The sequence below is a fragment of the Genypterus blacodes genome, unplaced genomic scaffold, assembly GCF_046128005.1.
Source record: "Genypterus blacodes isolate CSIRO-AG114 ecotype Tasmania unplaced genomic scaffold, CSIRO-AGI_Gbla_v1 ptg000438l_1, whole genome shotgun sequence".
NCBI lineage: Eukaryota > Metazoa > Chordata > Actinopteri > Ophidiiformes > Ophidiidae > Genypterus > Genypterus blacodes.
The window spans coordinates 1,175,361-1,316,798 of NW_027467208.1; the positions used below are offsets into that span (position 1 = coordinate 1,175,361).

The 141,438-nt window shown below is 45.6% G+C and overlaps 8 protein-coding genes across 17 annotated transcripts in view; 6 read left to right on the forward strand and 2 right to left on the reverse strand.

Moving 5' to 3' along the window:
* The first annotated feature begins 2,065 nt into the window (after positions 1–2,065).
* eif3eb (eukaryotic translation initiation factor 3, subunit E, b) lies at positions 2,066–7,847 on the forward strand. The gene is made up of 13 exons (XM_076139277.1): positions 2,066–2,161; positions 2,606–2,723; positions 2,957–3,074; positions 3,186–3,228; positions 3,798–3,902; positions 3,989–4,114; positions 4,263–4,387; positions 4,708–4,834; positions 4,927–5,028; positions 5,911–6,020; positions 6,201–6,303; positions 6,521–6,655; positions 7,230–7,847. Exons 1-13 carry the CDS (start codon positions 2,072–2,074, stop codon positions 7,266–7,268), a joined length of 1,341 nt encoding a protein of 446 aa, XP_075995392.1. The 5' UTR covers positions 2,066–2,071; the 3' UTR covers positions 7,269–7,847.
* Positions 7,848–8,431: 584 nt separating this feature from the next.
* pleca (plectin a) lies at positions 8,432–82,939 on the forward strand. Of its 10 annotated transcripts, XM_076139264.1 has the most exons (37): positions 8,432–8,836; positions 9,502–9,539; positions 11,551–11,721; positions 15,640–15,853; positions 53,728–53,789; positions 55,670–55,759; positions 57,430–57,507; positions 57,605–57,697; positions 59,765–59,931; positions 61,586–61,701; positions 62,159–62,265; positions 62,358–62,477; positions 62,580–62,675; positions 62,796–62,923; positions 63,499–63,592; positions 63,904–64,058; positions 64,143–64,479; positions 64,588–64,665; positions 65,159–65,320; positions 65,415–65,519; positions 65,603–65,698; positions 65,803–65,928; positions 66,076–66,228; positions 66,413–66,567; positions 66,695–66,821; positions 66,940–67,123; positions 67,295–67,315; positions 67,918–68,075; positions 68,197–68,375; positions 68,453–68,591; positions 68,685–69,041; positions 69,180–69,263; positions 69,358–69,462; positions 69,584–69,682; positions 71,372–74,719; positions 74,999–81,948; positions 82,071–82,939. In XM_076139264.1, the coding sequence occupies exons 1-36, from the start codon at positions 8,677–8,679 to the stop codon at positions 81,164–81,166; spliced, it is 14,070 nt and encodes a 4,689-aa protein (XP_075995379.1). In that variant the 5' UTR covers positions 8,432–8,676; the 3' UTR covers positions 81,167–81,948; positions 82,071–82,939. The 10 variants fall into 10 exon arrangements, with proteins under 10 accessions (XP_075995379.1, XP_075995380.1, XP_075995387.1 ...); XM_076139265.1 differs by lacking the exon at positions 67,295–67,315; XM_076139272.1 differs by lacking the exons at positions 8,432–8,836; positions 9,502–9,539; positions 11,551–11,721; positions 15,640–15,853 and adding an exon at positions 19,125–19,368.
* Positions 82,940–89,900: 6,961 nt separating this feature from the next.
* On the forward strand, positions 89,901–112,680 carry eppk1 (epiplakin 1). The gene is made up of 3 exons (XM_076139263.1): positions 89,901–90,019; positions 92,609–92,727; positions 94,084–112,680. The coding sequence occupies exon 3, from the start codon at positions 94,098–94,100 to the stop codon at positions 112,323–112,325; it is 18,228 nt and encodes a 6,075-aa protein (XP_075995378.1). The 5' UTR covers positions 89,901–90,019; positions 92,609–92,727; positions 94,084–94,097; the 3' UTR covers positions 112,326–112,680.
* Positions 112,681–112,962: 282 nt separating this feature from the next.
* Positions 112,963–116,840, reverse strand: fbxl6 (F-box and leucine-rich repeat protein 6). The gene is made up of 10 exons (XM_076139276.1): positions 116,710–116,840; positions 115,762–116,361; positions 115,521–115,679; positions 115,343–115,406; positions 115,080–115,211; positions 114,800–114,907; positions 114,597–114,710; positions 114,194–114,425; positions 113,774–114,017; positions 112,963–113,594 (listed from the first exon to the last, which is right to left on the reverse strand). The coding sequence occupies exons 2-10, from the start codon at positions 116,289–116,291 to the stop codon at positions 113,465–113,467; spliced, it is 1,713 nt and encodes a 570-aa protein (XP_075995391.1). The 5' UTR covers positions 116,292–116,361; positions 116,710–116,840; the 3' UTR covers positions 112,963–113,464.
* Positions 116,841–116,851: 11 nt separating this feature from the next.
* LOC142989650 (uncharacterized) lies at positions 116,852–121,040 on the forward strand. The gene is made up of 3 exons (XM_076139275.1): positions 116,852–117,539; positions 118,160–118,205; positions 118,409–121,040. Exons 1-3 carry the CDS (start codon positions 117,210–117,212, stop codon positions 120,799–120,801), a joined length of 2,769 nt encoding a protein of 922 aa, XP_075995390.1. The 5' UTR covers positions 116,852–117,209; the 3' UTR covers positions 120,802–121,040.
* Positions 121,041–121,853: 813 nt separating this feature from the next.
* On the forward strand, positions 121,854–125,954 carry LOC142989653 (solute carrier family 52, riboflavin transporter, member 2-like). Its single transcript, XM_076139278.1, has 4 exons — positions 121,854–122,577; positions 123,463–124,303; positions 124,425–124,548; positions 124,632–125,954. The coding sequence occupies exons 1-4, from the start codon at positions 122,448–122,450 to the stop codon at positions 124,839–124,841; spliced, it is 1,305 nt and encodes a 434-aa protein (XP_075995393.1). The 5' UTR covers positions 121,854–122,447; the 3' UTR covers positions 124,842–125,954.
* A 3,453-nt stretch (positions 125,955–129,407) lies between these two features.
* slc52a3-2a (solute carrier family 52 member 3-2a) lies at positions 129,408–131,041 on the forward strand. Its single transcript, XM_076139555.1, has 3 exons — positions 129,408–130,399; positions 130,600–130,723; positions 130,832–131,041. Exons 1-3 carry the CDS (start codon positions 129,408–129,410, stop codon positions 131,039–131,041), a joined length of 1,326 nt encoding a protein of 441 aa, XP_075995670.1.
* Positions 131,042–134,400: 3,359 nt separating this feature from the next.
* Positions 134,401–141,438, reverse strand: part of nfatc1 (nuclear factor of activated T cells 1) — a 32,982-nt gene continuing 25,944 nt past the window's right edge. Inside the window, exon 10 of the mRNA XM_076139639.1 lies at positions 134,401–136,140. Coding sequence (XP_075995754.1) covers positions 136,085–136,140 — 56 coding nt within the window. The 3' untranslated portion in view covers positions 134,401–136,084. The remainder of the gene's footprint in view (positions 136,141–141,438) is intronic.

Consider the following 141,438-nt stretch of genomic DNA (forward strand, 5'->3'; position numbering starts at 1 on the left):
TTCACAAGTCAGCCTCACCCGACAGGCTATTATAGTGAATCCTCTTCGACACTGAATAGGAAGTTGACATTCGGGGAGGGTAGTAATAGCCCCCAGGACGGTCTGTTGTCCCACTCTTTCATTTTCACAGTTTTATAGTCAGAGTCTAGAAATTCATTAGCTTTGACACTCGTGAGCCCCAACAGCTGCGCTCTGGAGCCCAGCAGGGCTCTATATCACAAAGTAAAAGCACTGCAATCGGACAAGAAGATATTGAATTTGAATGATCACCCGAGAAAGAAATGACATGCAGTATTCAAATGTTATAAAATCCAACTCTTTGTCTGTAATTCATTCGACACATTTGGTCTCTCACTCTGGTGTTTTCATTACAACGCTGGCTTCCTCTCTGAAGCCGCTTCACTTCCAGCTGGCTCTCGGTTCATAAAGCATGTAGTGGAAGGCAGCCAGCCACTGGGATTGAGCCCTATAGATGCAGAGAGTGAGAGAGCCAGAGAGGGAGAGAGAGAGTTCAGTGTAGGATTTTTGTGCTATAGTAAGTTATGAGTAACTGCTTCCATGGTGATTTCTTGCGGGAATTCATTTGCCAGCTCCTGTATTCAGAAATGGAAGAAAATGTCTGAGCTGAACTGCAACCCCTCAGAAACCAAGTAATGACCTGCAAAGTGATGAGACAGCAGTTTCCAAAAGTTACTCTATACCAAACCTATTTAAGGGTTTCCTGACACGTCTGACACAAACAGAAAAAACAGTTACTCATTCATGTGTTCCTCCTGTGGAACATTGATGTTGTTTGTGCCACTGAGGTTGTTCACATGTTGTTGTTTGATGAACTCTGCATTATACTCACCTGTACCATCACAAGAACACATCTCCTGCTATGTACCTGTGTTTAGCTTTGTGCCGGTGCTGAGGCATTGAAATACACTGAATGTATACATATAATAAATAAAGATATGTTTATTAATATTTAGTGTAGAACTGTATTGCATTGCAGTCACACCTTCCATTCTTTGTCTCCAACCTGTGGTTACGTACTTCAATCAACCTTGGCCTCGCCGTGTGCCTCAGACAGCCTCAGAGACAGAACTGGGCTCTGAAATCAAAGATGTTGAAATCATTGAAGTGTTTGGTTGTTTCTCCTTCTTCCTCCAAGATGATTCACACTCTGATCAGTGCAGGTTTGATGTTAATATCGTTGGCAAGCCGACAAGTGTTTTCTTCTTCTTCTCACTGACTGATGTTGTCAAAAGTGTGTGTGTGTCTCTGAGCACAGAGCCCGCTGAGGTGCCAGCTGCTACCTGCCTGACAGACCTTCTCTCCCCTGACCTCAGAGAGGTCAAGAAAGCAACAGACACTCAGTCAGACTGGCCACATGTCTCAAGTGTCCTTGTGTCCATATGTTTGACCTGGGATCACTTTACGAGACTAAATAAATTATTTAGTCAAATTCAAAAGTCATTTCCAAGAATAAAGATTATAAAATTACTAAAAGCATTCAGTCACAAATATGTTTACCAATTTAGACATTTGAAGCACACAACCCTCCAGACTGCTGTTCTTGTAAGAGCTCCAGGGGAAAATAATGCAATAATGTGAACAAATCCAGAGCTTAAACCAATTACACATTTATAGAGACAGAGCACAAAGACATTTTAAAGACTATTGTTGTTTAAACTTATTGTTACCATGCACATGACAACATTTTTATCTACCTTTGTTGAACACACTTATTGTAAGTCGCTTTGGATAAAAGCGTCTGCTAAATGGTCGTAATGTAATGTAATGTAACATTTGTCAATCTTATAAATGGCAAAACAATACTCCTAAGAGACAGAAATGACTTGAAATTGGCGTTGCATAGTGTATAAAAGTGATATCATTGTTTTAAATATGCTAATTTGGATGACATCACTGTTATAGCCCTTATCGGATGGCATCACTGTGTTAGTTTGATTACATCATTATTGTTGTCGCGTCACAGTCTGATGCTGTTGTCTTGTCACGCGCCGCTATTTTGTCTCTGTCTACCCCGGATGTGTCGATAAAGTTGTATTTTAAGCCGGCCAAGATGGCGGAGTACGACTTAACAACCAAAATAGCACATTTTCTGGACCGGCATTTGGTCTTCCCTCTCCTGGAGTTTCTGTCTGTAAAAGAGGTACGATGCTTTTGACTTTGTATCACTATAAAATACGAAATAGTGGCTTGTTTGTAGACTTTGCTATTTGAGAATATGGCGTAATAATGATTCTGCTAGCTCGCTAATTAGCCGCAGCTGTGATCGCTAGCTAGCAGTCACGTTAGTTTGCCGGGCAGGTAAAAGATTCAAGCTGCTTATTCTTTAAAGGAACACATTTATCTAGCGGTTTATCACGAGTTGAGCTGTAAAGTCACGGTTGTAGCAGCAATTACACATGTCCTGTCGAAATAATGTTGATACGCTCCTATTTCAATGCGTTTTCTTCCGTCGCTCGCGCCGTTAGCTCGACGCTATCGTGCAATGAATGAATGGGGCGATCTTTGTGCTTTCGTGTCTTTCATTTTCGTGTCTTTGTAAGTTGTTTTGGTGGATGTCTACTTAAGTTTTACTGCATTTAAACAGATCTACAATGAGAAGGAGCTTCTTCAGGGGAAGCTGGACCTCCTCAGCGACACCAACATGGTGGACTTCGCCATGGACGTGTACAAAAACCTGTACTCGGACAAAGAGATCCCACACTGTAAGACACACACACACACACACACACACACACACACAGAGATCTAGTATAATGTGAATCTTTCTCAGTCAAATTGATCAGAACAGGAGAGTGAAGTCACATACAGCTGTTGGTAGAAACACAAAAGACCTTATAAAGTTAAAGTTCATCAATAGATGTCTTACTTGAACATGATTCGTTTGCCTTAGTGATGTAATCCCAGAGCATTGCTAAGCGTTGTCGTCCCTTTCCAGCCTTAAGGGAGAAGAGGAGCACGGTGGTGGCTCAGCTCAAGCAGCTCCAGTCAGAGACGGAGCCCATCGTCAAGATGTTTGAGGACCCAGAGACCACCAGGCAGATGCAGTCCACCAGGTCAGAGACACTTCCTCCAAACTGCATCATTGTACTTAGTGAGTTTCTTGCTCTTTTGTAGAATCTGAAAGGTTCTCACTGCTTTGCCTCCTTTGCTTCCTTCCTCCTCAGAGACGGCCGGATGCTCTTTGATTATCTCTCAGAGAAGCACAATGTAAGTCCCTCTGTGTCACGCTGCACTCACACCTTCTGCACCATTGCACCTTTATTTGTACCAAAAAAAACATTTCCTTCACTCAGTTTTCTTCTCAAAAGGAGGACTGCATTATGTGTGTTTTGTTACCATAACAACCACCTGCCACAATGAACAAGCAGGCCTATTGTCCAAATGTAAGACACCTCAGATTTCGCCCACTTGGTGTTTCACCTTCTTTGCTCAGTTGTGAGAGAGACTGCTGGCGTTCTTCTCATTCACCTCTTTGAATAAGCTAAATCCAGAGGAATGACACTTTGAGGAGTCATTTTATAAAAGGAAGATCAAAAAAATCAAGCTTTGCTATCTGAAAAGAAAAATTGCCTGATAGTAACTTTCCGAGCTTTGTTTCTTCTTCTATGAGCGCCTTTGCTCCTGTTAAGAAAAAAGGTGTGTGTGGAAATAATATTTTTTCTATCTCTTTTAACAGCCACTTCATCTTCCAGTCAAAGCCAAAGTTTTCTTTTCCTGCTCAACGATGATTTCTTGCCTGTTTGGCGTTCTAAGTTTCTTTTGTCTTTTTGTCGTAGTTTCGCCAAGAGTACCTGGACACTCTGTACAGGTACGCCAAGTTCCAGTACGAGTGTGGAAACTACTCCGGGGCTGCAGAGTACCTCTACTTCTTCCGCGTGCTGGTAAGAGAGCTCACCAATGAGCAGTAAGGTTCCTTTGGCCTGTTTGATTAGTTTGACTGTGTTACTGACTGATGCTCTCTGTTCAGGTTCCATCCACAGACAGGAACGCTCTGAGCTCTCTGTGGGGGAAACTGGCCTCTGAGATCCTGATGCAGAACTGGGAAGCAGCCATGGAGGATCTCACCCGACTGAGGGAGACCATAGATAACAACGTAAGAACACACAGTCACGTTTGGCTTCATGTCTCACACAGGACAGTTTATATGTTTATAGGAATAAAAAGAATATGATAACATAGATCCTCAGCCGATGCAACGTTAAGTGACAGAAACCCTCTTGTGTCCCTCTGTCCCCGTTCAGTCGGTGAGCTCTCCTCTCCAGTCCCTCCAGCAGAGGACCTGGCTCATCCACTGGTCCCTCTTTGTGTTCTTCAACCATCCCAAAGGGCGGGACAACATCATCGAGCTCTTCCTCTACCAGCCCCAGTGAGTCACACAGACATAAACCTCTAAACCAGGCTCTGCTCCTCCTCAGCCTGTGTTTTGCTCAGTGTCTTGACCTTTACAGAAGAGTTTGCTGCAGTATCATTGTTTTATGAATCCATTTCAAAATGAGTCGCCGACACAAAACCCAGAGGAGTTCAATCTAGTTCATTCAGTATTTTAATTAGCATTTTTAAGCTTTTACTTTAGTGTTAGCAGTAGTTATTGTCTGTGCAGCTTCTCTCTGTGGAGGACAAATGTGATCCAAAAGCCATTGTGTTGTGGAGTAATGTGTGTGTGTGTTGCCTTTGTGTGTTTTCAAGGTATCTGAATGCGATCCAGACAATGTGCCCACACATCCTGCGGTACCTCACCACCGCTGTCATCACCAACAAGGACGTACGCAAGCGACGGCAAGTGCTCAAGGATTTGGTCAAAGTCATTCAACAGGTAAGGTCGCGTAAGGTCGCTCCCCACCGATGATGTCATCCCAAAGTAATCGGTCAAAGTTTGAATAACGGTTGCTCTCTTTCCCCACCCAGGAGTCGTACACGTACAAAGATCCCATCACGGAGTTTGTGGAATGTCTGTATGTCAACTTTGACTTTGACAGCGCCCAGAAGAAGCTGAGGGAGTGTGAGTCGGTAAGAACAAGCCTCCGAGTGTCTTAGCCGTCAGTGTGACGGTGTGTGTGTGTGTGTGTGTGTGTGAGACAAATACGAGTCGTCTCCTGTGCCTGAGCAGACGTGTGAAGCTCCTCATAGCAGCAGTGCTCTCATCTCCTGAGTCTGAGGTAGAAAACGTCTCAGCTATTCAGCCTCACCAAATCCACATCTGGCCTCATTTTCCGGCTTTTACTTTCATTCACTTTGATTTTCAAAGCGCAACAGCTGTCAGGCTCGGGTTGCGGTTGTCTTTCCTTAGAAACCATTGACTTTGTATTTTGGGACCACTTTGCTTCCACTCAAAACACTCTGAATTAGCTTTTATCCTTCTTGTATGTAGTAAACTAACCCGTCAGCTATGGAGTGTGAGCACGCTGATCACAACTGTCGCATTCTGCTGCCTATCGGGTATCAGGGGAGTTTGTTTTCCACGGTTTTCATTCAGTTTCTTGAGAGATTAGGATGATCCAAGTGAAACTAACTCCATCTCCTCATCTGGTTTCCAGAATGGTATTTACTTTCTGTATCAACAGAATACAGTCGAGCCTGTTGACTGTTATTTGTGAGCTTTGATGGCACCTATTTTAATGTACGAGTTGATAAGCAGGTGGCAGCCGTCCACGTGTGATTGTACTATTGTGGTAATATCTAGGAATACAGGGCCGCTATTCTTATCCAGCTCGTCTGATTCATGTCTGGAAATGACACCAGTGTGCTGAGAGGATGACAACGATGCGGCTCGCATTAGGAACGATTACAGCTGTGTGGAAATGTGAAAGGCTCTGTTTATCTTCGATTATTCTATCTGTTAGAGTGTTGATGACTGCTGAAAATGATTAGTTCTGTTTTTTTCTCCCCTAGGTTCTCGTGAACGACTTCTTCCTGGTGGCTTGCCTCGAGGACTTCATCGAAAATGCCCGTCTCTTCATCTTTGAGACCTTTTGCCGTATTCATCAGTGCATCAGCATCAGGTAGGAGACGGACAGAAGCAGTGTGTGAACGTGTAGAAAAGCGATGCATCTTTTAATGCTGTTCAATATTAGTTGTTACTTAGTTTTTCCAAATACTCAAAGGCTTCTTGGGGGATTTCAGACTCTGGCTAAGCTTGTTTACTTAACTGAAACGCTCCACCTCGTTTGCTCTCCACACAGCATGCTGGCAGACAAGCTCAACATGACTCCCGAAGAGGCGGAGAGGTGGATTGTCAACCTCATCCGTAACGCCAGACTTGACGCAAAGATCGACTCCAAACTGGTGAGGCTCCACATTCTCTGATCCTCCTGTAGTGAGATGAGGCTCGGCTCACTAAGCCCAGCGTACACAGCCCTGAATAGACTAATGATTCAGGCTATTTTAATCCATTTATTTTGCACTTGTCAAATAAGCATCGGCATCCAGTGCTTGAGCTGCCGGAGTGCTATTGTTGTCCTGTTTGAAAGTCATTCTTTTCTTGTGTGAATCTGTCGCTCAGGGTCACGTCGTGATGGGCAACAACGCCGTGTCGCCGTACCAGCAGGTGATCGAGAAGACGAAGAGCCTGTCCTTCCGTAGCCAGATGTTGGCCATGAACATTGAGAAGAAGGTGGCCCACAGCAACAGGAACGAGGTACAGTGAGAAGCCAATGTCACACTGTGAAGCACCTGAAGTGGTTAAAGTCAAGTTCAAGCCTGATTTCAGTCCATTCAACAAACACTAAGAGCCAGAGACGAAGATAAGATCTTTGAGTATATGACAAAAGAGAATCTGAGCTGAGGAGAAACGTGATGGTACCTTGTAGTAGATACAGAATAGTATTCTTTGTCCTGCTGCCCCCTAATGGATACACGTGAGAACACTTATCAGACGAGCAGCGATAAGCCAGTGTGGAATTGGAGCCAAGTGAAGTGTGTTCACGTGATCAAGAGATGTGGCTCAGCAGGGACACTGAGGGAATTAGATTGAATTGTCTGCTTAGAACATGAGAGTAAAATAAATAAAAGGTAAAGCATTGATTGTACAAATATCTAGACCTATTCAGTGAAACCAGCAGAAACACTCACCTGTTTTTTTTTAGTTGTTGGAACAGAAAGTACATAATCTGAGATATTAGTTGGCATGCGTCTGCAGTTACACAATCTCACATTTTGCCTTTTCTGAAGTGTTTTTAGATCTAATAGCTCCTCTGCTTTTCCACCCACAGACACCAAACTGGGGAGCTCAGGACACCAGCTTCTACTGAGTTGCAGCCCAGCGTGAAGGAGGTTATTGAAGCTATGAAGGATCCCTGAATTTAATTATTCCTTTTGTCATTTAACAGCCAGTCTGAAGCTAAGATAAGGCAGCTCGGCCTGTTGCACTGCTGAGTTGTGGTCGCTCATGAATATGGGTCTTTATTTTGCACATTATTTCTTTATAATAAATTTGTTTTTGGTTTGTATTACTTGAAGGCCAATCTAATAGACCTGAATGTTATACAAACCAAAATCTAGCCGTAAGTGTCATTAATGTTAAATTAAAACATGTTTTATCCCTCGTAGTGTAAATGTTACGTTGTGTCCCCCGTGCTTCACACTTCCACCACTAGATGACAGTGTTGATCCATGTTGTTTTTACTCTGTACGATGATGGAACTTTTCACAATCTGATCCTGTTGGCAACTTTACCTCACTGCAGGATTCACTACTTTTGCATACTTTTTGATGTTTTATTATTTTGTGAAGTCATTGAAAGTTTACATGTTGTTAAGAAACTGATGGAGCGTGTGGAGCTGCTGCCTATCCTCCTGTCTCACCACAAACAGGATCTGCACTGATTAAACATGGATAAATAACACCTACCTTGTCTGTCATTGTAACCAACGGTTCAGGTTTATTGTTTCCTTGGTCGCCGCTTTAGCCACACCTGTTCCTGTGTTGAATCATCGAGTCAATATTTGCTTTGTGTCTGTGTTGTTAGTTTCCATTGTTGCAGAAACGTGGCGCCAAAAGGTTATTTTAAAACCAGTTAAGTGAGCCGGTTTAGTTTTGGCACGTTCAAGTGTCTGTATTCCAAAGGGACTGACCTGCGGAGGAACGACTCCAACATGTCGTGACCAAAGGAACGACAGGCAGCTTCTACCCAAGTGCACCTTTCGCTTAAAGTGCCCTGTCCCTGGAGGCCTCGTAATGCCCAGATGACACCTGGTTCAGGTTCAGGTTCAGGTATGGAAGGTCACTGTCCTAGGTGTTGTAAAGGTCTGTTTGAGTGTGTGTGGGTGGGAAAAGGAGAGGATTCCATGTGATGTGCAGCTGGGGAGTGGCTAACGGTTATTCCAGGCACCAGAGCTCCTTGCCACTCCTCCAAATCGTTCCTCTTGCACACACACTCACTCGTGCTCACTACTGGGTAGGTTATACACACACACGAGCTGACGTGGGCTGAGGTCTGAGTGGGACTCCTTGAACAGCTGTTACCCATCTGTGGTTGCTTCTGCTGTGACTGCCGCTGCTTCCTGCTGTTTCAGGCTCTGTGGCTGCCCCGGGGAGAGAGAGGAGAGAAACCGGCCCCGCAGCTCATTCATGAGCTCCATTGCAGTCAGACTCAGACGCAGACTGACAAGACAGTTGAGCTCAACTCGTGATAAAGGGGTGTGTTGATCTAACTTCAGCATGGATGCTCTGACGGCCTGGGCTGTCACTAACCCAGCTGTGGCCCGGCTCCTCTGGGTCCTGGTTCTGGTGCTGGCAACCCTCCTGGTTTGGCTCCTCTTCTTCTGCTGCTACACATGGAACCAGAGCTCCTCACCCTCTCTGGACAGATACCTGGCAGGTAGGTGGGCCTTCAATCCCCCCATCCCCCCTCCCCCGTTTCTTTGGAGGCCTGTGATAGGCGTACATCTGGGCCGCTGCTACTAACAGAGGAGGTTTAGCTTTAAGACGTTTCAGCCTCAGTAGGAGGAACGTTCTGTGAAAGTGCTTTTTTCCATGTGCGGTATTTTTAAATTGTTAGTGTTTCCTTTCCAAATGTACAAGAGCCACATTTTCCAGAAACTGCTGGCTCACACTCCAGCTTGTGGCTTGAGCCTGACTGATTGCTCTTTTACTTCTCCCAGTGGATACAATGAGCCCTTCATACTCTCAAGCACAATCAAAAGTGGATATATTTAGTTTGTTTGTGTAATCTTTCACATGCATTCTCTCCATTAAACAATGTGAAAGTACGAGTTGTAACACAGTACAGAATTTGAGCTTTATGATGGGTTTTACATTTGATCCGTCACGGTTCAACATCTCTGCTACAGTGATCTGCAGACTCATGATTCCCTCCTGCAGCGTGTGGATGCAATGATGACCAGCAAGTCAAATGTCAAAGTCACCTCTGCTTCATCTCAGATTTAATGCTTTTATATGCTTTTATACACTTACCATGCTATTGATCTGGGATGTGCTGTGAAACTATTTCTGACCTAATAAAATGTTTTTGTTTCCGTGCAGTGATGATGAAGCATTCCAAAACCAAAGCACCAAGCCAGGTAAGCAACCACCGACCGTGTGTTACCTATGACTCTGAACATGTTCTTCAACAAATGTCATCACTTTTGTGCCTCTAAAGCTCATCACTTCTGTTTGCAGTACCTGTTTTAGACTTTAGGGGTCCCCATTTACTTGTGCTGTTACCCAGCTGTGCTCCTGCAGGCCTGCTGCTGATGATGATGATGATGATGATTCACAGCTCATAAACCAGCCGGCCTGACAGGATTAATGTTGGAAACCTCTGAACGGACCCATGAGTGTTACAATGAAGTCCTTTGGTTTTATTAGAAAGCTTCAATCACAAACAAGGCAAATGACAACTAGGCCCACGTGTTTTTCTCTTGTTCACACACTCCTTGCCAAGCCCTGAAGGTGCTGTGGCACGCGCTGTAGCAATTTGCTCAGGATTGTTGATTCAGTAACCAAACATCATCATTGAGCAACAACTCTGAAAGTTAAAGGTGAACTCCACCAATGTTGCACATCAAACTATAACAGTCTGTATGAACTCATGTTGCAGCTTTAATGAACTTGCAACCTGAAATCTGTGTTTCAGCAGGTCAGTAAGCTAAGAGGCAGTTTCTAGCGTTCATATACAGTAAATGATTTGATTTTGTAATTCCTTCCTGTCCACATATTCTGCTCAAAATAAAGGGAAGTTATATATGCAATGTTTCCAGCATGGCAAGAGCAGGCTATTTCTGGAACTAGGGGAAAAAAGAACCAGTATTTGCTGAAGTTGCAAGGCATTCTGGGACCTTCTCCAGCTCCTCTCCCCTCTCCTGCTATCATATAGGCGCGCTTGCAGGAGTAGCAGTTTATATGATTCCATCTCATCAGCTATGTAACCCAAGCTCTCAACAGCTGCAGCTTTATCTAGCACCAATCCCATTACTAAGAATACTACGAGAGTGCTCATGTACTACTGTGTGATCAGTGACTGCTCTGGCTGCACACAGTGTGCTTTGGCTCAGCCAGGGTGAGTGGAGAGGCGCACTGTGTAGGCATTGTGTGTGTGATAAGTTTGAGAGGCTCTCTGAAACGGCTCCATGAGCCAGAGTCTTTGTCTGCGAGGCACAAACAGGCCAGCAAAGGTTCATCTCCTTCCACTGGACAAAGAAACATGTGAGGTCAGATCTTCCAGCTGGACAACAGAGCTCCACTCAGTGATCAGCAGTCATTAGTCTGCCTGCGTCATGAAGGGGTTTACATTATTATGATCAATTATCTGATTCAGCAATTGCAGAGGGGGATGTTACAAAAGTGACATGTGCTTCCATGTGGGTCTATGAACATTCCCATCATGACCTGAGGCAGGCTGGGAGGCTCAGAGGTCACTGAGGAGCGACTGTACATTCCTCTCTGCCACACTGTTCATGTGAGACGTGAATGATTTCATTATGATTGCATTTGAGTTATTCCACCGCCTAAAGAAGGAAAGGCTTCTTCCCCAACAAATCAAATCCACACATTCTGTGACACGTGATGACTAAACAAGCACTGATTACAGTATGTTGTTTGTCAGATGTTTCCGTCTGTTGATTTATCTAAATGATGCATAGAAAAACAGGATCCATGCTAAGGATCTTTGAAGTCGTAGCTATATTATACTTTAGCTGAAGCCCATTTGCTTACCTGACAGCTCAGATCATGATCAATGCCCTCAGAATAACGGGCCTCTGTCTGACTGAGCCAGAGGAGGCCAGATATCCACAATTGATGCTTTCCAGTAGTGCGATCTGCACTTGTCTGAGCAAACTCTGAAATTGAAAACGTCTTTAACTTAGGTACTGGACTGTGGACCCCCCCGCCCCCCCAAACACTATACCTCTGTCAGGGTGTGAAGACTTCTGAAGCAGCAAGTTGACACAAAAGCTCCGAGCTAAAAGCCTCACCAAAGGAATACTTTGTTCCATGTTGGCAGCTACTTAAAACGTGCAGGAAGAAGCTCTGTTGTGATTGTGTGCACACTGGAAATGTTGAATAATCAACTGCAGCGTGTCGTTTCAGCGGAAGAAAAAGCCCAAAGAGAAAGCAGTCGCTTCAATCCAGCTGGAGGAAGCCTTGGTGAAGGAGCCGGCCCCCTCTGTACAGGAACCTCCAGGTCCCACCGTGAGGAAAAGGAAGAGACGGCCACTTAAAGTCAGGATGGAAACTGTGACCACAGTGATGACACAAAAGGTGAGAAATCTTTCTCCAGGGAAGCTCTTACTTCCTGATATCACACTTTTTTCCACTTAAACAAGTAATCTTGACACAGAAGCAGGATCAGAATGTTCTTTCTTGCAGAGAGAATGTGAAGTTGACAGAGAGCTGAAATAGTGCAGGTTGGCTGATCTAAAGTGAGAGTATTTAACTGACTAATACATGCTCATGGAGTCAATTCTTTACTTTACTATGCCAGCATCCAGGTTGAGCAGGGTCTGACCTTTAACACCTGCAGGCTTTAACAGCTCCTAATCCTTCCTGTTCATCTCTTGCACAGAGCTCCACTGCTCTCTGGGTCCACAGAGCGGGCGGTTGATCAGATGGAGTTTTCAGCACAAATGGGCACAGACGCTGGCATTCAGCTCTGCTGGCATGCAGAGTGTATGAATAGGCCCCAGAGCACCTCAGCACCCCCCCTCCCTCCTGCCACCCTTCACTTTGCCCACTGATTGATTTACAAGTGGGGAATTAGTGTAGCGGCTCCATATGAGCACACCGTCTAACATTCATGGTGTTTTGATTATGTAATGGATCAGTGTGACAGCTTAAGATCCCATTTAGAAGAATTTCAAGAAAACAAAGTCACTCTTGATAACGTGCCAGAAAAAAAAATCAGAAAAAAATTCAAATCCATCACTTAAAAGTCACAAAACAGAAAGTGCTGCATTCAGTGCTTTCCCTTATGGAACTATAGCATTTTCTGAGTGTTTCTCCTGTATATGTTTGTCTATACCATCCACCATAAGTGTGTATCTGGCCCATGTCCTCACACTCCTATGTGCTCTATCACAGCAGACCATCTGTTTCCACATGCCAGCCAGATGCTGAGCTCAGCATCCGCATGCAGGCCTCCTGTCTCGTGTAACAGCATCCTAAAGATACGAGGGATAATGTTCCCAAGGTGGTCCAGCGACCTCAGGGAACCTTCACAGGGCAAAGTCCTGGATGTGTTTACATACAGGGCACTGGAAGATGTTTAGCAAAGGTATTATCACTTAAATTGACTCTGATATCAGAAATGTAAGTATTCATTGCCAAGGTTCCTGTAAGGGAAATGAATACTGCAAATCAAGTTAATCCCCAAATTATACAGATGGAATAGTTGGGTATTAAACACAACAAGCTGCTATCATTTTCTGTTTATTTCAGGCGCAGAAGTGAGTTTAAAATATGCAAATGTTCCCTCTGCAGTGGGAACAGAAGAAACAATGTGAACAGTCATGTACTTTAATTTACAAAACTGGAGGAATCATTTCCTTGCTTAAAATAAACCGTTTCATCTGAAATGGCACAGTAGTAAATGTAAAGACCCAGAAGTACAGAAGATGATGTCTCCCACAGCCTCCGCATTAAATATGCATGAACACAATTATTCATGTAATTGAGTCAAGCATCTCTTCCTCTTCCTCCTCCTCTTCCTCCTGCTTACAATCTGACCTCAACTCACTTTTTTACATGCGCACCGAGACTGCAATCAGATCTCTGCGCCCATCTTCATCCTATAAGAGCCCTTCGTGAAATCAGACAGTGAGGAGGAGGAAGGTATGACTGCAGGCTGGAGTGGAGGTTGATAACAACTTCTTCATCGCTCGCTTCAGTCCGAGTCTGACGGGTTACACACCCCTCACGCCGGGATACTGCAGGACGCAGGCGCGACTGCTACTGCGGCTGATGATGATGATGAAGGTGATGGTGGCTGTCTAAGTTTGGAGTGGATTTAAGTGGGACGAGTGCGCCGACGTTTCCGCTGCGAGTACCCGGATTTGACGGCTGTTTCCCGGGGATCAGAGCATCTGTCACTCCGGGATGTTTGGCGTGAGTAAATCCGGGATGCGGAATATTTTGTTACTCCCGTTTTTGGCGCATGGTTGATGCGGTCAATCTCATGATTTAACCCCGCGGATTAGAATTGATTGAGGATTATGATGCGCTATCATCTGGCAGTAAAGGCGCCATCCTTGATAAACGACCCGGGCAAAGACGCAGGTGCGGCGCGATGAGAGTTAAAGACCGGGGCTGATTTCAGGTGCGGCAGTGAACGCATCAGCTGTGTTTACGGCGCAGTGCAGCTCGTGTCTTGGCTGAGATACCGAGGTGAAGTTTTCTGAGGTAGTTCCAGCCTCGGCGAGCTCGATGTGCGAACTGAAGGTCATCGGATCCAATCCCGTTCACGTTGTGACACAGAGAGGAGGGGAAGACACCCAAACCTGTCAGCTGACTGAAGCTCAGTGATTCAGTCAATCCACACCAGCACAACCACTACTTTCCCCATTTTTGTTGCGGTCCTGGGACTTTCAGGAGCATGCTCTGTAATGCTGCCACGGGTTGCTTGGTAACATCACCCTGATGCTTTTAGCTCGATCGACAAAGGCCATACAAGATATGAGCCTGTCTGTCTGACCAGTGTCCAGCATGTCTGAATGTGTTGCACACAGATGTATATTATGTACTGAGGCTGATTGACGAGGAAAGTTTTGTGATTGTGATTTAAAATGGTCAATAATGCCTCCAGAACAGAATAGATGCCTGATTCAAACTGATTCAGTATTATTGTTTAATGTCTTAGGCTCTTGGATGCTGTAATGATGGATCTGTGTGTGTGTGTGCATGCGTGCGTGCGTGTGTGCGTGGGTCTCTGTCTGTCTCTCTTAGAGGCAGAGTCAGTGTGTATTTGCCGGGGTATAAACTCTTATTTCATATTTGTTGAAGCGTATGGGAAACTGAACCCTTGAAACCTGAGCAGAAGCAGTATCATCTGACTGATACAAGTGGACAGCTACAGTGACAGAGATCAGAGTGACCAAACCCCAGTGGATCCATCAGTGTGTAGTAGTTTATGTTTATTTTCATTCTTTATTCATATCTAGAGTAAGGAGTCTTTGTCAGGCTCGTACTGTACTGTAAACACTCTCCATGCTCATCTGGATTAGATACTCAAATGTCCTTCAGCCCTCAGATAAAGATAAAGCCTCTGTCTGTCTAATCTGACTGTAAACTCCAGATGATGCCACTAACTCCCCACCGGGACTTTGGCTCAGTCTGCTCCCGTCCAATGAGAGAGGCTGTAGCCGTGCAGCCAGCGCCCCTGTGAAGAGCAGCCCGTGCGTACTCCATGGTGACTCAGCTGAAAAGGAAGCTGGGAGTGTGTGTGTGTGTGTGTGTGTGTGTGTGTGTGTGTGTGTGTGTGTGTGTGTGTGTGACGTCAGCGGCACCTGCACCCGCACCCCCCCTTCAGAGAGAAGCTCTGAAAGAGACAGAACTCTGTTGTTTCGGGTGAAAAATAGCAGCAGGAGAAAAGAGAGGCAGCGCTCATCTCTTCTCCTGACGTATGTCTAAATATAGAAGCTCCAAAATGACACTTCAGTAAATCATGGTGAAGTCAAATCTGAACTAATCTTGCAAAAAAATTACTAATAGGTTGATCCAAATCCACACAGCAACAAAGCCAGGATCAGAACTTGCTGTTACTTCAATATATACGTTGTATTTGCTGTGTAATAATCAGTTGGCAAACACATCAAATGCTGGTATTTCATGATCTAATTGTTCATTATTTGAAGATGTTTGCCTACTAAATTCATTTCCTCTCAGAGCCCAGGTTCTCAGCCATGTGTGCTACGGAGGTTGAAAGATCTTCATTCCATAAATGCATGTGGTTGCCTCCACCCTCCACAGGCAGAGGCAGACCAGTGCAGTGAGCAGAGATCAGAGCTGTAAGAGCACAGGGACGTGAGCTCCTACAGGCTGAGTTTGAGTTAGAGTCTAATATTTGGTGACATGCTGTGCTTATGTCATTGCTCAGTAACTGATAAGGAGCTGATTGCAGAGACTCTTTTCTCTTCTGCTAAGTGTCATCTCACCCTTGTCCTTCTTGCTTTCCTCTCTGTCCAGACTATGGAAGGGCTGAAGGAGAGGACCAAGAGGAGGCCTCTGGTGAGAGCTGCGTCTGAGGAGAGCACCACTGATCTGGGTTCCATAAGCTGCTCTCCATCACCGGGAGACACTCTGCCCTGGAATCTGCCCAAACACCATCGCCTCAAGCGCTCCAAGTCGGCCTCCGGAGACGTGCTGGACCCAGCAGAGCGCGCTGTCATCCGCATCGCAGGTAGGATGCTCACATGGAGGCATTCAAGATGGATGCTCTCCCAACTGATTCAAACACAAATCTACATTAAATGTCCACAAATGGCGGCTAGAAAGGACATTCTGCTCTGCCATCTTAAATCTGATCTAGCCTTAAATCAAACTAGATCATCGGATTAAATGTGTCTACTCAGCAGCTCATTATTCTCCTTTTTATCCAATGGGGGCATAAACCTGCCATTGTCTTTATCCACCAGAGAGTGTCTCCATTGTTTGTATGTCCTCCACTGAGGCATGTTGGAGACACTTCATCTGTCTCTGCTCTCCCTGTGGTGATGAGTTCACATTGTCTCTTCAGACCACAAATGGCATCACAGAACCCCCCCCCCCCCCTCTCTTGTGTGGTCACTGATATTGATTTGATGGGGTGTGGTACTGCAGCAGTGTGTTGTATGTTGTGTTGTTATCTCTGCACGCACAAGCACACATGGATCCGTTCCATTCCATTGTAAGATAAATTGTGACATTTGCTCACCAAAGTCATCTTCTCGTGCTGAAGTCACCGCAGAGCTTCTACCCTTGAGCAGGCATGACAGGGTGAGAATTTATGGAACATGAGAACCAGTGTTTGAGTGTGATCCCATTGGCTGGCTGCCATAATGGCCCCGGCCTGATTCATTAGCCCTGTGATGGACATGCAAGGGCCGAGCTGCAGCTTTGCCTCAGACAGGACAGTTTGTTATCGGGCTGCAGACAGTTTGAGAGCTGCATGGCGTTAAAGTGACACGACTAACATGTCTAACCAAGTCAATCTGATGTCAGTAGCACTTTAGATTCAGAAATGTAGAATATATTTCCTTCTTTCTGGCTTTCGGAACAAATCCTTTGACTTCCTGTGACTCACCGGGTTTCGTGCCCGTCAGTGTGGGAGAGCAGTGCAGTGCGGTGTTGTGATATCAGTGAATCTTGGTATTCTGTCCACAAACATTTCTGAGGGCTTCAAATGTCTCTCTTGTTTGCTCTGGAAAGGATCTGATGATTGTGTTTTTACAGTTATTAGATTGGTGTTGGTTTGGATGTCCTTTCCTTCTTTCCCCTTGCATAATGTAGAGACCTACTGAAGCTGCACGCCACACAGGCAAACTCAGACTCACACTGGGGCTTCACTTTCATGGTCTTCACTTTCTGCTGTGTGCCGTTCTCTCACACTCTCAGTAAAGAACACAAAGGATTGACTACTGAACCAGGGCAAGTTTTACAATGCAGCTGTTGTCTGTGTTAAACAGTAGATAAATGGTTAAAAGATGTACTGACTAAGGCAACAGACTGCTCTGAATGACTCACTGAGGTCATCTCTCTCACCTGATCTGGACCAATCAGGGTTTAATCTGATGAAAACATGAAACAGGCCTCAGATGATGATGATGATGTCATATGAGTTGTGGAGGAATGTTTGGGGGAGTTGTAGATCTATTTGGGTTTGTTGTCATAAAGCATTTTCACATCCTGTCATGTTGGTGATGATCCCAGAGTGGGACAGAGCAGTGTGTGTGTGTGTGTGTGCAGTGTGCATGCTGGACACTAGAGGACAGCATCCAGAGATGAAGCACAGGTGCAGTGTGTCCTTCATTCAGTTCACCTGGGTACAGTGTGTTAGCTTTCATTGATTCATATTCATTACTGTGATTGTTTGCACAGTACTGCACAACAACAATCATATTTAATGACAGTTGTAGTAAAGACAGAGGTGATTGCAGGACATATATTGCTTTGTATCATTTTGCCCTGATCAGTGTTTACATTTCCTGTCCCATTGGTATTCAAGCTGTCAGCTAATAAGTCAGTAACCAAGCAATAACAAACAGAAACGAGTGAATACACAGGAACAATCCCTGAATAGTGAGGAGGAGGAGGAGGACGTACTCTTCCTTAGATGTGTTGTTGTTTCCCTATTTGGGCAGGGAACATAAATTGGGGCAGAGTTTGGGGCACACAGGCTGTGGTCAGTGATGTGTGGTAGGCTGCTTGGCACCGCCGTCCAGCTCAGGGGCCGGAGCCAGGCGGGCAAACAAAGAGAGCGCTGCTGTCTGAGAGTCACCATCCGGTGGCCAGAGAGGAGAAAACAGTGGGCAGCTTTTACGCCCATGTGCTGTGTGTCTGTGTGTGTCTGTGTGTGTGTGTGTCTGTGTGTGTGTGTGTGTGTGTGTGTGTGTCTTTTGGCCATAAAATGCATGTTTATACTTATGCTTTAGTTGATTTCCTCCAACATGTGAAAGCTTTCATGAAGTGGCCACAGGTTTAATCCGAATTATTTAGTAGTCCTAGGCGACAGGGAGCAAAACTAACAGGTCTAGAATAAAGTTAGAACTTCTTTTGGAAAATATGTGAGTCCACTTTTGGAACGTGTGTGTGTGTGTGTGTGTGTGTGTGTGTGTGTGTGTGTGTGTGTGTGTGTGTTGTAAAAGCTGGCTCAATTCATCTGCGCTTTTCTCTCTTTTTTTCCGATTGCTGAGTAAATAGAGTTTGAGAAAGTGATAACACACACACACGTGTGCACAAGCTGCGAGTGTATTTGTCATATTTTCCTGCTTTGAATGGTGAGAAGCTAAAATGGCACAACTGATATTACTTTCTCTATGTCACCATTATTTTATCATGGATTTGTTTAACATCCAGTATATAAGTAGATCTGGTCTGAACCGGTCTGTACTCTGTGTGTTTTGATCCTCAGTCCTGTTGTTTTGATCCTTTTACCACACATTTAAAGGGAAAAGCATTGTTATTATGTCATCCTAACCTCTCAGCTCGGAGCGGCTGGGCGTGTTCCCCCTGGCATCAGACTTTAAGTTTTCATGCAGTCATTGAGTTTTGGGAATATGAGGTGACTTTGAGGAGAAGCATGTTGAGCTGTGAGGAGGATGGGGGTCCACTCTCTGTGTCTCCAGAGTCTGGACCTGGAACGACCCCACACAAGCTCCGTCATGTGTTTCCTCATGGAGGTAGCCATGTGTGTGTCTGGGGTGGAGTGTGTGTGTGTGTGTGTGTGTGTGTTTGATCCGTTGCTCTAACTCTGTCTCTATCGTTACAGTGCGTGTCAGCTCCTGTGCCTTTAAGAGGAGGGCCTGATGAGTGTGTGAGTGTGTGTGTATGTGTGTAGGGGTATTTCTCAAGCAGAGGAGGGGGAGTGGTGGTGGTCCGGAGTGAAATCTCTCTGCTTTAGTGGGAATAAGGTTTAGTGAGAGTGGGTGAGGAGGAAGGTGGGGACATATTGGGGCACACACACACACACACACATACACACACACACTGACACACACACACTGACACACACAGAGACAAGTCAGGAGTGCTTTCAAATCTAAAGAGCCACCAGAGTGCCTGAGAGAAGTTTGAGGAGAGCTCCCAGAGTGAAGAGGAGGGTGACCTGACCCTGACACAGTATCAGCATGTCCTCGCTGGTGCTGGACCCGGGGCAGCGGCTGCCGGAGGAGCAGGACTACGTGCAGGCCTACGAGAACGTCAGGGAGAAATATAAAGGTAACAACACTCCTCCTTTTAGTGTGTGCTTTTAGTTCAAACCTGTGTGTCTGAGGACGCGGTGAAATGGCAGGTGGGTGTGTGTGTGAGTGTGTGGCAGCATACTCCTCTGTGTGGTGAACCTGCCAGACCTAACAGCTGTAAATGGAGTGGTATTGACGTGCACAGATGTATGAAAGTAGGAATGTTGGACAGAGATGATAATCAGGTCTGCTGGTCTGTGGATCCAGAAGTATCTAAGTACGTTTACACAGTGGATTCCTGCCGTGTCTCCTGCTTTGCTTTGGACCTGGTAGGTTGCTCTGCTGGCACAGGGAGGTGTGACATTTGGCCCTGGTGGGCTGAATGGCTTCGGTTCAAGCAGTGCAACATGAGTGGTGCGAGTGATAAGTGATGCAAACCAACACTGGCACATCACAGGACTTTAGCCCCCCTCTGACTGGGGAGAGGCTGGCATGTGAGCTGAGGAGGATCTGTTTATGCTTGGACACAGGAATCCTAGACGACTCCATGACTCTGCTGTGACTCATTTGCATCCATACAGAATCATACATCTGAATTTGAGCGATGCAAAATCTGGACGAGAAGCAGCCAGTCAGAACGGATGCACCTTGACCTTCACCTGTGTGTGTGTGTCTGCGTTTTTGACTACCAGGGGTCAAGACATCTCTCTCCCTTAGTGCTGTCAGGTTGTCACATGTGCTGCCTCCTTAAACCAGGAGATTCACATGACATCATGTTTGTCTAAGTCTCTTATTCTCCTTTTATCTCTGTTTGGTCGTCACAAACTCCAAAGTTTCCTGCTAAATTTGCGACTTTACTTATCAGCAGCGAGCATGCAGCACAATTCCCTTATCAACAGTTGCATACATGCAGACTCACAATGGAGGATGGGGAGAAGCACTCACAGGCAGGTATCCAGTCTGAGCTGCAGGGATGTGTGTTACAGTAACTCCCTCAGGGTTTGTCTCCTGTGAGATCACAAAGCGGTGTGATTTAATGTTAATGTGAAACCAAATGAGGTTCTTACAGGTTCAGGTGTGTTGTAGCTGCATCTTCCTCAGTGTGGAGGAGCTGAGATTGGCTCTTGGAGCAATATTCAGCATGTGAGAACTGCATCAGGACGTCTGTGGCTGTAGTGAGATGTGTCATGGAAAATCACTCAACTGGACAATAACACTGGAGTATTTCTGCAACAATTCTTGTTAAAATAGCTTTGAGAAAAACAATAACAACTGTGGCATTGATGTCTGACCCATGAAGTATGTATGAGGACTAAATGGGCCTGGTCTCAGTTCTGGTATGTTGGGAACAGAGTCGGTCCAGTCACACCATCCTGCTAACTTTCTTCCCATGCGGCTGCCCACTGGGAGAGTGGCTGTGGGCAGAGCTCCTGCTGCGTCCCTCCGGCTCCACTCTGATGTTTCATGCCCGCTGTCATAACCTCCAGCCTCCCTGCCAACATCTCACTTCCTGCATCTCTTTCTCATGGTCCGATTCTGATTGGATGCTGTTGAAACAAATGGAAATCTATATCAGCGGGAATAGAACAGATAATTTGGAATCTCATCCTGAACATACTGTGAATGAAACCTCCCATAATTGTGGCTTAATATCACCTCAAACATGTTGTTATTCTTGTGCCGGCTGTCATCGGGGGATCCACTTAAGTAAGACGTTGCAACAGGTGAAACTCTGATTTCCCTACAGGAACGACAAACGGCTCTATAACGGCTGTGGTTGTGCACCGATCTGCAGCCGGGCTTTAAATACTCCCGGTAAATATATCTCTGGAGTTTCAGCCCCCAGGTTATTCTGGTTGAATGGCAAACTAAAAAAAAATGGCCTCTTTATATTTACATCAGTGACATATTACTTAAGAGAGTCAAGGCTGCAGTATGGCAGAAGGATCAGCTCTAAAACAACATCAGATGAAAGCAAAGGGGAGATTTAGAGGAGGATAAAGGCGACAACATCTAGTATTTTTAGTAGGATTTGGACACATTTAGTCTCAGCAGCAGAAGTTATCGTCTTTCCTCAAACTCTGCCACCGCAAACCGAGCACAAACCGCACTCAGACACAACTTCCTGTCCTGCCATTGTGCATTTGAAAGTAGTGGTTTGCAAACGACAGAACTGATTGCAAGATTCCTCATCAGGAGAAATCCACAACTAGTGTTTCTGGTTTCCAAACTATGTGTCGGCTTGAAAGTGCACACGATACCTGACACAGGCGTTCACACGGAAAGGAAGAGAACTTCATCTCTCGCCTCCAGTTTATGTTAATGAATATCATTATCATTTTAATTATTGAGTTAAGTCTGTTCCTCGAATGAGCGGTGATGTACTTCGCTGAGCTTTACTGCTCAGAAGCTGCAGAGACACTGACCTTCACTTCAACTCCGACTGCCACTTGCCTCCATTTAACACATGCCAGCAGAGCTCAGTGGTCCCTGGGCATCAAAAGATTAAATGCTGTAAATTAAGACCTCATAAAGACATCATCCAATGTCTTTCAGATAGACTTTGAGATCCAGTCCACAAAATCATTAAGGGAGCACATGACCTGCCAATCACTTCCCTAGTAACCATCTGTGTACTTCTTAACATGAGTACTTCTGACTTTACTAACCATACCTTTAGTTCAGGTTAATTGGTTCAAACCTCTACCTTAAACTGTCTCAAGCGACTTAGTGTCTTTAAGTTGGACCAGATCTTGCACAATCACAGTACAAACGTACCGACTACAAGCTCAGGATCAGATTTCCCTGAGTGGAGTTTCAGGTCACATCAGGTGGAATGTTTGACTGATATCATCCTTAAATACACAAACCGTGTCAGAGGAGGGAGCGTTTACTGACAGATGATAAAGATATGGGAAGTTTTTCTTTTAAAATACAATAAGATCAAATTAAATAAAATAGATTCTGAGGGTTTCAGTTAAACATGAACACTATCCCACTAAACAAAATGACTCATTTTAGTGCCAAAACTATTTAAAAATTAAAGTAAAATTAAGTTAAAAACATACACAGAAAAAGCAAATATATGATATAGAAATGGAAAAATAAGGAAAAGGCCAGGATATAAACATATTAAAGTAAAACTTAAGTAATACTTTTGTTTTGAGTTCAGTCGTTCCAGGTTTCAGGTGAAGTGTGTCGTGTTTCACAATACAAGACAAAGATCTTCAGTCGGAGCTGATCTCATCTCTGCTGTGTTTGCTCAGTAGAGTGGAAGCTCATGAGCTGCAGAGTGGATTTCCTCTGTGTTCAGCCTCCACTCCCTCTTCCTAAACACCTCAAATAAGCCCAACACGCCGGGAAACACGCAGCTTTAACACACACCGTCTTAACATTTAGACTGGAGTCTGTCTGCTGGTGTGTGTTTGTGTGTAAATAGCAACAGGGTTCACTTGTGAAAGGGTAGTGATAAGTTTATCATGTGAATCATCAGTGAGCTGCAGCATCACAGAGAATCCCCCAGCAGGCTTCTCTTCCACTCACTTCACTCCGGATCACTTTCATGCAACTTGAACGCAAATGCAAAAATAGCATCTGAGAGCTATGCATGAGGGGAGTCCAGCCCCTCCCCCCAAAAAACAACACACACACACACACACACACACACACACATAGGCCAAAAAATATGCCAACTCACCATATAAGAGGTTGTGCATATGCAGTATAGCTGATTGATACAGTTTGTGTGTGTATAATGTATATATAGACAGAAAGATGTATTATGTTATTGACTCATTTGTTCTGTAGAGGGGAAAGCAGATCGTAGACTCTATTTGTAGAGTCTCAGACGGCGACTGGTCTATTAATAGCCATATTTAATCAAATTTGAAGCAATGAATATGAGGAAATGGCTCTGTAATATCAGTATGGAGAATTATTAACAGCTGAAGTTCGTGCTTGACTGAATCAGAAATGTAGATAATCTGCTCAGTGTTGTGTTATCAGCTTCTGCTCTGACTGAAATAGTGTTGTCATGCCAACTATGTGTACCTTACGTATATACTGTGTATGTGTAATGTGTGTATACTGTTATACAATCATCAGAGTTCGTCTTATTGGAGCTAAAAGCTGTATGCCATCATTTGTCAATCGTCTGTAGTCATAATCTTATTAGCGTCAGTATTTAGAGCCAGAAGCAGCTTTCTGATTGGTTAAGCACAGAGCAGGGGAATTAAGAAGCGATCCCAGTATAAATCAGAGTGCAGCCGTTGGGTTCAGTGATGGAAAGTAACAGAGAGTATATGTGGCGTCTCTTTGTTCACCCGTCCAGTCTTCAGCAGCTCCGTTTGGGTTTTTGGGAACGGGGAGTGTGTGGGTGGTCATTTCAAGAGGAAAGTTTCAGTCATGGAATATTATTTGGTCTGCGTGCAGGATGAAAACAGCCTTGTTTTGGAGATGGATCCCTCGGGGTGTGTCGTCTCCCTCATATGAAAACCTTAAGATGAAGCCTTGAAAGAATGTGCTTCTTCTCAGATCAATGCTGGTTTTTGTAGAATTTAGAAGCGGGTTCCTGTTTGCGTCATGTTAAAAGATGAAATAAGGAAAGTGGTGTTTAGGAGCTGTTTTAGGAGTTGTGAGATGTTCAGATGAAGTGAATTAGGAGATTTGCAAGGAAAACCACCAACTTCCCTCCTCAGATTGATCCAGTTTACATCATCAGCTTGTCTCAGAGCCTGGCAGAGTGATGACCTCCACTGGCAGAGGACACACTCATAAATTACCTCCACATATGTTCACACACACACTCCATCCCACAGGGAGGGCACTGTCCAGCGTGGACGCCCCGGGTCTCAGTCGGAGCGACAGAATCTTCCCACCCTGCTGCTACTTCACGTGTGTTTGTAACCTGACCTGGTGGGACTCTGTGTGTTCACATGTGCGGCTGAATGGGATGTGTGTGTGCTGCTGTGCGACACTGTGGGTGGAGGAGATGTATGACACCGACACTGTCCTGTGAAAAACACGGCAGATATAAAACTTTTATCCTTAAGAACTCAAGATAAAGACTTGTTGCACTTTTTATTAATTTTAGTTGATGAGAACAGAATTTGAGGTGCTTCTGGAGATGGTTGATCATTAAATCTGACTCATAGACTGATACAGCAGATTAAACCCTGAAGGAAGCGCTGGCTCCCTTTCACATTATCGATCTGTTGTTGTGCCTTAAAGCGAAAAACATGAAACTGATCAATTAAGCTTTTTACCAATTAACTTCTTTGGCTGTGGCAGCATGATGTCACTGTTTACTTTCCCACACAGTCCACAGTGCATCTGGTGGGATGTGGACTGATAACGGTGTCACCATGAAGAATGTCTGTCTAATCTGCCTGTGAGGATGATGATGTCACCGGCAGTGGACTGAGTGTGATAGTGGGGAGATCTCAGTCAGACAGAGATGAGATCGACCACCTGAGTTCTTCGGCTTCCATCATCAATCATGGACTGGATTTTACCTCGTGGACATAAAATCTCCTTTAGTCGATGAAACATTTGTCCGACTGGAGCCCCGCCCTTGTTCGAACGCACACATCCCTGTTTGTGGCCTTTGTTGACCTTTGTTGCCTGCATGTCAGCGTGCAGAGACACCCTGGCCTCGCTCGATCCCGGTGTGCCGAACAATGGCACTAACATTCTGCTCCTGGCATGTTAAGCCAGATTAATGCCAGGAATGTTCAGTAGTGAGCTGGCTGGCACTCAGGCTGGCACAAACACAAACACACACACACATTCTGTTTTCCTGCAGGGGGCCTCCCTCGGTTTCGAGCACCCGACTCACACTGCCTGTCTCACTTCCAGCTGAGCTCATGTCTGTGTATCAGAGATGCAAGAGGCTTAATGATGTTCACATTGATTTTCCTCTCATCCTTTCATCTTATCTCTCAAAGCTAAAAACAAGGATCCTGATTTCAGACTTTGATCAGATATGAAGACATACATGTATCTACCATCAGACCAGTTTACTGAAAGGGCACATGTATGTTTATTACTGATGCTTTGGAGGGCTTTTAATGAAAGTTTTTGCAGTGTTGCACAACATGAGATACGTGATCGACACCATCTTACCAAATTTATAGGGTTTTGCAGCCTTGGTGGTCTTCATTCTGCCATCTGGTGATCATGACCGTCACTTAATCATCTCTCAACAACAATCTGCTCCTGTTTCCACTCGCTGGCTGCAAAGTCACACTTCTCACTAACAGCTTCTAGGCAGAATAGATCTGTTGTTCTGCAGCCGTAAATAATCCCTCTGCCGGCTCTGTAACAGCCTCTAGTGGAGCTTTGTCAGTGCTGCACACAAAGGCAGGAAGACGGCGTGAATCTGCCTCAGTCAGGGTCGTCGCGCTGAAGAACGGAGGGCCTCACAAAACATTATTCATCCTGTCACATTCTGAGAATTCCTCTAACGTAGATGTCTTTGTGTCTTTGTCCGGTGTCTTCCCTCCTCTTTGTCTTTGCCAGTGTGGCTCAGACAGAGGGCACACACTCTACTTTGTTGCTTTTACCTGCTTGGCCTTGTATATGTGCATAATCCGTAGCTGTAAAAGGAGGATAGGAAAGGAAACGGTGTATTTATAGGCTGTGATCGTCCCTGTGTGTGTGTGTGTGTGTGTGTGTGTGTGTGTGTGTTTATGTGCGTGCAGATGAGACGGAGCAACTGCACTTTGGAATTTGATATCACTTTAATGAACGTGGGCTGAAAGGCACGATACCCTAAACAGAAACCCTCCCAAGGCCCCTCTGATCATGTATGTCATGCCTGAGATTTCCCCATTACCCCGCCCACCCCCCTCTACCCCCACCCCCTTCTACCTCCCACCAGCTCCCCTCAGCTCCTATGTGGACCAGGGTGGGGTTTGTCCCAACACAGCCATGAGACTCTGGCATCTGTGTCAGGCTGAGTTGTGACACCAAGGGCGTGGAGTCATGTGCTTCACTCCCCTTGACATTTTAGTAGAGAACCAACGGTTCTCCTCCTTCACACATGCTTGAATAAGCTCCAACAACAAGTCTGATATTTATTACCTGGGATTTATACCAGACTGGTACTTGGAATCCATTCCTTTAAAAACAGCAAAACTGAAATTTAGCAACGTCTGACAAGGATGAATAACGGTGGTGGTTGTTGGCAGATCTGTTAGATAGAGCAACACCGAATAGTTTGACTTCATATTGCAAACATGAACGCTGGCATCAGTTTCCTGTTTGGCCGCGCCTTGAATTCTTTAGGTGTCTTTTTAAAGTTCTGGAAGTTATCCCACTTTGACACATTCATAGGAAACAAACAAGGCAGGGAAATGCGATTACAGAAGAGAGTTGACTTCTATATGCATTCAGATTAAAATCACAAAAAGTAATATGTCCACAACCTAAAAAATTACAAAACAAACAAAGTAAAATTAAAGCCACAACAGTAATAAACCTCTGCAGCTTCAGACATGGATCTGTGGAGGTACGATTCCCTTATAAAGATGCTGTTTCAGGTGTGGCCTGCCAGTTGCTCTAAATGAATCCACTGTCATCACCGGATCGACATTTCCTCATAGACAGATCGCAGAGAGGGTCTTTGGTTCCCAGATCCAAATCTCCCAGGCAGTTCTGCTTTGCTCAAGGCTACATACTGTACTGTCCTCCACACTCTCCTACTAATCAAGCCCTGCGGGGTGTGGAGGTCAGGTTAAAGGTCAAGGCTGTGTAGGAGGAGGATGCAGGATTGATCTCCCGTCTCAGGCTCAGCTCAGCTTCATCCTCAGTCCTCTGGGAAGTGAAACATGGCGACACCTTTACCTGCTTTATGATGTCATATTTTATTTTTTCCAATTCCACAGAACATAAAACATAGGACAGCTTTTTAATTACAACTTTTACCAAGCATTTTTATGAACTCAATCCACTGTATATTACTGTTTATATGTTATAACCAGTTGCCATAGTGATGTGGATGTGAAATCGTTCATTGGGCCTTGAATGCAAAGGATGAGAATATTTTTGTATTTTTTCATTCTTTTACTTATTTGTATTTGTCAGTTGGGAGTGTCTCTCATCTTGCTCCATCTATGATCTCATATACTCAGATTCTGTCTTCACTGCTGCTGTAATTCAATCCGTGCAGCACCCCCAACCTGACAAGCACTCATTGATTGCGTATCGATTGTAAAAGGAGGTTGATGCGGCTGTAACTCTTCCTCTGCAGCAGCAGCCAGGCTCAGCAACGCCCACGGCTGAAAATCTGCCTCCATTACATGTTATTTATGACACCGTTGTTCCACACTGGTACCAGACTCCATTCTTCTCACTCTTCATCCGCTTCTTTGCCAGCTGATTTAAGAAAGGATGAGGGATCAGTGTGTGTGTGTGAGAGGGTGTGAGGGTCAGAGACGAGCTGTTGAATTCAGCAGCACACTGTTAGAAGAGGAAATAGGATTCCTTAAACTCTGCTTCCTTAAACGCCACAACGGAGAAAATTAGCCTGTTATTGTTTTGATCAAATCCCCATCAGCCTCTGAATGAGCAGTTATCATGTTTCCCCTTTGATTCAGGTTTGTTCCTTAGACGTTCTTTCTATTCTCTGCAGGCTTCTTTGACATTTCTCCTTATCTGTCTCCTGACCTGAGATCATTTTAGCACCCGAGTGATGTTTTAATTTGTCTCAGAGTATTTTGAGACGACACTTTTAAATGCTGTGATCTTGATTGATAGTGTTTATTTGGTTTGCAGGCGATGTGAAGTATTTCAGCTATTCATGCTGCTGAAACACAAAGCAGCTGTCGGAGCCATGAGCCGTGCATCAGTGGAACCTTTCAGACGATCAGAACTTTGAAACATTCCGTATATTAAAAGCCTTGTACTTATACAGTCTGAGCGCCGGACGATTCATTAAGAATGAACACAAACCTTCAGAAGGAAACTGGAGCCTGAGTGAAGCTGAGGTCCTGATGTGAGCGACCACACAACCATCTGTCCCCCCATGATCACTAAATTGGCATATTGATCAGTATGGATGATTTACTGCCACACAGACCAGCAGGTGTTGTAGTTTCTGACCATTATATGTCAGAAATGCATTGATGATACTTTTGTTTTTCACCATTATCAAGCCTTGCAATCCTAATTATATTGAAATCAATGTCACAGCTTTGTCCAGTATCTTTTATTTCCCAGCCTGTCTTCCTGACAGGACTGTCTCACCTCCAGAGGGTGATATGGAGCAGAAACAGACCAGAACACCGCCATGTTTTGTTTTTTTGTGCCGACCTTGGATCCCCAGAGGTTTCTAATATTACAACCACAAAAAAAAGCTCATCACTAAATCTTGTGTTCCTGTAACAGCATCACACTGCACTGAAGCTCCAGTGTGTAACTTTGTACAAACGGTGTTTCGGAGAAGTAGAACTAGAATTTGCTGGAAATCCTGCTGACGTCCTGATATCTGTGCGGCAGATTGGCATCATTCCACCTCTAGACGTCTGGAAGGAGATGAGTTACAGGTTCATTTGTGTCAACCGGAATGATAAAAGAGTAGATTCCTGGATCACAGCTGTTGTTAGTTGCAGATTGAATCCTTTATGATGAAGCTTTGACCTTTGGCTGGGTTTGATTTGGTTTAAATTGCAGTTTAGCTGAAGCTTCCTTGAGTGCTGCTGTGTCATCCAAACCAAACCCCACCCACCCAGAGCCAAGGTCCCCTCTGCAGCACATCGCCTCAGGAATAGGCTCTGGGCAGGGGGGGGGGGGATAATGCTGAGTCACTGTGTGGGAAATGAGATTGTGGCGTGAATGGAATCTCTTACTCATGATTTTACACTAAATAGTTGGAGCTACTGTGTGGTACGACATGTTCTGCACGTATTCATCCGCTTCATCCTCTTCATCCTCCTCCTGCTTTAGTGTTACATCCAGGTGTTACACTGACCCAAATCAAGCGCTCCCTCTCTCCCTCCCTCTCAATCTGTCCATTAAAACATCATCACTTCACACTATCTCTGCATCAGCCTGCTTGAATCCAAGCCCGCTGTTTGCACGGTAGTGATGCGACGGTGGAGCCTGACTGTTATTGGTTAAGACGACTCCCTGTGAAACACCAAGAGGATGAGACGACAAGCAGCAGGGGAGGGGAGGGGTGGATGATGGATGGTGGATGAGAGAAGGGAGGTGTGTGTGTGCGTTTCTTTTCTTTGAACAATTTCTCTGCTGACAGGGATTGTGTGCGGGAGGGAGGGAGAGAGGGAGAGAGAGAGAGGGAGGGAGAGCAGCAGGGTGAACAAAAACACTAAGCTGCCAACTACTGTGGCAACGGCACAGCAGAGAGGGAGAGAGAGAGTGAGAGTGAGAGAAAGGCAAAGGGGAAGAAGCAGCCTGCCTTTAGCCGAGACGTTCCCATCCTCCGGCTGGTGTTTGCGGTGCCGTGCTGACCTTGCAGCTCTCACACTCGACCGTTTGGAGCCTGGGGCAGCAGAGAAGGAGAGAGAGCGAGAGCAATGGACCCTGCGAGGTCCATCCAGCATGAGATCACCTCTCTGAAAGGTACACCTCTCTCCCCCTCTCGCTCTATCCCTCTGATCTCTTTGCCTCCTCCGGCTGTCGGGACCGCCTTGTTTTTCCCACAATTCCTTGCCGCTCCTTTCCCCAGTGCTTCCTCTACTAATGGATATAGATGGAGGAAAAAAGTTGAGGGAGCTGTTAAATGGTTGTTAAATGGAGGAATTCTAATCCTCTGCTCTCTGCTTGTTTCTGTGGAGAAAAGGAATGCAAAGCTTTTGTTTGTGTGCGAGTGCTTTGAGCAGGGGTCAGGCGTGATCACCGTGCCGACACGCTGTGCTGACACGCTGTGCTGAGTCGCTGTGCTGAGTCGCTGTGTCTCTAGCCTGATGCTGCTGCTGCTGCATGCGGCACGTTAAGTGCGTCTGCGCCCTGGACCTGCAAAACAGAGTGGCTGCTGCTGCATCGCCGCGGTAACAGCAGTGATATTGGCCATGCGTAGCCCTGCCCCTTAGTCAGTGATCATGTCAGGCAGCACCGGGGGAACGTGCGGGGCAACAGAGGGGTGTGTGGCTGAGCAGTACATTGGCTAAGTTTAGTGTTTACATCATGAAAGTTTACATGAACACACACCTTACTGCTCTGCTTCATTAGAGAACAAAGTGTGTGTACCTGCTCTGGTCTCTGGCTTCTCTTCATAGGTCAGAGCTGGAAGAAATACACACATTATTTACAGGTATAAGTAAAAGTACTGCAATCAAAGATCTGCTTCAGTAAGTATTGGCTGTAATTGTCCTGAATCACCCATGTCAGCTTTGACGTGTATCTGTAATGTTAATTCAATAAGATCCCCAAATCTGGACTTTAAAGACCTAACTTGTCCTTCATGCTTTCATGCCAGTTAAAGCAGGACATTCTCTCTCTGTTCCCCTTTGAGATAACGTCCAGATGCATGTGCCAGGAAAGTAAAACAGGTCTGAGATATGAGATTAGAGCTCTGACTTCACAGGAGTAATATCTAACAGGTTAATCTGCTGTTGAATGTCTTTATCTCCAAAGGAACCTGGAACTGTAATTATCAGAGACATAAATCAGAAAACCGGTGGAGTAGAAGGAGAAATCTGCATCAAAAAGTAAAGAACAAACACCTGAATACTTTAGTAAATGTCCTGAGTGACCCTTCACCTCTGGAACAGATGGATTCAACAGTACCTGACCTTATATGTTCATTGTCCCACCTCTGGCTTCTTGCTTGTCTGTGGCCAGCTGCAGGTGTTAGTATCTGTCTGAGTGTGTCCAGACTGAATCAATCACTTATTCCGACCTGTGAGAGTGAAACACTGAACCTGTTCCTGCTGCTCACACAGTTATGAACCCTCAGCAGCCACACTGAGATTTATCACACACACAAGCTTCCATTTTGAGGAGGCAGTGCTGAGCCAGACTGGTGAAAGTTTTCTCTGAGTGTTTTATGAGTGTTTTTGATGAGGCGTTCTGGTTTATTCTGGTTCTGGTGCAGCCTTGGAGCAGCTTCTTTCCTTTTGATCCCAGAGCAGAGATCTGAAGGAATCCTGGGCACTTGGGAGAGGCTCTGAATGTTGTTTTCCCCCTGAGGCCTCGGGAGACAAAAGCCTCCCTCGCTTCAGTGAGCGCTCACCAACGGAGTTAAGAGTTACTCACTCAGTTCATTTGTAAGCTCGTCGTCACAGCAGGACCATCGCTGCCATTGTCTCTGTTCTTGTCTGCTATTTCCAGGATCGCTCTGGACAGAGTCGTCTCTTGTTGTTGACGCTCTGCTGTATGTTTTCACACCAGCATCGCCTCTGTTGATGTCTGTCACTGAGAGTTGACTGACATTCCTCTCTGCTTCACCTCAATACTTACAAGATAATGACAGGCTCTTCAGCTCCGCTCTCTCTTTCTCTCCTCTGCCCCCTTTAACACCTCCAGCCTACAAACCTTCTCAACCCTATTTAACCTTTGACCCGTGTTGGGCCCTACCATTAGCTGCGTCTGTATCTCCACCTACCACAGCCCTCCTGTCTCACCCTCATCAGCATGTTTTCACAAACAGAGCAGTGTTGTGGAGGATTCTCTCTGAAGGTGAAATGCTCAGGTCCAAACCAAGGACAAGAGGACTCCTCAGCAACAGAGCCATCCTTAAATATGATGTCATCATCTCTCAAATGTACAGCATCAGCCTTTGTCAGACGCTTTATTGTTCCCTTTTGTACAGTAACTATTAGTAACAGGTCCTCAGCCATTGTTTGTGTCTGTGTCTCACAGTGTGACAGACTGATAAACTGCCTGCTGCCACTGAGACCCAGCAGCTGATCTGAGGTCATCAGGCTGTCAAATCCTGTGTGTCTGTGGCCTGGTTAGACACACAGGATTTGACAGCCTGATGACCTCAGATCAGCTGTGGATGTGTTTGCAGACACTGGCTACATGATTCACTTGGATACTTGGATTCACCTGCTTGTAACGTTTAGAACGGCCAGTTTAAGTGCAGCTAGATCCCTACATAATGCTGATGTAATGATTTGGTCTTTTGGTCTTTGGTTTCTGGCAGTCGTGCCTGAAGCAGCAGATTTCAGTCCTGCTTCAGCCTCAGAGCAGAGTTTTGCTTTTCCTTACTGCTGCAGTCTGCACTTGCCAAGAATTAAGTGAGATGTGAGGACATTGCAGGGGATAAATGGAAGGGACGGAGGAGACAGAACTGCTTGGGCCTGCAGAGGAATCTGTGTTAACGTACAATTCACACCAGAGGAGGAAGAAAACTTTAGAAATGGTCTCCAAATGTTTAAAGACTAAACCTTAACCAAAAGTATATTCAGGTTTCCTAAACATTAGAAACATATTGCTGCTGTTTGTGCGTGTGAGAGAGAAGAGGCTATTCTTGGATGTGTTGGTGCGATGTACATGTCCTGTCTGTATTTCCAGGGGGGTCATAGGTCACCTCCTCAGCGTCAGTAGCAGAAGTAGTCAGCGGCTCTGTGAGCGGTGGGAATGGGCGAGGATGAGGGTCGTGTTCCAGATTCCTCACCTGCCTCTGTCCAGACTGGTATCACACCATGCAGAGTGTGTGTGTGTGTGTGTGACTGTGGGGATACCTCACAGTGATTTATGAGCTGTGGTAGCTCCAGCTTTCGCGTCGTCACGGTGACACCGTACATTTGCAAAGAACCGCTGACACTCTTCTTTTCATACACTTACACTTACAAGAGGCCAGTCATCACATTAACCATTACACAGTCACATTTGAATCAATCCCATGTATTCTGCAAGGCAACATGACAGGGACTTGGCAGAGGTGCATTGTGGGTCATAGCAGGTCAGGCCGGGTGGAGGTTTGTGTACAATAGTCGGAGGAAGTATTCAAGATGAAAGGAGCTCAACCGCTAAATCTGTTTTCCTTTCAAATCCCAGTAAGAACCATGCAGCCTCTAATCCAGTTTAGATTAGAACAAAGTGTTTATTCTGGGCGTGTAATGAAGTCCATGAGTCTGTACATGTCTGGATGGTTTTGAGTCTGTTTCCCTCGGCGATGGCCTGTGTAAGCCCATTAGAGCTGTCGGTGACCCCCCCCCCCCCCCAACTCAGCTGATGATGTGATTACGTAATGACATTAACCTCTGGTTTCCTGTAATCTAGAGGAGCGACCGCCTCGTAATTTGTCACATCCTCACCAATCATTCACTCCATGGACGTAATCAACTTCCTGGTGTTTTGTTTTGTCAGGGAGAGGGGATTCAGCTGGGGGGATTGGAACCAGGTGACTCTGAAACACACTTGTAGAACACTTTGAGGTTCTCGTGGCTTTACCTAAAGGAACCAGAAGGTGGCACTGTTTTCATAGTTTCATACTTTTCATACGCAGAGTTAAGTGTTGTCATTACTGAGTTGAGGTTGGTGTTCTGTTCTGCTCCATTAAAATGTATTCTCTAAAGCTCAATGCACCACAGTTTGAACTCGTGGCTTCTTGTCTTCACTTTTAGTTTCCCCCTTGTTGTTGTTTCTCCCTGTAGGTAAGTGTCGTTCCTGCCCTTTAAAAGCTCTTTGTTGGTGTCGGTATTGACCTGTGGCCCCCCAGGTGACCTATCCGACCAGTATCTGCTCACAGATGACACAGGGAGGGGGGGCACCTGTTTGGGCACACTTACACACCAGCTCTACATATGCCTCAGCTCTGAAACGACACCGCTGTTTACTGTAAACCTCAACTCTTCACCTTTTGCGTTGTGAAGCTGTGAGAGGTTACAGGTCGTAGGCTCTTGGGTTGGATGCCAAGCTGGAACTCTAGACCTCCTTTTAATCACTCTGTGCTTGTTGTTTCTCGTCTTTGGTGAGGAAGTGGGGTCATCCTGTCGTTGCCCACCATTGTCTTGGTGCAGATTGGTTGTGTTTGCTTGAGAAACAGTGATGACGCTGTAGAGTTATCGTGCCTCTCTGCGTTGTAAAGCCCACCTTCCTGCACACAATCCAGTGTTTGTGCTATGTTTCCTTGTCTGATCTTCTCTTCCAGCAGCAGCAGGAGTTCCACGTCACACACTCACATTGGTTTTCTGTTCCTCCCACTGGCATTTAAGTCTGTCAGTAATTGTAAGTCATAAAGCCTTGTCCTTGTGCCATTTTCAGGGCTTTGCCTGGCATGAGACGCTATTATGAGAGCTGTGGGGGCTGTTTGTTCGCCCGCCCGCCCGCACATCAGCAGCCACAGAGGCGCCCCAGCAGGAGGAAAAAAATCTGATCTGCATTTCGCTCACGGGCCCATTTTATTGTAACTGTCGTGCATTTTTGTCATGGTGGTGATCTGAGGAGTGGAGGAGAATGTGTGCTTGGATCTGGGCAGCGTTGAGGCGGAGGACTCGCTGAAAGGAAGCCCCTGAAAGCAGCCCCTCTCACCCTGTCAGAGGAGGGTTTACGAGGAGGTCAAGCTGTTGTATACGACCTCACTAATGTCACCTCACACATATCATGGCCGGAGAGTCTTTACGGGAGCTAAAAAAAAAATGCTGTCACTATGGGAGTCTTCTGCAGGTCGGCACAGAGCGTCTTCGTCTCACACTCGTCTTCTCTCCTCTAAAACACCATGGTTACCCCACAGCAGATATATTACCCATCACCACCTTTCTCCTTCATTGGCCTGTAGTTTGTTAGAGTCGATGAAGAGAGATCCAAAGAGTGAGGATGCGCAACTTTTTCTAATGAGCCATGAGCGGATTCCTCCAACAGAGAAAGTGAAACTCTGACTCCAGGCCCTGCAGCCTCCACGGAGAAAAGGCTCAACAATGCTCGCCGCTGTCCCACATAGCAGGCAAACAAAGTGCGGCTGTATCGGGGATTCTCTGATGCGCTTTTACAGGGACAGATCGTCGATTGCCTCCCACGCGAGTCCAGAATTCTTCGCCCTGCGTCTAAGTGCTGCCATTGTTATGGAGTATCTTTCCTTTAAATTGTCGGTCAGGAGGCCACATGGCTGCCCCGCCCTCATCGTTAACACTCATTCCAAATCCTACTGTGGTCCCGTTGTCTCAAGACCACAGACATTTACCAATGAATCCTATAAAATTCATCTTTCTCAGTGTTTTGCACATTCGCTGGGTCATTTGCGTTGCAGGAGCGTCCATGTGAGCCGGTTGCTGATAATCTGTGTTGGCTCACATGTTATCTGTGTGTGTGTGTGTGTTTGTCTCTGTGTGTGTTCTGCTGTCCCTCCTGTCTAATCTTCAAATGTCCTCCCTTCTCCGCATGCCAGGAAGTTTTAATTTGATGTTCCTGCGGTCAAGTTTCTGTTCTGGGTTTGGTTTTTGCAGTGGACAAGTGTGTGTGTGTGTGGTGCAAACAGAAGGCTGTAATCCAGTGAGTCTCTCATAATAATGACAATGCCAAACTGCAAACTGTACCCACAACTGCACTGTGTGTGTGTGTGTGTGTGTGTGTGTGTGTGTGTGTGTGTGTGTGTGTGTGTGTGTGTGTGTGTGTGTGTGTGTGTGTGTGTGTGTGTGTGTGTGTGTGTTCTCATTATCTGCAGCACTCAGACGGTCACTTGAGGTTGTGTGGTGAGGATCCACTGGGCCACATTCTCTTCCAGCAATAATCGGTAGTCTGTTTTTCTGTGTTGCCGGTAGCGATTCTATCTCATCTGACCACTGTTCTGGCCTCTGTACATGTATTTACTCATATTTCTGTGTATGCGTCACGTTCCCATGGTTACGGGCATTCCTGACCGGCCGCGCCCTTCCAGGGGTTTTGATGAGTCACTGCCGGGGCCGGTCACACGGACACACACACACACACACACATACACACACATACATCTCGGATTTCTTCCTCTTTGGGCTCTGTGGTGAAATTCCTCCTCGCACGCCGCTCTTGTGATCGGAGCCAAACTTTGAGGAAGTACAGTCATCCATTTGCTGCTTCTCCTGTCGGCCATTTTGCAGCGAGAAGCTTTTTGACTGTAAAAGCTTTGTGTCACTCTGTCAACGCTCGCTTACTGCTCGCTTACTCACAGCCGCTCTGTGCCAGTCTGCTCTGCCCAGAGGGGACGAATCCAAAAGGCTCACTGGGTTTTGCAACTCATGCTCCGCGGCCCTGCAGGCGTCCATTAGCTGCTCTTATACTACCCTCCGCCATTTTAGATCAATTTCATTGCCCTCTGGACGGCTCGTGTTCCATCTCTCCGGTGCTGAATCTTTACGGCCTGAGAGGTTTTTGGGATACGAACCAAATCTGGTTTCCCTGGCCTGCATGTTCTGTTCGGTTCCTGAGGCTGTGAATCTCAACCACCCAGACTTGTTCTTGTTGTTTTCTGAGGCATTCGTCTTCATCACGTCAGAGCAGAATGTTCTGTGAGAGTTTCCGTAATCACAGTCTGAGAAATGTCTGCGATGATTTAGTTTAAGATTGTTGGCTTAAGTGAGCATGAGGTGGGCAGATGCACCGGCACATCACAGGAGAGGAGAGATGAAGTGATGCTGTTTCTCACGTTTTCATGCAAACACGTTTCCACACAGAGGCTGTTATGCAGTGTTGTGTGTCTTCTTCTATACGTGTGTGTGTGTGCAGTGTATTGTTTAAGCACTCACCCCTCCAGCTTTTTCCCCCGCTGCTCCTTTTTTCCACATGGCAGAATCCAAAATTGCATTTTACAACTTGGAACACAAACTACGACTGCTCCGCTATAAAGTGTGAAGAGGAATGCTGGGAGAGTTCCTTTAGCCAGAGGAGCTGAACGGGTTCACTTCAGGTTGCCTCCATTCCCTCTCCTCCCATGTTACCTTCTTTCTTTTGAAAAGGGTTCAATTCCCTTCATGCTCAGAGGCACGTCAGCAGTACTTTACAGTTTTCCAGCTACTTTGCCAAACGTTCATATCAACAATGGATGTACAGTAGTAGGATTCAACTTGGCTGTTCCCAATCCTGCTCCTCAAGAACCAACAGCTCTACACACACCTGATGAGGTTCCTTAGGTGTGGTCAGGTGATCAGGGGGCTGCTGCCTCACACATCTTGATTGTCTAAACACACCCGGTTTATCAGGCGGTGGGTGGACGGGCCGGTGGGTCTGATGGATGTAGGAGGAAGAGTCCACCTAAGCAAACATAGTTCCTTTGTTGCTGCTGTTTAGTTTGGTGCAGAGCCTCAGAGCAGAGAGATCATGAGAGCACCTGGAGCCTCCCTGCATGCAGCAACACTTGGCCTGAAGCTCCCACTTACGGCAAAACAATCCTGAATTCTTGTATTGTGAGGGATGTTGTTTCCTTGAACTTCTCTAAGGAATTCCATCTGTCACACCAAAGATCAGGCCTCTCTTCTTCATCATTTTTCCAGCTCACTTCACTCGCCTTGTGCTTTTTCATTTCAAATATGATGTTGTTGTTTGACAGGCTATCAAAACAGCAGAGAACTGGCGAGCACCGTGCCTTTTCACCGGGATGCCCTGTTCTGACCCCAGAGGGATCTGCTGTGATTGTTTTCCAAATACTTTGGCTCTCGCTCTGAGTTGCTGCACCGCCTTGATTTGTGGAGGAGCTTCTTCAGAATGTAATTTCTTAAGAAACACGACTCTCAGGAGAGCAATCTGTTCCACGTTTGCTTGTTTCTTCATAGACTTAAGTATTTGTGACACATTAATGGGTCAAGTGGGATTTTCATTATTGAGATTTCAGCAACTTTGAACTGGATAAATCATTTAAATGTGATTGCTTGAAGCAGAGCAGTGATACCAGATGTTGTGCCTGGTGTGATCTGCAGGGGGCGCTGCAGGCTGTCTTCAGCTATAGGTCAAACAGAAAATCCAAGTGTAGATTCTGCTTTGATTCTATTTCATGGCTCTAGTCAGACGCTGTAGCTGCCTGATGAGGTCCGACCTTCTGGAAAAGGCGAATTGGAGGAACACATTTCCACTCGCTGGCAGCTGCAGCGATCCTGGACTCCATATTGCTTTTCAGTCTCAATCAGTCTCTCGTAAGGTTGAGTAGCAGAGTTAAGCACACACACAATTGTCCTCTCTTAAGGAAAAGAAATGACTTGATTGCTTTTCCATTTCGGTTTGCAGAATTGGCTGTGTGTGTGTGTGTGTGTGTGTGTGTGTGTGTGTGTGTGTGTGTGTGTGTGTGTGTGTGTGTGTGTGTGTGTGTGTGTGTGTGTGTGTGTGTGTGTGTGTGTGTGTGTGTGTGTGAGAAAGGAAAGAGCACGATGACTCTCCCGGTTGACCTTTGCGCTTATTTCTTCCAGAGGAAATATAAGAACTGCGTGACACAGCTAACAAACGTTTGGAAAAGAACAGCGACTTTGACAATGGATCCTGTGTGCTGCCCCCTATAGGTGGAGACCCTGAAGCGCGTTCTTCTTCGGGCCAAGAGGTGAACGTTGACGTCTCCATCCCAGTTTGTCTCTTCTCTTTCGTCCTCCTCTTCTCTTTCCTGGCTTTCACGTCTTAACTCTAGTTTGCCTTAGTGACAGGCGTGGCGTTACCATGGATACAGTTTGTGTTCAGGAGGGCGAGAGATCATTTGGTTACTTATGAATTGATGGTTGTGTCACTTTGCATACAGCTCAACAACGACCAGACAGGCAGTTTGAAGTCATTTTATAGGATGTGACAAAAAAGTGTGTCTCTGTAAAATGTCCCTAACTGTTCTGATTGCGCAATATAGAATGAGTCACATGTATTTATGGACCTTTGGGATGTTATTTGTTCCAACTATGTGCAGGGTTCACTTCTCATTTTTGCCTTAATAGCTATCTAGTCCAGTGTGCTTGTGTACATGCCGGTTGTTGTCATAGTTACAGACTTAAATGAAGCATTGATCCACTGAACAAACTGGCCTGGAGAGAGTTTCAGCAGATTCAAGCAGCCTAATGCAACAAGTGGGTTTATCTGAAGCAGCTCTTCTGTGTGTTTGTGTGTGTTTGTGTGTGTGAGGACTTTCCATAAATACAGGTTATATATTTATGTAGAAAGTAGAAATGATATATAATGAACTTATAATGATACATGTTGTGTAGAGTTACGGGAGTCCATGTGCTTCCTGTTCTGCTGTGTTTGCATATAGATGAGTGATGTGTGTGGAGGGAGTTATCACTGCCACCTGCTGGGCATAAATACTCTCCTCTCCATACTGTCATGTCACTGTACACACACCAGCTACATGTAGAACCTATATTATGTTATGTAGTATTTGTATTTCATCTTAAAGAACATACAGTATCTGTTATTTAAGTGGGACTAAGATGTTAGTGAGGTCATTTCTTGTGCAACAGGCCACAAATGACACAGAGAGGACTTCACCTTAAACGCTGCCCGCTTGACAACTTTCCATTCTCAGTGTTGATACATGACTAAGCACAGGCCGGGAAATGTGAGTCCAATTAAGCCACACTCAGCTTTTCCTGCCCGTGTGCCTCCGCAAGCTGGGCGAAGCAGCAGGAAGAATCCAGAAAGGAGAACACGTGGTAGTGCCACCTTTAATCTGTCCCTGAGTCAAGTCTCATTCAGCCCAGCCTGCTTTTAATGTAAACGCCAACGTTTAGCTGCGAGCACAGTGAGTCGTCACTGTCCCACACTCATTCAGTCAGTCATAAAGTGAGAATTCAACCAGGAACCTGCTCAGCTGCCATGGATGTGAGCTGTAGTAGAGACTACATGGAGGCTTTGATTCAACACGGCCAAGGTAGGACAGTTCAGTCTCTTTACCAAAAGGTGTCAGCACAGAAATACTTTAGAGCGAGTCTGAGCTGAGGAGAGAGGGGACCAGTGAGGATGGGAGCAGTGTGGTGGGAGCTGGTGTATCACAGAACAACACAGGTCACAGCTGTGTGTGTGTGTGTGTGTGTGTGTCTGTGATAAAGTGGTCACACGCTGGTTTGATCAGAATGCACCTTCTTTTTTCTTTTTTTTTTGTATCTGCTTTGTAATGTTTCCAGATGTGGAGAGCAATTGTTGTTTCAGAGAATAGAGCGCAGGAAATTATAGCTCAGTCACCACCCACGCTACCGGGGGGTGTCCTGGAATCACACTCGCTGTTGTTAAATCTAGTGGGTGTGGGCAGGCGGCGGACCCTGACTGGCTGCTTCACACAGAGAGAGAGACTGTGGGTGAGGGGGCAGATGTGGACCGGACTGAGATACAAAAGAACACAGCTGTATGAACACCTGTAAAACATAGATCATTATTATTATTATTATTATTATTAAGGATTAATTTGAAATAATACTTTTTTTACACACAAAAACTGAAAATCTGAAAGTGACAAAAAAATGAGATAGAGAACAAATCTGAACCAAATACCTCCAAAAACAAAGAAAACTTATTAAGAAAGAAACATTTTTAAAGAAGCAAGTTAGTGTGTGACTAATGTAAAAAGAGGAAAACACCTGGATGAGAGTGTGTAGAAGTTAAAAACAGCAGTAATCCACATCAATAATAAAGAATCAGGTGTGGAATGTTACATTTAAAACAGTTAATATCAGATTTTTGATAACTAATATATCATTTTTCCCTAATAACCATCTTATCTCTTAATCAAAGCCTTTATAGCCCCACAGTTTGACACCGCGGCCCACATCCTGCCCCCACAGAGCCACCCTTTGTTAGACGCTCCCTGGCAAAAATCATGTTTTCCGCTCTTTGTCTCCATCCTGTAAAAAGAGCCGAATGTGTCTCTGGGTGTTTCTGCAGCTCGGCTCATGGGTTGAGTCCAGCTGAGCGCGTCAGAATCCACCACACATGAGGTTCTGTTTCCACTGAGCACGAGCCTCGCAAACTCAATCAAACTGCCGAGGCTGCCTAGTGCTTTTTGCCTCCGTTCCTCTTCTTCTTCTTCTTCTCTTTTTTCCCTCCCTCCTCGCCCCTTCAGCACGCCCCCCTGGTTTTGATCAGCGTGCGATGTCGTAGGGTCAGCTCTGACTCCCTGACTCCCTGGCAGTTCAGCAGATTTCTCTAAAAGTTGTGAAGGAGGCACTGAGAGAAGATGGACTTGTGCTGCTGTTGCTGTCGGAAACGACCGGACGGTAGGTTTAGCTTTTTCATATGATGCGTTTTACAGCTTTGTGTTTCTGCTCCGGGTGATGCTGTTAGAGGATTTATCTAGATGGAGATTGATTCCCTTCAGAGGCTGCTGCCACTCCCAGCATCTCTCTACTATGGGGGAAGTTTAGCATCCTAACGTTGCTGAGATTCTTGTCATTCCTCACCAAAGCTCACCTGTTCTCTTCTGCAAATACTTATCATTTTTCTCACAATGAAACTTGACAGAGGTGTTTCCTGCTCCACAAAGTCTATGGGGCACATGATTTATATCTGTGTGTGTGTGTGTGTGTGTGTGAGTGTGCGGAGCCTGTGTGACAGTATGGGAGTCGTTGAGCGAGTGCATACCATGTGAATGGCTCCGCCCCCTTAAAGGAGCGGTGCAGGGAATTTATGGTGCACATCTGCGCCGCTGCCTAGCTTTCACTCCCACTCCTCACTCTTCCTCTGGAACTAATTGTCAGGTTGAGCTGCCACATTTTCAAGGGATCTGAGGACGTTTCCAAGGCAGGGTGAAAGGACTTTACCCAGAATCCAACGCTGCCACGCTGGTCCGCTAGCCAGAACTCCAGCCCGGCGTGGCCTCGGTTCAACCTCTCAGTTGGATTTGTTATCTAATTGATCGATTTAAGTACGATCCATTTTTAACTCTGTGGCCTGAGGCTGCATTAGCTTCTGATCCCTGCGTCCATGTCAGGGCTGCAAATCTGCTGACTCAAGAAAATCGATGACTAAACAAATAAAAGCCTTCATACTTTCCATGAAAGCAAAAAACGAAAACATACAATTTAAAGTTCTGATGTCAACCAACACCAACAAACCAGTCAGTCATCAACCAGACAATCAATCTATGCCATCTTGCCTCTCCCGTCTTGCCTCGGGACTCGATGCCTCCTTGTGACTAAAATAACCGTTAAGGTCTCTGCAACATTCTGCCGGTGTCATCAGAGAGGCGACCCGAGGTCCCGGTTGATCTATTTCTGCTTGTTTTACGGATGGCGGCTGGCAGGTGGCATTGCGTCGCCATCGGTGTGCGCCCGTCTCTCTGGTCCCGGTGTTTGGTTTCCTCTGGGTTTGAGGTTGAAAGTGACACGCTTCTCCTCTGTTACTCAACTGTTCAACCCCCGCACGATGTTCTGACAACAGAAACACCCACAACAATGTCATGTTGCCCGCAGCACAAAGCTTTGAATGTCTGTCTGGGTGTCATGTGTGCCTTTTAACACTTATAGAGCGTCTTGTGACGGAGGAGAGGCGGCCAATGTCAAGGGCTTAATGACAGAGCTGCAGAATGAGACGCAGCTTTAAGCCTCTGCAGGTGAAACACTCATATTTCTAATGATTATCCAATGACAGAGCAGGTTGAACACTTATAATTATGCTGTGTTAGAGTGACATTCTCCAGCTTGGTCCACTTTGAGAGGTTGATCTTCTCTTTCTGGCTCCCCTCTCTGATAATTGGCTCTTTAGAGAAATATGAAGAGTATTTTCTAATTGAAGGCTGTAAGGAGCTTTTGGTATTTAGTTCATTTTCCAGTGGTTTGGAGGTAAAACCGGTTTCTGGGAAGCTCACACACACACACACACACACACACACACACACACACACACACACACACACACGTACACACACGTACACACACGTACACACACACGCCCACACTGGCTGCATTGTGTCCAGGCATAAGGAAGCAATTTGAGAAATTTATTGTTGTTACATAATGAGAGTGAATGATAGTGAGTTGGGAAAGTAAAGTGTGAGGCAGAGCTTTGGTGTAAACATGAGGAGGGGAAAGGTTTAGATCATCTGTGAGTCGTTACTGCGCCGTGGAAAATACAGGCTGAAGACTTCTTCTTTCTTTTTAACCCTATAGAGGGGAGGAGGTGGAAACTTTGCCACCAGCTTGAGGTGGATCTCCCACTTGTCTGTCATCTTATCGAGGACTGACAACAGAGTGTGTGTGTGCGCGTGTGTGTGTTTGAGTTACACAAAACAGCCTCATATATTATTAACTCCTGCAGATAGGCTGCAGTGAGGGAGTGTGTGAGCGAGCGAGCGAGAGAGTGAGTGAGTGAGTGAGCGAGGGAGCTGTGAGGGAGGCACGGGGCATTCCTGCAGGGCAAAGCGGCCGAGTCACTCCAGCCACACGGGGGAGAGGAGGAGGAGGAGGACTTCTTAGTTTAGTTGACTCGGGGCGGCAAGAGAGAGAAAGTGAACATGGAGTGCAAGTTGTACTAACAAAAAAGAAAAGTGGATAGAGAAGAAAGGGACAAAGAAGAAAAGAGAGACAGAGAGGGAGAGAGAGAGACAGAGAGGGAGGGAGTCTGTCCACCAGAGCACTGAGTCACAGGGAAGAGAGAGAGAGAGAGGAAGGGAGGGAGGGAGGGAGGGGAGCTCGTTCTTTCCTTCTCTCTCTCTCATTAAAGTCCTGGGCAAACTTGGCTGCAGCTCTCCTTTTTTTAACCTCTGCGATGGCACCACACCCCTAGGTGACCACCCGCCCACCCGCTCACCTCACCTTTCACCCCCTCCGCCTCTTCCTCCCCCCTCCCACCCTCCTCCCGCCTCACTCCGGGAGCTCCGGGAGGCGGCTCCACACACACACTCTGCGACTCAGGCCCGATGCCGACCGGCCCCCCTGGAAATGTGTTCCCGGCCCTGGTGGTGGTGGGACACATCGTCACCTTGCTGCTGGTGTGGCAGTGGAGGACACGCAGGAAGGAAGGTAAGGAGGAGCCTAGGAGCTCTGGAGACGCTGGACTTTGTCCTCCTCTGCTCCGTCCTCGTCCACCGCTGTCGCTCTCTCGGTCTGCGTGTGTTTTTGTGAAGCACGCTCCTTCTCTCTCTCTCTCTCTCTCTCTCTCTCTCTCTCTCTCTGTCTCTTCCTCACTCCCCCCCACCCCCCTTTCTTTTTTTTCCCTCACTCTGTCTGAGTTTCCTGTAGTGTGGAGATGTTGCAGTTAACCCTATAAGTGCTGGCTGCGTGTGTGTTTTGACGTCACAGCTGGAGCAGAGAGTCAGAGTCTGTTGGGTTGTGGTTTTTTCCTCAGAGCTTTGTGTGTTTGTAGAGTTTCCTTTGGTTTCCTGGACACTTTAGCTGTGACTCGACACCTTTTATTCTTCCTCGTCTTCATCTTTCCTCTGCTTCATTTTTGCCCCCGCATTGTTTATAATCCTGTTGAGCCGGTTCCTGTGCAGACTGATGATATGATTAAAGTGTAAACATATCCTCCTGACACAGTCTGAAGTTTCCCTTTAGGCTCTCTGCCGTCTGCAATATTTTCAGACGCATCTTACCCAAGCTTGATTGGGTGTTGACACAGCTTGGCACAATGGCGGCTGTTAAACACACCTCTGCAGGTGGCACGCCCTGAGGCGACCTCAAGGACGTGGGTCTGACAGGCGGCAGGTGTGGATGAAGACAATTGGGGCGAAACTTGTTTGGCAAGTGAGATCTCTGACACGGTTCCATACATTCATGGAAGAGAATGAAGCGACCTCACTCTACCTTGACTGTGAGCAGGCGGAGCAGAGTTTTGAGGCCCCTGTGGTTGTTTTACTAAAGTAAGCAGGTAGAGTTCTGTAGGATAAACAGGGATGACCCGTTTGTTCTTATCCCCCACTGTGATCTCATAAACTGCAGTCTGTCGTACAGGAAGACAAGCAGGTCCACCCAGGTAGATAAGGAGCTTTTACAGCAGTTATGTCCTTGAACGTCAGGAAAACAAAGCCTCAGCATAAAGGCCTCCTGTGTGTCAAAAGTCTCTATTTGTAGCTTGACAGTGCGTTCTGACTTCATTGATCTACATAAAGGTGCCTGGGCAGAGACGTTTGACTGGCAAACATTGCATTGCAAAACTAGGCTATCTCTCTCCGCTCTGTCAACAATCAGCTGATTTGCATTTGGAGAGAGATCTGCTCTCACCCGCTGCAGTGCAGACAAAAGGCCTGTGCCCGGAACATCAGCGCCGCTCATGTTCCCTCTTCCCACAACCTGTTTGTGCTTTGATATTCTCTATGTATATTCTTTTTCGTCAGAGGCGGTGTTGCCGTGTTGTGTTTCTGTCTCTGGGTCGCTGTCGGTGCTGTTTACACGCCACAAGTCAAATATCTGCAGAGTCACACCAGAGGACGTTGACAGTTTGTGGAGGTGAAGTTTTAATCGGCGGGTCCACAAGGTGCCTTTGACTGTAGTTCAGTGAAGGTGGAAGTGGGTAGAAGGGATTTAACCCGGAGCCAGGGTTAAAAAAAGCCCAGCCTGTCTGCGGCGCTGCTGCTGCTGCTGCTGCTGCCACACATGGAGGGTTGACGGTTGTAAACTCGACACTGGGGACGGACGGCTGTGTATCCTGGATACAACCATAACAAACTGGAGTCTGCCTATCGCTGTCCTTTACTAGGTCTCAAGTTGATCCTCATGTTGATTCTCTTTACTTGTGACATTAGAGTTGATCTCTCCTTTAAAGCCGTTAGTTTCTCTATCTGTTTGTGTCGTTATGTTGTCTCGGGCTTCCGTTAATGATTTAGATTGTGGCTCTGCGAAGACTCATCGGATTAACCAGAGCCATCAACGTCTCAGTCCAATTCTTCACTCTGAATCGGCTTAATCCACTCAGGAAGCCACACCCAAACGAACACGGAGGACCCAAGGGGGTTCTCTATAAACCTCGTACAGGACATTGGAGGAACGGCTTCAGTTTCTGGCGCATGGTGGTGCATCCCGTGACTCATCATCCTCCCTGTGGCAGTAATGACTACCAGACTGAGAGGAAGAGGACGGCTCTCTCTGCTTTAAGAGAAAAGGGAGAATAATACACTCCCACTGTGTCCCTGCACGACCTTCACCATCCACTACACACACACATTAGTGGTTGAGATATAAGTCTCTCCTGTGCGTCATGGTGTAGTGTGGGTGTGTGTGTGTGTGTGTGTGTGTGTGTGTGTGTGTGTGTGTGTGTGTGTGTGTGTGTGTGTGTGTGTGTGTGTGTGTCAGTGGCTCTGACCCGTGTGGAGGCAGCAACTGGACTCTCAGTTTGTATTTCAGAGGGTTAAGAAGAACAGCTGAGCCTCATCAGCTGTTCTGGTCCGGCTCCTTATTTCAATGTTTTCACTCATGAAATGGAAGGTTGAAGGTTGAGACATTTGTGTGACATTACACACAGTATTTGTTTATAATTTCCATGTCCTGGTGTCAACTTTAACTTTGGGGTGCTGTCATGAAATGATTCATACAGGAGATTCATTATCTTGTCTTGTTTGTGGCTTTAAGTTCAGCGGTTTGGCGACTTTTTAATTAAACAATCTACGCCAAAATCTTTGGCTTAATTGAATTTTATTGTGTAATTAAACTTAACTTTTGGCGATCACTCCTTACCCGCTCCTTTCTCAAGAGCTGTTTTCGATCCCAGCATCATAAAATGTGCAATAGTTTGTCTGCAGCCTGAACGTGACGAGAAAATGTGCAAATATCTGCGCCTTATTGTGAAATAGAGACAGAGAACAACAAGAGTTTGTGTTATTTATGAGCCACAGCTGTTTCAATGCGATGAAAACTTGATTTATCACACACACGCACACAGACACTAATGCTTATAATCACATATGACATGCCAGTGGCTATTCTATAGTGGTGCGTTCAGGGGCCGTGAGGGTTATGTAATCTTAATGCTAAAATAGCGACCACGGGGTCCTCAACACTCCGGTGTGTACTAAGTGTGTGTGTGTGAGTGAGTCTGGCTGTCTGTGTGTAGGTGTGTGTGTGTGGTGGGACGTCCCTCCCCCGGAGGCGCTGTTCCAGAGTGAAAGTGGGTTTTTACGCACGCACGGCTGAAGCGACGGTTGCGCGTAAAAGATGAGTAGGCTTGGATCCGTCTGTCAGTATTCATCTCCAAAACACAAAACAGAAGTGGGCCGGGCCTGTGACAAAGAGACGAGCCGAGTCTGCAACCTGACACGCCTGTGTGTTTACACCCCATGTGCCTCGGACAGACGAGAGAAAGAGAGAGAGAGAGGGGAAAGAGAGGGAGAGGGGAAAGTTTATGAGGGAGAGAAGCGCGCCTCTTTGGTTTGGGGGCGTTTTCACTTTTCAAGTCCAGCGTGTTGTGCCGTTTACGCGCGGCGGCAGCGGCAGCAGTGATGGCCGAGGTGAAGGACTCCATGCCGGCTTGGCAGAGAGGCTCCGACTGGGAGCTTCTGTACCGGAGGACTAATTATATCCATGAGATGAGCGGCGGGGAGGTGGGCTCGCATTTGTACAGCCGCATGTGCTGCGCAGGTAAGCAGACGCTGGGGTCCATCTCTCTGCGCCGCCGAGTAACCGGAGGAGGCGAGAAGGGAGAGGAGGGGGGGGAGAGGGGAGGAGAGAGAGGGGAGGGGCTGCTGGGGGGGGTGACGGTGACGGCGCTTTTAACCTTTTCAGTGCCGCTATAGAGCGTGTGACGTTTGCTTGCCAAATGGAGAGGAGCCAGAATGCATTTATTTATTTATTCTTTTTGTGGGCTAATAATTGATTGAACCAAGGAAACCGAGGGGATTTCTAAACTCATATCTAGCCATAAGGGTTTCTATAATAGTATAGTTGACTGTGTTTCCATGGTGACAAAGTTATTACAAGGCTCTCCTGTAGTTGAAAGTGCATCTGAGGATCTGAGGATAATTGTTCACCTCTGCGTCAACTGGTGATGTTTACGTCACTGTCGAAAAAAAGGCGTTTGAATACATTAACAACATAATGATAAGTGGGTTAATATTTGATGTGTGTGTGTGTGTGTGTGTGTGTATGTAATCGAGGACCTTTAAATGGTTAAATACTTTAAATGTCTGTAATTGTCGATTCGGTGTTTTGAAACATGTTAACATTTTCCGCTAGTTAGTTTGGAGTGAAAGTGCTCGACCCTCCCACGCCTCTGTGATTCCCTTTTTCCTCCCACGTTGCTCCAGACCACTTCAGTGTAAACAAACCCCCCGTGCGTTTATGCTGAGTTGCCATGGCAGCCGCTCTCACAAATCAACTCTTTAGCCCGAGTTAACCCTGCGGTCCTCTGCTCTGAACTTGGACTTTCTTAATGACAGACCCAGTTCAGATTAGACCTGAGGCCTGCTGGATCCTAGTTAGACATTAAAGTGGAGGAGGGTTGAGCTTTATTCAGGGCGTGAGAGTAAGTCACTCTGGTGGTGTGTATGTGGGGGCTTTGCAGTGACTCATGTTCACCACGAGAGGGAGACAAACTATTCACATCTGGCTTTGCTGCTCCACCTGAAACCCATCAATCACTCAGTCCGCATAGTTTCACTCGCACAGCATCGCAGACACCGTGTGTGTCTAATTACACAAGTATTTGTATGAAGCTAAAAATAATACTGACATCTTCTGTGTTGTAATAATTGAGAGAAAATATTTCTGGGCAACTCTGCAGCATTTTTTCTTATTGCCACTCGAGTTGTTGAAGTTAATTCCCCGGCTTAACCTGAGTTTGATTAGCAGCGGTTATAATAACAAGCAGAGGTATGACTTCTTTTGTGATGGTGCATACCTTCATGCACTCTTCGCTGCTTGTGCCAGCTTGGATCTGCCCCACAATGCCCTGGGGCTTACATTTCACACCTTGGCCAAGTTCCCTCCTAGATTCCTCCCGTCGTTCCTCTATCATAAATCTGATGAGGACCTGTCTGGTATCACATGCTGTCACTTGCCTGGGCAGCGAGGTCGGTGGGTCCGGGGGTTCTGGGAGTGTTATCTCAGGGAGACGGCTCCCCCTGTTTGTGCGGAGGGGCGGGCGCGCCCTGGGCAGGAATGCGTAGGCCTGCACGCTTTTCATGCCAAAACTGTCATCGTAAAAACTCGGCTCTGGCTCGGCGTTGCAATCTCCTTGTGTTTTCAGTAACACACAGAGAGAGAGACGGAGAGATAGAGAGAGAGAAAATGAGATCGATGCAGGACTGAGATCTGCACTGCAGCTGTGCACAAAAACGTGCAACACTGCATTTTTACAGCTAGATTACAGTTTAATGGCATCACAAAGCTGTTGCAGGCTCATGTTAGGTTATAAATCAGAGCTGGAGTTACTAGAATGTCTGATTACACAAAAAGAATTTCAGAATTAGAAACGGTAAAATGCTGTTGCACTCATTGTTTATCTGACGTTTCCTCCACTGCACCTCTAAGACAGATCGGGTTGTGTTTGTTCATAATTTTCCCTTTTTTTCATGAAAGAGGTGCAAAACATTTGTCTGCTCCTTTCTCTATTCATAGTGACTGCGGGGCATATTTTAAAGTCTAAGGTTTCGTTTTGAACACACACACACACACACACACACACAGCCTAGAGGTGTCGTATCAGCGGCTTCCATTCCCCGTGTCCTGACAAGCTTCCCACCTTCAGCAGGCATCCCAGGAATCTCTCTTATGTCCGTATGGTTTGAAAGCGGGAGCTAAAGGTCAAAGGTGTCGCAGGTATTCGGGTGGCAGGGGTCGCCTGTGTGTGAGTTTGAAGGTGCTAGGTTAGAGCTTCCCCAGAGGGAAGAAGCTTCACCCTCAGCTCGGCTCTTTGAAGAGAGCGGCGTCGTGTTTTTGTTGCTCTCGTGCACGGACGCACACACACACAAACACACACACTCTTCAGACAGGCCGCAGACGTCCACAATAGCTGCCTTGTGTTTGGTCTAATTTGCTGCTTCATGTGGTTCTCCAAGTCTGTCTGATCTGTCTCTCCTTATTGAACAGAAGCGTTAAACCAGCTTAGGAATCCATCTGTGGAACAAGATGGGCCTCACACAGCGTTCTCATTAGAGATCTTTAAATGCTTCTATTCTTCCTCCTGCTGAAAGAATAGGAGCCAAACCAAGATAAACGTCTGCTCGTACTTGGAAACAAACCCCTCCGTGCCAGCTTCCCCTGTAATTGTGTCCTGCTGGAGGAAACTCGCTCAAGCTGGCGGTTTGTGCTTGTGATTGTACCATGTCGAGAAATGGCTGAGGACTTCTTTCCACCGCCTGGCTTGATCTCCTTCGTGCAGAAGAACAGGCCTCTCATTCAGTCTCTGTGGTGGAGTGTGTCTGTGTGTGTGTGTGCGTGCATGTCCAGCCTGTGACTGCTGTCTTGGCCACATGGAGCTCAGTCAGGCTTAGCAGGCTCCAGTGCACTGATTCTGTTTCTGTTCGGTTTCTGTTCTATAAAAAGCGAAGCCCGTATTCCCGGATAAGTGATCTGCACAGTTTTATTTACTAACAGGCACTGAGTAAATTCCCTGAGTCCTTGCAGCGACAGGTTTGCTGTTATGAAGGAAATCTGACCTCTGACCTTTCTCTGAAAACCGCTAGGTATGGAAACATTCTCCCTTCAGGCTCCATAAAGCCTCTTCTTCTCACTCTGCTGTAAAGAGAAACTGAACGGACCGTACAGGTGGTTTGAGACGCTTTAATGCTTCATACATACTCAGGATGAGTGTTTGAAACAAGGAACTTTAGTTCAGTTATGGCTGTGATGCTTTGAAGGGCACGGGGATCTCTGGGATCAGAGAAGTAGCTGCTGTAATGTTGCCAAACCAATGTAGAAAGTGAACGTTGAACACCTCTGCTGCACTTTGAGGAACACAACCGTGTGAATCTAGGAGTTATTTGTGCTAAAACCGTTGCTGTTTGACGCTCAACTCTGATTGGAAAGAGATGGAAAGTTTTCAAAAGAAAGGAAGATAGGAAACAGAAATCTAATTCATATGTTTGTACTTCTGGTGCCTTCGTGTGTGTTTGGGTAGAATCCTGCAGAGTTGTGTGTCTGTGTGTGTGTGTGCCTTGTGGTCTGCTGTGTGAGGTGTGGTACGGTGGGCGGTGTCGAGGGTGTGTGTGTGTGGGGAACACGGCAGGGCCGGGCCGGGAGGAGCATCTTCCCCTCCCTCCCTCCTCTTAGACCACTGTGCGGTGAGTGACAGCTGTTGACATCGTCGCCTGCAGGCAGGCATTTTGCAAGAGCCGGTAAAAAAAGGAAAGAGTTGCATAAAGTGTCAGAGACAACAAATGGAGGAAGGGAAGAAAAAAGGGAGTAAGATGTTTGTGTAGGAACCAAATCAGTGGCAGGAACACTCCCACTTAACTGCAGGCTCCCTGACAGTCAGGCTGCATTTCAGGCAATAAGAAGTGGTGGAAGTCTCCTGCAGCCTCCAGCGTCGCTCTCAACAACCTGCAGAGGATTCTTCTTCTCTTTTTTGATTCGATCCCTGAGTTAAAGCCGTCACGATAGCGTTGGGATGGCGACGCAGCCGAGGTTCAGGACTAACTCCACTGACAGTGCGGGCAGCGACGGGGTCTTCATAGAGGAGTCCTACTACCAGGGACGCCTCAGGGCCACGGACCACAGGAAAGGTAGAGCTGCGGCTCAAGCTTTGTTTCATATTCAGGCAGTTAAAAGTTGAGTTTTGGGTTGAAATAGTTGAGATTTCTGGCTGTTGAATCTTTCACACTAGTAACCAGCTGTGACCTGCCTCCTCTTTTGTTGGAGGGGACACGCCCCTGGGCTTTTCCCTCTTCTATTGGTCAGCTGCACTGCCCCACCTTTGGAGACGGCACTTTGCTATCAAGGCAGAAGGCAGAAGGCAGAGGTAGAAATGCAGATAGAGGAGAAAGTAATGGAATCATTTCAAATCCAATTCACACTTCCAATGAAGCTGCACTTTTTTTTATAAACCAGTCAAAGGAGTTCCAATGTACGAATGGAATGCAACCAAACGTAATAACTTAACATGGTTTACTTCCTAAGTCCTGAAACAAACTTGTGTGTGTATCTAGTGTTGCTTGTAACTGATATGAAGCCTGATCAGTTGCAGGGTGACAGGATGATTTGTCGGTAACGTGCAGCGCTTGAATGAGACCTGATCCGTCCCATCTCACCTCCAGAGTGTCTTTGTCTCCGTCGGCTGCTGCAGGCTACCAAAGTAGAAGCAGACGAGCACATTAGTTGTAAGAGGGATCAGCGTAGTTTACTTTGCTTTGTTGTGAGTGAGAGGTGCAGCTCTGCGTGTGTGTGTCTGGTGTTTATCGCCTCCACTGATGCCCATGATGCAGACGAACAGCAGCGTGAAGCAGATCCAGTTCCTCTTTGTTGATTTTCATACAGTTAACACACTCTTATTCAGATCCAGAGCCTTTCTCTTAATTACAGAGTTGAATCCTTCGCCTCTATGTTTTATTTCCTCTTCTCCCTTAAGCTCACAAGTCACAAGTCCCACAGTGAGTCACACGCACGATACCACCCTGATACGGGCGTTTCCACAATCTGCCATCATCTTCTTCTCCTTCTCCTTCTTTCTTGTCTCTCTCTCTATCTTCCTCATCTGATCTCTTCTTCTGCTCCATGATGTCTGCTCGGATGTTACAGCCTGTTCAGATAACACACACATTCAAACCATTGTGTAACTGGCAAGAGAATCTGTAATTGTGCCTTTAATCCCCCCCTCGGGTTTCAAAATGAAGATCACGGCTCACTGTGTTACATCACTCTCTGGCCACCGGCTGAAAGGTGAAAGGATTGTTGTTGTTTTTGAGGGAAAACATTGCGCAACACTTAGCTGCAGGTATGTGCGATCCTTGGTTAGAGTAATCAGAATGTGAAATCAAAACCAAAACAGAGACAGGACTACAGGGTGAGACATGTTCCTGCAGAGGTTCTGGTCCTCTGTTGGCAGTTGTTGAATTTCTCCTGCCAAATAGTGGCACCTTTTGCTTTTTTAAGGATGATCGTACACGAAACCGCAGCTCAAAAGGATAACGGCTCCCCGCTGAGTCATACACACCTGATTGATCTGTTTGATATTACAACTTCAAAGAGTAGTTTTTAGGTTTTGTGGTTTTGAGGAGAGTTGTTCCCTTGCAAGTACGTGTCAGACTGTCTGGGACTGTGGGAATATCATATCCAATACTGTGTGTGAGGGAGGTTTGGCTGCCGGGCCTTAATGGAAGTTGGTACATGTTGTTTTTGGCATTTTGAGAAAAATAATGTGTCATAATCAACATTTAAACTTATGAAGTGTCTTAATGGTGCATTCAAGGACTTAGTAACATCTTGGATTTTTAAAAGTAGCTACAAACATTTTGCTTAGTTGGGTTGGGTTGGTTCTAGCTCATGTTCTTCTGTTGACTCTGCGACATCATGAATGCAGTTCATTTTGGGAGCCAAGTCAAAGATCTTGTCCTTGATCATGTCCTTGAACACCCCACCAAGAACAGTTAGTGACTCCGACAGCGTAACGTTGACAGAAGCAGAGGGGAGCAAACGTCAAGTCAGCCAGTCGGCCTTTGATTGAACACTTTGTCTCCTACTTTTTGTGTCCACAGATGAACGGGACCGTGTACAGAAGAAGACCTTCACCAAATGGGTCAACAAGCACTTGATGAAGGTAAAAGCACACCCATGTACCAGCACAACACCAGATAAGATGATAGAATATACAAAAACAGCAGTGGTGGTTAAAGTGAAGGACTCCAGATGTCCTTGACTGAACCCGAGCTGCAGCACTTAGACTTAAAACACAACTAAAAAAGGTTTGCTGTGGAGATGCTTGGCTGCCACTTGGACCCACAGTAAAATGCACACATGCTATTTGTGTTAGCTGAGAGTGAGTCACACACACCTGCTCTGGCTTTAGCTGGAGCGGGGGGCCGGAGCTCGCTGAAGGTTTCACATCTGGGCAGCAGCTGACAGACAGACAGACAGACAGACAGGCAGGCAGGCAGCTCAGCTCGGCTCTGCAGGGGAGACGAACGCTGCTCTGACTGTCAGGGCCACCGTGTGAAACATGTTTAAACCCTTAATGCTGCACAGAAAAGGGCTTGACCTTACAAGTGCTGATCACAAGTACTTAAAAATGGATTTGTTCTCTTTACAAATCAATCAACGCACTATTTCTGCATTTCAGCGCCAAAAAGGAAAGAAAAGGAGATCAATATTCCACATTAAAACATCATAGTCGGGTTAACCAAGCCATTTTCATTTGGGATGTAAAGGGTGTGGAATGTAAAGTCGGGGCTCTGCTTTGGATGATTCATCATTCGTCATTTGTCCTCATTCCTGCGTTCATTGTCAGGAAATCCGTCTGATTTGGGTCCAAAACTCTGGCGCAGGTCTGTGATCGGCCCGCAGCTGCACTGTGACACACAAGTGCCTCACAAGTGCCACCTGCTGTTACATGTTACAGGAAAGACACAAAAACAAACAGCTGCAACTTCTTTCATTCTTCTCCCACAAACTAAACGTTCCTTGTCTCCCGTCTCCCGGGGGAAGTGAACGAGCTCATACTGGGGTTTGGGTTTCTCTCCCCCTTTGTGTCTTTACTCATCATGCTCTTTCTTCTTTCCATCCGTCACCTTGTCCTCCATCCTTTCCCGTCAGCACTGGAAAGTGGAGGTAGGTGCTTTGTGTGTGTGTGTGTGTGTGTGTGTGTGTGTGTGTGTGTGTGTGTGTGCGCGCCCCCCCGCATGTCTGTGCTAACATGTCAACCAAGCTCCTTACCTGCAAAACCTGTGGTCCCCCTTCATTTTAACCCTGTACACACACTCTGTGAGAGGCTTTCCTGCAGTGCAACTAGGCTTCGGGTAGAATTACAAAATATTTACAAACTCAAACGTCTGAACGCCAAAGCAGAGCCTGACACACACTGGATCAGACTTATTAAGTGAGTTATCAAAGTATGAAAAATTAATAAAATAAGACCTAATTTCCTAAAAAAAATCCTGGTTATTTAACAATACAGCAAAAATAAATAAGATAATAGAAGAAAATGAGGTAAACTTCATCATAGAATAAATACTTCTAAATACATATTCATTAAAATAAACTATTATAAATATTAATAAGTATTCAATATAAACAAGTATGAATGAATCAAAAATAAACATAGAAGAAATAAACAAACTAATGAATGATGAATATATTATGAATTAAGAATGAAGAGCGAAGCCTAATTGAGGATCTGTGTTTCACTCTTTGTTGAGACAGTGTATTTAAAAAATGGACTAAAGGAAAATTAAATGAATTGAGCATGTGTGTTAATGAGATTGTGGATCAAGTTGCCACTGCAGCAGCCTGTCAGTCTCTCCAGTCTCTCCCTGTGTGTGCTTAGGTGGTTGTGTCCCTGTGATCCACCTTAACGTCATCAGGTCGTTCTTCTCCTTTAATGCAAGAGAGCTGATGCTGCCATGGCGGCGGAACCAAACGTCAGCTTGATGATGAACGAGTGATAAACTCAATCTCCCTCCTCTCCTCTCTTCTGCCCCGCAGGCCCAGAGACACATCACCGACCTGTACGAGGACCTGAGAGATGGACACAACCTCATCTCCCTGCTGGAGGTGCTCTCTGGAGAGACGCTGGTAGGTTTCACTGACCTCTGACCTTGGGGCTGGTAGGACTCACTGCTTCCGCTGTAACCTCCCGTCCTGTCCCGGCCTCTTTAATTCTCCCAGCTCTCCTGTCTTACTGACCTTAGTTGCTCTCCTGGTCCCTTCTCCTGTCCAGTCTCTGTATCTGCTGTCAGTCACTGCTGGACTTCCTGTCTTTACTCTTGCATGTGTCCAATCTTATTCTTCACACTTCTGTGGTGGTTTCCTTACACGCTGATGTCACTGTTTACACTATTTTACTCCATTTATCCCTAAACTGGGTGATCTATTATACCTCATAGCATTTAAACACTAATTTCCATTCTCTGCATCCATCGTAACCTTTTTGCACACTGACTTGTTTGACCCCTGGTTTCTCCTTCTCTAATTCCTGTTTGCTGACCTTTGCCCTGACCTTTCCCCCCTTTTGCCTCTGCCCTCTTCTCTTGCAATGCTCTTGCTGTGGTAGCCAAGGGAACGTGACGTTGTGAGGAACGTGCGGTTGGTGAGTGGCGCCTGGACTGTGGCCGGCCGCCTCCTCGGGCGTGGCATGTGTCACTACCCCAGGTGGCTGCGGGGTCGTGCATGATGACAGTCACACTCCTGTTGTCCCTTTTCTGTGTCAACATCATGTTTTCACTCATTTTCTCGGAGAGGAAGTTGAAATACGGAAAAAGAGGTTCAGGTTGAAAAGGGAGATTTGAGTCTGTAGGTTTCTTCAACATTTGATTTCTGGCATTCAAAATTCAACTTCAGTAAAGGTAAATTGTCAATATTGGCGTTAAAAATGTCCTCCAGTATCCAAAGGTTTCTGAAGAAGAGTGGACATGAGGAGAGAGAGAGTTTTCCATGTTTCAGGCCATTTAAATGCAGGAAAGATCATCAACATTCACATTATGATTTTGAAAGCGTCCATGTTTGCTTTCATTTTCCATCATTGCTCATGAATGCAATGCTTGTCTTCGGCGCATTCTCCAATTTTTGGGGTTTTGGAGTTCAACACGAGAACACGGAACAGAAAGGCTGAGAGACGCTCACACAGATCACAGAGATCACAGAGATCGCTTACCTCACGTCACGTCTCTGCAACTCAACACCAAACTCAAATGAGAGGAAGTCAAATGTCTGCGGGCAAAGTGAATCAATAATCAATAATGTGAAGGTAATGCTTGTAGCTTAGAAACGCCTTTCATTTTCCAGCTGGAGGACAAAGAGGAGTAACTTTGGGTTCCGAGGCTGCGAGCTAACATGCTGATTAATACTGCAGCAGCTTGTGATTGGCTGAGAGCTTGGGATGCGTCACACCGCCGCATGTTGTGGCTCAAACATTCACACCATCAGTCATCAGCTCACAGACTACATGTGTTTTATAATGTGTAAAAGGATGTTTGCAGTGTCAAGTCCCAGAGAAACAGTTTGACACTCAGACATGTTGGCTGGAGCCTCATGTGATCCAGGCCGCTGTAGGTGAAGGACTGGGATCTACTGTAGAATAGATGATAGATCCTCCGTTGCTGGACTCTCCTCAGTCATGGGTTCTTGCTGTGTGTGTGTGTGTGTGTGTGTGTGTGTGTGTGTGTGTGTGTGTGTGTGTGACCATTGGCACCCGGCCGTGTCCTCTCTCTCCTCCTGACACACGGTGTCTTCTGGTCCCTTTGCAGCCGCGGGAGAAGGGGCGGATGCGCTTCCACAAGCTGCAGAATGTACAGATCGCCCTGGACTTCCTCAAACACAGACAGGTGGGTCCAACATGAGGTTTGACCAAAACGTCCGTCAGTCTCAGGTGGTTGGTTAGATTTACACGACCTCATGTTCTGCTCTCTGCGCCTCCCACAGGTCAAACTGGTCAACATCAGGAACGATGACATTGCAGATGGAAACCCCAAGCTGACCCTGGGCCTGATATGGACCATCATCCTTCACTTCCAGGTAAGGCTGAACACTTTCAGGGTCTTGAAGCATCTGAAGGACATTTCCTGTACTTGTGGTCTCTGTTGGCGCTGCGTGAGATCGAAATCCTTCTCTCGTATGATTAACAGGCGTTTCATATAGTTTACTTTCATTAGACTGTGATTACTGTGATTACTCTGCTTCCGTGGGACGGTAAGGAAAATCCCAGTGTGTGTGTGTGTGAGCGTTCCATATTTGGATCCACTCATCATCTGGGTTTAGTCTGATGTTGACACAGCGGTCACGGTGCAGATCCAGCAGCCAATCAGGACCAAACGGGCTTCATTGGGCCTTTGGCAGCACTCTAAGCTCTTTATACACAAACTGCCACGACTTCCTCCAAACCCAAACATCCCATCCAGAGGCTGGTTTCATTATTTCATTTGTGAAGTTCACGGATCAGCAACTTCTGGATTGTCTGCGGTTTGGCAGCGGATGAGTTAAGATCCATGAGTTTCAGAATATTGGCTTCTCTTTCCTTTTCTCTTTCAGCCTTCTGTGCCTGGACTAGACTTCACATTTTGCAAAGGCAGTTGTCCGTCTAAGCTGGTGCATATGTGGCTGAATGATTTGTCCCGGCACCAGCGGGCGGATGTGCGGGGGAGGCATGGGTGGAGATCGGGTTTGAGCAGATGGTTTGGTAGATGTTGGTAGGAAAAAATAGTTTGATGTTCTAATGGATGTGATGGGTCTGTTGGGATGTGGATGTGGGATCGTTCCTTCATCCCGTGTGACTCAGCGTTTCCCACGAGAAAGCAGGAGGAGGAGCAGGCGTGGGCGTGAAAGCGTCCCGGACTTCAAAACGTGCAGAAGCTCAGTAGAAATAAAGTCAAAATCACAATCTGTTTGTTTTGGCACGTCTTTAATCATAAATACAACAAACAATGAATTTCCCTTACAGTCCCCTGCTGCTGGGTTTATAGACGTTGGCATGATCTGGTTGAATAGAAGAACCCCGAGCCAAGACGTGAGGGTAGAGGTCCTGTTTCCATGCCGCCTCTGACTCACTGTGCCCACGTCCTCGCTGCAGCGCCGGGGTTTCCTCTCTGCGGGGGAAAATAGCAGAAGGAAGAATCTGTCCTCTTTTTCCCCGCTCCACCCTTTCCTGCCAAAAAAAGAAACGCCTGAGAGTGAAATTATGAGTTCTGCTTTGACTCATCAGTGCAACCAGAAACTCCCCAAAAAAAGAGTTTCTTCACATTCACACATGTTTTCCTTGGTAACTGAAACTCTAATCTGTGTGTGAGCAATACACAGACATTTGGTATCTTTGCCTTGACATCAGCTGTTGCCCATCATTATTCCAGGCCTCATTCTCTTCTACTTACACACACGGCCACAGTCATAGTGTGTAAACAGCTCCGCCCCTCTGCAACACAACCAAACCGACACCAAGGACGTTTCACAAGTGCTGTTTCTAGATCTGACACAGAGCAACGCCGACACCAACTAGTGTGTGAGAGTCCCACTTAAGCGCTCGGCAATCAGATCACACCGCCGCAACTCACGGCTAATCGAGTGTCAACACGGCGTGAGCATCCACCTCAAACTGTGTGGTGAAGTAGTTTGATTGCTCTAAAGAGAAACATGTTGCTGAGTGACTCACTGTCTCCTTTAGAAGCGGGAATTTGGCCGCGGAGGTCCGACGTTCGTTTAGCAGCCGCCAAGAACATTTAGGGAGAGATTTAGTTTGGAAGAGCTTACCACCTTAAAATCATCAGCTCGCAGTCGCCACTCGTTTGATTTCAGTTTCAGTGTGTGTGATGGATTTCACATACAGCCTGAATATAAAGCGATGGTTGTTACTTGAGGTTTTAAAATGTGACTCATCTGGAGTGTGGAACAAACCAGCAGCTCTACTGGAAAGAGCTTTACTGTCCTTCAACCAGTGGTTCATCCTAAATTAGAATATCAGAGGAAAGTCAGGAAAGCAGATGTGTACAGAAGCACAAAATGGAACAAAATGTACCTGAAAATAAACTGAAGTTCACTCACTATGTACCACGGCTCATTTCCTGTCCCCTGTGATTCTCCGGCTGGTTCCAGATCTCCGACATTCAGGTGAACGGCCAGTCGGACGACATGACGGCCAAGGAGAAGCTGCTGCTGTGGTCCCAGAGGATGGTGGAGGGCTACCAGGGTCTACGCTGCGACAACTTCACCGGCAGCTGGAGGGACGGGAAGCTCTTCAACGCCGTCATACACAAGCACAGGTGAGAGCGCAGCAAGGGTCCACAGGAAAAACACTCAGAAGTATAAGTCTGTGTATTTGTTTTTGTGTAAATATCAATTCTCTGAGTTTAGTTACAGGAAGAACTGAAGTTATAAACAGCAGGAAGGTGCTGCTGATGTTTCGTGTAAAATTGATTGAAAACTTTTGTAGGGACATGAAAGCAGAGACATTTTCCAGGTGGAAGCTTGCCTGGACTTGGGCTCCTGTAACACCTTAGGACATGAACATGAAGTGAAGTTTACAGTCTCTTAACAGGGTCCCCTCTCTGACCTGCTGCATACTTCAGGTTTTTGGTTTTTCGTGATTAAGTTCTGAGACAAACAGACTAAATTCTTAATATAATATAAGACATTTCACGTCTTTGATACTGTACTTGTTGGGTCAATCAGATCATTCAGTATAAATCAAGCAGGATGAATACCAGCAGGTAGATTTAGTTTTCATTCTTTCTGATGTCATTCTTTGTAAACCTATCTTGCACGTGTTGTGTAAGTAGCTGTCGTGGTTTTGAAGTTGTGTTTGCTCAGACAAACAAGCCCTGCGGGATCTCACACCACAATACACAAGAGCAACATGCATTAGGCGGGCTGGTTGTGTGAGGATGTGAGTGTTTTCTTTGATGGTGTGTGTGTGTACGGCGCTCATCAGGGGTAAAGATGCCCTGCAGCTGTGAGCACTGATGGCTCGGCAGGTCGCAGCAAAACTCAGGTACGCAAATCATCCTGCTGTAGATTCCTTCTAGAGGGAGGACGAGCAGGATGAGAGGCTGCAGAGGCGCAGAAGAAGAAGGAGAAGAACGCTGCAGGTTGGAGTCTCACAGATGACCGAAAGAGAAGCCTGAGTAAGAGGACAAGAGGAAGATTTGGATGCAAGCAGCAGGAATTACTAACAGACCACAGGGAGGAAGACTCAATCAACCGCTTTTGTTAATACAAAACGTAAATCTTGGACCCGGACTTGAACTTGATGGCCACCACAATGTTGAAACTGAAGAGGAGATTCCAATCATCTCGGCGGCGGCTCCACAGTGCCTCCAGCAGCGCGGCGGGCTCCGTCAGCGACGCGGAGGACCGGGTGGTCATGATGTGCGAGGACATCCCCACCGAGGGCTCCTTCGACTCGGGCCGAGGCTCTCACAGCCCGGGGGCCAGCTTCCACAGCGAGGAGCAGGAGTCTGGATCTGAGCCCCTCCTGCCTCACCTGACCAGGGACAGACTGGCCAGCAAGCAGTTCTTCATGGTGGATATGGAACCACCGCAACCAAACGGAGAATTCCACATCCAGAGAGCGATGCAAGAGTACGAGCATCCCAGGTTTCTCTCCTGTGTTGAGCTGATGTTTCTGAATGAGATGCGTTTAAGTGTCTTTGAGTTATGTGATGCTCTGCTTGTACCTTCATGTTCTTTTGACTGCAATTACCTTTCTGGCAGTGAGCGCAGAGTCTCTTTTTGTGTATGAAATTAAAGGGAAATGAAAGCTTCCCTTGAGACTCGCCCGCTCTTTCTGCTGCCACGCAAAGCCAAAGGAGCCAACATCCAACAGCCTGTAGCGCTGCTGTGCGTCAGGTAAAGGTCACAGGCATGGATCACACAGCGTAACCACTTATCTCCTCTCCTCTCCCCCGCTGCCCTCAGGCCCTCGGTGATCGACATGAGCAAAGTGTACCGGCAGACCAACCAGGAGAATCTGGAGCAGGCCTTCAGCGTGGCAGAGAGAGAACTGGGAGTCACCAGACTGCTGGACCCCGAGGGTGAGAGAACACACACATCACACACACACACACACTGGCACATCACTCACATGCCGGAGGGGAATAGCTGAGCGGGCACATTTCTTTTCCCTACAAACAGAGATGGAAGCACTCAAAGCATCAAGGCCACAATGGAAGAATAAGACATTAAAGGTCAAATTCCAGCTTTCAAAGTGCTCCAGAGAGAGATTCCTTTTTTTCTCATCTCTTGATGGGAAAATAAATAAAGCAATTAGGATCCACCACCCCCCCCCCCCCCCCCCCCCCCCCCCCCCCCCCCCCCACAAAGAAGTAGAATAAGGCACAGAATACCACGAGAACTCATTTTGTGTAGCAGAAACATGGTTTTCTGTGTGTTGTCATATTTCTGACGGTTTTAGTTTAACACAGTAACAAAGTCATGATATCCCTCTTTACTTGTGGCTTATACTGGAGTGTGTTCTCTCTCTCTCTGTAGATGTGGACGTGCCCCATCCGGATGAGAAATCCATCATCACATACGTCTCTTCGTTGTATGATGTCATGCCGAGGGTACCCGACGTTCAGGACGGCATCAAAGCCAATGTGAGTCTCCCTCCTCCTCCTCCTCCTCCTCTTCATCAGTCCATCTTCTCATTTCGATGGCTGTATTGAACCGTCTCCTCTGTTGCCTGCAGGAGCTGGAGCTGCGTTGGCAGGAGTATTATGAGCTGGTCACCATGCTGCTGCAGTGGATCAGACACCACATCCTCGTCTTCGAAGAGAAGAAGTTCCCCAACAGCTACGAGGAGATCGAGGTGAGAGGATCTGGATCTTACACCTTCTGACGTTAGAGGATGAGGATCCTGTGTGTCGATCGTACAATAAACGTACGACCTGATCTCCACTCTGATCTGCAGGTTCTTTGGCGTCAGTTTCTGAAGTTCAAGGAGACTGAGCTCCCCGCCAAGGAAGCGGATAAGAACCGCTCCAAATACATCTTCAAGTCTTTTGAGGTGTGTGAGAGTGACGTTACACAGCACACGACGCTCTGATCGCAAACTAAACTCCGTCTTTGCACAGATGTCATTATAAACATTGAGTTAAATCCAGCATATCTGTCTCCTGTCCTGCAGGGTGCGGTCCAGGCGGGTCACGTCAAAGTGCCTCCTGGTTATCACCCCTTCGACGTGGAGAAGGAGTGGGGCCGTCTGCATGTGGCCATCCTGGAGAGAGAGCGTCTGCTGAGGACAGAGTTTGAGAGGTCTGTTACCAAAGCAACCAGCTCGTTTATTAAAATGATGAGTTACAAAACCACAGGGCCTTAAGGAAAGAAAAACATCCAAACTGAATCATCACAGAGCCGACGCTGTCTGTGACCATGGCGATGACTCGCTTCCAAAAGATGAAATGAAATTCGCTTTGGTAAAGAAAAAACAACAAAATATCTGAGTTGGCTTTGTGAGATGGAAGGAGGGCAAACACATGACAACACTCTCACAACTTAATGAGTCATTTCATATTTCAAAAGCTTCCAAGCTTTCCTAATCACAAGTTAGCAGGGCGTAACCTTCTGTTCCTGCTGTGCCACCACAGAGCTCCACAAAGTTAAGAGTATTTGCAAATATCATCTGTACCAGCAGTGTGTAGTTGCATCATGGCGTTCATGTATGTGGAATATGATTTTAGGTATTTTTTACGCGAGAGGGCAGAGTAAGTGCTCCTTGTCTTTTCTCTGTTATGAGACAGATTTATTAGTTCCAGTTCTAGTAAGTTATGTTTTAGCTTGCCTAAGTCGATATTTAACCTGTGACCTCCCCTCTCCCCCCCCCCCTGCAGGCTGGAGCGCCTTCAGAGGATCGTCAGTAAGGTCCAGATGGAGTCGGGGGTGTGTGAGGAGCAGCTCAACCAGGTGGAAAGCCTGCTGCAAGCGGTGAGAGTCAAACCTGTGGCTTTAAAAGTTTAAAGGGTTCTAAAGCAGAGCGCCATTGTGATGGAGCGCCCCCGCCCTGCACGCCTCAGTTTATCATTTTTTATTGATTATATCACAGGAGGAACTTGTGGGATCATAAAAAGTCGAGGCTCATATAAAGGACTAAACTGTGCTGCTCACTAGCGCCCTCTAGTGATAGGACATGTGCCATTACACTTTAGTGATGTTATCAACATATTGGAAGGTTGATCAATTCAGATCAAGTATGAAAGCCAAAGTCACTCATGTATGTGTGTGTGTGTGTGTTGCAGGACGTGAGGTTGCTGAACTCGGGTAAACCTGCTCAGCACACAGCAGAGGTGGAGGGAGATCTGGAGAAGGCGGAGGGAATGATCCGATTCCTCTTCAATGATGTTCAGCTGCTCAAAGACGGACGCCACCTTCAGGCTGAGCAGATGTACCGCAGGTTCGTAATAAACCATTCAGTCAAAGCCCAATGAGTGAAAACAAAGCGTCGGTCTACATTAATCCTCCCCGTCTCTGGCCTCAGAGTGTTCCGGCTGCACGAGAGGCTGGTGAACCTACGGAGCGAGTACAACCTGAGGCTCAAGTCGGGTGTGACCGTGTCCCAGATCCCCATGACGCAGATCCACACCGTCCAGGTCCTGCAGCAGGCCCCCGCGAGGGTGCGGCCGGAGCTGGATGAGGTCACCATGCGTTACATCAAAGACCTGCTGGGCTGGGTGGAGGAGAACCAGCGGCGGGTGGACGAGGGCGAGTGGGGCTCCGACCTGCCGACCGTGGAATCCCAGGTGGGCAGCCATCGCGGTCTGCACCAGTCTGTGGAGGAGTTCCGCTCCAAAATCGAAAGAGCGAAGGCCGATGAGGTAAAATGTAACACACACACACACACACACACACACATAGATCTATACTTTACGTTGGTATTCTCAGAGATGTAATACTTGCACTTACATGTTTTCTCTCTGCTGCAGAATCAGATCTCCCCTGCCAGTAAAGCTGCTTACCGAGACTATCTGGGAAAACTGGAGCTGCAGTACGGAAAACTCGTGGTAAGCCGGGCGGAAGCTTGTTTTCCATTGCAAACTGTAAACTTCCTGATCCTGAGTAAACTTGAAGTGATTTATCTTTCACCTCTTGCAAGCTGTTGAGCCGACACGGTGAACGTGACGTAAACTATAATTACAATCGCAGCTCTTGTGGTTTGAACATTAAACTTTTGATAGTAAAGCGATTTATCATTCAGCAGTCACAGTGATTAACCAAAGCTACAGGGGAGAGAAACAGTTGCCTGCCAACGTCAACAGAGTCTTACAAAGGTCATTAAGCTGTCTAATTGTTGAGCAATCACAATGAAAATGTTCTCGTTTTAGCCCCTGGCAGTTAAAGGTTATCAGGCTGAAACATGAGTGTGAATGCAGAGGCTCCACCTAGAGGCTACATGGTGGCATTACAGCCTCAGTCAGCAGTGAAGGAGCCCACAGAAATGAATCTTTCCTGGGACATTTGCTCCATCTTGTGTGTTTGCGGTGTGTGTCCTCGCAGAATTCCTCCAAAGGGCGTCTCCGCTACCTGACGGAGCTGCACGCCTTCGTCTCCGCAGCGACTAAAGAGCTGATGTGGCTGAATGAAAAAGAGGAGGAGGAGGTGAACTGTGACTGGAGCGAACGGAACACCAACATGACAGTGAAGAAGGACAACTACTCGGTAGGATAACACTCCAACGCATCAAACCTGCAGTGGTCCGTCCTCTGTGACGATACAGAATGATGAGGTCGTGTGTCTTTTTGCTGTGGATCAGAGCCTGATGAGAGAGCTGGAGCTCAGGGAGAAGAGGGTGAACGGCGTCCAGGCAACCGGGGACAAACTGCTGAGAGACGGACATCCTGCCAAGAACACCATAGAGGTGAGAGAGCCTCCATCACAGTATTCTGCTCTTTTCCGATCATGTTTTTAGCATGTGAAACCATTCTCTCTCTCCACACACAGGCTTTCACCGCGGCCCTGCAGACTCAGTGGAGTTGGCTCCTCCAGCTTTGCTGCTGCATCGAATCCCACCTGAAAGAAAACGCCGCCTACTTCCAGGTCAGTTTACAAACTCTTCACTCATTCATCTTCAATCAGTCACCCTAAACGTACCTTTAACTCTCAAGCCAGGCTTCATTGCTCCTCCGTTTCCCCCTCTCTAGTTCTTCTCTGATGTGAAAGAGGCAGAGGAAAAGATGAAAAAACTGGAAGACACGATGAATAGGAAGTACTCGTGCGACCGCTCCATCACTGTGACGCGGCTGGAGGACCTGCTGCAGGACTCCGCTGTAGGTTTATACTCACTGCTACGATCCTCACATTCTATTACTACTGTGTGTGTGTGTGTGTGTGTGTGTGTGACCCAAAGTGGGTGGTTGTGCTTGTGATTTCGGCTGATAAGTTTATTTATTTACATTTCCTTTTGATCTTCAAAGGACGAGAAGGAGCAGCTGCAGGAGTTTAAGACTCACCTGGAAGGCCTGAAGCGCAGAGCCAAGACCATCATCCAGCTGAAGCCACGTAACCCCACCACCCCCATCAAAGGCAAACTGCCCATCCAGGCCGCCTGTGACTTCAAACAGATGGAGGTGAGCAAGAGGACGGTGTAATGTTTCCATATACAGAAGAAAATCAACATATGTGTTATCATTTACAGGCATGGAAACCTTTTTGCTTTTCATGGTCAATAAGCCCATTTAGTTTGATGGTGATGGTGGAGCTCTGATCCTGGTTGGATATGAGCATCAGTTTGTGTCTCCTTCTGTGTTTCAGATCACAGTTCACAGAGGGGATGAGTGCGCCCTGCTGAACAACTCTCAGCCCTACAAGTGGAGGGTGCTGAATGATAAAGGCAGCGAGGCGATTGTGCCGTCCATCTGCTTCCTCATTCCCCCCACCAACAAAGACGCCATCAACGGTGTCGCTGGGTGAGCAGAGCCTTATCTGACATCTATCGGAACTATGCAACCAAACATCAGACAAGTTAGGATGACGATACAGAACAATGCATGAATAAAGGGACACACACACTCACACACTCATCTCTCCCCTCAGGCTGGATGGGAACCTCCAGAGGCTGATGGTGATGTGGCAGACAATGTTTGTGGACATGAAGAGCCTGCTGTCCTGGCAGTACTTGATGAGAGACATACACATCATCAAAACCTGGAACATCACCATGGTAACAACACCCAAATATTAGAGGGAAACATCTATACGGATGATGGCGGACAGTGCTGCTCCGCTGTTCTAAAGGTTTGAGTTACACATTGTTGTTCTGCCTCTTTGCCCCGCTGCAGTTCAGGACGTTGAAGGTGGAGGAGTACAGGCTGGCACTCAGGAACCTGGAGCTGCACTACCAGGACTTCCTGAGAGACAGCCAGGACTCTGAGATGTTCGGCGCAGAGGACCGCATGCAGGTGGAGTCCAGCTACAACACGTCCAACCAGCACTACAACAAGCTGGTCAGCACTGCAGAGCAAGGTAGTGTACGGCTGGAGGGAGAACAGGGGCGTTACTGCATGTTAAACATCAACGCCGGTTCATTTTTCATCGCCAAAACGTGGCCTGAGGAGGTTTAGATGGTCACAATTTGTCACCAAGTCATTGTCATCGCCGTGTGTATAAACGCTGACTGTTGAATTCACCTTACAGGATATGTGGCTCCCACAGGAGGTAAGGAGATTCAGTCATAGCTCCTGATGTAGCAGCTTCTGATTGGCTGATGATCAGTGCGTGTATTGGTGTGTGTGTGTGTGCTGAGGCCTGTCGTGCTGTCACGTTCCATTTCACCTCATTAACTCAATCATCACCCTTGACTGATTTTGATATCCCAACTTCACTCATGGTTGCCTTCTGGTTTCTGTGCACGGTTGTCATGGCACCACTGTAGATGTTCTGAATGATGATCACTGTGCGTTACCTAATCAATACAAACGATGATTAACACGGAACCAATCAAGCATGAAGTAACAACTTTGTCATGTGCAGTAAGAGTTTGCTTAACTAAGATGAATGCATTTACAGAACGTTTGTCTAATTATTACTGACATATAGAGGTTAAACTGTTACAACATACAGACCACATTCATGTCAGTATGAATCAACCTGTTTAGACTGAACCAATCACTTAATCAACAATCAATCAATCAATCTTTAATCACTATATCACTTATTAATACTAGAGGCTTTATGGTATTTAGAGCAGAAGCTGACTCGGACTAACACGATCTACATCCAGACTTGGCGTTCTTAATCGTAATATTTGACCCAACCAGGCGAGCAGGATGAGTCCATGTGCATGACTTACCTGACCAAGATCAAGGACCTCCGTCTGAGGCTGGAGGGCTGTGAGAACCGGACAGTCACGCGCCTCCGCCAGCCCGTGGACAAGGAGCCACTCAAAGCCTGCGCCATGAAGACGGCCGAGCAAATGGTAAGGAAAACCTGTGATGAATATGTTTCCATGGAGACCAACACCCCTAATGGCTTTACATGTTCTAGGCCACGCAAATAATATTCAACAAGTCATCTTCCTTTTTTTATGCCGACGACAGAAAGTTCAGTCGGAGCTGGAGGTTTTGAGGAAAGATCTGAACTCCATGGCTGAGAAGACGGAGGAGATGCTGGCCTCTACTCAGCAGACCAACTCTGGCCCCATGCTGCGCTCTGAACTGGACCTCACGCTGAAGAAGATGGACCACGTCTACGGCCTGTCCTCTGTCTACCTGGACAAGTGAGCTCTTTAGCCTCTACATGCTTACTGGTGGATCTGTTTCTGTGTCTTTGGGCTTACAGAACTCTTTCTTTCAGGCTGAAGACCTTTGATGTTGTGATCCGGAACACCAAAGATGCAGAGGACACGCTGAAGAGCTATGAGACTCGGTTATGTGATGTCAGTAAAGTTCCAACAGATGAGAAGGAGGTGGAGAACTACCGCAATCAGCTGAAGGTACTTCCTGTTCAACTCTGACCAGCTTATTTGCGTTAAACTTGACTGCAGGGGCATTAAAGCGATGTCGCCTCCCTTTCTCTCGTCTGACAGGCGATGCGTGCTGAAGCAGAAGCCGACCAGGCCGTATTCAACCGCCTGCAGGACGAGCTGAAGAAGGCGACGTCCATCAACGACAAGATGACCCGGATCCACAGCGAGCGCGACTCCGAGCTGGAACATTACCGCCAGCTGGTCAGCAGCCTGCTGGAGCGCTGGCAGATCGTCTTGGCTCAGATCGACGCCAGGCAGAGGGAGCTGGATCTCCTCGGGCGCCACATGCACTCCTACCGCCAGAGCTACGACTGGCTCATCCTCTGGCTGGCCGAAGCCAAGCAGAGGCAGGAGAAGATTCAGGCGGTGCCCATAGGAGACAGCAAGGCTCTCAAGGAGCAGCTGGCACAAGAGAAGGTACGTTCCTCTCTGGTTACACTTATGGAGAGTTTGTTGTTTCCAAGATGGAGCACTGCTTCATCGCCACATGTTACTCCGCCCACATATGAAGTCAGTAGCACTAGATGGGCGTAACATTTACATTTACATTTACAGAAACTCCTGGAAGAGATCGAGCAAAACAATGAGAAAGTGGAAAATTGCCAGAAACATGCAAAGGCCTACATTGATGCAGTGAAGGTAAGTCATGACATCATCAGCTTCACCAAAATCAAATCAACCTTACCCTCAGTGTGACTCAAGTTGTCTCCATCTTCCGTCCTTTCTCTTTCAGGATTGCGAGCTTCAGCTTGTGACCTACAAAGCCCTGCAGGATCCCATAGCCTCTCCTCTGAAGAAAACCAAAATGGAGTGTGCGTCTGACAACATCATCCAGGAGGTAGGCTCGTTCGCCGCATGCAGTAACGATCAAAATATTGTCCCCGAGCGTCACCTGGGACGAGCCTCCACAAGTACACACCAGTTAAAGCGCTCGTCTCCGCTCTGTGTGTCTCTTTCAGTACGTCACTCTGAGAACCCGCTACAGTGAGCTGATGACTCTCACCAGCCAGTACATCAAGTTCATCACAGAGACACAGCGCCGCCTGGAGGACGATGAGGTAATTACACCTGATCTGACCACCTATGATCTGACAGAAGGGAAAGCAAACAACTTCAATCCCCCACTAACTCAAACATTCCTGCCTATTATTGATCCTTGTATGGGAAATCATTTGTCATCAACAATTCTAAAATGTTGGCACTCAAAATGTGTAAATAATGAGAGCGCACGTCTGTTTAGAGCGATGGGACGTGGGACAAAGTGTTTTTACTCAAGTCACATCTCATTTCCACACTGTGTCTCACATTCGACTCAGTCCCTTAGTTCAGTCACATTCTCCTCCTGCTTGTCTAACTGCTTTGATTTGGTCTGTTCCTCTTGTTTTCCTCTTGAAATCACTCCCAGGTGTGATTTGAAGGCTTCACTCTGCCTCTCCCCAGATATCTTTATTTTCCAAACGAGCCTCTTTTGCTTTTTTTCCCGCTCTCCTTCTTTTCTAACTTTGTATTGTGTTTGGTCCTTTGATCTGCCTGCCAGTGCTTTGTCATGACGAATATTAATCACACGCTTAAGAGATGAGTTAACTCCCAAAGCAGCAGGTAACTTCCACAGCTCCCTCCTGAGTCCAAATCCTTTCCTCGCTGCATCAGACACTTGTCTTGATACAATTAAAGGGAGGTTCATTCTTTACATTCTTTTATCTGGAGTATATTGGCACAAGTTCCCGTTTTGTTGCTGTGCTGGTGTAAAAACAGCTTTTCTAGCTTTTCGACACATTGCTTCAATCTTCTCAAAAATGCAACACAACCATTTCAAGTTCAATAAAAAACCTATTTACTATTTACGACGATCCAGGATTTTGTTACGTTTGTGAACACAACATGGAACCTTCCTTTAAAGTATCAGTCACATGTTCCATTACTTTCATGAAGAATTCAGGACAAATGTTGACATTTACCTGCAATGTCGTCAGAAGCAAAACAACTTGCTCTTGGATTGGTGCTCATTCATGTGATCAGCACTCTAATTCAAGCTCTCTTTGTGCTCTGTCTGTGTCTGCTGCATCACTGTGAGGAGGCTCCACACTGATGATGATGCCTCTGAATTCCAATATTGTGATTCCAACCTTGCTGTGGTTCCATCGCCTTATCACTTTCATTTAGTTTTGTGTTTCCTGCTCACTTCCACTCTGCTGATCACATTCTGCATGCTGCTCATTATTTACTCCCTGCTTATCTCTTCTAATTACTTTTCACAACTTGACATCTTGAGACCCGGATATGAAAGAGTGACTGAATTATGTCAAAGTCATCGATCGGAATTCGATTAAGTATAATTGACACATAACTTCCTGTTATCTGTAATTAGCCTTTAAAGTCTCCAAAGCCAGTTGTATTGTCAAATGTGACCAGGCATTACACACTCACACACTAAAGGAAACTATACAGGCTGTAACATCGATCCAAACGGCTCAAATGCATGAAACCAAAGTGTAGTGCTGTGGTGTGTTGTGGAGTAAAGTCTCATTCTGTGTGCCATACATTTGATGAACATGACAAGCATTTCCCAATACACTATCTCCTCTAGTTTAAAAATAATTGTACATTATTTGCTGTAACATGTTGCCATGTATTTACATTTCTATGTATCTACATGTTTTATAACAACTTAGATACTGAATATTTATTCCGTAACCCCTAACAGTCTCTCAATTCCCTTTACTCCCTCTATACTTCTACTAATGCAGAAAGCTTCTGAAAAACTCAAAGAAGAGGAGAGGAGAAAGCTGGCAGAGATGCAGGCTGAGTTAGATAAACAGAAACAGCTAGCAGAGGCTCATGCCAAGTCTGTGGCCAAAGCAGAACAAGAAGCCCAGGAGCTGAAGCTGAAGATGAGAGAGGAGGCCAGCAAGAGGCAAGATGTTGCAGTGGATGCTGAAAAACAGAAGAAGAACATCCAGCAGGAGCTGCACCACCTCAAGGACCTGTCAGATCAAGAGATCAAGTCCAAGAATCAGCAGCTGGAGGAGGCACTAGTCAGTCGTACCAGGATAGAGGAAGAGATCCACATCATTCGAATCCAGTTAGAGACGACAATGAAGCAGAAATTCACGGCCGAGACTGAGTTACAGCAGCTGAGAGACAAAGCCACCGATGCAGAGAAGCTGAGGAAAGCTGCTCAGGAGGAGGCAGAGAGGCTCCGCAAGCAGGTGGCCGAGGAGACTCAGAAAAAGAAGAACGCTGAAGATGAGCTGAAACGTAAATCTGAGGCAGAAAAGGACGCTGCCAAGCAAAAACAGAAAGCGATGGATGATCTGCAGAAGTTCAAAATGCAAGCTGAGGAGGCGGAGAGGCGCATGAAACAGGCTGAGCAGGAGAAAGAGAGGCAGATCAAGGTGGTGGAGGAGGTGGCACAGAAGTCTGCCATCACACAGCTGCAAAGCTCAGCCATGTCATTCAACGAAAAGGCAAGCAAACTTGAGGAATCGCTGAAGAAAGAGCAGGGCACTGTCCTCCAGCTGCAAGAGGAAGCCGAGCGACTCAGAAAACAACAAGATGAAGCAAACAAAGCCAGGCAGCAGGCAGAAAAAGAGCTTGAAACATGGAGACAGAAGGCCAACGAGGCTCTCCGCCTGAGGCTTCAAGCCGAGGAGGAAGCCCAGAAAAAGAGCCAGGCTCAGGAAGAAGCAGAGAGGCAGAAGGTGGAGGCCGAACGCGACGCTAAGAAAAAGGCAAAGGCTGAAGAAGCTGCGCTGAAACAAAAGGAGAATGCAGAGAAGGAGCTGGAAAAACAAAGGAAAATGTCTGAACAAATAGCCCACCAGAAGCTCTCTGCCGAACAAGAATGCATCCGCTTAAAGGCTGACTTTGACCATGCAGAGCAGCAGAGAGGCCTGTTAGATGATGAGCTCCACCGTCTGAAGAACGAGGTGAACGCCGCTGAAAAGCAGAGGAAACAGCTGGAGGATGAGCTGAGTAAGGTCAGGAGTGAAATGGATGCTCTGCTTCAGATGAAGCTGAGCGCTGAGAAGCAGACTCTGTCAAACACAGAAAAGAGCAAGCAGCTCCTCGAATCTGAGGTCCTGAAAATGAAGCAGCTGGCTGAGGAAGCGGCCCGGCTGAGATCCGTGGCTGAGGAGGCGAAGAAGCAGAGGCAGATCGCCGAGGATGAGGCGGCTCGCCAAAGAGCTGAGGCCGAGAAAATACTCAAGGAAAAACTGGCTGCCATCAATGAGGCGACTCGCCTGAAAACCGAAGCTGAGATCGCTCTGAAGGCTAAAGAAGCCGAGAATGAAAGGCTGAAACGTAAAGCGGAGGAAGAAGCCTATCAGAGGAAGCTGCTGGAGGATCAGGCCACTCAGCATAAGCAAGACATCGAGGAGAAAATCTGTCAGCTGAAGAACTCGTCTGATTCTGAGTTAGGCAGACAAAAGACAATGGTGGAAGAAACTCTGAGGCAAAAGAAGGTGGTTGAAGAGGAAATCTACATCATTAAGATCAACTTTGAGAAAGCATCAAAGGACAAGTCTGATCTGGAGAAGGAGTTAAAGAAACTAAAGGGCGTCGCAGAGCAGACAGAGAAGAGCAAAGTGAAAGCTGAGGGAGAAGCAGAGAAACTGAAGAAACTCGCTGCAGAGGAGGAGAAGAGGAGGAAAGAGGCTGAGGAGAAAGTGAAGAGGATCACTGCAGCAGAGGAAGAGGCAGCTCGCCAATGCAAAGCTGCTCAGGAGGAAGTGGAGCGTCTGAAGAAGAAAGCGTCCGACGCAAACAAGCAGAAAGACAAAGCTGAGAAAGAGGCAGACAAGCAGGTCGTTCTAGCCAAAGAGGCAGCGCAGAAATGCAGCTCTGCAGAGCAGAAAGCTCAAGATGTCCTCAGTAAGAACAAAGAAGACATCCTTGCACAGGAGAAGCTAAGGGAGGAGTTTGAGAAGGCCAAGAAACTTGCACAAGCAGCCGAGAACGCCAAAGAGAAAGCAGAGAGTGAGGCTGCGCTGCTCCGTCAAAAAGCCAAGGAGGCTGAAAAACAGAAGAAGTCAGCAGAGGATGAAGCTGCGAAACAGGCCAAAGCTCAGAAGGACGCGGAGAAGTCGAGGAAGGAAGCCGAGGACGAGGCCTCCAAGCGAGCAGCAGCAGAGGCCAAAGCTCTGGAGCAGAAACAGCAGGCGGATAAAGAGATGGCCAAGCACAAGAATCTGGCTGAACAAGCGATCAAGCAGAAGTCTCAGGTGGAGAAGGAGCTCACGGTGATCAAACTGCAACTGGAGAACACCGATAAGCAGAAAGCTGTGCTGGATGAGGAGCTCCAGAGGGTCAAGGGAGAAGTAAATGATGCCGTTAAACAAAAGGCACAGGTGGAGGATGAACTGGCCAAAGTGAAGATCCAGATGGACGCCCTCCTGAAGCTAAAGATCCAGATAGAGCAAGAGAACAAGCGACTCATGCAGAAAGGCAAAGACAGCACGCAGAAGTTACTCTTAGAAGAAGCCGAGAAAATGAAGAGCCTGGCAGAAGACGCAGCCAGACTGAGCGTGGAGGCTCAGGAAGCAGCCAGGCAGCGGCAGATCGCAGAGGCCGACTTAGCTGAACAGAGAGCGCTGGCCGAGAAGATGCTGAAGGAGAAAATGCAGGCCATCCAAGAGGCCACCAAACTGAAAGCTCAGGCAGAGGAGCTCCAGAAACAGAAGGACAAAGCGCAGGAGAAGGCAAAGAAGCTGCTGGAGGACAAACAACAGATCCAGCAGCGCCTGGATAAGGAGACAGAGGGCTTCCAGAAATCACTAGAAGCCGAGCGCAAGAGGCAGCTGGAAGTCTCGGCCGAGGCGGAGAAGCTGAAACTAAGAGTCAAGGAGCTCAGCGACGCTCAGGCCAAAGCTGACGAGGAGGCAAAGAAATTCAAGAAACAAGCCGACGAAATCCGGGTGCGACTCCAAGAGACGGAGAAACAAACGTCAGTGACAGTCGTGGAGAAGTTGGAGACACAGAGGCTGCAGAGCACGAGAGAGGCCGATGACTTAAAGAACGCCATCGCAGACCTGGAGAAGGAGAGAGAGAAGCTGAAGAAGCAGGCAGAGGACCTTCAGAATAAGTCCAAAGAGGTACTGTGACATGAATGAACACAGATACAAGTCTGACAATTAACATAATCCTTTAAACACACTAACTACTGTTGAAACACAACCTTTTATGTAAATTGCAGAGCCCCAAAGTAACTGAACCTGCAATTTATATGAATGTCGTTTAAAATAACAGTATTTTACACATTATGTACACATTTTGATGTTTCTCTGCTTTTATGTAATAATAATGTGCAGGCATTGTGTGATAATTGACAGATTTGATTTACTTACTTACTTACCTCTTCTTTTCCTAAATAGATGGCGAATGCTCAACAAGAACAAATGAAACAAGAGAAGGCTCTTCTGCAGCAGTCTTTCCTCTCAGAGAAGGAGCTGCTGCTCAAAAGAGAGAAGGGCATTGAAGAAGAGAAGAAGAGGTTAGAGAAACAGTTTGAGGACGAAGTGAAGAAGGCCAAAGCTCTGAAGGATCAACAAGAGCAACAACACAAGCTAATGGAGGAGGAGAAGAAGAAACTTCAGGCCATCATGGACGCGGCGGTGAAAAAGCAGAAGGATGCCGAGGCCGACATGAAAAACAAGCAGAAGGAAATGGAGGAGCTGGAGAAGAGAAGGCTGGAACAAGAGAAACTCCTGGAGGAGGAAAACAAAAAGCTGAGAGAGAAGCTGCAGAACCTGGAAGTCGCTTCAAAAGAAGCCACAGCCATCAAGGCTGAGCCGCTGATCGCCGCGAAAATGGTAGTAACAACAAAGAAAGTTTTCAACGGCTCTGAAGCTGTGGATGGAGTGAAGAAAGATGGAGGGTCTCCATTTGCTTTTGATGGCATTCGGGAGAAGGTTCCGGCTGAAAGGCTCCTGGAGGTTGGCGTCCTGACCAAAAAGGAATTCGACAAGTTGAAGAAGGGAAAAGTCTCCGTGCAAGAGCTGGGAAAGAATGACAAAGTCAAAGCGTGTCTGAAAGGCCAGAGCTGCGTCGGAGGGGTCTTGACTCCTTCTAAAGAGAAAATGAGCGTTTATCAGGCCATGACAGAGAACAAAATCAGCCCCAACACCGCCACCATGCTCCTGGAAGCTCAAGCTGCTTCTGGGTACATTGTAGATCCAGTGAAGAACAAAATGCTCTCTGTAGACGAGGCCGTTAAGGAAGAGCTGATTGGCCCGGAGCTGCATGACAAAATGCTCTCTGCTGAGAGAGCAGCCACTGGCTTCAAAGATCCATACACCGGAGCCAGAATCTCCCTTTTTGAAGCCATGAAAAAGGGACTTGTGGACAAAGAACAGGCCACAAAATTCCTGGATGTGCAGCTTGCAACTGGTGGAATCGTTGACCCCATACACAGTCACAGGGTCCCCCTTCAGACAGCCTACAAGCAGGGTCAGTTTGATGCAGACATGAACAAGAAGCTCGCCGATCCCACTGATGACTGCAAGTTATTCATAGAGCCCAGCACTCAGGAGCAGCTCACCTACAAACAACTGCTGGAGAAATGCACCAAGGATGCAGAGACGGGCCTGCTCATCCTACCAGTGACGGAGAAAGCTGCTCAAAGTGAGAGAACGTTCACAGACATGGAGACCAAAGACATATTCAGTACGTCCACCGTCGTTTTGCCTTTTGGACGGTTCAAAGGGAAAACTGTCACCATCTGGGAAGTCATCAATTCAGAGTATTTCACAGAAGAACAAAGAAGGGAGCTGATTCGCCAGTACAGGACCGGCAAGATCACAGTGGAGAAGATTATCAAAATAGTCATTACTGTTGTTGACGACAAGGAGAAGAACAAGGACAATGTGTTCGACGGTTTGAGGACTTCAGTCACAGCAAGTGAACTTTTAGAGGCCAAGATTATCAACAAAGACTTGTTCAATAAATTGAGTAATGGCAAGGTGACAATCAAAGAGATGTCTGAGATGGAGCCTGTGAAGAAAGCACTGCAAGGAACGCCCAGCATCGCCGGGCTGATGAACGACTCCACCAAGGAGAAAATGCCCTTCTATCAAGCCATGAAGAAAGAGTTGCTCTCCCCGGAAACTGCCCTCAACCTTCTCGAAGCTCAAGCAGCAACTGGCTTTGTGGTTGACCCCGTGAAAAATGAGAAGGTCACCGTTGACGAGGCGGTTAAATCCGGTCTTGTCGGCCCGGAGCTGCATGAACGACTTCTGTCTGCAGAGAGAGCTGTCAGCGGCTACAAAGATCCATACACGGGGAAAACTGTCTCTCTGTTTGAAGCCATGAGCAAAGGCCTGATAAAGAAAGACCACGGCATCCGACTCCTTCAGGCTCAACTCGCAACTGGTGGGATCATTGACCCCATGAAGAGCTATCGTGTCCCGCATGAGGTTGCGTGTAAGCGTGGATATTTCGATGAGGAAATGGGCAAGACGCTGAACAAGAACACTGACGAAACAAAGGTCTTTTATAATCCAAACACACAACAGGATGCCACCTATGCACAGCTCATGGATAAATGTGTGACAGACAAAGAGTCTGGACTCCCTTTGCTTCCACTGTCTAAGAAAGCCTCAAAGCCTAAAGAAGACCACAAGGCTACAGAGGCCAAGACAAAGGAAGCCTTGAACCAGGCAACCATGGAGCTGGAGTTTGGACCTTACAAAGGGAGGAAAGTCACAATCTGGGAGATCATCCACTCTGAATACATCACAGAGGAGCAGAGGATAGAGTTGATCCGTCAGTACAAAATGGGACACGTAACAATTGAAAAGTTGATAACAATTGTAGTCACAATGGTTGAAGAAAAAGAGGACAAACCAAAGGAGGAAGCCCCCTTTGAAGGCCTTAGAGCACCTGTCACTGCAAGCTCACTTCACGACTCCAACATCATCGATAAGAAAACATTCGACCAACTCCAAGAAGGTAAAAAGACTCCAAAAGAAATTAGTGACACTGACATGGTCAAGAAGTACTTACAAGGTACAGACTGCATTGCAGGCATCAGTTTGGGAGACTCAAAGGAGAAACTCAGCATCTATCAAGCAATGAAGAAGAATGTTTTGCTTCCAAACACTGGTCTGGCTCTGCTGGAGGCCCAAGCTGCAACTGGCTTCATCATTGATCCAGTCAAAAATCAGAAGCATTCTGTAGATGATGCAGTGAAGGTTGGCATTGTTGGCCCAGAGTACCACGAGAAACTTCTCTCAGCTGAAAAGGCAGTGACTGGATACAAAGATCCATACACAGGAAATAAGATTGCCCTCTTCCAAGCCATGAAGAAAGAGCTTGTTCTCCGGGAACACGCTATTCCTCTTCTAGAGGCCCAGTTTTCCACAGGAGGCATTGTTGATCCAGTCTGCAGCCATCGTGTTCCCAGCGATGTGGCCATTCAACGTGGCTATTTCACTAAACAGATGACAAAGTCTTTCAAAGAACCTTCAGGCGACATTAAAGGCTTCACTGATCCCACCTCCAATGAAAGTGTTACATACAAGCATCTGTTAGAGAAGTGTGTGAAAGATCCCACCTCAGGTCTTTGCTACCTGCCCATGGCTCAGGTTGAAGCTCCTGCTCCTGTGGAGAAGTCCTATCAGTGCACAGAGGAGCAAGCCCAAACTGAATTAGCAAACACTCAGATTGACGTCCCTCATAAGAGCTTTGCAGGAAAGACCATGACCATTTGGGAGGTCATGAACTCAAACATGCTTCCAGAAGAGGAAAGGCGGCGCCTCATGGAACAGTACCGCCTGGGTCAGATCACAAAGGATAGGATGCTGATCATCATCATTGAAATCATTGAACAAAGGGAAATTCTAAAGGTAGAGCAAAGCATGTCCTGTGATGTCATCAGGAGAAGAGTCACCATTGAGGAGCTCTACAGTGCTCGAATTATTGACTTACAGACGTACAACCTGCTGAAACAAGAGAAGATCACCATCCGTGAGGTGATGGAGATGCCCTCAGTCAAACAGTACCTCTTTGGAACTGGCTGCATAGCTGGAATCATGTCAGTCAATCCTCCCAAGATAAGCATCTATCAGGCTATGAAGAGTGGAATGATTAAGCCAGAAATAGCTCTGAAACTGCTGGAGGCTCAAGCAGCGACCGGATTCATGATCGATCCGGTGAAAGACGAACTTCTAACAGTCGACGAGTCTGTGCGCAAGGGGCTGGTGGGTCCTGAAATCCATGACAAGCTTCTCTCAGCTGAGAGAGCAGTGACAGGTTACAAGGACCCGTACAGCGGGAAAGTCATTTCACTTTTCCAGGCCATGAAAAAAGACCTCATTCCAGAAGATTATGCCTTGAGGCTGTTAGAGGCCCAGAACTCCACTGGTGGGTTAATGGATCCTGAATACTACTTCCGCCTGCCCACAGATGTCGCCATGCAACGCGGCTACATCAATAAGGAGACAATGGACAGAATATCTGAACCGAGCGGAGACGTGCAAGGTTACACCGACCCAATCACAGATGACCAGCAGTCCTACGCTCAGCTCCTGAAGAGAAGCAAAGTGGACAAAGAAAGTGGCATGCGGCTCCTCTCCCTGGCAGACAGAAAGCTCCTCTTCAAGGGTCTCAGAAAGCAAATCACCATCGATCAGCTGCTTCGTTCTCAGATTATCAACCAGAAGACCTACAATGACCTCACAGAGGGTCTCATTACAGTGGAGGAGGTCAGCAGAGAGGTGAAGAAGTACCTGGAGGGGGCCAGCTGTATTGCCGGCGTGTTCGTAGAATCAAGCAAAGATCGTTTGTCTATTTACCAAGCAATGAAGAAGAACATGATCAGACCAGGAACTGCCTTTGAGCTTCTGGAGGCTCAAGCAGCAACAGGATATGTGATTGACCCGATTAAGAACCTGAAGCTAAATGTTGCAGAAGCTGTTAAAATGGGAATTGTTGGTCCTGAGTTTAAAGACAAACTCCTCTCTGCTGAGCGTGCTGTAACAGGCTACAAGGACCCTTACTCCGGCAAGGTCATCTCTCTGTTCCAAGCAATGAAGAAGGGTCTCATTCTTAAAGACCATGGCATCCGTCTCCTAGAAGCTCAAATCGCTACAGGTGGAATTATCGACCCAGAGGAGAGCCACAGACTTCCCGTGGAGACAGCTTATGAACGTGGGCTGTTTGATGAGGAGATGAATCACATCCTCACCGATCCATCTGATGACACAAAGGGCTTCTTTGACCCCAACACTGAGGAAAACCTCACCTACCTGGGCCTGATGGAGAGATGTATGATAGACCCAGAAACAGGACTCGCTCTCCTGCTGCTCAAAGAGAAGAAGCGAGAGAGGAAGACGTCATCAAAGTCATCTGTGCGCAAACGCCGAGTCGTCATCGTCGACCCTGAAACAGGCAAAGAGATGTCCGTGTATGAGGCGTATAACAAAGGACTTATTGATCACCAGACCTACCTGGAGCTCGCTGAACAGGAGTGTGAATGGGAGGAAATTACCATCACCTCGTCAGATGGAGTTGTGAAGTCCATGATCACCGACAGAAGGTCCGGTCGGCAATATGACATTGATGATGCAATCTCAAAGGGCCTCATTGACAAGTCCGCCCTGGATCAATACAGGGCAGGAACTCTGGCCATCACAGAGTTTGCAGACATGCTGTCTGGAAATGCGAGCGGATCAAGGTCAAGGTCATCCTCATTTGGCTCCTCTTCCTCTTACACCATGAGTCCAGTGCCCACTATCAAAACCCCAGCAACCACATGGAACGACCCGACAGAGGAGACGGGCCCTGTGGCTGGAATCCTGGACACGGACACGCTGGAGAAGGTGTCTGTTACAGAAGCCATACACAGAAACCTTGTGGACAACATCACAGGTCAAAGGTTGCTGGAAGCTCAGGCCTGCACTGGAGGCATCATCGACCCAAACACAGGAGAGAAATTCTCAGTTGCAGATGCGATGGAGAAAGGACTGGTGGATAAAATTATGGTGGACCGCATCAGTCTGGCCCAGAAAGCTTACAACGGATTTGAGGATCCCAGGACAAAAAACAAAATGTCAGCAGCCCAAGCCCTGAAGAAAGGCTGGCTGTACTATGAGGCCGGACAACGCTTCCTGGAGGTCCAGTATCTGACCGGTGGGTTAATCGAACCCGAGGCCAGCGGCAGAGTCCAGATAGACGAGGCGGTGACGAAGGGCACTCTGGATGCACGTACTGCACAGAAGCTCAGAGACGTCAGCGCATACTCCAAATACCTCACATGTCCTAAAACCAAGCTGAAGATATCCTACAAGGACGCCATGGAAAGAAGCATGATAGAAGAGGGCACCGGTCTGAGACTACTGGAGGCCTCGTCTCAGTCTAGCAAAGGCCTTTACAGTCCCTACAGCGTCAGCGGGACAGGCTCTGGTGCTGGGTCACGGTCCAGCTCCAGGACCGGTTCCAGGTCCGGCTCTCGGAGAGGTAGCTTTGATGCCACGGGGTCAAGTTTCACAACAACCTTCTCTTCCTCCTCCTACAGTTCACCAAGCTATAGCCGTCGATACTGAGCGCTTCAGTTTCAACGGCAAAGTCAAGGAAAGATTGTCTAAGGGAAAGACAATAAAACCACCAGATGCCTCATTCTCTATGGAATGAAGACTCCCTGTATTCTGCTCTGCATGTGGTTCTTACAAGATTATATTTAATTACACATTAAGCAATTTAGTTGATTGTATATTTCACATTTTTTTTGGAGGTATGCTGACATCTTTGCTATTTTATCTTATTTTACGTATTATAAGATGTTGCTTACATGTTTTTTTATTTAGAATATCTTTAGAAAAGTTTCAAATGTACATTTTTTTTCAAACTGCATAAACATTTAGCGCTCCATCAAGTCAAATTTGATTTACTCTTTTGCTTCAGTGTAACTGAAAGTGCTGGTTTTAGTAAATCTGATTGTTAAAGGCAAACACATTGGGTTTACAGACACAACTGTCAAACTGAGTTTTCTGTATATGTGTATATTTCTGAATGTTAAAGAATAGTTCTGATAAGAGAATTGCCACTCTGCAGAGCAGAATAAGGAGTCGCCTGAAGATTAATAACACTAAGAGTCTCTGCTTTAAGAATGCCAAACCTTTCTCCACTCGACTACAGTCAGGAAGATACTCTGCGAATATCTGAGCGCCACTCCATTCCTAATTGTCAGTTATGAAACTTGGACTTGCATAACCATGAGCAACTCTCTCAAATAGAAGGATTATGTCGCCATAAACTCAATCTAGCAGCTTTGGACTATTAACACCTCAAGACGTCATGCCCCCGCCTCTCCAGACACTTCACACATGTAAGTCAAAGTGAATGTTCCTGCATCTTATATTTAAATGTGAAGCTACAGGTGTGTTTGTGTCACAAAGCCGTCTGCACAGTCCTAACTCTCTTCTCCACTGTTGTCTTGTCTTTTTTCAGACAGTCTTCACTCTTCATCTCCTTTGAAGCTCTCCCCTTAGATGTCTTCCAGAATCCAGTGGCACTCATGTGGATGTTTCCTCAGATACCTTAAAGCAGTGGATCATTCTGAAACTCGTATTTAATCTTCAGCTCCTTTAAAGACCTGAGCTATGCTTTGTAAGTGCCTGCAAATTACTGTTTAACACAATGGTGGGATGCTAAGTATACTGTGTAGTCAGGCAGTGCAGTGGTGAAACAGCAAACTGACTGATGCATGACTGAAAGAGAAACGCCACCCTCAGCTCTAAATTATACAATTACTGTGTTGTCAGTCCAACTATGCCACATTCTCATTTTAATATGTCAATGTCAAACTCTGGTAGTCACACAGGGCTCAAGTGTGTGGTTTGAATGTGTAATAGCTGTAATATTTTAATGTTTTCTCTCCTCTGGTGGGATTCTTAACACAGGTAATATACGTATGTACTGTATATTGCTGTTTAGAGCACTATAATAACAGAAAGCCATTAAATAACATTTCATTGAATAAGATCTTAAAGCTTTGCCACCAGTTCCAGTATTTGTATTTACCACCACAAATAGTTGTTTTGATGATTTTCCTCTGTAATGCAACACATCTTATCTGTGTCATTTTATTTTTGCTATGATTCTGCTTTGCATGATTTACTAACATTTAAAGGTGCAAAAAATGAAATAGTTGTATCCATTAAAGCATTTTTTTTGGTATTACATTGCAAAGGGTTTGAAGGATGTATTTTATGAGAGTTATCAAGCCTTGTTTGAAATGGTGTATTTATAATTAATGGTGGCAAGGAATTTTATTGTAACACCTGATATAATGTAAATAAACGTGGAAATGCAATGTTTCTCTCAAGTATGCTACATTCTGTTTGGAATTCTGAACCAACTTTATAGTAAAGAAATGATCAGATCAGTCAGGCTTCTTAAGATAATATCAGACCATCTTTAAACAGCCTCTGATTGTACACAGATTACTTTCATTGTGGATCTACTCAACACAGTGGAACAAATATTAAATCACCTTAAACAAACAAATCAGGTTTTCCATTAGTATTGTGGACACACTTCTATTGTCTGAGGCACTCTGACTAACGGTCACACAGCTGAGCCCATTTCAGGGTGAACTCCAGTGAGAAATCTCCTGTGACTCTCACTAAACCTAATTTGGGTAGATAAAAGCACAATAACATCTGATTTAATGTGAAATAATTATTATAGATATATTAACTATGTGTACATAGTTAATATACAGTGTTATTATATTAACTGTGTACATAGTTAATATACCACAGCCATAAGTTGTTGGAAATGCTTGAAAGGGACTTGAATTTGGTGTTGGAAAATGTGTAAAATCCTAAAAGGTGTAGGTTTCTTATGATTTCCGCTAGGGGGAGTAGTCACACAGTTTCACATTCATTTTATCACACATTCTTAGGTCTCACTTGCAGTCATACATACAATTCTTTAAATGGTACATAACAAAGTATCTAGTGTTTTATATCATTGTTAGGCCAGGCTTGTTAGGCTATGGAGCATTCAAAAAAGGGAAAATTTAGCCAATGTATACCCTGACCTTTATGGAAAGTTGACCATAAATCAAATTTTCTCCAAACTCACGACAATGAATCTTGGTGCAGTGTGGATGTTGTGCTCGAATTTCTAGCATTTTAGCATCTCTTTCCTAGGTCAAGATATGGGCCGTTCAAAAAATGGAAAGTGTGGTCCAATTCCCCAAACTCACACAAATTGATCCTAGTGCCACTCAAAAGCTTCTTCAAAATGAGCAATTGGGTCAATGGTTACACTGTCGTTTTTGAGAATCTGACCAAAAAAATTAAAATTGCCCCAAACTTACTGGAATTGATCCTGGTGCCATCTAGATGCTGTGTTTGAAATTCTGGCGCTCTAGCTCTTTCCTTAGATATGGACTTTTTACAAAATGAGCAATTTGGTCCATGGTTAAACCAATTTGACAAAAACCCTTATCTGCTCCAATCTCACACCAATGGATCCTCGATGCTGTGTGTCAAATTTAAGCTCACGATAAATGTTGAAATTGCTCCAATCAGTGGCAGGCGATGAGTGAGACAACAGGATGGAATCAGGCTGTAGACCGGTGAATTAAAGAAATGGTGGAAGGAAGGGACACTCAGCCGGCAGCCAACAGATTAACAGGCTCTCATGGGGAAAAAAAGTTTGGCTTGACACATGAGCAGCAAGGTGGAGTGACATTTCTTTCTTTTTTTTCGTTTTCAAACCATTGTGCGTTTGTCAGCATGATTTACAAATGACTGAAGATTGAAGTCATGTAACATGAACATACAAGTTGGGGTGTGAGAGGATCCCAGTCTAACATAGTTGTGTAAACGGCTTGCAAAAGGAGCAGCTTGACAACAGAAGCATCTGTGTTGGCTCTCAGCTGTTGAGCTTCAGGGTGATACTCCTTTAAGGTGCGTCTTCAAGTTCAAGCAGAAACACACCACAGGATGTTCAAACGAGACATTCCCGATTGACCCTGAACATATTTAAACCCCCGGCTTCAGCAGTTTTCATTGGGTTCAGTCCAGATTCCTGTTATGAAAGTAAAACACAATCTGGTACGAGAGGCGAGATCGAATGTTCACATCTCACATACATCAAGATGATGCATGTGAGATGTGCCCTGTCTTTGAATCGCCTCTTAAATCAAACTGAGGTCTTCACATCTACTGGCAAGGTAAATGTAGTAGTAAAGAAACAACGACTGGGAAAAGCTCCAGCAACACTTATCTGAATAACTAACACAAGTAAACGGAGGAGTTTGGCTGAGTGGCTTTGTCAGAGTGAACCGTGTCTCCCCAGCATCAGATAGTGAATCTACAGGAACGGCTTTTGATCGCTGACCTCAGCAGACCTCACTACTCATGCCAACTGTACTGTTACTGTTACTACTCACACCTGTCTGAAGGCACAGGGGAAAATCCAGCTTGTTTTGAGGCTAAACATCCTGAGGAAGCACTGATTAGCTCCCAGACATCATGACTCACTGTGACCAAAACAGATCCTGCATGTGTCGCATCAATGCAACAAATACAAAGACAAACCATTACATTACTGTATGTCTTTGTTCTGTTCCTTAGAATCCACACCCGACTCACCTCCCCCTCAGTGAGCCAGCTGAAGTAAAGCAATAGAGAAAGCTTCATCGCAAACGAACAAACTGACTAGAACTCAACGGGCAAGTTGCCAGATCTGTGATTCAAGGGAATCTGACTATGAACACATGCTGTCATTTGCACAATAGTCAGCTTATTTGTTGGAAATGCAAGGTTCACGTTCAGGATCTACAGCGTATATGTGAATTCTTCTATCGTAATAGACAAAGCAAAACATGCAACAATGAGCAAATGAGATGATGCTGATTCAGACGGTCATTTTTGGTTGTTTCTTAATATTTAGGCCAGTTTATTAGAGGAAAAAGATACATTTGGTCTTAACTTGGTGGCTCTTTGCGCTCTTCTTGTTCTATGTGATGACATTATGATAATAACTTTGTTATCCATTCTACAGAATAATGCAAACATCTGATAAGCTGACTGTTAACCTTTATTGTACTATTGTTCACCACTGATCCTTGAGGGGCTGGGCGTGCCTGAGATAACACAGGCTGATAAAAACCTGTCCTGTGTGGTCAAAGAATGTAAAACATACACACGCACTGTTTGAGAAGCTGCTAGTCTGATCAAGGTGCTGAACGAGTTAGTCGACAGGTTATCATGGTGTTAGGAAACATCAACAGCTTCCTTCAGGACAGACGTCACAATTAACACATAGAACATGACAACGGTCAATGAAAGCTGATAATTAAAGGTGGTGTTCCATTGAGGTGTGTGTGTGTTATTCATACAGACATTCTTTCCACTACTTTCAGTGGAATTTTGACGCTTCTGGGTAATTGCTGTAGATGGGTGTACTTGTTTTGCAACCTGAGTCTGACAATCATGATAACGTTGAAGGTTTTCAGGAGTCGTGCAGAGGAATTTTGGTAAAACCAGTTTGTGATGGGAGCCCCCTTTCACTTTAGGAGTAAGACTCAGGTTCACAGGTGAAAATGAGCATTCAGATGAGATTTAGGCACAGAAAGTAGAAATGAGTGTGAACTTACTCAAGCAGTTGTCCTGGAGTGTTTCCATTCTGCACTTCCTACTTTTACTCCACTTTATTTCTACAAATACCTCAGAATAAATCTTACTCCTCACCATGTCGGGTGTCTAAACTGTAAATTAATATAGTTACTTGTACATGAGGATTGCATTTGTGAAAGCCTCAAAACCTCCAAGTTACTCAACAGAAAATCAAATTCATCAAAATTCAAAGTATCTTCATTAAAATGTGGGGGATTTCCATTGTTTTCAGAAAATGTACTTTTGGTACATTTTGATTACTAATACTTCACTCCTTTTATTAGATGTCGTTAGTTGTGTATCTGTGTTTGTGTGCCAAAGGGAGTGAGTGAGAAAAAAATCCTTGGCACCGCTTAACTCCAGCAGACCGTTCTTAATCATGGCTGACAGAGATAAAGAGAGAATCTCAACAAAGTTAAAATGATCAGAATTGAGAGCTCTAATCAGGACTTTGACCTTAGAATCTTCCAAGCAAGATGAGGCAGATAGAGAGAAGTAACCAGCGGCTGCTCTGCCTGCTCTCTGAGTGTGGTGCTGCCCAAAGGAACGGACAAAGGAGAGACTATTAAAAACACATTCACAGGCCAGTGTGCAGGTCACGTAAACAGGGACTGCACCGGGCAATATCCTGTATGCTGAGCCTGAAGAATGTGGAGAACAAAAGGGGGAAACCAATCGAGAATGAAATGTGACAAAATTAAAAAAATCCAGCATTCACAAAACACAGCCTCAAGGGAGGAACTGGAGCTCGTGTTCTTTTATGGCCTCCTATGTTAGTAAAGTAATATGTCCTCAAACGGCAGTAAACACTTCAGAGTGGTGTGTGTGTGTGTGTGTAAGTGTGGCGCGTGTGGATTTAAATAATACGTCCTCAGGGTAAATGTGAATTAGTAGTGTAATGTTATTGTACTTGCTTTACTCTAAATGGGCGTGTAGAAGGATTATGAGTGAGGACAGAAATACAGACGTCTAAGAAAAGAAGTCTTTTTTGTACAAACAGCTTGAAAACAATCACATTTACTAAGAGAATTTAAAACCATACAGGAAATGAAACCCATAAAACATTAATGTAATGCAAATGGTGATAAGCCAGTATCAGACACTTTTATTGCCAGTACATCAGACTAATAGCCTATAATTATCTAACTATGATTAAAACGTGCGACTGAAAGCAAATTTAACAACAGCAAAGTGCCTGAACACAAAAATAAGCTGTGGATCATCCCACTGCACCTAAGAGCAGCCACTGTATGTTACAGCTTGGATTGTGACGACGTCTCACCGCCATGGGAGGAATAACTCTCATGCTAGTGTGCAGCTCAGCTGTTAATTAGATAAGGCGTTATATTTGCCTCAATCTAAGAAGCTCTGAATTCCAGCCAGATGAGGTTTTGAAAGAGCTTTCCTGCACGTCAAGTTTGGAGGCAAATCTTATAAATGTATCCTGTTTGTTGAGGCTTTTACTGTGGCGGGTCAAACACAATGTTCCCGGCCCTGAGGTCAACAGCTCAGGTTCATTTATTACGACCTCTCAGAGAAACATTTCACAACATAGTGGAGGGGAAAGTGTAAAATATTTTTGGATTTTTCACATTTCATTCTTTCATTTATCAGCCAGGGTGGATGTTTGATATGAGGGGTCAGGAATTACATTTGGCTGCTGGTCAGCTTTTGTCAGCTTTGTTCACTGGAGGGAAACATGCTGATTTACTGTCAGGGTGGAGAAATATAGTTAGATTTATTAAAGTAGAGCTTCATTTAGATAAAGACTTTAGAGTTATCCTAACGTGTGGAGGCGTCTGACTCAAGTCTTGACTCACTCACATGCCTAAACTCTTTATATATTTGTGTCATGAGCTTGTTGCTAACATAATGAAACTCAATGTATCGCTTTGTTGTTATTTGTACATTTCTAACATTTGACAACACCAAATGAGATTTTACTTGTAGGCTTCTGGTGCATTGCTAAGTAGGATTTGGATGTTGTGTATTATTTTGATCAGTAGGTGTCACTAATGTGCTCAAATTAAAACGCAAATAAACTGAAATGTTTCTTTTTTTTAACTCCTTGTATTAATCTTATTATCTGAGTTTTACAGGAAGCCGTGTTGTTACTGAGGTGAGATTTTGCTCGGCAGCTCTTTGTCCTTTATTTCTCAAAATAATTACAGTAATCAAATAGGATACTGCTTTAACTTGTAGCTTCTAAAGGTCAGGTAAGAACATTTCTAAAGTTCAAACCTGTGAGCAAGTATGTGGGAATAATGAATCTCTAAATGTCAGCGGGATAATGATCCATTTGCTTCTTCAAGTATATCCAAGCAATATGTGTTCCTGCATGTTTACACTCACATCAAACCAAATTACCACATATTTTTACCCACCACACCCCGTTTAACCAACATAATTATTATCTGATTGAAGCAGATAACATGTCGTCACCTACCAGTCATTTTAACGGTTGTGTCATTTCACATCACCGTCTTTTAATATTTCCCAGGGTGTTTGTTAACTCACCTGTCATTTCTTTTGGCAAACTCACACATGGAGTTCTTCTAACTGAAGTCATTACACGAAAAACCTTGTCACATTTCCTTCAAACTTCTAAACGAGGCCTTGATACAGCGACTTGAATCTGATACGTTTTGATGAATAGTGTTGCATGTCAGTTACAACAAAGTAACATTATTATCAACTCCACATTCTACATCTGACTGTATTCATTCAAAAAAGACAAAAAACCTTCATCATCACTATCTACACATCTGAACATGAACATGAGCCTTCTAAGGTTAGATAAGGTTAGATTTCACAGATATGATGTAATCTGCCATATTTATTTCACCCTTATAAATCCAAAGAGGCTGAGCTGTGTAAATTCAGTGTAACCTTGGTTTAACAGTTGAAACGGTATAACCGAAAGTGTTCTCACACTCACCGAGGTGGAGTTGCATCATAGAGTATCGATTGAGCCACCTGGACTAAATACTTCATCACTTTTTCCACCTCCGCTCATTAGTCATTAAAAATACGTTTTCTTTAAAGGTGTCGCTTCAGTCTGACACACACCTTTGTGTCTGCTGTGACGACAATCCTAACAGATGTTTTTGTGTGCTTGCTCACACTTTGGTTTTGCAATCAAATGTTCCAGTAAACGTCCCTGACACCCGATCTGTCGGCGGCGTCTCTAAGTCAAACTTGAAAACCTGCCAAAGTTGAGGGAAAGAAAAACCGAAGGAAACACAGCGCTCTGCGTACTCAGGGCCTCCAGCTCTTCCTGCCGCGACACGACCGGTGAGATAAGACCCTGAGACATGCGTGCGTCAATGTTCCCCTACAATACGAACATCATAAAAGTACACGGTGAAAACTGGCACACCTTGGTCGTGCCGTTGATGACAGGTTGAGAACCACCCACTGCATTGTGAAGGTTTACGTGCAAAGCTGCTTCAGCAACCTGTCCAACTATTGTGCAGCCAGAAAAGCTCAAATGGCTTGCAGGTGTTTGTTTGATAGCACCGAAGAACAGTTTGGAGGAAATCTGTAGGCATTTTTGTCATTCCTGGGCTCTGTGCAGAGATCTGCAGCCTCACAGGCTGAGCGTCGTCACAAGGGGAGGGACTCTCTGGACCTGCTTATATATTTGACCAGAGAGCAGAGACAGCTCACTCTGAGGTGAGGAGGAGTACTTCAGGATCTATGAGACAGACCACTCCTAACCAGCACACAGTGGAACTCTGACCTGCATTCCAAGCCCCTCAGGTAAGGAGACCATTACTTAAGCTGGTGATATAAATGTAATGTTTACTTTTGATTGCTTAGTTTTTATTCAGTAATGGTCGGATATTCTGAAAGGAAAGCTTGTGGTTTCTGTCAGATGTTAAAATCGCAAAAGAAGCTGTTGCCCCCTTCTCTTCTGAGAGGGACGACTTTGGGCTGGATGTTGATGTCACAAAAGTGAAGAAACATGAGATATCCTGCACACTGGACCACTCCCCCTGCTGATAAAAAGGGAAAGCAAACATTCATTGCTGATTCCCTTTGACCACATTTGTATAAATAATGTTTAACCAATGCAGACTCCAGTGTCTCTAAACAAGCCAGCATACAATGGAAAACACTAATACTAATCCTTGGTAGTCCAAAGTTACAATGCTAGAAAGTGTTATGCAACATTAATATGAATCCTCCGAGGCCTCATTCATTCCTGTTTCTTGCCCTGTGGTGGTAACAACACTGCACGCGAATGACAAAGGTGTGCAAGTGTGTCAAGTATGTGACACAGGGTTGTGTAATATTAACCCTATGGGTGAGAGAACTTGTGGCTTCTGCTGTGTGTTTGCTTGTTGTAGATCTTGTAAAAGAAGGAGCAGGTTCAAGGGCCAAAACCCCTCACGTCACTCAAGACAGGTTCTTGGCTCAGAGCTACAGTTAAACGGTGTATAACTCATTTTGACAAGCAGCTGTAACCTTTATCTACATTGAACACATAAATCAAAAGCTTAACACCTCCTTCGTTGCAAACAAATGCATCGTATCTTGGCAAATTACAATTTCATTTCTGTTTAGCGTGACAGGAAATCGGTCCCGGATGAGCGCATCAGAAAGATACTATTGTTCTGTTAATTAGGAAGAAGTGTAACTAATGTGCTTGACTACATGCGTATAGGGAAGAACACAGACACAGACATGGTACAAATCTGCAGGCAGTTTGAGGCAGAGGCTGAGCTTTGTTTATTGACGAATACGTGAACACGGAGAAGAACAAATTGCGTGTGTAACTCTTCTATGCCGGTCATTAGATCTTTAGCTGCTTAAGCCAAATGCCAGGTTGTCTTTGTAAATGTGAATGTGGCTGAGCAGAAGTTACTCCCACTGTTCTGAGAGGGAGTTAAAACGATAATCATTTAGATAGTGAATTTGACTGAAGATTCTACTGTATTTGCTTAACACGCGATAAGAAAATACAGAACATGAGGTGTAATAAATGCAAAGTCAATGTTCAACGTCTTTTACAACATTTACAAAGTGGGCGACGACCTCAAACAGCAAATAAAGCATTTACAGCTAAATAAACCATGGCACCTACATGTACAGATGTCTGTCTGTTTTCATAGAAACCATGTGGTAACTGTAAAACAGGCCATTGACTTCTGTTAAAAGGGCACGAAAACAAGCAGAACACACCTTGAGTCTGCTGTTGTGTTGACTGCTGCTGTCGGGGCAGTGTTATTTTTAACTCAGTGGCACATTAATCAGGTAAAACAATGGTTGAGTGACAGCAAGTGATTGAGGCATTGTGCAGTCCTAGCTTACTTTCTCTTTTTCCTCCTTAATCTTCGGCTTTAACTCTGAACTCTCCTACACACCCTCTTTTATTACAGTCGTTCCACTCACTCCCACAGGTTGTAATGACATCATTGAACCCAGTCACTGCCAACTACGGGCAGGACATGTGGAAAGAAACATTTTAGAAAAATGAACTCCCTTCACTTACTTGATTGTGGTGTATGTGTGTGAATGTTCAAGTCAAAGTAGAAAAAACTGCAAAAAGAAAAGTCTGATGGAGCAAACTGGATTTAGATCTAGTAACAGAAAGGTAGTGAGGCGGGTCATAACAGAAATGAATCTGATATAAATAAACATGTGTCTGTCATTTGTCTAATGACTGATCAGTCAACAGCATCAAGTTGTGTGTTAGAAGCAAAAGGGCGTCTCTCCATGGCACTTGTTAAAGTTGTGTTACAGTTAAGTGCATCTTACTAGTCCAGTTTTGGTTTGAGGTGTCTTAGCATGCAAAAACAAATATATGATATTTGTGAAACATGTTTGAACTGGCAGAAGGTAGATGTACAGAAAAGAAGCATCAGCCTAATTACATTTTCTTTCTGCACTGTACATTATGTACCATACACTCGACTATGAACTCAGATGCTTTGTTGTGTTTGTGTAAAAAGAGGAGTGTCACAGGCCGACCGCTTTGGTGTTCTGCCTGTGTTCACGCCTGTTTCCTCTCACAGTCCCAACACTTGCAACTTAGGTGAATGGGAAACTCTCAAACGTGTGCCAGTCCTGTGAAAAACATGGAATCAATGGCTTTAGAGGAGATTATATGAGTACGGAGTTATATATAAAACTTCAATGTTGTTCTGTGCTATCTGATTCAGTGTTTTTATAGTAACAAGTGTCCAACACAGATAACTATAGTATTAGTCATCAACAGTAAAAATGCCACAAACATACTTTAGAGATTAAATACTCACACACAAACATAATTGTTGAATTCTAGAATTCCCCAAGGGGATGAATAAAGTACTAATCTGTCTATTTTGTGTCGTCTGATCTCTGCAGGGTGGGCGTTTCAAAGCCAAACCTGCTTCGCCCACGACAGCTCTTTAGTCATTTCCCTGGAATCTGGAAAGGCCAGGAGTACCAACCAAGATCTGAGGCTTTCACAGACTGATCTTAAGGTTTGATACAGACACAGACCATTTTTGGGCAAGAATTGGAAGGCACAAACTGACTTGCAATTGCAATCTGTATAAAAGGATGATTACAAAGTTGTAGCGCGCCATTACCTTCAATGCTATGGAGGACTAAAAGTGCCAAAATTAAATAAATACATACGCCATTAAATAATTAATTAAAAGTGTCATTAATTAATTAAATGTGTCAATAATTAATTAAATGTGTCATTAAATGTGAAATAATTGATTAAATAAAACAAGTCATATAATTAAAAAAAAACATTTAATTATTTCAGTGCACATTTAATTATTTCAAAGTTCGGTTTTACAGCGAACCATGAATTAATTTTATCTGTCAAATTTACCCGTCAAAGTTAGAGGGCGGGTTCTTACACCTGATTGGTTACCCTGCACATCAAGTCAAGGCAAATCGATTCCAGATAATGGATTGATGCAAAGCTTTAATAAATGCTTTACACGCTACATGCTCGAGGTCAGCAGGTCCTGCTGCCACATACTGTGCAAGGTCTAAAATATCTCTCACCAACTCTCTAGAAAGTTCACGGAGATCCTCCATCAACACAGCCGCCATGTTTAGAAAAACTTCTTCTACTTTCTGTTTCAAGGCAGACCAAAGCAGTGGATTAGACTAGATGCGCGTTAGCCCCGCCTACCGACTTTGATGGGAGAGGTTGACGGATAAAATTAATTCATGGTTCGCTGTAACACCGAACTATGAAATAATTAAATGTGCACTGAAATAATTAAATATTTTTTTTTTTTTTTTTTTTTTAAATTGTATGACTTGTTTTATTCAATCAATTATTTCCCATTTAATGACACATTTAATTAATTATTGACACTTTTAATTAATTATTTAATGGCGTATTTATTTATTTAATTTTGGCACTTTTAGTCCTCCATACAATGCAACTAGTATCAGTTTATGCATTTATGTCAGCACAGTTTGTATTAATTTGGGATTGAACATAAAGGGTGTTGATCACAGACAGCTAATACAGGGTTAGTAGCACTAAGAAAACCCCATCATGCTGTTTTAAATAAATTGCATATTTATTATCATTATCATCATCATTACTATTATTATTATTATTATTATTATTATTATTACTACAATGTCTATGCCAAATTTGTCAAGGCATTTGTCACTTTGGGATTGCTTCTAACTATGAAAAGTGCTCTACAAATAAAATGTATTATTATTATTATTACTTGTCAACCCACTGCAAAAAAATCAAAAGCAAAGAGAGTGGTACTTAATTGCAATGCATAAAATATCCAACTAGCATTGTCTAAATTATTTTCTTCTATAATAAATGCGTCTGTATTTTAATACAGATCATTAGGCCAAGATGGACTCCGTCAATCAAGATTCCGAAGTCAAGCAAAATGGCTTCACAAAAACCCATGGACCTGTGGCTGGAATACTACTGGAGAAGACAAAGGAGAAGATGAGCATATATCAAGCCATGAAAAAGCGTCTTCTTAAACCAGGCACAGCATTAGCCCTGCTGGAAGCACAGGCTGCCACTGGGGGCATTGTAGACCCAGTCAACAACCAAACACTGTCAGTTACAGATGCAGTTAAGGAGGGAATAATTGGACTGGAGATGAAAGAGAAACTCCATGCAGCGGAGAAAGCTGTCCACGGCTATGTAGATCCATACACAAATGAAACAATAGCTCTGTTCCAAGCTATACGAAAAGATTTAGTCCCAAGAGATTATGGATTGAGGCTGCTAGAAGCACAGATATACACACAAGGCCTGTTTGACCCTGTTGAAATGAAAAACATTTCAATTGAATCAGCAACTGAGAAGGGCTACTATGAAAAAGGCTTGCTCAGTGACCAAATGGAGGAGCTCTCAGTGTTTTATGATCCAAACACACGCGAAAACCTCAACTACCATCATCTCACAGAGAAATGCATTGTGGAGCCTGACACAGGTCTGCTGCTGCTCTCTGTTGGCATCACCTTCAAAGGCCTCCGAAGAGGCATTTCCTGCACTGAACTTCTTGAGTCTAAAATCATTGACAAAGAAACATACGACGACTTACAGGAGGGTAAGACCACAACACAGGATGTGATGTTGATGGAGACAGTGAAGGAATACTTGGAGGGTAAGGGAAGTATTGCAGGCATTGCAATACTCTCGTCAGACCAGAGAATGAGTATTTATCAAGCCATGAAGCAAGGCATACTGATGCCTGGAACAGCACTTGTTCTACTGGAGGCACAAGCAGTAACTGGATTCATGATTGACCCTGTTCAGAATGCAAAGTACAGTGTGGAGGAAGCAGTCAAAAACAAACTTGTAGGCCCAGAATATCATGCAAAGTTACTTTCTGCTGAGCGTGCTGTGACTGGATACAAAGACCCATACTCAGGTGAAACCATATCCCTGTTTCAAGCACTATCAAAGGATCTTATTGTAAAGGAACATGGGATCCGCTTACTTGAGGCGCAAATCGCAACAGGTGGAATAATTGATCCAATCAACAGCCACAGACTTCCAACAGAAGTGGCGTACAAGAGGGGTTTCTTCAATGAGGATATGAACGCCATATTAGAGGATTCAGGGGATGACACAAAAGGGTTTTTTGACCCAAACACAAAAGACAATCTCACTTATCTGCAGCTGATGGAAAGGTGTGTCATCGATCCTGCCACTGGGTTGTGCCTCCTCCCTCTCCATGATAAGACTGAGGTGAATTTCAACTTCATTGACTACCAAACTAAAATGGCTTTCAAAGAACAGAAGGTGAATGTGACATGTGGGAAGTACATGGGAATGACAGTATCTCTGTGGGAACTACTGATGTCAGAATACTTCAATGAACACCAGAGGCAAGACATCATTCAGCAGTACAGGCAAGGAAAGCTCAATATCAAGACAATCATCACAATGGTTCTGGAAGCCATAGAGAAGTCTGTGACAACAACTGAGGTCATCTTTGAAGGTATCAGAGAAACTGTCACAGCCAAACAACTTGTAGAGGCAGACATCATTACTGAGCAGGACCTGGAGGACCTGAAACAGGGAAAGAAGTCAATAACGGAGGTTACAGAGGATAAAAATGTCAATGTATACCTACAGGGGAAAGACAGTATTGCGGGTGTTATCCTTCCTGATTCTCAAGTCATGACAATCTACCAGGCCAAACAGAAACGACTGCTGATGCCAGGAACTGCTCTGATTCTGCTGGAGGCACAGGCAGCTACAGGATTCATTATTGACCCTATTGGAAACAGAAAGTTTTCAGTGGAGGAAGCTGTGAAAGCAAGGATCGTGGGGCCTGAAGTTTATCAAAAGTTGCTCTCTGCAGAGAGAGCAGTCACTGGATACAAAAACCCATATGATGGTAAAATTATTTCATTGTTCCAAGCCATGCAAAAAGACCTCATTGTACACGAGCATGGGATTCGCTTGCTGGAGGCACAAATTGCCACAGGTGGAGTCATCGACCCTGTCAACAGCCATCGCATTCCTGTTCATGTAGCCTATGAGAGGGGGTATTTTAATGAGGACATGAATCAGATCCTGATTGATCCAAGTGATGACACCAAAGGATTCTTTGACCCCAACACCCATGAGAACTTGACATACTTGCAGCTTATGTCCAGATGTGTCAAAGATCCAAGTACAGGCCTGTGTCTCTTGCCACTCAAAGGCAAAAGAAAACAAATTAACATAGATGACCAGATTAGGGAATTGTTTAGAACTACAACAGTGAATGTAAAGTATGGCAGATTCAAGGGCAAGCTCACAACTCTGTGGGATCTCATCAACTCAGAGTATCTCTCTGAAATCAAAAGACAGGAGTTGTTCAAGCTCTATAAATCAAGGAAAATCACAATTGAGCAAATCATTGTCACCATCTTGGAAATCATTGAGAGTAAGGAGATAAAACAACAAGCAGCACTGAATTTTGAAGGTCTCAGGGGAAATGTCTCTGTTGTGGATCTTTTGGAGCTAGAAATTGTGGATGAAAAGACATACAGCAGTTTGCTCAGTGGAGAAATGTCAAGTGATGATGTGATGAAGATGGACAGTGTGAGAGCCTATCTGGAAGGAAAAAGCTGTGTTGCTGGTGTGATACTGCAACCCTCCAACCAGAAGCTAAGCATCTATGAGGCACAGAGAATAGGCATCCTAACACCCGGTACTGCACATTGTCTCCTTGAAGCACAAGCAGCCACAGGATTCATTGTTGATCCTCTGACAGACAAAAGATTTACCGTAGAACAGGCTCTCAGAGAGAAAGTAATCGGTCCATTAATGTATGAAAAACTTCTGGATGCTGAGAGGGCCGTCACTGGTTATACAGATCCATACACTGACAAAAAGATCTCTCTCTTCCAAGCCTTGAAAAAGGATCTGATTGTAGAGCAGCATGGTATTCGTTTACTTGAGGCCCAGATTGCTACAGGAGGCATCATTGACCCCTTGAAGTGCATTCACTTACCCCTGGAGGTTGCATACAGGAAAGGCTACTTTGATACAGAACATAACCAAATTCTGTCAGATGCAACAGATGACTCAAAAGGTTTCTTTGACCCAAAGACAAAAGAAAACGTGTCATACAAGGAGATGTTGAGTCGATGTGTGAAAGATGAAGAAACAGGTATGTGTCTTCTGGTGCTAAACGACCCGCCAAAAGCTGCGGAAATGAAGAAGAAAATGTACACCGACACAGAGATAAAGCAAGAGTTTGAAAAGACAGCTGTGAATATCTCAGTGGGACATTATTCAGGAAAATCTGTTTCTCTTTGGGACTTGATTCACTCTGTATATTTCACAGAGGATCAGCGACTTGAATTCATTGAAAAATACAGAACAGGGAATCTAAGCACACAAACAATAATCACAATGGTGATTTGCATAATCAAAAAACTGGAGCAGAGTCACACTCAGACAATGACAATGGGCCTGAGAAAGCCTGTCTCTGCACAACAACTACTGGATTGTGATATCATTGATGAAGACACATTCAATAGTGTCAAAGGAGGGAAAATCACTTTGGAAGCGGTGACTCAACGTGAATCTGTGAGAGGATACCTGAAAGGTACTGGAAGCATTGCTGGAATCAAGGTTCATCCATCCCAGAAAGTAATGAGCATCTATGACGCTAAATCACAAGGTCTACTAACACCTGGTATTGCACTTGTACTGCTTGAAGCACAGGCTGCAACAGGATGGATTATTGACCCCGTCAAAAAACAGTTCTACAGTGTTGATGAGGCAGCAAGAGAAAAAGTAATTGGGGCAGATGTACACGAACAACTTCTCTCAGCTGAACAAGCCATCACTGGTTACAGGGATCCTTACACAAAAGCAACAATATCAGTCTTTGAAGCCATGAATGAAAAGCTGATTCAGGGAAGCCATGGTATTCATCTTCTTGAAGCACAGCTAGCAACTGGTGGTGTCATTGACCCAAATCAAAGTCATAGGCTTCCTCTTCAGGTAGCCATTAAAAAGGGGTATATTGACGAAGACATGAACAGAAATCTGTTGAATCCCAGTGATGACACAAAGACGTATTATGATCCAAACGCCAAGGAAAATGTCACTTACCACCAGCTGATGAACTGTTGTGAGAAAGACGCTAAGACTGAGCTTCTTCTCCTACCCCTGTACGAAGAGGACTCTTGCATCTTACACACAGATGAACAAACAGAACTTGCATTCAAAAACAAATCTATTACCATAAATGTAGGAAAATTCAAAGGCAAAGAATTGACACTGTGGGAAGTGTTGCTTTCTGAATACATTTCAGAACAAAAAAGGGAACAGCTCATTCAACAATACAAGACAAGAACAATGACAATAGAGGAGATCATTGAAATAATCACTGTTATCATTACCGAGTTAACCTCAAAAGAAAGGAAATTCAAAGGACTGAGAAAGCGGGTGTCAGCAAGTGAATTGTATGAGTCAAAGATTATCTCAAAGGAGCTTTTCACACGCATAATTCAAGGGGAAGTCACTGAAGAAAAAGTGAGCGAAATGGAATCAATTCAAAAGTATCTAGGGGCTACCAACTGTATAGCAGGTGTACTACTTGAATCCACAAAAAAGGTCATGAGTATATATGAGGCGAAATCAAAAGGTCTCCTGACCCCTGGTACTTCTCTGATTCTGCTGGAGGCCCAGGCTGCTACTGGATTTGTCATCAACCCAGTCAACAACAAGAAACTCTCTGTAGAGGAAGCTGTGGACCAAAGAGTGGTTGGCAGTGAGTGGAAGAAAAAACTGCTTTCAGCAGAAAGAGCAGTTACAGGATACAAGGATCCATACACAGGCAATACAATTTCCTTGTTCCAGGCCTTGACAAAGGATCTCATTGTAAAGGATCATGGAATTCGCCTCCTTGAAGCACAAATTGCCACTGGGGGCATAATCGATCCAGTCCATAGCCATAGAGTGCCAGTACAGGTGGCATACCAAAGAGGTTACTTTGATGAGAAAATGAACCAGATTCTGTCTGACCCTGATGATGACACCAAGGGCTTTTTTGACCCCAACACTCAAGAGAACCTCACCTATCTTCAATTGGTTGAGAGGTGCACCAAAGATCCCATTACAGGCCTTAGTTTACTGGTCATAGTCAAGAAAGGAGAGTTTTACTTCTTTGTTGATGAGGCAACAAAACTCATTCTGAAATCCACAACAACCACCAAGGCAGGCGGGAAATACCAAGGACAAACTGTTTCTCTGTGGGATCTGCTTTACTCTAAATACATCACTGAGGAGAAGAGGAGAGAGCTTGTGCAGCAGTACAAGTCTGGTGCCATCACGCCTGATCGTTTCTTGGAAATTGTCCTCATAATCATTCAGAACCAGACCACAACATCCTGGGATTCATCAGTTGTCATGTGCCTACCACCAGAACCCAAGTCCAACGGCAGCACAACAAAATCTACAACCACCACCACTACTACAATAACAGACACGAGCCAAACTCAAAACTTTCGGGGAATCAGGAAGGATGTCTCTGCTCATGAGCTGCTTGACTCAAAGATTATTAATGAAGACCTCTATGAAGACCTCAGTGCAGGAAAGGTCACAGTGAAAGAAGTGAGTGAGATGAACTCAGTGAGGAAGTTCTTAGAAGGGACCAACAGCATCGCAGGTGTGTACTTGCAGTCCAACAAGGAGACTCTTAGCATCTATGAGGCAAAGTCCAAAGGCCTCCTGACCCCTGGTACTTCTCTGGTTCTGCTGGAGGCCCAGGCTGCTACTGGCTTTGTCATCGACCCAGTCAACAACAAAAAACTCTCCGTAGAGGAAGCTGTGGACCAAAGGCTGGTTGGCAGTGAGTGGAAGAAAAAACTGCTTTCAGCAGAAAGAGCAGTTACAGGATACAAGGATCCATACACAGGAAACACAATTTCCTTGTTCCAGGCCTTGACAAAGGATCTCATTGTAAAGGATCATGGAATTCGCCTCCTTGAAGCACAAATTGCCACTGGGGGCATAATCGATCCAGTCCATAGCCATAGAGTGCCAGTACAGGTGGCATACCAAAGAGGTTACTTTGATGAGAAAATGAACCAGATTCTGTCTGACCCTGATGATGACACCAAGGGCTTTTTTGACCCCAACACACAGGAGAACCTCACCTATCTTCAATTGGTTGAGAGGTGTGTCACAGACCCCATTACAGGCCTTAGTTTACTGGTCATTGTCAAGAAAGGAGAGTTTTACTTCTTTGTTGACGACACAACAAAACTCATTCTGAAATCCACAACAACCACCAAGGCAGGCAGCAGATATCAAGGACAAACTGTTTCTCTGTGGGATCTGCTTTACTCCAAATACATCACTGAGGAGAAGAGGAGAGAGCTTGTGCAGCAGTACAAGTCTGGTGCCATCACGACTGAACGTTTCTTAGAGATCATCCTGACAATCATTCAGAAGCAGACCACAACATCCTGGGATTCATCAGTTGTCATGTGCCTACCACCAGAACCCAAGTCCAACGGCAGCACAACAAAATCTACAACCACCACCACCACTACAATAACAGACACGAGCCAAACTCAAAACTTTCAAGGAATCAGGAAGAATGTCTCTGCTCATGAGCTGCTTGAGTCAAAGATTATTAATGAAGACCTCTATGAAGACCTCAGTGCAGGGAAGGTCACAGTGAAAGAGGTGAGTGAGATGAACTCAGTGAGGAAGTTCCTAGAAGGGACCAACAGCATCGCAGGTGTGTACTTGCAGTCCAACAAAGAGACTCTTAGCATCTATGAGGCAAAGTCCAAAGGCCTCCTGACCCCTGGTACCTCTCTGATTCTGTTGGAGGCCCAGGCTGCTACTGGCTTTGTCATCGACCCAGTCAACAACAAAAAACTCTCCGTAGAGGAAGCTGTGGACCAAAGGCTGGTTGGCAGTGAGTGGAAGAAAAAACTGCTTTCAGCAGAAAGAGCAGTTACAGGATACAAGGATCCATACACAGACAATACAATTTCCTTGTTCCAGGCCTTGACAAAGGATCTCATTGTAAAGGATCATGGAATTCGCCTCCTTGAAGCACAAATTGCCACTGGGGGCATAATCGATCCAGTCCATAGCCATAGAGTGCCAGTACAGGTGGCATACCAAAGAGGTTACTTTGATGAGAAAATGAACCAGATTCTGTCTGACCCTGATGATGACACCAAGGGCTTTTTTGACCCCAACACTCAAGAGAACCTCACCTATCTTCAATTGGTTGAGAGGTGTGTCACAGACCCCATTACAGGCCTTAGTTTACTGGTCATTGTCAAGAAAGGAGAGTTTTACTTCTTTGTTGATGAGGCAACGAAACTCATTCTGAAATCCGCAACAACCACCAAGGCAGGCGGGAAATACCAAGGACAAACTGTTTCTCTGTGGGATCTGCTTTACTCCAAATACATCACTGAGGAGAAGAGGAGAGAGCTTGTGCAGCAGTACAAGTCTGGTGCCATCACGACTGAACGTTTCTTAGAGATCATCCTGACAATCATTCAGAAGCAGACCACAACATCCTGGGATTCATCAGTTGTCATGTGCCTACCACCAGAACCCAAGTCCAACGGCAGCACAACAAAATCTACAACCACCACCACCACTACAATAACAGACACGAGCCAAACTCAAAACTTTCAAGGAATCAGGAAGAATGTCTCTGCTCATGAGCTGCTTGAGTCAAAGATTATTAATGAAGACCTCTATGAAGACCTCAGTGCAGGGAAGGTCACAGTGAAAGAGGTGAGTGAGATGAACTCAGTGAGGAAGTTCCTAGAAGGGACCAACAGCATCGCAGGTGTGTACTTGCAGTCCAACAAAGAGACTCTTAGCATCTATGAGGCAAAGTCCAAAGGCCTCCTGACCCCTGGTACCTCTCTGATTCTGTTGGAGGCCCAGGCTGCTACTGGCTTTGTCATCGACCCAGTCAACAACAAAAAACTCTCCGTAGAGGAAGCTGTGGACCAAAGGCTGGTTGGCAGTGAGTGGAAGAAAAAACTGCTTTCAGCAGAAAGAGCAGTTACAGGATACAAGGATCCATACACAGACAATACAATTTCCTTGTTCCAGGCCTTGACAAAGGATCTCATTGTAAAGGATCATGGAATTCGCCTCCTTGAAGCACAAATTGCCACTGGGGGCATAATCGATCCAGTCCATAGCCATAGAGTGCCAGTACAGGTGGCATACCAAAGAGGTTACTTTGATGAGAAAATGAACCAGATTCTGTCTGACCCTGATGATGACACCAAGGGCTTTTTTGACCCCAACACTCAAGAGAACCTCACCTATCTTCAATTGGTTGAGAGGTGTGTCACAGACCCCATTACAGGCCTTAGTTTACTGGTCATTGTCAAGAAAGGAGAGTTTTACTTCTTTGTTGATGAGGCAACGAAACTCATTCTGAAATCCGCAACAACCACCAAGGCAGGCGGGAAATACCAAGGACAAACTGTTTCTCTGTGGGATCTGCTTTACTCCAAATACATCACTGAGGAGAAGAGGAGAGAGCTTGTGCAGCAGTACAAGTCTGGTGCCATCACGACTGAACGTTTCTTAGAGATCATCCTGACAATCATTCAGAGGCAGACAACAACATCCTGGGATTCATCAGTTGTCATGTGCCTACCACCAGAACCCAAGTCCAACGGCAGCACAACAAAATCTACAACCACCACCACCACTACAATAACAGACACGAGCCAAACTCAAAACTTTCAAGGAATCAGGAAGAATGTCTCTGCTCATGAGCTGCTTGAGTCAAAGATTATTAATGAAGACCTCTATGAAGACCTCAGTGCAGGGAAGGTCACAGTGAAAGAGGTGAGTGAGATGAACTCAGTGAGGAAGTTCTTAGAAGGGACCAACAGCATCGCAGGTGTGTACTTGCAGTCCAACAAAGAGACTCTTAGCATCTATGAGGCAAAGTCCAAAGGCCTCCTGACCCCTGGTACCTCTCTGATTCTGTTGGAGGCCCAGGCTGCTACTGGCTTTGTCATCGACCCAGTCAACAACAAAAAACTCTCCGTAGAGGAAGCTGTGGACCAAAGGCTGGTTGGCAGTGAGTGGAAGAAAAAACTGCTTTCAGCAGAAAGAGCAGTTACAGGATACAAGGATCCATACACAGACAATACAATTTCCTTGTTCCAGGCCTTGACAAAGGATCTCATTGTAAAGGATCATGGAATTCGCCTCCTTGAAGCACAAATTGCCACTGGGGGCATAATCGATCCAGTCCATAGCCATAGAGTGCCAGTACAGGTGGCATACCAAAGAGGTTACTTTGATGAGAAAATGAACCAGATTCTGTCTGACCCTGATGATGACACCAAGGGCTTTTTTGACCCCAACACTCAAGAGAACCTCACCTATCTTCAATTGGTTGAGAGGTGTGTCACAGACCCCATTACAGGCCTTAGTTTACTGGTCATTGTCAAGAAAGGAGAGTTTTACTTCTTTGTTGATGAGGCAACGAAACTCATTCTGAAATCCGCAACAACGACCAAGGCAGGCGGGAAATACCAAGGACAAACTGTTTCTCTGTGGGATCTGCTTTACTCCAAATACATCACTGAGGAGAAGAGGAGAGAGCTCGTGCAGCAGTACAAGTCTGGTGCCATCACGACTGAACATTTCTTAGAGATCATCCTGACAATCATTCAGAAGCAGACCACAACATCCTGGGATTCATCAGTTGTCATGTGCCTACCACCAGAACCCAAGTCCAACGGCAGCACAACAAAATCTACAACCACCACCACCACTACATTAACAGACACGAGCCAAACTCAAAACTTTCAAGGAATCAAGAAGAATGTCTCTGCTCGTGAGCTGCTTGAGTCAAAGATTATTAATGAAGACCTCTATGAAGACCTCAGTGCAGGGAAGGTCACAGTGAAAGAGGTGAGTGAGATGAACTCAGTGAGGAAGTTCTTAGAAGGGACCAACAGCATCGCAGGTGTGTACTTGCAGTCCAACAAAGAGACTCTTAGCATCTATGAGGCAAAGTCCAAAGGCCTCCTGACCCCTGGTACCTCTCTGATTCTGTTGGAGGCCCAGGCTGCTACTGGCTTTGTCATCGACCCAGTCAACAACAAAAAACTCTCCGTAGAGGAAGCTGTGGACCAAAGGCTGGTTGGCAGTGAGTGGAAGAAAAAACTGCTTTCAGCAGAAAGAGCAGTTACAGGATACAAGGATCCATACACAGGAAACACAATTTCCTTGTTCCAGGCCTTGACAAAGGATCTCATTGTAAAGGATCATGGAATTCGCCTCCTTGAAGCACAAATTGCCACTGGGGGCATAATCGATCCAGTCCATAGCCATAGAGTGCCAGTACAGGTGGCATACCAAAGAGGTTACTATGATGAGAAAATGAACCAGATTCTGTCTGACCCTGATGATGACACCAAGGGCTTTTTTGACCCCAACACTCAAGAGAACCTCACCTATCTTCAATTGGTTGAGAGGTGTGTCACAGACCCCATTACAGGCCTTAGTTTACTGGTCATTGTCAAGAAAGGAGAGTTTTACTTCTTTGTTGATGAGGCAACGAAACTCATTCTGAAATCCACAACAACCACCAAGGCAGGCGGGAAATACCAAGGACAAACTGTTTCTCTGTGGGATCTGCTTTACTCCAAATACATCACTGAGGAGAAGAGGAGAGAGCTCGTGCAGCAGTACAAGTCTGGTGCCATCACGACTGAACGTTTCTTAGAGATCATCCTGACAATCATTCAGAAGCAGACCACAACATCCTGGGATTCATCAGTTGTCATGTGCCTACCACCAGAACCCAAGTCCAACGGCAGCACAACAAAATCTACAACCACCACCACCACTACAATAACAGACACGAGCCAAACTCAAAACTTTCAAGGAATCAAGAAGAATGTCTCTGCTCGTGAGCTGCTTGAGTCAAAGATTATTAATGAAGACCTCTATGAAGACCTCAGTGCAGGGAAGGTCACAGTGAAAGAGGTGAGTGAGATGAACTCAGTGAGGAAGTTCTTAGAAGGGACCAACAGCATCGCAGGTGTGTACTTGCAGTCCAACAAAGAGACTCTTAGCATCTATGAGGCAAAGTCCAAAGGCCTCCTGACCCCTGGTACCTCTCTGATTCTGTTGGAGGCCCAGGCTGCTACTGGCTTTGTCATCGACCCAGTCAACAACAAAAAACTCTCCGTAGAGGAAGCTGTGGACCAAAGGCTGGTTGGCAGTGAGTGGAAGAAAAAACTGCTTTCAGCAGAGAGAGCAGTTACAGGATACAAGGATCCATACACAGGAAACACAATTTCCTTGTTCCAGGCCTTGACAAAGGATCTCATTGTAAAGGATCATGGAATTCGCCTCCTTGAAGCACAAATTGCCACTGGGGGCATAATCGATCCAGTCCATAGCCATAGAGTGCCAGTACAGGTGGCATACCAAAGAGGTTACTATGATGAGAAAATGAACCAGATTCTGTCTGACCCTGATGATGACACCAAGGGCTTTTTTGACCCCAACACTCAAGAGAACCTCACCTATCTTCAATTGGTTGAGAGGTGTGTCACAGACCCCATTACAGGCCTTAGTTTACTGGTCATTGTCAAGAAAGGAGAGTTTTACTTCTTTGTTGATGAGGCAACGAAACTCATTCTGAAATCCGCAACAACCACCAAGGCAGGCGGGAAATACCAAGGACAAACTGTTTCTCTGTGGGATCTGCTTTACTCCAAATACATCACTGAGGAGAAGAGGAGAGAGCTCGTGCAGCAGTACAAGTCTGGTGCCATCACGACTGAACGTTTCTTAGAGATCATCCTGACAATCATTCAGAAGCAGACCACAACATCCTGGGATTCATCAGTTGTCATGTGCCTACCACCAGAACCCAAGTCCAACGGCAGCACAACAAAATCTACAACCACCACCACCACTACAATAACAGACACGAGCCAAACTCAAAACTTTCAAGGAATCAGGAAGAATGTCTCTGCTCATGAGCTGCTTGAGTCAAAGATTATTAATGAAGACCTCTATGAAGACCTCAGTGCAGGGAAGGTCACAGTGAAAGAGGTGAGTGAGATGAACTCAGTGAGGAAGTTCCTAGAAGGGACCAACAGCATCGCAGGTGTGTACTTGCAGTCCAACAAAGAGACTCTTAGCATCTATGAGGCAAAGTCCAAAGGCCTCCTGACCCCTGGTACCTCTCTGATTCTGTTGGAGGCCCAGGCTGCTACTGGCTTTGTCATCGACCCAGTCAACAACAAAAAACTCTCCGTAGAGGAAGCTGTGGACCAAAGGCTGGTTGGCAGTGAGTGGAAGAAAAAACTGCTTTCAGCAGAAAGAGCAGTTACAGGATACAAGGATCCATACACAGACAATACAATTTCCTTGTTCCAGGCCTTGACAAAGGATCTCATTGTAAAGGATCATGGAATTCGCCTCCTTGAAGCACAAATTGCCACTGGGGGCATAATCGATCCAGTCCATAGCCATAGAGTGCCAGTACAGGTGGCATACCAAAGAGGTTACTTTGATGAGAAAATGAACCAGATTCTGTCTGACCCTGATGATGACACCAAGGGCTTTTTTGACCCCAACACTCAAGAGAACCTCACCTATCTTCAATTGGTTGAGAGGTGTGTCACAGACCCCATTACAGGCCTTAGTTTACTGGTCATTGTCAAGAAAGGAGAGTTTTACTTCTTTGTTGATGAGGCAACGAAACTCATTCTGAAATCCACAACAACCACCACGGCAGGCGGGAAATACCAAGGACAAACTGTTTCTCTGTGGGATCTGCTTTACTCCAAATACATCACTGAGGAGAAGAGGAGAGAGCTCGTGCAGCAGTACAAGTCTGGTGCCATCACGACTGAACGTTTCTTAGAGATCATCCTGACAATCATTCAGAAGCAGACCACAACATCCTGGGATTCATCAGTTGTCATGTGCCTACCACCAGAACCCAAGTCCAACGGCAGCACAACAAAATCTACAACCACCACCACCACTACAATAACAGACACGAGCCAAACTCAAAACTTTCAAGGAATCAGGAAGAATGTCTCTGCTCATGAGCTGCTTGAGTCAAAGATTATTAATGAAGACCTCTATGAAGACCTCAGTGCAGGGAAGGTCACAGTGAAAGAGGTGAGTGAGATGAACTCAGTGAGGAAGTTCCTAGAAGGGACCAACAGCATCGCAGGTGTGTACTTGCAGTCCAACAAAGAGACTCTTAGCATCTATGAGGCAAAGTCCAAAGGCCTCCTGACCCCTGGTACCTCTCTGATTCTGTTGGAGGCCCAGGCTGCTACTGGCTTTGTCATCGACCCAGTCAACAACAAAAAACTCTCCGTAGAGGAAGCTGTGGACCAAAGGCTGGTTGGCAGTGAGTGGAAGAAAAAACTGCTTTCAGCAGAAAGAGCAGTTACAGGATACAAGGATCCATACACAGACAATACAATTTCCTTGTTCCAGGCCTTGACAAAGGATCTCATTGTAAAGGATCATGGAATTCGCCTCCTTGAAGCACAAATTGCCACTGGGGGCATAATCGATCCAGTCCATAGCCATAGAGTGCCAGTACAGGTGGCATACCAAAGAGGTTACTTTGATGAGAAAATGAACCAGATTCTGTCTGACCCTGATGATGACACCAAGGGCTTTTTTGACCCCAACACTCAAGAGAACCTCACCTATCTTCAATTGGTTGAGAGGTGTGTCACAGACCCCATTACAGGCCTTAGTTTACTGGTCATTGTCAAGAAAGGAGAGTTTTACTTCTTTGTTGATGAGGCAACGAAACTCATTCTGAAATCCACAACAACCACCAAGGCAGGCGGGAAATACCAAGGACAAACTGTTTCTCTGTGGGATCTGCTTTACTCCAAATACATCACTGAGGAGAAGAGGAGAGAGCTCGTGCAGCAGTACAAGTCTGGTGCCATCACGACTGAACGTTTCTTAGAGATCATCCTGACAATCATTCAGAAGCAGACCACAACATCCTGGGATTCATCAGTTGTCATGTGCCTACCACCAGAACCCAAGTCCAACGGCAGCACAACAAAATCTACAACCACCACCACCACTACAATAACAGACACGAGCCAAACTCAAAACTTTCAAGGAATCAGGAAGAATGTCTCTGCTCATGAGCTGCTTGAGTCAAAGATTATTAATGAAGACCTCTATGAAGACCTCAGTGCAGGGAAGGTCACAGTGAAAGAGGTGAGTGAGATGAACTCAGTGAGGAAGTTCTTAGAAGGGACCAACAGCATCGCAGGTGTGTACTTGCAGTCCAACAAAGAGACTCTTAGCATCTATGAGGCAAAGTCCAAAGGCCTCCTGACCCCTGGTACCTCTCTGATTCTGTTGGAGGCCCAGGCTGCTACTGGCTTTGTCATCGACCCAGTCAACAACAAAAAACTCTCCGTAGAGGAAGCTGTGGACCAAAGGCTGGTTGGCAGTGAGTGGAAGAAAAAACTGCTTTCAGCAGAAAGAGCAGTTACAGGATACAAGGATCCATACACAGACAATACAATTTCCTTGTTCCAGGCCTTGACAAAGGATCTCATTGTAAAGGATCATGGAATTCGCCTCCTTGAAGCACAAATTGCCACTGGGGGCATAATCGATCCAGTCCATAGCCATAGAGTGCCAGTACAGGTGGCATACCAAAGAGGTTACTTTGATGAGAAAATGAACCAGATTCTGTCTGACCCTGATGATGACACCAAGGGCTTTTTTGACCCCAACACTCAAGAGAACCTCACCTATCTTCAATTGGTTGAGAGGTGTGTCACAGACCCCATTACAGGCCTTAGTTTACTGGTCATTGTCAAGAAAGGAGAGTTTTACTTCTTTGTTGATGAGGCAACGAAACTCATTCTGAAATCCACAACAACCACCACGGCAGGCGGGAAATACCAAGGACAAACTGTTTCTCTGTGGGATCTGCTTTACTCCAAATACATCACTGAGGAGAAGAGGAGAGAGCTCGTGCAGCAGTACAAGTCTGGTGCCATCACGACTGAACGTTTCTTAGAGATCATCCTGACAATCATTCAGAAGCAGACCACAACATCCTGGGATTCATCAGTTGTCATGTGCCTACCACCAGAACCCAAGTCCAACGGCAGCACAACAAAATCTACAACCACCACCACCACTACAATAACAGACACGAGCCAAACTCAAAACTTTCAAGGAATCAGGAAGAATGTCTCTGCTCATGAGCTGCTTGAGTCAAAGATTATTAATGAAGACCTCTATGAAGACCTCAGTGCAGGGAAGGTCACAGTGAAAGAGGTGAGTGAGATGAACTCAGTGAGGAAGTTCCTAGAAGGGACCAACAGCATCGCAGGTGTGTACTTGCAGTCCAACAAAGAGACTCTTAGCATCTATGAGGCAAAGTCCAAAGGCCTCCTGACCCCTGGTACCTCTCTGATTCTGTTGGAGGCCCAGGCTGCTACTGGCTTTGTCATCGACCCAGTCAACAACAAAAAACTCTCCGTAGAGGAAGCTGTGGACCAAAGGCTGGTTGGCAGTGAGTGGAAGAAAAAACTGCTTTCAGCAGAAAGAGCAGTTACAGGATACAAGGATCCATACACAGACAATACAATTTCCTTGTTCCAGGCCTTGACAAAGGATCTCATTGTAAAGGATCATGGAATTCGCCTCCTTGAAGCACAAATTGCCACTGGGGGCATAATCGATCCAGTCCATAGCCATAGAGTGCCAGTACAGGTGGCATACCAAAGAGGTTACTTTGATGAGAAAATGAACCAGATTCTGTCTGACCCTGATGATGACACCAAGGGCTTTTTTGACCCCAACACTCAAGAGAACCTCACCTATCTTCAATTGGTTGAGAGGTGTGTCACAGACCCCATTACAGGCCTTAGTTTACTGGTCATTGTCAAGAAAGGAGAGTTTTACTTCTTTGTTGATGAGGCAACGAAACTCATTCTGAAATCCACAACAACCACCACGGCAGGCGGGAAATACCAAGGACAAACTGTTTCTCTGTGGGATCTGCTTTACTCCAAATACATCACTGAGGAGAAGAGGAGAGAGCTCGTGCAGCAGTACAAGTCTGGTGCCATCACGACTGAACGTTTCTTAGAGATCATCCTGACAATCATTCAGAAGCAGACCACAACATCCTGGGATTCATCAGTTGTCATGTGCCTACCACCAGAACCCAAGTCCAACGGCAGCACAACAAAATCTACAACCACCACCACCACTACAATAACAGACACGAGCCAAACTCAAAACTTTCAAGGAATCAGGAAGAATGTCTCTGCTCATGAGCTGCTTGAGTCAAAGATTATTAATGAAGACCTCTATGAAGACCTCAGTGCAGGGAAGGTCACAGTGAAAGAGGTGAGTGAGATGAACTCAGTGAGGAAGTTCCTAGAAGGGACCAACAGCATCGCAGGTGTGTACTTGCAGTCCAACAAAGAGACTCTTAGCATCTATGAGGCAAAGTCCAAAGGCCTCCTGACCCCTGGTACCTCTCTGATTCTGTTGGAGGCCCAGGCTGCTACTGGCTTTGTCATCGACCCAGTCAACAACAAAAAACTCTCCGTAGAGGAAGCTGTGGACCAAAGGCTGGTTGGCAGTGAGTGGAAGAAAAAACTGCTTTCAGCAGAAAGAGCAGTTACAGGATACAAGGATCCATACACAGACAATACAATTTCCTTGTTCCAGGCCTTGACAAAGGATCTCATTGTAAAGGATCATGGAATTCGCCTCCTTGAAGCACAAATTGCCACTGGGGGCATAATCGATCCAGTCCATAGCCATAGAGTGCCAGTACAGGTGGCATACCAAAGAGGTTACTTTGATGAGAAAATGAACCAGATTCTGTCTGACCCTGATGATGACACCAAGGGCTTTTTTGACCCCAACACTCAAGAGAACCTCACCTATCTTCAATTGGTTGAGAGGTGTGTCACAGACCCCATTACAGGCCTTAGTTTACTGGTCATTGTCAAGAAAGGAGAGTTTTACTTCTTTGTTGATGAGGCAACGAAACTCATTCTGAAATCCACAACAACCACCACGGCAGGCGGGAAATACCAAGGACAAACTGTTTCTCTGTGGGATCTGCTTTACTCCAAATACATCACTGAGGAGAAGAGGAGAGAGCTCGTGCAGCAGTACAAGTCTGGTGCCATCACGACTGAACGTTTCTTAGAGATCATCCTGACAATCATTCAGAAGCAGACCACAACATCCTGGGATTCATCAGTTGTCATGTGCCTACCACCAGAACCCAAGTCCAACGGCAGCACAACAAAATCTACAACCACCACCACCACTACAATAACAGACACGAGCCAAACTCAAAACTTTCAAGGAATCAGGAAGAATGTCTCTGCTCATGAGCTGCTTGAGTCAAAGATTATTAATGAAGACCTCTATGAAGACCTCAGTGCAGGGAAGGTCACAGTGAAAGAGGTGAGTGAGATGAACTCAGTGAGGAAGTTCTTAGAAGGGACCAACAGCATCGCAGGTGTGTACTTGCAGTCCAACAAAGAGACTCTTAGCATCTATGAGGCAAAGTCCAAAGGCCTCCTGACCCCTGGTACCTCTCTGATTCTGTTGGAGGCCCAGGCTGCTACTGGCTTTGTCATCGACCCAGTCAACAACAAAAAACTCTCCGTAGAGGAAGCTGTGGACCAAAGGCTGGTTGGCAGTGAGTGGAAGAAAAAACTGCTTTCAGCAGAAAGAGCAGTTACAGGATACAAGGATCCATACACAGGAAACACAATTTCCTTGTTCCAGGCCTTGACAAAGGATCTCATTGTAAAGGATCATGGAATTCGCCTCCTTGAAGCACAAATTGCCACTGGGGGCATAGTCGATCCAGTCCATAGCCATAGAGTGCCAGTACAGGTGGCATACCAAAGAGGTTACTTTGATGAGAAAATGAACCAGATTCTGTCTGACCCTGATGATGACACCAAGGGCTTTCTTGACCCCAACACACATGAGAACCTCACCTATCTTCAATTGGTTGAGAGGTGTGTCACAGACCCCATTACAGGCTTGACCTTACTCCCCTTGCATAAGTGAATGGAAGACAAACATTCAATTTTATTGCATGTCTTTTGCTTTAGTAGAGGTTCACATCTGTTAGTCTAAAAATAATCAAGTGTTTAAGTTAATTAAGTTTTGAATTTGCAACTTGTAATACAAATGTTTTTTTAATGAGAAGTGCTTTGTGAGCACAGTCATTGTTTTTTGGTCATGAAATGAAAACTGCTGACCAATGACCACCAGAGCCCCTAATGGATTTGAAGAGTTAACATTGATTTCAGCACTATTTTTTTTACCATTTTTCTACTTAATAGTTTCTGATTGTAACCAAAAGTATACATTTCACTGGCAGTGTTTTGATTTAACTGAGTAAAGTTAGAGGAAACCTGTTTTTGCATTTGTCTTGTGTTACCTTTATTTGTTGAAATATAACAATGTTTCAGTTGGTATACTCTCATGAGGAAAGTGAGTACTTAGACTGATTGTGGTTTCACTGTGCTTGATTTTACCTCAGACCGAAGCTTATCTGCGATTTTCACATCATGGTAAAATGTGTTTCACTGCATGGATGAGCAAGATATACATTATCCCTTTTTCTCCCTAAAAGTTTTTTGAAACTACTTCAACCTCTTATTTACACGATGCAACAACAAAATAAAGAAACATGACTCTCAAGACCTGTCCTTTTGAATAAAGTTGTTTAATCTAACTGACTTGCAATTAACCCAAATGCCCTGGTCCCCTGACCTAGCTTGAAAACCAAATGCAAATGAGGCTATAAGGCATTATAAGGAAATGTTGTAAATTCATTTTTTATTATCAAATATTTAAACTGGAACTATTTGCACATTGTGTGTCACATTTCTGTTGAATGAAAATCCGGTATCAAAGTGTTAAAAACCAAATCACATCAAAGAGTCACCTAAGGTTTACATTTGATGTGATTTATGCAACATTACTAAATTCAGCGTCCACCATGGTACATGTAGAAAGTACTCGGTCATTACTTATATGGAATGGCAAGTTTCAAAAGTGTAACTAGTCTAACACATAACTTCAAGTAAAATTGTTTAAGCAATGAACTTGATATGATTAAGCCACAATTCTGGCAAAGTTCCCTGGATAGTACCTAGTACCTTCCTCTTGGTATTTCCGGAACTAAATGAATATCGAAGCTATTCCAATTTGTCCAGCAGCTGGCAAATATCTTCTTGGCCACGGTAAACTCTCTTTAGTCCTCTTGGCAGATAACGGCAGGATGACAGGTTGAGGTAGTTCAGAGAAGTCTTTTGACCGATAACTAACCTGCAAACAAAAGACAAAGACATCTTCTCTCTGATTTCCTTAGTAAGCCAATGCAAAAAATTCATTATGCATGTTCTCAGCTAAATCTTGCATGTAGATTATATCTTTAAAGCATTCCTTAAATCAATCAAACACACAAATTTTGGATAGATAGGGGGATAAAATATACTCTTGAGTACCTGAGGGCAGTTGGTGTGATCCTTGTTCCACTGAGGTTGAGTGAACGCAGGCTATCTACATTTGTTGCCTGAGCGAGGAAGCTCATTGCCATCTCCAAGTCCTCCTCAGTGAACAGATGGTTTGTGACGTCAAGCTCTCGCAACGTTCCACTCCATTTCTGAGTCAGCATGTGAAGTCCCTTCTTCGGTGACGACAATGCAACTTTACTGTTATAATATTGTCCCCAAAACAGACACTCAAGCTCTGCCAAGTACAGAGAGGGAAAAGGAAAAGGCACTGATTGTTAAAATGATTTTGTGTGCAAATGTCACCAGATACAACTTATATCATGTGGTGGTAAATTCAAAAGCCTAACTTTAAATGTTAAACTAAAGACAGGTTTGACCATGATAAGTATAAATCTCATCAGTTATGCCTACCGAGGCTGGGTAATGATACAAGACCCGATGGTGTGATTCGAGAACAGCCTCGCAGATCCAGGACCCGCAGCCTGGTAGAGCCAAAGAGAATGTCTCTCAGGTGTTTGTCGGTCATGAAGGATAAAGACGTCGTTGCCATGCACAGCTCCTCCAGCAACGGGAAGCCTGAGGTGGAATCTGGTCCATTACGCATCACCTTATGCATAGGTATGACATTCAGCATCCGGAACGTCTGATGGGAAACACAATGAGTTAAGATTCATGGGTGAAATCAGCACATACATACAGTATACTGAATAAAGTCTTCATTCAGTAAATCCATAACTTGCAGAACTTACAAAAATCTAAGGAATATTCTTTGTGTCGTCTACAGGACATGTGAATTAAATCTTTAATTCTCTACCTTGAGTTTGGGACATCCGCTTTGCAGACCCTGGATGCAGATTGGAAGTTGTGAATATGTACTATCGATCTTTGTGTTGATCTCCAACACCTCTAAATCAGGACAGCATCCTTTCTGGAAGACAAGCGCAACAAGGTGTGTGAACCAAGATCATCTGTGTAGCATGCTTAACATACAACAACACGATCTGAGAAGGATCTTACAGAGATAGCAGCTAAAAGTCTGTCATTCCTGGGGCCATGAGTGAACAAGATCTGCTTGATTTGGCCTCCGTGGGATTCCAAGAAGGCAACAAGACCATCAGCCTGGAACTGTAGGGAAAGACAATCAGAATTATCACACAAATAAGATTTCTACAGCTCCGTGTAACCCAGACAGAGTGGAAAACAAGGTTCCTTGCTGCGAATCTAATCAGTAATGGCAACATATCAACAACATAGTGTGGCACAGAATAGATGAATCGAGTGTAAAGAACTGCCTTACCTCTGAATGCTGCACATTTATGTTCTGCAGGGACCGGCTGTTCAGACCGAGACTCTGGAAGGCATTTCCTGTCACGCTGGCGCAGTAGGAGAGCTTGAGAGAGCGCAGGTGGGGGCAGAACTGGGACACAACCTGTGAGATTGACCATCAAAGACAGAAACATACATGTTTTATAACTGGTTGTGATGATGACTTGAACAGAAAAGAAAGCATCTTAAAAATACAATGTACACATTAATAAAAGATGTCTTTTCATGACTTACTTCTACTGCATAGTCAACATTCTTCTTCCAGTGACAAAGAGAGAAGTCTCGGAGTTGGGAGAATCTAGAAAACAGAAAATATACAATTTAATGTGGTGCCATTTAGTCTATAATAGCACAAATTACATCGTATTGAATCCTCTTTTCTATACTAATAAAATAAATTAATAAGACAAACCTATTCTCTGCCAGCCAGTTAAAAGTGTCCTTTATCCTCATCTCAGTTTTAGGCAGCAGAGTCTTTCCTGGCTCAATCCAACAGTAACCTACAGTCACTCTGCGCCACAGGGCCGGACTGGAGGCGGCAGTGTTCCACAGGCGACAAACTCTGGCCATCCTTCAGCAGAAAACAATATACTGTATTTGTAATGTTTTCTCACACTTTTGGCGAAGAACTGCACCAAACACGCTTTTCTTACCTGCACAGAAACGGTACCGCTCCATCTTGGACCACCACCATCTGAAAAATGTTGACGAGGACCTCCTCAGGTAGATTTTGACCCCATCTGTGGTCTGTGTCTAGCTGTGGCTGAGGTAAAGGGGTTTTGTCAACTTCATTGGAAACGGCCTTATTTGCCACTTGAGGCTTAGCAGGGACTGTTTTTTTCCTTTTAGTCTGAAGAATCTTCCCCTTTCCCTTGATAACTTTCTTCTTTCTGGTTCCTTTCTTTTTTGGACGCCATGTTAGATTATCATACTGACTTGTGTTTGATACGAGCAGGAGCATATCTTCCCCTTCATGGACGGTGTAGCCAAGCCTGGGAGTTCGTTTGACCCTGGCTTTTTTCTTCTTCTTCTTTGCATCTGGCACCACACTTGCCTTCCTCTTTAGCGATGCTTTCTTTGACTTGGCTCCATCTTTCTGTTGACCTGGAGCCTCTGATGTGCTCGGTGCAGGGTTTCTTGTTCTTTCATTAGGGCTCTGAAGTCCAGGTTCAGAGGAATCCATTGTTGGGAGATTTACCTTCAACTTGTTCCCAGGAAAAGAAGGCAATGGAAGAACGGGAACATTTCAACATCTGTAAACAGAATCAGAATATGATCAGGTTGGTCCAGAGAGCGAAAGAAGTTAAATCACTGGGCTGAAAGGTGCTGACATTATCAACCTTTAAACTAATAAAGTAAGAATTGTGAATTTTGAACTTTACAACGTAGCTACACAAAAAGAAATCGAGTAACTTCGTCTCATTTATCTCATTACATGTTGTGTTAGTTTCCATTAATGCCGTTTATCAGTACACAACATAATTCCACATTAAAACTAATATCTGCTGCTGTGTGCCAAAAGTGGCACCACTATGAAAAATATTTCCAGGATATACATTTTTGAATAATTCCGGAACGTAACATGGTACAGTTTGTGTTACCTGCTAACAATAACAACGACAACAATTCCCATCCTCCATGTTGTTTTTCCCACAATGCAGTTCCACTTCGCTCAGATTGGTGAAAAAGTGACAGCGCTCCGCCCCCTGGAAATTCTACCCAATCAGCTGGCGGGACACTGCTTTGGCTCGCCGTGCGTGAATAACACTAGCAAAACGTGTGGCTCATATTGGTGTTTTGCGGTGAGAAACTACATTTAAAGCTACTTTGACCAATTAAATAGCGCCGTTTTAATGCCCCAGCAGCAGCATAGAACCTTGACTAGTGTTGTTCGCGGGTTTAAAGCAGTTTCATGTGGCGTCTTTCTTATAGATACACTAACAACATACGGCTAATGTGAGCAGTAGCTGCAGAATCAGCGCTCGCGGGAGAAATAAACCTCTTCCTCTGCGTTGTTAATTTAAGGACTTCAAAGTGACGTCACACGAGGGCCGATTGACAAGTTCGTTATTTAACGCGTTGTTTTTGTTATATTCCCTGGATGGCTACCGCTTCCATAGAGCCGGGGGACGGAGAAGGGAAAGTTTTGGTTCATGAGTTGGTTCAAAGTGCCACATTTGACACAGAAGAAGAAAATGTCAATATTGACGTCAGGAGGGTGTCGAGTCCAAATCACCCGAATGATGGGGACGTGATCCAGCACAGTGCACTTAAACAGAAGACGATCGAGGCGATTGAGGCTGACCCTTCAATGCCTGTGAAGATGCTGTTTGATCGGCTGTTCAGAGAGGTCATGCAGGAGGACCAAGATGTGCCTGAGTTCAGCGATAGGAAACGGGACAAAGCTCTGATGCCAACTAACAAGAATAAGGTTAGTCCCTGGGTGGAGCGCTGTCATCAGGTATGTGCTTGTTGACAGGCGTAAAAGTTGAATGATACTCTGCCTCATATACCACGTGATCCAAGGAACTGCTGGTATATAGCCCCTCTAAAAACCCAGACATTAAGGTCATGGTTGCAGATGTCTGTGAATCGAGTTGCTTCTGGTGATTGGCATTGTTCTCTGAAGCGATCCTAGGTCCTGTTTACTCACAGCTATGCCTCCCAATCTGCTGCTGGTCCTTCTGGGTCTGCCTGTGCACCTTCTAGTTTCAGTCACACGTCCTTCATCTTGGAACGTTTTGACAGTGATCACATTAAGGATGAATATGTTCCTCTAAATTTGACAATTTGACACTTCTTGCTATTTTGGGGGGTATGGTGATGTTTTGCTGATAGTTTAACGGTCCAAATACTTCTTGGGGCAACTGTATATCTGTCTGTGCTATGATCAGAACTTATCAACCAACCCTCGTTGCGAAACATCCTCATGTGCAGGGAGTGGGTTAGGAGCAAAGCCTGGGATGAAAACACTTTGCAAACACATAATCTTGCGTTTTGAGGGCGTTGTTGGACATGAAAGCTAATCTCTCTTTCTTTTTTTAAACACAGTTGGCGATGGAGCTTATGGAAAGAGTTGTAACGGAGACTAAACTGAGTAAGTTTGAAAAGCTAAATATCATGTAGTCAAGCTGATGATAATGTTTGCATGAAATACAAATCACTTCTATGATTTCAAAACTTTCAAAGTGACAGTGGCAGTAAAACCTAGTCTTCGCTACATAGAACAGAATGGCCTCTAGATGGCGACATTACCAAGCATTGTTTTCTCACTCGCTCGCGGAAATCTCTGCTTTTCAGTGGATGAGCTCTACTGGAAGCTGATGTCAGACTTCATCGGTCCTCAGACGGGAGAAGGATTTGAGCTCGAGGCGACGCCGTGCAAAAACAGAGTCCTGATTCAAATTGGATTTTTAAAAGAGGCTAATAATTCTCCTTGGATCGCTGTTGTAGAATGGCTGAGGAAGATTTTCCCCCAGAATCAGTCGGCTGACTTTCGCCTCTTAATTGAAACGGCCATCGAGACGATATTGAGTCTCAGAAGTGAAGACAAGCCGAGCTTCCTAGAGTCACATGTGAACTTCAACTATGTTGGCTCAATATGTGACAGCATCGGGGTTCAAAGAGATCATCTTCTGGAAATGAAAGATTTTTCAGACCAAGCGAGGTCAGTTGAAGTCACAAATGCTTTGGTTCTTGAGTTAGTTCACTTTGTCACCAAGGAAAACATGGACCCAGTGGTTTTAGTAACTTGGCTTAGGAACTTTGACCCCGAGTTCTACCTGGATGGAGATGTTGAGAAAGCACATAAAGACTTTATAATGAGGGTTGAAGAATTAAAAAGTCAGCATCAAAGCTATTGTGGAAGGAGAGACGGTAAGAAGGATCCAACAATAGAAAATCTGCTTCACCGTCCATTTGAACAAATGGAACATAAAGTAAGTGTGGAGAGAGAAAAGACAAAATGCACCATAAAGGAGGAAAATTCATCTGAAGGAAGAGATCAGGAATTAGACGCGTCCTGCAACGGAGATGAGGCCCAAGATGACAAAGCAGAGCAGCTCACCCTGCTTGACATTGCAATGCAGTCTATTCAAAAGCTCTCAAGTGTGTACGGAGGGAAAGCTGAGACATGCAGGCAGGTTTCTATGGGCCTCCTCAGAAACCAGTACAACCAAACATGCAAGGAGAATCCTGCCATGATGCAGTTTGAGGAAACAATTCAATCGTGTGAAGGAGTTCCTCTGGCCTCTCCTGTGACGTTCCTACACCACAACGCCCAGTTCCTTATTGACATACAGGACGCAGTGGAGCGGCAGATGATGAGCTTTGAAAAAGAGCTCATAGACTCCAGTGGAGAGAAACTAGGTCGCGATAAAAATCCCAAATTCGCAAAGTTTGTGAACTTCTCCGAAAGTGCCACTTCCCGCTACATTCACATGGTCTGTGATGTCTTAAGCCTTGATAATCCTGATAAGTTTGATTACAGAGGTTACTGGGTAGCTTTCTGTGAAGAAAAGGGAAACCCCTCCAGAATTGCAGTGAACTCATCAAACCGATTCAACAGCTACTATGAAGCGGCTGCAGGTTTAACTCACCATCACAAAGAGATCACACTCTTCTTCTCTGACCTGCTGGCTCTGGACACCGGTAAGTGCCCCAACATCATTCTAGAGAGCGTCGCTGAAGATGCCAGTGATCCTGTGCTACAGAGCCTCGTGTGCGTCCTCGCCATCGTTTACTGCAAAGTGCTCAGCCCCTACTGGCAGCTTCTGAGAAGTGCGGCCGAGTATCTGCACTTCAGCCAGCACTTACTCAGCCTCTACCAGAAATTCATCGATTGGTCCAAAGAGCCTTCCACGCTCCTTGAACCAGAGGAGACCACAAATATGTTTCTGCAGTTCCCGTCGCAAGAGAAAACCTTTGATCGGGTGTTTGAGTACTGCGGTATGTGGCACACCAATAGAGACCTCATCAAAGCGTTCCTGAGGAGGATGGTGAAGGTGATCGCTGCTGTCACTGAGGACAACCTGAAGGACTTCCTGCCTGGTGGAACATATTCACAGAGCCCCTCGCCAGATGCAAGACTAAAGTTGTCACGGTGCACATTGGCCGTGCTGATGGGAGGATATCCCTTAAAACATGCGCACCCTGACGTGGAGAGAAGGCCGGACACACCCTCCCAACAGGCCTCGTTCAACTACCTGCCCTCAGTCAGCTCTGATGAAGCTGATGCTATGTCCGAATCATCTGACAGCACCGGATCCACCAACTCTCAGTCTGACAGGGCAAACACAGAAGTGGTCAGCGTAGTTAAACGGAAACGCGATTCAGACCAAAAAAGTCCCATAGAGGAAAGAATGGACAGAGACTATATCGTAGCCACAGTGGAGAGGAACGGGGGGCCGTGCAAGACGCAGCAGGATGTGGACAAGATGCTGCTGCGCTTTGAAGGAAAACCCAGAAGTGAGAAATGGGAAGCGGTGCGCTGTGAGCTGCTGTATCAGACGATTGTCCTCTCAAACCACCAGGCAGGCATGGACGCTGTTGGCAGGACCACCTCAGAAATGGTCTCAGAGCTGAAGTTAGCACTCCCTCGCATTAAACCAAGCTTCTCTTTTGTTGCAGCCCCGGAACGGACAATAGAAAAGAAAAAACCTGCTAGAGGTCGAAGTAAAAAAGTATTTTTATGAGGGTAGTCATTTGATTTTAAGTGGGCGAGTTCCTTTTTACAAATGTGTGTGCTTACAATCAAATCATGTAGTGCAAATTAAACATCCTTCTTCTTCAAACGGCTTGGTAAAATGATAAATAACAGGGTGATATCTACTCATTTTACATTACATTACATTACGGTCATTTAGCAGGCGCTTTTATCCAAAGCGACTTCCAATAAGTGCGTTCAACAAAGGTAGATAAAAGAACTTCAGGTCACAAGGAATCGTAAGCGATTTGTGTTTGGTTATGAGATCAGTTCTAGTTGTGAATGTCCCCTGTGTGAACCTTCTGTTTCTCAGATCTTGAGTCCATATTAGAGTTGACTGGCTCAGGGTGATACTTGTGACTTTCTTCTACCCGCCACAGCATTAAATCAACAGTCAATCCCAGTATTATTTGATGTTGAATCAAGTGCAGCAATTTATAGTACAAATTACAAATGTTCACACAGAAACAGATTTAAGACAGAAATAACATCACATCCAGTATCATTAAGAGCTTCAACTCAAACTGTGTGAAATAACACCAAAGCAGATTTGAGTAGGGAAGTAAAATGACTCGCAGTGCGCGTTGTTGGCTGTAGGGGGCAGCATCTTTTCTACAACTTGCTATTATCGAGACGAAGAAGAATCACTTTGGGTCATTGTTCGGGGATGCGGTTGTAATTCGTTGAATTGTTCTGGAGATATGATGCGCAACTAATGACAGCAAACCGGGAAGGTAAAACATCTACGCAGACGTAACAACACGCGTCTAACCACTGAGACACTTGAATAGTATTGAAGAATCGTTCTGATATTCTTCTGCGTGTTCGTTTGTGGTGAATCAAGAGGAAAAGATGAGGCAAAGATGAACTGGAATCTTCAGAAGAGCTTTACTGGAATTAGACCTTGGACAGCGCCGGTTCCAACTCTCGCATGCATCAGAGAAGGACAATCAAATATCTCCGTGCTTCCCTATTTATCCCGCATATACAGGGCATTTACATAATATTCTAATTCACTGATGACAATGTAGTTGTAACTGTTATCTATTGGTCAGCCAGCTTCAAGAGGGGCAGCGCTAAGATTCAAATCTGAGGGATGGACAGATGTCTGTGGGGGAAAGTAGAATTCTCTTTGTGTAAATTAAAGAACTACAGTATAGTGTAATTAGCCCTTTGATCTGAAGAAGCTCCCCCTGACTGCCCGTCCATGCGAACCCCCTCTCTTCCCTCTTCCTGACCACAGATGTTTGAAGCTTTGATAAAGTGATACAGTGACCTCTTCACCTATTGGCAGATATGTGTTATCTAGCCCTCCTGGAGAGAGACGCTGTAAATGCTCGTATGTAATACTCCATCTCCAGACTTTCCCTGGGCCAGCCATTTGGTTACTTGTACTATATTAACTTCAGTTACTGCATTTACTTATATGTGTGTTGACATTATTTGTTATATTCCAACAATAGCAATTAGATATGAATATGAATTAAATGTGAACTAAAAACCAGGAACCATACTTATCGGAATTACCGACTTTGGAGTGGTCCCTGAAGGCACCGTGGGGGCGGGGCCTCTACGTAACCGACATTCAGGACTACCCCTGTGATCCAGTCTTGGAGTTTCGCCATAAGCCACACGATGTCCGGCACCTGGTGGAGCGGAGCCGCGGTGACCCACGGCCTCATGGCTCTTTTCGCCATGGGCTCCTGGGTCTCCGTCAACAGTCTGTGGGTTGAGCTGCCTGTGGTTGTGAACGTGCTGCCCGAAGGTCAGTGATCGAACCAGAGATAACCTGAGCGAGCCGGTGTGTTATTACGCTGTTACTAATAAAACTAACAACTTTATTAGGCCATATTCTTTATTATAGTTAGAGTTATAGAGTTATAGTGTTGCTAGTGTGTACCTCTTGTTACTACACACGTTCAGGTCAAATGAGTTGAGCCAAATTCCAGTTTCAGTCATTGTAATGGTGTTAGTGCAGAGATGATGGTAAAAAAAAATCACGTTTTAAACAGTCCGTTCTCAACATTTAATGTAAAAGTATTAAAATATGTGTATAAAAGAGGATCTCAACCAGTGATTCTGAGTCACCAGACAGTAAACAGAATGCTTAACGGATTATAGAAAGTGGAAGTCTTTGGGAGTTCTGCTCTTGTGGCAAAGAAGTCACAATAAAATGGTTTCATTTACAAATATGGTATTAAATATGTAATAAGTAGATTTCCACATATTATATAAATACACTAAGGACTTTTAGTACTTTTACTGTTTGAACAAAACAGGCCAAGCATCTGTTTATGACTGGAAGAAAACGCGCACACACACACACACACACAAACAAACAACTATTGTAGTGTTTGCAGTGTTCAGTAGCCGTTTGGCCCCAGAGCTACTTCCTCTGCGATGCTCAGTCAGTCAAAGTGATCATATGTAGAACATTTTAGGTAAATCTTGTCCTTTGAAGAGTTAAAGGTTCAGCCTGAGGGCCAAATGTAAACATTACGACCTGCCCTTTAAAACAGGATAAGAACCATCACCAACTGTCTAGTATGCCCACTTGTTAAACATGATTTAGTTTCTATAATTTATCATTTTCGTTTTAAATTCCTTATCTATATGCCCATGATTGACAGCAGCCTTTTTCGTCTTTCAGCATGGAACCTGCCGGCTTACCTCTCGGTGCTGATCGCATTGGGGAACGTGGGCCCGATCGCCGTCACCATCACACACCACTGTGCCCCGGGGCGGTTGAACGAGCGCCTGGTCATCCACTGCATTCAGCTGCTGGCGGTGGTGGCGTCAGGTTTCCTGGCCGTCTTCTGGTCCCACACGGTTACCATCGCCGGGGAGGAGAGGTCGCTGCCCTTCCTAATCTGCACCTTCGTCCTGGCTTTGGTTTGCTGCACGTCCACCGTCACCTTCCTGCCGTTCATGTTCAGTTACCCTCCTCAGTATATCCGCACCTTCTTCATCGGTCAAGGTCTGAGCGCCCTGTTCCCCTGTATCGTGGCCTTGGCGCAGGGTGTCAGCAAAATGGAGTGTAAAACTGTCAACGGCACCGTGCACCCAGAGCAATTTGAAGAGAACTTCCCTGCCCAGAACTTCTTCTGGTTCTTGTTCGTCATGCTCAGCGTCTCGGCCCTCAGCTTCCTGGCTCTGACGCGCAGGCAGACGGCGGCGCAGCCACCACAGGAGTCCGACTACAGCAACGCGGCAACGCCCAACAAAGAGGAGGAGACGCTCCCTTTAAGAAACGGAGGGACGCCAGAGTCTGAGGGGCAGCTGCAGGCGCCCACGCAGACATTTTGGTCGCCTTATAACGTCTACCTGCTCATGCTGCTCGCCGTGTCCAACGCCCTCACCAACGGAGTCCTGCCGTCTGTCCAGAGCTTCACCTGTCTGCCCTATGGGTCCCTGACCTTTCACCTCTCTGTGGTCCTCGGCAACATCGCAAACCCCGTGGCCTGCTTCCTCGCCATGTTCTTCGTCCTCAGGTACGAGACAGAATGAGAGCAACACACACACACACACCTCTTTTAGGTTCATTTACCCTTTGTATATGTGTGAGTGACCTGTAGCTCTTACCTTTAATGATCGGGCGTCTTTGTCTTCCAGGTCAGCCGCTGGACTCGGCTTCATGTCTCTGGCGGGCGGCGTGTTTGCTGCGTATCTCATGGCTTTAGCGGCGCTCAGCCCCTGCCCCCCTCTCCTGGGCTCCTCCTCTGGCGTGGCTTTAGTGGTGAGTAGCTGGACAGGATAGAAACAGACAGATCTTTGTAACAAACAGGGCCTGAGTGCTTTGCTCCTCTCCTCCACCTGCAGGTTCTCTCCTGGATCGTCTTCACCGGCCTCTTCTCCTACCTGAAGGTGGTGATCGGGACCCTGCTCCACGAGGCGGGGCACGCCGCCCTGCTGTGGTGCGGCATCTCCATCCAGGCCGGCTCGCTCATCGGCGCCCTCACCATGTTCCCCTTGATCAACGTCTACCAGGTGTTCTCCCGCGCTCAGGAATGTGTGGATAACTGCAGCTAGCAAGGACGAGATGTTCAACAGTTGATAAGGATTCTGGGTTGTTTTTTGGACAATCGGCTCTTTTTTATTGGTCATGGGACGTCGGTGCTTCAGGGACGAGCAGCAGATGAGCCTCTCGTGTCCCGGGGATGAGGTGTCCTCCATCAGTGGCCTCTCTGAATGTAAAAACAATCCCTCATAATGGCAGCCTTGTGTTTGCAGAATGGCCACAGGGATGTAAACCCATTCTAACACAAGTGCTCTGTGTGCTACTTTATAAGAAACCTCTGTAGTTGAAGTTAACTACAGTAAACCGATGCTTTCAGATTTTTCCACAACAGGAATCACATGGCAGCCGCTGTCTTCAGGGACTCCATCAGTCAATGATTGATCCATGCTGCTGCTACTGAGGGAAACTAACCTGAAGATTTACTTTCATCCAGGCTGATTTAATGTTTATCTCTTCATTCAATGCTTAACTGTTAGTGCTGTGAGAGCGTTCACTACCTCTATTATGATTCAGTGGAAGAGGTTTCAGAGGGGTCTGTGTGTAGTTAGAATCAGTATTGTGAGAAAAGAGAACGATGATTTTAAACCTCTTTGCCAATGTCATTATTATTATTTTTTTTTTTTTTACTCGTACAAATCAATGGTCACAGATTTTGTCATTTTGAAGGCCTATTGCTTCTGTAATCGTTTCATATCTGTGTGTGTGTGTTGTCTAAATGTGAGGAAACGGTGAAGACTACTGTGTGATTTTGTTGTTATTGGTTACTGGGATCATTATTGTGTTTGATTTTGAAGTCTGGCTGCTGTAGGAGATCACACTTATACAGATTAATAAACTATTCAGAACAAGCTAAGTGTTCTTAGATGAATTTGCCCTCACTTGATGGAGAGTGTGTGTAGCTGAAGGATATCATATGTGTTCAAACGGACCACAGTGTGTCTAAAATGACTCACAATGCTTTAACACATTTAAAACTTTGATGTTTGTTTGTCTGCTGAGCTCATTTTTCATTTGATACTCTAAATTCAGGAGAACTTGAATGTGACGATGAGAGTGTATTCACTAAATGATGACTAATAAACTTTCTATGTTATGAACTGCATGGACACAATCATCATGTGACACTTTCCATTTGGGGTTTTGGAAACTAATCATTCCTGTCTAACGGGTGCTTTTAAAGATATGAACGATGTCATCAGAACGCACTCTGCCTCCATTCTTCCAGTGTTGTGAGACAGTTAAGTCCAATTTCTTTGGTCAATGACGGTTCCTTTAAATTGAAATATTAATTATAAAAGTTAATGTTATTGTCTGAAGTCAGTATTCAGGGCATGAGCACGGCTGATGACTTCACTCTGACAGTCAGGGGGCAGTGTGTGCTCACTGATCAGCTAAAGACAACGGGAAGACGAAGTCCAAGTCATAATGTTCATTCACTTGACACCTGATGAGGTAAACCCGGGAAATAGAGGCTATTTATGAACACACGGTTGTAAATCACCTGTGTTTGGTAGAATGGAGGACGTCTCCCTGGACAGCTTCCCTCAGAGATCCAGGGGGATCCCTACGAACATCCTGAGGGTCTGAGGGAGAGAAGACAGACACAACAGATAAGCTGAGCCTTTATTTACAGCAATTCAATAAAAACAAACAACAAACAATCAAATTTACAGAAAAGTATTGGTAATCACCTTTAAGTAAACACACTCATAAATTCCCCTGAAATACTGTATGTACACACACATCTGTAACAAATAGATTATCAGCTATATCTAAACACATAAAAAGAGATGAAATAATTCAGTATAATAATACATAAAGGAAGTATAAACATCCCAACATGCAGATTCAACATCTAAACTTTACTAAACGTATTATAAACACTATTTTTCTACAATACTTGTGTTTTTTTGCAGGAATACCACACGTGATGAACACAGCAGGGATTCTGTTCCTCCTAACATGAATGTGTTACATCATAACGCCCTTTCACCGCTGCATTAACCCACGGCTGAAACTCTGTGTCCCTCACTCATGTTCACCTCTGCACCCATGATCCCCTTAAGCTGAATTAATGAATTCTGGGGATTCTTGTATGTTTTGACTGACCGAGTGGTTTGGAGGCAAATCATTCATGACGGAAACATGTGATGCGTGTGTTTAGATGAGCCGTAAAGATTCGACGGTGAAGTTACTCAACTTTAAAAACAATGATGAGTTAACCAAGCTTGTGTTCTGGTTGGCCAAGTGCAGTCTCACACACACACCCACTCACCCTTGAGGGAGGCTTTAATCCCACGTCACACACACACACATACGCAAACACATAAACACACACACAGCATTTAACGGGAGAGGCACCCTGCACCCTGTGCAGACATCTACAACTTCTCCAGGAGACTGCAGGTGAGTGTGAGGTCGCTGCTGATATGAGTGTTTTAAACTTTATGTGTGATGCAGGAAGTTCACAGAAAGCTCCGTTATTATTATTATTATTATTATTATTATTATTATTAAGCTATCTTTGAAGTACGTGCATTTATTTTCATCTCATCATTTAATAGACCGTAATACTTTGATTGTACAAAATCACTTTAACAGAGCTGAACCTGCTAATCTGATATATTTGTAACTTTTCTTCTTTACATATCACAGATGTGTAACAGAAGTCACCTCAGTCCAGGTTTCCACCTCAGAGCAAAAGCTTCCTGCAATTATTCTCATTGTTTCATTGATCAAAGACTCACTCTAGGTCTTTTCCTTCTCCATAAACAATACGCAGCTCAGATGTTTTCTCAGGTTATGTAATCCTTGTGTAAGTCCCAGTAGGTGGCCAGAGCTGCAGGAGGCTGTCGTGTTTACTTTGCTTGATGTTTTAAAAATGCCTTTGATCAGAGACACGGGGACACCTGGCATTGGAACGTGCCTGGTGATGCCCTCTGTCCTCCCAGGGCAAAAGAACCTGCACAGATGCATAATAAGGCAAAATGCACGCCTATTCAAAAATCCTACAAAGGCGGATTATACATTAACCTAAACGTAAGAATATGGAGACATACTGTGAGCCGGGTTCAGCACAGAGATGCCTCGTGGTGAAACATTAAAGAGCAAGTGGCAGGTGAGAGGCACAGAGGGTTACTGTGTGGGGAAAGTGTGGAGAAAGCAGATTTGGATTTATTCAATCTGATTACAGATTTAAAAAGGATATTTTGCCACATTCACCTCTAAACAAAGGTTATTTCTCGTTTTTTCTTCTTGTGGCTCAGTAAAACATGCATTATTTATCATTTGACAGGAATTCTGTCACTTTATCAAGTTGCTGTCTGTGAGATTTTGGTTTATCAGCTATTACACACACACACACAACACAGAGCTCCATGGTTTCAGGTTTGAGGCAGTCAAAGTGGAGAAAGTCTTCATGCATTATCTTATCACATGATGGTTTATATGGAAGTTTATTCCTTCCGGAGATACACACAGATAATATACCGGAGGTGGAAGTTGTTCTCATTTTCACTGCCGATAGATTAGATTAGATTCAATTTCATTGTCATTGCTTGCCAGAGGTACAAGCAACGAAATGCTGAGTTAACTTGATAACTCTTGATAACTAAGACTGTGGAGTTTCATGACTCTGAGTTTAGAAAACGATTCAATATATATTTATTTTCGTTCCATTGTGATCCACTGAGCTGTAGCTAATAACACCAAACATTTGGCAAATCTCACAAGCAACGAACTCCTCCAGCAGCGCCCCCTGTTGGCGTGATGACACCGCCTCAGCCCTCTACCCACGCCAAATGTAATCAATAACGCAATGTAAGCACTCAAACATCAAAACCATGAACTCACAACGATCAGCGCCACGCAAAACACACACATTTTAATCCACAAGTCTTTAACTAGCGTGGTTGTTTTATAATTAATAAAAGTATCAACCACTGCTGTTTTAGCATGTTCTGACCGGAAGTAGACAGGAAGTAGACATCCTTAAAACAACACTATTGATTTAAAACGTTGAAAGTTGTTTCAACATGTTAATTAACCACTAAAAAAATGCTTTAATATTAGAAATGATAAAGAATAATTACTAGCTGGGCAATAACAGCAAAATGGGGAAAAGTTCATTCTAAATTTTAAAACTTAATTCCATAAGCATTTCAACAGGCAGCTCAGTTTTCCAAACATAACTGAGCGTTTAAATGTCGTCATCGAGTTCTTATATTCTTACCGTTATTTTGAGGGCGGAAGTGTCAACAAAGAGGATCCAAGACGGCGTTCAGATCGACATTCCTGTTTGAAAGAGATCCCCCGGCTGTCGGCCATCCACTGCGGTGGATATAACTCTGCCCCGCCTTAACTAACGTGATTGACGTGTGTTTCATCCAATAAAACACCTCACCTTAACCTGCGAAGGAGGACACAGAACTTTACACTTTATCAGTCACGTCAAAGGTGATTATTATATCATAAAGTGGCAATTGCTGCATTATTAACATATTTCAACACTGTTTTAAGTCTTAAGTCATTATTATTTACATTTTTCTTGTCTGACCTTTAGAGAAGAAGCCTCCATCATGTCTCTCCTCACCCACATGCTGGCGTGTCTCTTTGGCATGGGCTCCTGGGTGTCAATCAACGGCCTGTGGGTGGAGCTGCCCATGATCGTGCCCCACATCCCTGAGGGCTGGTACCTGCCCTCTTACCTCTCCGTCCTCATCCAGATGGCGAACGTCGGGCCTCTCTTCGTCACCCTGATGCACCGCTTCAGGCCCGGCGTGCTTAACGAGACAGCAGTCATATACGTGATCGTCGCCTTGGGTACGGCGGCGAGCTTCCTGATGGCCTTCTTCTGGAGGGAGACGGTGGTTGTGGCGGGCGTCCCTCGCAGCGTGGCCCTCCTCGCCTTGACATTCTTCCTCGCCGCTGTGGACTGCACTTCCTCCGTCACGTTCCTGCCCTTTATGATGCGCCTGAAGCCTCAGTATCTCACCACCTACTACATCGGGGAGGGTGTGAGCGGCCTGCTGCCCGCCCTGGTGGCTTTGGTCCAAGGGGTCGGGGTGGTTCACTGCATCAACAGCACCCAGGCTCCCAACCAAACTCTGGACATGACCTTTGAACTCCAGGCTCATTACCAGCCAGCCAACTTCTCAGCCGAGGTGTTTTTCTTCTTCCTGAGCGCCATGATGGTGGTCTGCTTGGCGGCGTTCCTGCTGCTGAACCACCACCCTGCTGTGGCCAGAGAGCGATCCAGCGAGGGAGAAGAGAAAGCCAAAGCAGCTCAGAAACAATCACAGTGTCCAGAACAGAAGCCCATGATCGATCCGTACGGAGCCGCCAACCAGGATCCCAAAAGCAGCTTCGGCTCTGGCGCTTACTCCTGGACGCAGGTGGTCTACATCTTTGTGATCCTGGGCTGGACCAACGCCCTGACCAACGTGGTGCTTCCCTCCGTGCAGTCGTACTCCTGCATGCCGTATGGAAACAACGCCTATCACCTGTCAGCCACCATGGCCGCCCTGGCCAACCCTCTGGCCTGCTTCATCGCCATGTTCCTCCCTATCAGGTCAGTGAAAGAGAGACATCAGAGTACTTAAGGCCGCAGCATTCTTAGATATTCCAGTGTAGAAACAGAAATCATAACTTATATTATCTGTTGAGAATAAAGGCTTGGATGATCTCTTTGAATTTGACTCTTGAACATCCAACATGGCGACCACACAGTGAATATAAAGCTGTTCTCTCTCCCTGGGTTCTGTCTGGCAGGTCCCTGGTGCTGATGGGAGCCCTCACAGTCGTGGGCAGTGCAGTTGGAGGTTACATCATGTTCGTGGCAGCGCTGAGTCCATGTCCACTGCTGGTACACGACACTGCAGGGGGCGCTATCATTGTGAGTTTGCCGCCACTTGCATTTGCACCGAACACAGCAGGTCAGGGTGTGTGTGTGTGTGTGTGTGTGTGATGACCTCAGACTGCTGTTCCCTCTGTCCCTCTTCAGGTGGTGGCCTGGGTCCTCTTCATCTTCACCCTGTCCTACGTCAAGGTGATCATCGGGGTGATCCTGCGGGACGAAGGCCACAGCGCCCTCGTGTGGTGTGGAGCCATGGTGCAGCTGGGCTCCCTGCTGGGCGCTGTCACCATGTTTCCTTTAGTCAGTGTGTACAGTTTCTTCTCATCAGGAGACCCATGCAACACAAAGTGCCCCTGAATGAAGACGTCACATAGAAGAGACTGGAGGTTTGAGACAGTAGAGGCTCGGTGCGTCTCTATTTATATTTAATGTAGCTTTATACACGGTGCTGTCTGATGCTGTCTGATGCTGTCTGATGCTGTCTGTTGCTGTCTGAGGTCTCAGACGCGTTGTGTTGTTTTGAATTTGTATCATAAATGGTGTTGATATGATTTGGATCTCAAATGTCTATAAGAATCTACAGGCCCATGTGTACTTTATATCTGATTGTTTGTAGAGTCGTGGCAGTTGTCATGGTAATATTTGCTTACATCCTCTATACAGAAACGTTTCCTGTGCTTTTATGTTTACATGTGACTGACTTTAGTACATTAAAGTTTCTTGATATTATTTTGTAATATCCATCTATCTATTTTTCACATCACATTTGCTGAAAGAATGAAACAATAACACAGAGTTACAGTAAAGAGTGTGATCATTCAGCTGTGTGTGTGTTTGTGTTTGTGTGTGTGTACCTGCGGAAAGGTTAGTTGATCCTCTGTTGTGTCTGCACCTGCACGTTGTGTGTTTGTTGAAAGGTTAATGTTGTTTCAGTGTGAAAATCATTTCCATCATTGTGCGTGTGTGTGCGTGTGTGTGTGTGTGTGTGTGTGTGTGTGTGTGTGTGTAATTCACGAGAAAACAAAAACAAATACTGCTTTTGTTTATTTGCAGCTAAACAAATAAACTTTTGCAAAGTCACAGAGCTGAATAAACATAGAGATCCTATTTCCTCTGCTTCTACTGCGGTTTCACTCAGGCAGAGAGATCACATCTGCCTCTGGGAAATATACAAGAACACACACAAAATATAGAAGATAATAGAGATGCAAGGGATCTGTCTACAAAAACTTACAGAACAGTTCCTTTTATGATCCTATGGCAGTTTAACTATGTAGAACTGTTTTGGAGATGACATGGCGTCTTGGTTGATGATTTGTTGACGTCTGTCAGGATGTTAGAGTCACCCGGCTTTGTTTCCTTGCTCACAGCAGAAGAGCAGTTTACCTTGTGTCTTGAGATAAAACAGTGGATGCACCACACCCGCCATAGACAGCATGAAGATGCACCAGGGGATGCCGTAACAAATGAACAAGTGCTGATCTACACCACCGAGCACTTGTACCAAGGCCACGGGAGTGTAGCAGACCAAAGTGATGGATGAGGTGGCGCACACGGTGATGAAGGCTCGTCTCTTCACAGGATGCTGCTTGTCACTGCCGGGCCCGGACTGCCTGAGGGCCCTCGCTATAGTAATGTTGGACGTAACCATGACTACAGATATAACCAGCAACACAACCATTGGGATGACGTTTGCCATATTGGAAAAAAACTTGTCAGGTCCCACAACGTTTGCTGAAGCAGCGACCAGCGTGAAGATCCACATGATGGCGACGCTCACCTCCCTGCACCTGTATGTGTTCAGCAGCGTGTACACTGTGGGTTGGATCACGGCTACGTAACGCTCAATGCAGATAAAGGATAGATTCATAGGCCCTCCGATTTGTGCGTATGGAAACAAGAACTTCAGGATGTGGGTCTGACCATCACTCATGAAAAGGAGAAGGAGCAACTGCAGAGTGGACAGCATGTTTTGGAGGAGGAGGACGAGCGCTAAGTGGAAATTGAGGATGTCTGAAGACTTCTTGGACGTGAAGGTGACCCACAGCAGTTGGACAATGACTGGTAGCCCCAGAGCCACAGGCACGATGATGATAATAGAGACGTCCAGGAAATAAGCTGGGGTCTCCTCACATTCCAGCTCCGTTTTGTTTCTGGTGAAATTACTAGGAGTTTCCTCCATGTCAGGGCTGAAAGACACCAAACACCGCTACTTTATGATCCACTGAGGCGACTGATCATATCTTATTTCATCTTTAAATACCCTTGACACTCTAGATGAGACATTAAAACTAAATGTGAAGACAAATGAATCCTGAATCCATCTCTCAAATACGTAAACAACATATGGATGCAACTGAATCTGTCATTAGTCATTAAACATGAAATTGTAGATTAAACTGACAATTATCCTGATTTGTCTTTTACAGTCACAGTGATAACAGTCATTATTATTATTATTATTACCTTTCCTGTTCCAATATGATTGATTATCTATATGATCCAGTTCACTGAGTGACTACAATTATTCAGCATGAATGAGTTCAGACTTACCCTGTATGTGTAGGTGTGTGTGTGTGTGTGTGTCTGCTGCTGCTGCTTGTCCCTTATCAAAGAATTATGAGCTGGGCAGAATATAAGTGACAGCTGATTTTCCTAAAAGACGTGGATGGCAGTGAAACAGGTGTGAGGCGGCTCAGCTAAAGCAACAAAGTGTGTGTCTGTGTGTGTGCCTCATTTTCCTAAACGTGCTCCTGTCTGCCTCTGACATTCAAAGATTAATGTCGTTTAATGTCACAAACATTCAGTCAGAGCTGAGATTCAGTTTGCAGCTCGTCTGAGAGTGGAATCTTGACCACAAGGGGGCAGTGTTACACAACCTACACTCACTGTTCGTTGGAGCGCGTGCACATGAGAGAGGGTCATATAGAATAATGATACAGTTTAGAAATGTGTAAATCATTGGAATTATCGATCTCTAACACAAAGAAGTAGCTGCTGATCAAGTCAAGATTTCTTCATATTTGAGTCCTGAAGGTCTTAATTTAGTCCAACGCCATCACAAATCTAACAGCGTAGGTTTTGTTAGTGTCGAGTTTCATTTTATTGTTAAAGGTCAGTGATCCGCCTTTTTTTCTGGAAAATTCTTCAGACAGATTGATTCCTTTTGGAAGCGGTCTGAAATGATCTCAATAGCAGATAAAAGTGTTCTTTTATTCTGTCACCAAGTCTCACTGCAGGAATCTGAGTTTGGGAAAGGATCACCGTATCAAACAATAAAAGATATACTCTCTACTTTAATGTGCTAATTAAAGTAGAAACTCTTGATTTATTCGACATATTCCAAAATCAAAGCTATTTAGAAACAGATTATATTGAGAAATTCTTTGGCAGGAGTTTTTTTTTCCGCTCTCTCTGGATTTGTTTTGATTATTTTACAGCTTTGAATATGAACAAAATCAGGTTTGTGAGTTTTTTAATATTCACGACTGTTCGGTTTTATTATTACAAGTCAAATAATTGCGTGAGAGAGACTTTATCAGAAAGTATCACTGCTTTTGTGTTTTATCGGTCCTGCATTAGAAAGCAACACCATGATCATAATTCTCCCCCCTCCTGTCAGATGTGGAGGTTCAGGTTCAGGTCCAGGTCCTGGTTCAGGTTTAGTCCGGCTCCACAGTGACCACACAGACCACCCAGATGAAAGAGATGATAGCTATTTATTGACAATTACACAATAGTCTCACAAAGCAGAATTATGAGTTGAAGACGAACAATGACCTCATTGGTAAACGTTTCAGTATGGCTTCATTCATGCCCTTCAGTTATAAGGATTAAGACTCATAAATACATATAAATATGCAATACTAATGTGGGGACTGTGTGAGTGTGTGTCTGTGTGAGTGTGTGTGTGTTTGTGTGTGTGTGTGTGAGCCCGTTCAGGTTGGCTAAAAGAGAAGTTAGTACATAAACCACAGAATGAAGGAAACCATAGACAGTCGTCTGTATGAAGCACAGGAGGAAAGAGAGAACATGCTAAGAATAAATATGAAAGTACAAAAGCAGAAAAGAATTCATACATGTGGTCGGTCATTGTTATAACATTTCTTTGGAGACCTTTATATGAATGTGTACATTCTGAATGAGACTAATGCTACATGCACCTTGCATAGCTTCCAGGGAATAACAACAATAACAATAACAACAAGAACAATAACAATAACAATAATAAAAGTCAAGCTTGGTCAAAGTTGAGATGATTTTTAAAACTTGGTTCATCTTTTATTGCTGTAGTCACCATGTGATGTTTGTGCCTCCTGTTACTCCTGCAGTGACTCAGCAAACATGTGACCGCGGCGTGAGCGACACTGTGAGGTTCATCTAAGGCTCCGGTCGACTTCAAGAGAGCGACGGCAGAGCGGGAGGAGCAACACTGTGTGCAGCGTAGAGCTTTAAAAGAAACGGAGCTGAAGACCGAAGAGAGTTCTGTTTATTCGACAAAGACGGAGTTTGTCTCGTCTCGGCACTGTGCAAACACCCGGACGTCTTTATGGCCCTGAAAGTTCAGCTGAGTGTGAAGCATTCTGAAGCTCACTGCCTGCCACTCAAAACCACGAGGATGAGGAGCGAAACGTCTTCAAAACTTAACCCCGGCCAGTTCAGTCTGCTGCTAGACGTCCAGACCTAAGAGACCTGTGTTGCTTCAGAAATATGTGGAAAATGACCCAAACTGACTCCACCTCTCCTGACTACACTGGCATCGCTTTGACCTCAAACGTATAAAAAAAAGACACAAGAGTTCAGTCGGAGCTTTAGCCAAATGCGTCGGCTGCTTGGTGGGAAGAACTACAGACACCACAGGATTAGTGGTTAAGTGCTTACTGTTGATTGTCAATACAGAAAATAGATTAAACATCAATCGTCCTGAACCTCGTCTCTCCCAAATTTAGAATTTTTGAGGTCGAGCTTCTTTTTTGCGTTTTCCAGTCAAAGGCACTTCTCTTCTCTTTGGAACGCCGGATATGCTGCACAATGAAGCACCGCAGATATTTACAAAACATGGAACTCATAGGCACTGAATCATGTACAAACTGCAGAGAAACGTATAAAAACAATGCTTGGTCCACTAAAGCATACTTGAGGGGGGGGGGGTTGCTACATAGTAGATTTACATGTGGAGCGTCTCCTTGGTTTGTGTTTAAAGGGATCATAAGAAAAAACAAGGCACACTCTGGACTCTGCTCCTCAGACTTTGTTCTCCTCCGGTTTGCTTCAGCACGCTGTAGTCCAAAAGCATGTGAGGCGCGCTATCAGTTTGTGTTGCGTTTCCCTTTTTAGCCCCCCCGTCCCCCCCTTCCCCTCCCCTCCCGTCTTCCAGGCCCCCCTGGCGATGACAGGAAGCTACGCGTGGCTGTGGACGGAGATGCTTGACAGGTCGTTCCTGATGATCTCGTTGACTGTGAGGGGAAAAGAGAGGGAGAGGGAGAGGGAGAAGGTCAGTGAGGCTTTTGAGGAAGGTAACGTGTTCACTTTACGGGCCGGGGGTGTGTTGGGAGAATGTTTATGGAGTTTAGAGTTCAGTGTTTGGGGTGAAGAGGCGTCCAGTCAGTTTGGCTTTACTGGAGGAGGAGGAAATGATTCATCACTGTCAGAATGTTTCATATCTGCTCCGGTGACGCTGATGTGGACTCCATTTCCAGCCTGTGTAACCCTGGCAGTGTTTGTGTTATGGTTAACACACACTGAGGTAAACACACACACATGCACACACACACGACCAACTCAACTGCCGTCGCCTCGGGGAGGGAGAGGAGCTAATAGAATCACATCCAGCTTCCTACCAGGGGCGAGAACCATTTTTTTATTTTATCAAGAGAGATGATGCAACCCCCCGCTCTCTCTCTCTCTGAAGGATCCAGGTGCGCTTGTTTATGTGTTTTTATCTGCTGTGTTCTTTGGCGTGCAGAGACGATGATCTGAGCGAGCTGAGCGCAGAAACCAACCGTCTCTCCTCCTAAAGGCGCTGATAACAGGAAACCCGTTTCCCGTAGCTGTGGCACTTCATTTTTCATCAACCTTCACCTTTCTTATCGGCAAACTCATTTATTACTTAGAGGGGATTATGCTGCTTCCTTTAATCAGCTCTCAGTGATCTCAGCGGAGGAAGAGGAGAGAGGGGGAGAGAGGGGGAGAGGGAGAGAGGGAGAGAGAGAGAGGGAGAGAGAGAGGGAACACCCCTGGAGAAGGCCGGGGAGCCAGCAGGCCCAGAGAGAGGGGAGAGGAATTCCCTCTGACTGGACACAGAGCCCAGGAAAATAACAGATTCCCCTCAACACAATGGAATGACTCAAACAAAACAACAACCTTTCCAGAGCAACGTGTATTTTCGGCGTGGCTCTGCCCTGTGTGACCCCTGAGTGACCTCTGCGCTGGCACGGCTTCCTACCAGAGTTCCCTCCTCGCAACGGGCCACAACATAACATCTGACATTTATAACACGTAAACACGGAGCGCGAAGCGGCTACGAAGCTTCCACGACAACGACCGGAGTCGGTCTGCACACACGGACGGAACACGTGGAAGCTGGAGCCCGCGGTGATTTGTTTCACCTGAAGCTGTTTACAATTACAGCTCCATACTTTACACTCCCTAACGGCGTCTAGACCTGCACTTAATGCGTTTGGCCGGCCGACGGACTGTTATTAATAAAAGGAAGAGGAAGAAGCCGAGCGTTTTTGGACAGCAGCGCCGGTGGCGGCGATCTGGCGTGTGTGTGTGTGTCATAGAAACACACGCACATTGAAGCTATTATGTGACTAAGAGGACGGGGTGCGTTTCACAGCGAGACGTCTTTGTGAGCGACTTGGCAAAGTGGAAGGTACTTGTCAGGACGGTTGTGACGTTTACATTCAGGTGCTCTGAATCACGACCTCGTCCGTCACCACACGGGCCAAGGAGACAGAAACACGGACGAGCTCCTGCAGCTTCCAATAAGGAGCCAGCGGCTGAGTTAGCTCGGCTCTTTCTCTCTCTGATGACCTTTTCCTGAATCGTGCCATAAGTTCTTTGGGTTGACAATCCTCCAGGTAGCAGCTGAGGTTCACTCTTGGTCATTTATCATACTTAGAGTTTACGTTAGTGCGTCTGTCATGTGAGGCAACGAGCAGGGAATGTGTTAACAGCGCTCAAGTGATGATGCGTTCAGGAACATTCCTGCATTCAAGCATCACACAGATGGTTCAGTGGAGTATAAATCAACATGCTGGTAGCAATCCTTCTAAAAAGAACTCCCTGTTAGATATCTTTAAATAAAAACACATCTCTTCTCTTCTCTCACTGTGGATCAGAGTCTTGAATTCGGTTTCAAAGCTCTCAACTCTCAAATATCCCAATATCCCTGAACGCAGCATTTGTGCAGCGCTGTCAGCGTGGCTTTACCCTGTCAGCTGCACGATCACACCAGGGCCACCGACCCAGGGAGCGATGACAAGTGGAGATTGGTGAGCTAAACTCATGTCTGTGAGCAGATTTACACGTCATCATAAAGTGCAGAGACGCAGCGGCGACCAGGAGGCAGGAAATCAAGTGTAAGATGTTTTTAGAATAGCTGAGCTCCTCACCTGTGCACTCTATGTTCTTCTGTTCTATGTGTGTGTGTGTGTGTGTGTGTGTGTGTGTGTGTCGGTGACCTTTGTAAAGTTTGCAGACCGCTGTGTTAAACATGCAAACCTTAAACTGAATCTATAACAAATCCATGTGTGTGATAGGTGTTTGATATGAAGCCCATTAAAACCTGAAACCAAGCCTCTGAAAACTCTTCAGTTTCAGGAGGATCAGTAGGAACAGATTAAACCGCTCATTTTCAGTGTTTACAGTAATACAAGATGTTCCCCCGAGCTCCTCGCCATCAGGGCCGCGTCCTGCCAGCGGCCACGTGGATGCAAATGTGCGAAATCCAGCAGATTTTGCGAGAAGAAACGCTGGAACCTCAAGAAAATAAATACAAAAGGCCTCATCTCCTCCCTGGCTGCGCTGCCATGTGTGTGTCTCTCTCTCTGTCTCTCTCTCTCTCTCTCTCTCTCTCTCTCCTCGGGCCCAGACTGAACCCGCTGACCTCCTCTGCTGTGTTTGCTCTGGCTTTGACCCTACCGTGCATCTGGAGGTGGAAGGATATCCCTCCCGAGTTCAGACCTCGAGGGGCTGACGCTACGCCGGCGTCTCAGAGAGCGTCCAGCCGGCGGGGCCTGCTATAAATTTAGGAACGTGCAGACACAGAGAGAGAGAGAGAGAGAGAGAGAGAGAGAGAGAGAGAGAGAGAGAGAGAGAGAGAGAGAGAGAGAGAGAGACCTCCGCGTCGCGTCATCGCCGCCTGGTAAAGATCAAAATTGCGGATGAATTATGGCGTTGAGATATTTTCCGTCATGCATCAGACGCCATATGTGGTCAGAGAGACTCTCACATAATAAATAAGCTTCCTGAAGCGGGGAGGAGAGAGAAAAAAACGGAGGATTGTGGCTATCGCTGAGAAAATAGGTGTTTTGGAGTGTGTGCTGTTTGTTCTGATGCAGTAAAGATCAGGAGGATGTGGCACACAGGCGGTTAAATGTTGTCCTTGGCTGCGACGAGGCCGCGGCGTTTACTGTTTGTGCCTCCGTTGTCATGGCGGACTTTTCGTTGTGCCGTCACATTTTATGCGGAGGATCTAATTGAAGAAAGGAAAAAAAGCAAAAAATCAATCCATTGATCTCTGAGTGTGTTTACAACGCCGCACTAAGAATAGAGCCGACGCCAACGCCACATCGGTGTCACGAGGCTTCAGTTACATCGATCTGCTGAGGGGACACAGAGCGACGGAGACGCTCACAACGAGCAGGACAGAGCAAACAGAGCCAGACCGTCACCTCCGGGATTCCTTTAGCACTCAGGCAAGATCTGGATTTAAATCTGCTCATCAGCTGAGATGTCCCTGGGATGGGAAAGTGACAAAGACATTCTGCATCTAAATCAAATCAATTCCTGCGTGATCACAGAAGAGCTGTAACATGTGTACTGATTGAACAGGAGGTGCTGAACTATTAGGGGGTTAATTTGTTATTATATGCGTCTAGGACAGGGAAGGTGGTGAATGAGATGATGTAATCCAGGTCCTGGTTTCCTGTCCCAGGGGAGGCCAGAGCAGCTGGAGCTGACTGATACAGAGCAACGCCGCTTTCCCACCGGGAAATCCCCCCCGACAAATGAGGAACCACCAAACAATCACAGGGACGCTGTTTGACTCATTAAGGCTCCAGAAGTACGTCAACCAAGCAGAGAGGGAGCGAGACAATGAGGGAGGAGAGAACGGAGAGGAGGGAGAGGAGGGACAGGAGGGAGAGGAGGGAGAGGAGGAAGAGGATGGAGGGGAGGGAGAGGATGGAGGGGAGGGAGAGGAGGGAGAGGACGGAGAGGACGGAGAGGAGGGAGAGGAGGAAGAGGAGGGAGAGGAGGGAGAGGAGGAAGAGGAGGAAGAGGAGGGAGAGGAGGAAGAGGATGGAGGGGAGGGAGAGGAGGGAGAGGAGGGAGAGGACGGAGAGCCGGGAGAGGAGGAAGAGGATGGAGGGGAGGGAGAGGACGGAGAGGAGGCAGAGGAGGAAGAGGAGGAAGAGGATGGAGGGGGGGGGGGACGGACAGGAGGGAGAGGAGGGAGAGGACGGAGAGGACGGAGAGGAGGGAGAGGAGGAAGAGGAGGAAGAGGATGGAGGGGAGGGAGAGGACGGACAGGAGGGAGAGGAGGGAGAGGACGGAGAGGACAGAGAGGAGGGAGAGGAGGGAGAGGAGGAAGAGGAGGAAGAGGATGGAGGGGAGGGAGAGGACGGAGGGGGCAAACGTAGCACAGAGTCCCCAGCCTGCTGCCACGTCAGGTCCAGGCCCCGAGACGTTCTTGGCCCGAGCATGGCAGCTTGTTCTGGGTCTCTGCCTCCAGCCGGTCCCACTGTGCGGTGCTGCAGTTCATCACGGCTGCGGCCAAGATTCTGCAGCTCAGGTGTTTGAAATGAAAACAACTTGAAGTATAGATTATTGACGTGTGCGTTTGAGATAAATGAATGAAACGAAGAGAAGAGACGCATTGTAATGAAAACAATCCCTTCAATTTGGAAAGGGAGCAGAAAGTGGAAGCGATCCTGGAAGCACAGAACACTGAAGGTCTGACTGACCGAGCAAACGTGTTGAACCTGAAGATGCTCCATGTGTTACGCCTCTGAGTCTAACCGCTGCCTGAACCGTGTCAGTACCAGATCTTGCATCTTAAAAAGTCCAGATTCCTCCGGGCTCGTTTACCCTCAGATACTTCTGGAGCTCGTGCGGAGTTCTGCGGTCGTGAATTTGCTCAGCTCTGACATCTAACGAGGTCACAACAAGCCATAAAAGAGAGGATTCTGTCATCCCGTTTGGCTCGGCCTCTGCCTTCAATCTGCACATGTTTGCGCTGGCGTTACCTCACCGCTGACAAAAGGCTCTGCGCTCACTACTGTGCAGAATAACGTATAGCCTCTGCCACCTCCTCCAGACTGCAACACCAGCCAAGAGGAAGTATGCAAAACCTCTCCAGTCAGCAAGTTTTATGGCAGCGTGGCCTGTATCCATCTCCCCACAGCTCCAGCGGCGGTGGAGAGGAGCGTGCAGCCCCGCAGCCTATAGCCGCCGCCGGCTCGGGGCCAGAAAGAAACGGCGAATCAGACTTTCCATGAGCAGACACGTTCGTAACTTCCCCCCAG

Coding starts and splice junctions, on each gene's coding strand:
- fbxl6 (XM_076139276.1), bottom strand. CDS start 116,291: ATGGATTCCTCTGAACCTGGACTTCAGAGCCCTAATGAAAGAACAAGA. Junction 114,908..115,079: donor TAAATGTGCAGCATTCAGAG/GTAAGGCAGTTC, acceptor CTTTCCCTACAG/TTCCAGGCTGATGGTCTTGT. Junction 114,426..114,596: donor GCGGATGTCCCAAACTCAAG/GTAGAGAATTAA, acceptor GTTTCCCATCAG/ACGTTCCGGATGCTGAATGT.
- slc52a3-2a (XM_076139555.1), top strand. CDS start 129,408: ATGTCTCTCCTCACCCACATGCTGGCGTGTCTCTTTGGCATGGGCTCC. Junction 130,400..130,599: donor GCCATGTTCCTCCCTATCAG/GTCAGTGAAAGA, acceptor TCTGTCTGGCAG/GTCCCTGGTGCTGATGGGAG. Junction 130,724..130,831: donor CTGCAGGGGGCGCTATCATT/GTGAGTTTGCCG, acceptor GTCCCTCTTCAG/GTGGTGGCCTGGGTCCTCTT.
- eif3eb (XM_076139277.1), top strand. CDS start 2,072: ATGGCGGAGTACGACTTAACAACCAAAATAGCACATTTTCTGGACCGG. Junction 5,029..5,910: donor AGCTGAGGGAGTGTGAGTCG/GTAAGAACAAGC, acceptor TTTCTCCCCTAG/GTTCTCGTGAACGACTTCTT. Junction 6,304..6,520: donor CAAAGATCGACTCCAAACTG/GTGAGGCTCCAC, acceptor TCTGTCGCTCAG/GGTCACGTCGTGATGGGCAA.
- LOC142989653 (XM_076139278.1), top strand. CDS start 122,448: ATGTCCGGCACCTGGTGGAGCGGAGCCGCGGTGACCCACGGCCTCATG. Junction 122,578..123,462: donor TGTGAACGTGCTGCCCGAAG/GTCAGTGATCGA, acceptor TTCGTCTTTCAG/CATGGAACCTGCCGGCTTAC. Junction 124,549..124,631: donor CCTCTGGCGTGGCTTTAGTG/GTGAGTAGCTGG, acceptor CTCCACCTGCAG/GTTCTCTCCTGGATCGTCTT.
- LOC142989650 (XM_076139275.1), top strand. CDS start 117,210: ATGGCTACCGCTTCCATAGAGCCGGGGGACGGAGAAGGGAAAGTTTTG. Junction 117,540..118,159: donor TGCCAACTAACAAGAATAAG/GTTAGTCCCTGG, acceptor TTTTAAACACAG/TTGGCGATGGAGCTTATGGA. Junction 118,206..118,408: donor TGTAACGGAGACTAAACTGA/GTAAGTTTGAAA, acceptor TCTGCTTTTCAG/TGGATGAGCTCTACTGGAAG.
- pleca (XM_076139264.1), top strand. CDS start 8,677: ATGGATGCTCTGACGGCCTGGGCTGTCACTAACCCAGCTGTGGCCCGG. Junction 61,702..62,158: donor CAGACTGCTGGACCCCGAGG/GTGAGAGAACAC, acceptor CTCTCTCTGTAG/ATGTGGACGTGCCCCATCCG. Junction 65,520..65,602: donor CTGCCAAGAACACCATAGAG/GTGAGAGAGCCT, acceptor CTCCACACACAG/GCTTTCACCGCGGCCCTGCA.
- eppk1 (XM_076139263.1), top strand. CDS start 94,098: ATGGACTCCGTCAATCAAGATTCCGAAGTCAAGCAAAATGGCTTCACA.